Source organism: Euleptes europaea, chromosome 7 (genome assembly GCF_029931775.1).
Source record: "Euleptes europaea isolate rEulEur1 chromosome 7, rEulEur1.hap1, whole genome shotgun sequence".
In the NCBI taxonomy this organism is placed as follows: domain Eukaryota; kingdom Metazoa; phylum Chordata; class Lepidosauria; order Squamata; family Sphaerodactylidae; genus Euleptes; species Euleptes europaea.
Genome location: NC_079318.1, coordinates 85,131,199 through 85,266,613, shown reverse-complemented (window position 1 = coordinate 85,266,613; position 135,415 = coordinate 85,131,199). Strand labels below are relative to the sequence as shown.

Below are 135,415 nucleotides of genomic sequence, written 5' to 3'. Positions count from 1 at the left end.
GGGGTTCTCAGTTTCATCTGGGTGCAAGCAAGCTGAAGGCTTCCAAAGGGGTATCCAGGTTAGTCTGTTGTTGCAAAATAAAACAGAAGCCCACTGGCACCTCAAAGACTAACCATGTTTGTTCCATAAGAACATAAGAAAGGCCGTGCTGGATCAGACCAAGGCCCATTAAACCCAGCAGTCTGTTCCCGCAGTGGCCAACCAGGTGCCTCTAGGAAGCCCACAAACAAGACGACTGCAGCAGCATTATCCTGCCCGTGTTCCACAGCACCTAATATAATGGGCATGCTCCTCTGATCCTGGAGAGAATAGGTATGCGTCATGACTAGTATCTATTTTTACTAGTAGCCACGAAATAGCCCTCTCCTCCATAAACATGCCCATTCCCCTCTTAAAGCCTTCCAAGTTGGAAGCCATCACCACATGCTGGGGCAGGGAGTTCCACAATTTAACTATACGTTGTGTGAAGCGTTGACTCTTGAGAACTCATGCCCTGAAAATCTTGTTGGTGTCTTAAGATTCTACTGGATTTGAATATAGCTATTCTACTGCAAACTAACGCAGCTACCTTGTGAAAGTATTTATTCCAGCATTACCTTACCTGCCTGCTTCCTCCAGACCTTCTGGCTCTTCCAGTGAAAGCTGCAGACAGCTGGAGGAAGGGATCCCTTTTGAAACAGGAGAGTTAAGATACTGGGGAAGCTGCATTTTGCAATGACCATACTCTTTTCTGTTTCCATGTGTGATTTATACACTCCGCCCTGAATGCGGCTAGGCCTTCTATAACTATTTAATATAAACCCTTCTGGATTGGTTACCCGGTTTAGAAAGACAATGGAAATGTACTGGAGTTCACAATTTGGTTTAATTAATGTGAAATCTTTCATGTTGGACTATACAGAGGTATGTATGTTAAAGCCACATTGAGCTAATGCGTCTATATAATGGTCTTTTCACTTCTGCTGGGCAGGTGATCCTGGAAGACAAAATTCAGATTCCCCGAGCCTTTAAAACGAAAGGTTTCCCTGGCATACGCAGCTTCCATCATGAGCAATGTTTCTCACCAGCAGACGAGCAAAGGCTTGACATTTGCAGAGAAGCAGTTGAAGAGGCACGGCTGGAAAAAAGGTTGGGCGGTATTGCTTGTGCTTTGCTGGTCTCTACTGACTGTATTTCCTGATCCCTGGACCTGATAAATCCCTGTTCCTGTTTTCTCCCTGTTTTTGTCTTCTTCCGGGGATGCCTTTTAAAATTCGACTAGTGTGATTTGCTAGTATTGTTGTTCCTCAGGGTTTGGCTTCCTTCCCAAGGCTTCTAGAGGTTAAATCTCAACATGGGGAATGGATGTATCTCGGGGAGGGGCCGTGGCTCAGTGGTAGAGCATCTGCTTGGCATGCAGAAGATCCCAGGATCAATCCCCCGCATCTCCAGTTAAAGGGACTAGGCAAGCAGGTGATGTGAGAGACCTCAGCTGGAGAGCCGCTGCCGGTCTGAGTAGACAATACTGACTTTGATGGTCCATTATGGCTTCTGGAATTTAACAGGGCATTGGCTGCACACGTTGAGGCATATTTTTGCAGCCAGAAGGGCTAGAAACGTGGTTGTGTGTGTGTTTAAAATGAAAGCTGAAACTACCGAAAAAAAATTCCCCTTTGCCGTCTCTGTGATTTCTAAAATGTAACCTTTGGCCATACCATTTAAATACATCTTTGAAACCAGAAGGACTAGAGCCTTGAGAGTTTTGATTGTTTTTGAATGAAAAGTTGTATAATCTCAATGTTCCAAGGGGCGTGTATGTCCCCCCCCCCCGCTCCCCAGAACCTGCCAGTATTGTATCTTATCCTTTGCCCTGCATCAGTTGTAGACTTCTTGGCCACTCATTTTCATCCAGAATAGAATCATAGAGTTGGAAGGGACCACCAGGGTCATCTAGTCCAACCCCCTGCACAATGCAGGAAATTCACAACTACCCTCCCACACCCCCAGTGACCCATACTCCATGCCCAGAAGATGGCCAAGGTGCCTCCCTCTCATGATCTGCCTAAGGTCACAGAATCAGCATTGCTGATTAGGGAACTGTATTCGAAACTGAATTGATTCCAGGAGCAAAGTCCCCTCCCCATGTGCATTTTGAATATTAAATTAATATGACACAGCTGTATGAAGCAGCGTAAAGAAAAGGCATGAGCGTTGAGTTATGCTTGATCGTATGAAATGTGTCTGTTGCGGATCAAGCCTTACTCTTCCGATAACGAATGCCCAACCATCATTCTATGAACTGCTGTGCTTTCTGGATGCCAGGGCACAGTTAAGTGGCCATCTGTCTCTTGTTGGTTTTTCTGTTTTCCCCTCCTGCCCCCTCATTCCTTTTGAAAAATGTTTTTTTAGGTAAAGGACTGGGCAAGAAAGAGAATGGGATCTCTGAGGCCATCAAAGTCAAAGTGAAGTGTGACACTGCTGGGGTAAGCCAAGTGACTGATTTGGGCCTGTGAGTTTAAAGAAGCTGAGGTTTTTCATGCACATAAATACACTTTATTATTGTTAATTAAATCCATTGATAATCTGCTTTGTAGTCCCCAAGACAGACCTTTGAAGCAGTTTAGGATATTTTATTTAACACATTTTTGTCCTATATGCACAGTTTAAAAATTTGACAAGGCACCTATAAGATTCATGGATGGTAATAAAACTGACTGGGGAAGGCAGTGGCAAATCACCCCGTAAACAAAGTCTGTCTATAAATGTAGTGATGTGATGTCACCCCATGGGTCAGTAATGACCTGGTGTTTGCACTGGGGACTACCTTTTACCACAAATAAAGAACAACACATCAGTAAGTGTGCCTCACTCGGCTTGCAAGCATTCCTTAAGGACTAGAAACTAGATTTTTTAAAGAAAAAACAATAAATCAAGGAGTAGTACCTTGAATGTTATCAATCAGTTCTTTTGTTACCGGGAAGAAATAGGACAGAATACAGGAATGGACTGAACCGTAGTTGAAAAGTAAAAATGTCTTTACCAGATATAGTAAAGGCTTGTGTGGTGTAGTTCTTAGGATGTTGGACTAGGATCTGGGAAACCCAGGTCTGAATCCCCACTCAACCATCAAGGTTACTTTAACCGCCATGCCACACATAAATGGAGGGAGACTTGAATATACCACTCTGGAGGAAAGGCAGAGTAAAATGGGGATAGACAAGGGAATCATGCCTGAACTTCTAGCTGTTACAGATATTTCTTCCTCAACACAGGTGGGTCACGATTCAGCTGAGCAGTTCACCTTCCACTGGTGGGACCACCTCTTCAATTCGTCCGCCGCCAATATCGCTGTCGAGGCTGGACAGGTAGGAGGCCTCTGAGCGGCCCCTTCCCCTGACGCAAGAGGCTCGAATGGGATAGATCTGCTGGACCCAACTCGCCATCCGTGAAGCTGTCATTCTAAATGTAGTGTTAGGATGATACAGCCATGATGGCATGCACAAAACCCAAAGAGGAAAATGTCACATGGACGATGTCATGACTCATGTCACGTGGACTATGGCAATAATATAGGAGCAAAACCACACCTCTGCCACTCATGGAGTTGTGCTTGCAGAAGAATGGATGACTGCACACAGTTCTTCCTCTGCACTTCAACCCCCTGACTCGCATAGCTTCTTTGACTCCAGGCATCATGTTTCTTTCTTTTTTTTCAATTCAAGATCATATACATACATTCTTGTCTTGTCGAATGCAACTTAAAAGGGAAGCCATCACACATTTTCCTTTTTTCTTTCTCCTTCTCACCCTTAGGATGGTGTTAAAGTGAAACGGGTTTCCAAGCAAGATGGAATGATAACAAATAAAAAACCCCGTAAAGCGCCAGGGGACAAGGACATGCTGTACGGCCGCTTTGTGAAGGTAATGGGACATGAAGAGGTTTTTTTGTTATTTGTAGTCTGCCTCTGTCACAGAGACTCAAGGTGGGTTATGCGGGTAGGTCAGCACATTCAACATGATGGGACATCCAGTAAACAAAGCAATAGGCTTTGGACTGCAGAAATCTGATTGCATAAAGCTGAAACAAAGGATAAGCGTTAACATGACACATTAAACGATGTAGAAGTTACATAATGGGTGGTGGAAAGTGCCGTCAAGTATTAGCTGACTTATGGCAACCCCATAGGGTTTTCAAGGCAAGAGACCTTCGGAGGCGGTTTGCCGTTGCCTGCCTCCACGTGGGCTTAAGGTTCTGAGAGAACTGTGACTGGCCCAAGGTAACCCAGCAGGCTTCATGTGTGTGGAAGGTGGGGAATCGAACCCTGTTCTCCAGATCAGAGTCCACTGCTCTTAGAAGAAGAGTTGGTTTTTAAGGGTCTCAAACTAGCTTACAATCTCCTTCCCTTTCTCTCCCCACGACAGACACCTTGTGAGGTGGGTGAGGCTGATGTGAGGGTCTCTGTCTTTGTGTCTCTGCTTTCCATCACCTGCGGTGTTATCAGTGAACTCGTAAAAGCAGTTCACACCTTCTGGTCTCAGGCGCCAGGCCTGATGGCCCATGTATCTTCCCCCCCGCTGTTCTTCCTGCCAGTACTCCCTCAGGCCGGTGCGGCCTTGGAAGTGTGATAGCCGCACCAGACTTCCTGGGATCCGTCTGATGTTTTGTATTACGCCAAGCTTGTAACTTCCCATAACAATAAGTGTGAACCCCAGTGCCCCAGTGCCCTGGAGTCAATATATTCTGTAAACCCGTATAGCCCCTCACTTGCAACTTTCTACCTGTGCCTGTCTCATCTCCTGAAGGCTTCAATAAATCTATTGTTTCTGTATCAACGTCTGAGCAACTGATTTGGAGAAGCAAACTCAGAGAGGGGGATCTCTCACATTAAGTTGCAAGTCCTTGCCTCTCGGACTGCAGCTGTACCGCTTTGGACAGAATGTCAGCCGACGAGGACACCACCCCAAACCCCGATGCCCCCAAGGAACCGGACGAGCCGGAGAAGCCGGACCCGAAGGAGGAGGGAGCCAAGCCAAAGAAACCGAAGGGTCGCGCACCCGACCAAGATCGGGACGGACGTCCCCGGGGGCTTACTTATTGGCTGGACTCTCCCAAGGGCTGGTCGCTCTCGCGGACTGCGGCGAAGGATCGCCGGTTGGCCTTCCCCAGCACGGGACTCGAAGGGGACCCGGCCCGCAAAGAGGCCCTCATGGAGGAAGAACGAAAGCAGTGGCAGGAAGACCGCCGGGCTATGCAGGAGCAGATGGAGATCATGCAACGCGTAATGGGTGAGATGGCCACGACCCTAGATGCGCTGAAGTTGCAACCTCCAGCCGGTGCTCCCCCAGACGGGGCGCCGGTAGTTCCGCCCGCAACCCCTGCCCCCCCGGCCCGTCGGGACCTGAAAGTCACGTATGACGGGTCGGGAGACCAGTTGACCTTTTTTATGGTCCAAGTAGACATTTTTATGCGGGAACAAGGCCAAACCTTCGTTTCTGAGGAGTCCCGGGTGCAGTACGTGGCTTCCTTACTGCAAGGGGAGGCGGCTGCCTGGATGGTGTTGCAGTATGAACTCCGCTCGCCGGTGCTGCGAACCCTGGACGAGTTCATGGTAGCACTCCGAAACCGTTTTGAGGACCCGACTCTGGGTGAGCGGGCTAAAGCCTCCCTGATGCAACTGCGCCAAGGGACTAAGTCGGTGGCGCAGTATGCAAGTGAGTTCCAGTCACTGGCTAGCCGAATTCTGGACTGGAGTGAAGCTACCTTGGTACAATGTTTCAGGGAGGGTCTCAACCCAGACCTCCAACATTGGGCCTTCATGCAAGGGAACCCCCCGGATGTGGAAGGTTGGGTTCGCCATGCTGCTGACATCGAGAATCGCAAACAACTCCTGAACTTGTCCAAGCAACGGCTTGGGCGAGACCCCAGGCCCCGAGGTGACCGTGGCCGGGAACTCCGGCAAGGGGGTGGCGGGGGTCTCTCGGCCGCGGAACGCCGCAAGCGGTTCGAGGCCGGCGTCTGCCTGATCTGCGGGGGAAAGGGTCACTTTGCATCGCAATGCCCCTCTCGCTCAGGCCGTCCGACCCCCCCCCGCCAAACCCAGGCCGAGCCGACGAAACCGGCCGCCGACAGCCAGCCTCGCCGCAGAAGTGGACCACTGAGCCGGCGCTCCGGCGCACCCTCCGCTCTCCACGCGCGCCCCCAGGATGGGGCATCCGACTCTACGGTCCCATCGGGGTCCCGGATTACAAATACCGTCTTTGATTCGGACGGCTCCCCGGAAGCCACCACCCCGTCCCCCTCTTCCAGCGAGGAGGAAGAGTGGGAACAGCCGGCAAAAAACGCCGTCGGTCTGCTGTAGAGGGGGCTCCGCAGCAGACCGTCCCTATCGTTGTGCAAGGAGCTCCACCGATGGTAAGCGCCCAAGAGGACAATGTATTTGTGCGTGTTCATCTGTCCCTACCCAAAGGGGGTCCCCCGTTAGAGGTCCCCGCGTTGGTCGACTCGGGGTGTGCCCGCACCATGATAAATGAGGAAACTGCCAAGAAGTTGGGTGTCCGGCGCAAGCGGCTTCCGGGACCCCTCCGTTTTTCCCAAATGGACGGGAGTGACTTTAAACGGGGCCCTGTGACCCACAGAACTGCAGCCGTGATTATGTCCGTGGGGGAACATTGGGAACGGTTGTATTTCACCATCGCCCATATTGTAACCCCTGTGGTGTTAGGGATGAACTGGTTAAGGGGACACAATCCCTCCATTGATTGGGTTAAACGGGTGCTTTCCTTCCCCGAAAACCCCTGTGGGTTGCATGACAAGGAACGGGTACTCAGAACTCCAGCCGCCGCACTGGTAGGGTCCCCCGCCCCAGTCTCTCCTCAATTACCCTCTGAGTACTCGCAGTTTACTGATGTTTTCGATGTTAGAGAGTGCGACGAACTGCCTCCCCACAGAGAAACGGACTGTGCCATCGAGATTGTAGGGGAAGGCAAACTGTCTAAGGGAAAGGTTTACCCCATGAGCCCTAGTGAAAAGACTGTATTGCGAGACTATCTGGATGTCAATCTGGCGAGGGGTTTCATACGCCCCTCCAAGGCTCCTTATTCAGCCCCAGCTTTCTTTGTAAAGAAAAAGACGGGAGATTTAAGACTGTGTATTGACTTTCGCAGACTGAACGCAGTCACCCAGTCTAATGCTTACCCCCTCCCTCTTATTCCTGACCTTCTAGCACAATTAAAGGAGGGCCGAATCTTCACCAAACTGGACTTGGTAGAAGCCTACCACCGCATTCGCATCAAAGAAGGAGACGAACCCAAAACGGCCTTTTCCAGTTGTTTTGGGATGTTTGAGTACCTGGTCATGCCGTTCGGACTTTCGGGGGCTCCGAGTGTCTTTATGCAATTAATTAATGAAGTTTTGCATGATTTACTGTTTCGGGGGGTGGTGGTATTTCTCGATGACATTCTTATTTACTCTGAGACCATGGAAGAACATGTGCGCCTAGTGCGAGAAGTGCTCCAGCGGCTGCGGGAGCACAAACTGTATGCTAAGGTGTCCAAGTGTGAATTCCACCAACCTTCTATTACATTTCTGGGGTATGTGATTTCCCACCAAGGGTTGGAAATGGACCCCGCCAAGGTCCAGGCGGTGCGGGACTGGGAAACCCCCACTACCCGCCGCCAACTTCAACAGTTTTTGGGGTTTGCCAACTTTTACCGGAATTTCATTCCCAACTTTGCCCAAGTTGCGCTTCCCCTCACTGCCCTGTTGCGTACCAAGGACAGGGGGGCTAGCGCCGCACTCCCCTCAGCCCGTCTGCAATGGTCTCCCCAGTGCCAGCAAGCTTTTGAACGTTTAAAGCTACTTTTTTCATCCGAACCCGTTTTGGCTCACCCGGATTGCACCAAGCCCTTCGTGGTGCAGGTGGATGCCTCGGATGTAGCCATGGGCGGGGCCCTATTGCAGAGGGATGAGGGGGGACGGTTGAGGCCATGCGCCTACTTCTCCAAGAAGTTTTCCCAGTCCGAAATCAACTGGGCCATTTGGGAGAAGGAGGCAGCAGCGGTCAAACATGCCCTTACCATATGGAGACACTTCTTGGAGGGGGCCGAGCTGCCGTTCGAAGTGTGCACAGATCACAAGAATCTTGAGGCTCTCAAGGGAGCTAGAAAACTCAATGCCAAACAAATTCGGTGGGCCCAATTTTTTGCAAAATTCCGGTTCACCCTCAAACATGTCCCTGGCAAAGAAAATGCCCTAGCTGATGCTTTGTCACGACTTCCCCAGTATCGCAACGATTTCGATCGCCCCGTCGACTCCCTGTTCACTCCCGAACAGCGAGGGGAAGTCCCTGGCTTGGCCGTCACCACCCGATCCCAAGCCCGCCAACCGGAGACCCCCCCTACGCTCAAAGGTATCCCGGAAGCATTCCAACAGCGACTCCGGGACGCCTCCTTACAGGAGGAGGAGCACCATCTCCTCCCCACTGGCTTGGAACGAACCAACACTTGGTGGGTGCAAGGGGGGAAACTATATGTCCCATCTTCCCTTCGCAAAGAAGTATTGGGACTTGTACATGGGGCCAGGCTAGCGGGTCATTTTGGTTTCGTAAAAACGCTTCACCTGGTTCGAAGGCAATTCTGGTGGCCCGGTATGAGATCTGATGTAGAGTTGTATGTGCGCAGCTGCCCCACCTGCGCCACAGCCAAGAAACGGATGGGAAAACCCCCGGGGCTTCTCAAACCGCTTGAGAACCCCTCCCGTCCCTGGGAAGTCATCGCCATGGATTTTATCACCGACCTACCTCCAAGTCGGGGGAAAACGGTTCTCTGGGTTATCACAGACCTCTTTTCCAAACAGGTTCATTTCGTTCCATGTGCAGGTCTTCCTTCAGCCCAGGGCTTAGCTAAACTGTTCATCACGCACGTCCTCAGGCTACACTCGATCCCGAGGAAGGTCCTCTCCGACCGGGGGGTCCAGTTTGTTGCCAAATTCTGGCGGGCTTTCCTAAAGTTAATGGGAGTGGAGGAACAGGGCCTTTCTTCCGCCTATCACCCCCAAACGGATGGTCAAACGGAACGAGTAAATGCGGTAGTAGAATGTTATTTGCGTTGCTATGTAAATTTCCACCAGGACGACTGGGTCGACCTGCTGCCATTTGCCGAATATGCGTACAACAATGCGCCTCATTCCTCTACCGGCTTTAGTCCCTTCCAAGTTATATACGGGACGGATTTTGGCCCTTTCGGTTCTGCCCCCGTCTCGCCAGAGCTCCAGTCTACCCCTGATCTTCAGGAGTGGATTCAGGTGGTTAAATCCACCTGGCCATGGTTGCTCAAAAATCTGGAAAGGGCAAAAAGCAAGTACAAGGAACAAGCAGACAAACACCGGTCTCCGGGATGGGAACTCAAGGTGGGGGAGCAAGTTTATCTGTCCACCAAAAACCTCCGCTCTCTTCGCCCCTGCAAAAAACTGAGCGACCGTTATGTAGGACCTTTCCCCATTACCAGAGTAATCAACGAGGTTACCGTGGAACTGAGTCTCCCTAAGACTCTCAAGGGAGTTCATCCAGTCTTCCATATAAGCCTCCTCAAACCTTATGTAGCAGCTCCCCAGTTCCACCCCCCTCCCGCTCATGAGATTCCTACCGTAGTAGGAGGGGATACCCATTTGGAAATATCCAAGGTTTTAGATTCCAAATGGAAGAAAGGGAAACTGTTTTACTTTGTTCGCTGGAAAAACCTTGGCTCCGCTCATGACGAATGGGTGGCCGCACCCCACATGGCAGCTCCTCGCTTGGTCCGAGAATTCCACCTCGCTTATCCCGATAAGCCTCGTCCTCTCGGAGGGGGGCCTTAAGGGGGGCAGAATGTGAGGGTCTCTGTCTTTGTGTCTCTGCTTTCCATCACCTGCGGTGTTATCAGTGAACTCGTAAAAGCAGTTCACACCTTCTGGTCTCAGGCGCCAGGCCTGATGGCCCATGTATCTTCCCCCCCGCTGTTCTTCCTGCCAGTACTCCCTCAGGCCGGTGCGGCCTTGGAAGTGTGATAGCCGCACCAGACTTCCTGGGATCCGTCTGATGTTTTGTATTACGCCAAGCTTGTAACTTCCCATAACAATAAGTGTGAACCCCAGTGCCCCAGTGCCCTGGAGTCAATATATTCTGTAAACCCGTATAGCCCCTCACTTGCAACTTTCTACCTGTGCCTGTCTCATCTCCTGAAGGCTTCAATAAATCTATTGTTTCTGTATCAACGTCTGAGCAACTGATTTGGAGAAGCAAACTCAGAGAGGGGGATCTCTCACAGCTGAGAGTTCTGAGAGAACTGTGACTGGCACAAGGTTACCCAGCAGGTTGACCTCATCAGTCTGGAAAAAAGGCAAAGAAAAGGAAGGAGAAATGAAAGGGTTGCCCCAGTCCTGTGACTGGTGCAGCCCTTTAATTTCTTCTTCCTTTTCTTAGCCTCTTTTCCTCCTCCCTCTCTGTCTGTTGTTTCCGTGTGCTTCAACTCCTAGGCCACGCTGCTCTCGCAAAGTTAGGGAAAGCCCACACCTGCAGGCTGCCACTTGGTTTTGCTTGGCAAGAGGCATTGGGGGCTAGAACTGATTCGGCCTTCGTTTGTGCTTCGTTCCAGGCAGCCACGTTGACATCCGGCAGAGAGGAGCCGCTGAAGCCGGCTTCCTCTTCCGACAGCAGCGAAGAGGATGAGGAGAAACTGGACCTGTCCACAGCTCGGAGGTAAAACAAGGCAAGGGGAAGAAAGTAGCTCGAGCCTGGATCTGTTTGGCTGGAAACATTGATTTGGTTGGGTTCAGCTGGAATAGAACCCCCAATTGTCTTTAGAGCAGGGGTCCCCAACCTTTTTGAGCCTGTGGGCACAATTGGAATTCTGACACGGCATGGTGGGCGCAGCAACAAAATGGCTGCCGGAAGAGGCAGAGCCAGCCACATAACGATGGCAACAGTTTAACTTCAGTAACACAGTGCTGTTTCTCGTGCTGTGGTGGCAGCTGCTGCGAAAGCAACATTAAAAAAAATCTGCACAGCCAATCAGAAGCCTTCCCAGGCAAAAGCCCTTCCTGGCCCCATCCCGTTTCTAAAAACACTTGGCGGGCGCCAGAAAAGGTGTTGGCGGGTGCCATGGTGCCCACGGGCAACACGCTGGGGACCCCTGCTTTAGAAAATATCCAAAGCCAGGAGAGGCTGAATGTGTTAATATGCGTGTGGCCTGGGACAGGCTCGTTCCTTAACCTGCTCCTACTCTTTTTCACAGGCTCACAGATGAAGAACTGGTCCAGGCTTGCGGGGGACGTACAGCACATAAGTGAGTGTGGAGCTTATGGTCAGCTGGAGCACCCCATTTGAGAGTTTTCCAACTTTCTGGTACAGCGCTGAATGCTGCAGCTAGATTTGTTAGAGGGGGGAGCAGGGTAAGAAGCCAAGTTCCCTCCCTTTACTTTCAGGTAGCCACTAGCCTAGCATCCGTATTTACTGCTCTTTCCTTCACCTGCCTCTATGCAGCTACTCTGTGAAATCTCTAGCTTATGCAAGTAGAGGGACAGAAGCATAGGGAGCATCTGCAAACGAGGAAATACCCATTAGCAGGGAGGCCCAATTGTGCAGTCCTTGAGAATTCATTGACACACCAATCGCAGATCTGTTATCAGTAAGCGTATACAGTGCCTTGGTGTTTCCTATACATTATTATCCTTACAACCACTGTAAAGTAGGTCTCGTATTATTACCAAATTGCAGATGGGAAGGCTGTGGCTAATAAGGGCTGATCTTGAACCCGGGATCATAGAATCAAGTTGGAAGGGGCCGTACAGGCCATCTAGTCCAACCCCCTGCTCCATGCAGGATCAGCCTAGAGCATCCCTGACCAGTGTTTGTCCAGCCTCTGCTTAAAGAGTGCCAGTGAGGGGGAGCCCACTACCTCCCTAGGTAGCCAATTCCACTGTTGAACAACTCTTACTGTATCCGCCCACAATTTAGACCCATTATTGCGAGTCCTATTCTGTGCTGCCAAGAGGAACAGCTCCCTGCCCTCCTCTAAATGACAGCCATTCAAATACTTCAAGAAAACAATCATGTCCCCCCTCAACCTCTTCTCCAGGTCCTGCCTCTTAGCCTCTGTTCTGTATGAGCTGTGACTTGAGTGTTAGCAAACCTTTGCCATTTGTTTCCCCCGCTTTCCCCCCAGAGGAGCTCGCCATGGCTTGACCATGAGTGCGAAGTTAGCTCGCCTGGAAGAGCAGGAAAAGGCTTTCTTGGCCAGCTATGGTAAGAAGGATGGAGCACCTGAGGCTGCTCTGGATAGTAGCAGCAGCCGCCAGGCTGAAAGACTGAATCCGACCAAGAGGAAGAAGCGGAAGAAAGCAAGAGAGAGAGACTTGGAGGATGCCGTTTGTGAGAATGGGCAGGTTGCAGGAGAAGAGGCGCCATTGGTTGATCGAGAGAAGAAAGCCAAGAGGAGGAAAAAGAAAGGAAAAAGGAGGCAGCAGCAACAGGAGGGTGAAGAGGATGGAGAATGAAACTCTGACCAAGGAAGCCCCCAGACTCGAAAAACAGTGAGACTGAAATTGCTGGTAGAAAGGAGGAAGTCTTGCAATGCAAAAGCAGTATGTATCTGTGGCGGGAATTAAACAGTATTGCGCATTGTCACGATTCCTGGTGGATTTCCTATCCTGTATTTGTTCTAGGAACAGAGTTTGGGCAACTAGTACACTCCACGTGTAGCTTGGTGTCTGCTTTATCGTGTGTGTGTGGGGGGGAAGGGCTCTCTTCTCTGTCATTAAAAAGATCACTTTTAAGCATGGGAGGAGGGAGAACATCAACAACAGCAAGGAAAATTAAGATGGACAACTGATTGTGAAATAAATGGATACTGAAGATGGGATGCAGTGTGAGGTGTCATTGTTTGCTTGATGGCTGATTGTTTATTAGCCACCCCTCCCTCATTCATACACAGATGTCCATAGCTTGGACACAGGAGAGGATTTCCACTAGCAGAGCATGACAATTTTTTCCCCTCTTGCTGCAGCCCAATATGCCCCCCTGAAAGAAAAACGACACCCCCCCTTTCCGCTGAAAATCCGCTATCCCCCACAAATGTGGACCCAGGCCCAGGTCTTCATATTAAAGTTCAACCATATGCCATAGAACTGATCGGGTCCAAAGGGCTGGATTCAGTCACAGAATCATAGAGTTGGGACCACCTTGGTCATCTAGTCCAACCCCCTGCACAATGCAGCAAATTCACAACTACCTCCCCCACACACACCCAGTGCCCGGAAGATGGCCAAGAAGTCCAAAGCATCCTTCACTTTTATTGGATATAAATGAGACAGTGCCACAAGGTTAGAATAGTGTACCGTCAAGTCACAGCCAGGTCACTTTCAAGGCAAGAGATGAGCAGGGGCAGGTTTGCCATTCCCTGCCTCTTCATAGCAACCTCTGTTGCACTTGGTGGTCCCCCATCTTAGTACTAACCAGAGCCAACTTGCTTAGCTTCACAAGCTCGGATGAGATCAGGCTAGGCTGAGCTATCAGGATGCTACCCCAAGTCCACAGTCTTATATAGGATTGTATCCTGTCAATCCATGGGTCCTTGTAGCAAAAGAAATTGCCGCTGATCGCAGAACACGTCTTCAGGAGCCTAGCGTGCAATGGTTTCTGAGCAGCAAGGCAAGACCAATTCCGTAAATTATTAGCAGTACATGTTTTATTGAAGGGAAACAAAAAACAGACTCCTTGGTTAATCGAAGATGTTTCAAACCTAGCAACAAACCTTGGGAAGGGTTGAAAAGCAAAACCAAACAAAATACAGTAAGAGATACTGAAAAGGGCAAACAGCATCTAGGGAAAGTTTGTTTTAAAAGTGACTTCAAGGAGGAAGGAATGATGCTGCTCGGTTAAAGGAACTTCTGGGTCTAGAGGTAAAGCTGTTTCTTGCTTCCCAATGATTAATGTTCTTGTACCTTTTCAACAGCTGTGTATCCACACAGGAGCCACACCAGCCCTTGAAAGCTGCCAGATAGGTCCACCTAACAAGCCACCAAGCGCCCCTTCCCTTGGCTTCTGTTCCCTGGCCCCAATACCCCATGCCAGCTTTGCTCCTCAGCACCAAGACTTCTTCCTGCAGGGATCTCTAATCCCCATAGCTCCCCATCCCCCGGTCCACTAAGTCAGCCGCAGAACACAGTCCGAATCTGGGTACGCGGGGAGGTTCAGCGCATACTTCTTCTGCAGCGCTAAGGGCACGAACCTGCCGCCAAGAAAATGGTAGCGGCCAGCGAAGTGCTTGGCGGCTTTCTTTGGTGCAGTGAGAGAGATCAGCATGTCCGGCTGGATACCGTCAGGCTTGCCCTTCTCCACGTCCCACCCTGAAAACAGAAGAAAAAGTTGGTTTTTAATACCCTGCTTTTCTCTACCTTTAAGGAGTCTTCAAGAAGCTTACAATCGTCTTCCCCTCCCTACAGGTAGGTGGGGCTGAGAGTTCAGAGAGAACTGTGACTAGCCCAAGGTCACCCAGCAGGCTTCATGTGGAGGAGTGGGGAAACAAACCCAGTTCTCCAGATTAGAGTCCGCAGCTCTTAACCACTACACCACGCACATGATTAGAATAAAGTATCTGGTGACTGACTTGTGGGGACACCCATTGAAAACTCATAAAATACCCTTTAGCTAATGCTTTCTGACGTTCTGCGTACAGTCCTTACAACAAAGCAGCAACATATTTTTACCATGCTTTTTCTACCCAATGGGGAACATAAAAGTGACTTTCGTCATCTCTCACCCTCCTTTTTTTGTCACAATCACCCTGTGAGGTAGGTTACGTTAGGAAATTATGACTGGTCCAAGGTCACTCAGCATGGTTCCATGGCAGAATAGGGATTCGAACCTGGTTCTCCCAGATCCTAGTCCAGCATTCTGACCCCTACACCATGATAGTTCAGGTTGGTCACAGTTATCCCTTCAAACCAGTGATTTTTCTGGTTTGAAGCAGAGTTCCACAATATCACAGTTTTTGTATGGAGTAAGATTTTTTTTAAAAAAACCTAACAGCAAACCGGCATTAAAAGTAAGTATATATAAGGCTGCAGCTCAAGATGCCCAATCTATAATAGTAAAAATGTCTCCACAAAGTTTGGTTCTGTTTCAGAATGCTACCTACTAGCTTTGTCTTTCTCAACCCAATCACCAATGCTACAATACTCTCAAAGGCATCCACAAGCCAGAAAAGGCCTTGTGGTGGAGGAATGAATGTCCTTGCAACTTGGACTTAGGTGATCCTCACTCTCCCCTACGAAACGATCGTTTCAATTAAATTATACTGCTTTCCAATTAGAATTCACAATTTTTTTTTAAAAAGGGTAAAGGTCCCCTGTGCAAGCACCGGATCATTCCTGAACCATGGGGTGATGTCACATCCTGACGTTTACCAGGCAGACTTTGTTTACGGGATAATTTGCCGGTGCCTTCCCCAGTCATCTTCCCTTTACCCCCAGCAAGCTGGGTGCTCATTTTACCGACCTCGGAAGGACGGAAGGCTGAGTCAACCTTGAGCCGGTTACCTGAAACCGACTTCCGGCAGGATCGAACTCAGGTCCTGAGCAGAGCTTAGACTGCAGTACTGCAGCTTACCACTCTGCGCCACGGGGCTCTTCGTATTCACAATTACAGAGCCAAAAACATTAACATAAAATGTTACCAAATAGCAGAAGTACCAAGGAAAGAGAAACCTTGATCTGCAACTGTTCAAAGTCAAGTATTTTAAAGCACAAACTTCATCAGAACAACAGAAAACAGATCTGCAGAATTTACGCTCATTACAAAGGCCTGGATCCTATGAACAAGTACCTTGCACGCTGGATCCTGGAAGAGGACACATGCTCCATGGCAGAGGCTATCTAGCACACACAGAACTTGTTCATAGGATCCAAGCCAAAAACATTTTTATTTTTCACACAATTGTCTTTTTAAAACATAGCATTTCCAACGATGCCGTTCCATTGCTTTCCTCAACAGAAGAAGCTGTTCCTTATGGGAATGGAAAGCTCAGCAGACTTTAAGTTACAATATATTTTGAAAAGTTGTTAATGGATCTTAGGTAAACTCTGTAAATGTGAATGATTCTGTCAAACTAACATCCCAATTGGAAGCCCGCCAGCCACCACCCCCCACTTACCAGACGGGATATCAATGCTCGCGATGGGAATAGTGACCTTCTCCAAAGTATCCAAGATGGTACCGAAGGGTTCCCGCACAGCCCCTTGGAAGCTGAACCCAAAAATGGCATCCACCACCAGACTGTAGACCTCGTCAATCAGCTCAGCCTGTCGAGCAAATGACAGCCCGCAAGTCAGTGCAGCAGGAAATTACTGCCTTAAGCAGACAGCTTAGCCAGTTAGGCAGATGGCATACGTAGGACAAAAGAAACATATGCAAAGTTAAGAGGCCTTGAGTGAAAGAACCACAAATCGAACAAGGGCAGGAAATAAATTTTTTTACTGCACTTGCACATTGTGTATAAAGTGCTGTCAAGTCGCAGCTGACTTATGGCAACCCCTTTTTGGGGTTTTCATAGCAAGAGACTAACAGAGGTGGTTTGCCAGTGCCTTCCTCTGCACTTGCACATTACCAATCTGAAAACAAAAGTCTCCCAAAGGCATGCTGTGATCATAATTTTTCCCAATTATAATGGAAGGGGACCCTTCATTGCAACAGTTCACTGCAATTCCCCATTCCTGTTACAGTACTAAACTTTGCCAGGTTCTGGCTACTGGGGGGGGGGGAGAAAGTTTGAGGGAGCTGACATAACGTTGTGTGTAAAGTGCCGTCAAGCTGCAGCCGACTTATGGCAACCCCTTATGGGGTTTTCAAAGCAAGAGACATTCAGAGGTGGTTTGCTAATGCCTTCCTCTGCATAGCAATCCTGGAATTCCTTGGTAGTCTCCCATTCAAACACTAACCAGGGCCGAACCTGCTTAGCTTCCGAGATCTGATGAGATCAGGCTAACCTGGGCCATCCAGGTCAGGGCTGACGTTAATATAGAAGCCAGAAAATATTCTCATTCGTCAAATGAGACTCAAGAGTTTTGTGCTTGAGCTGAACTTCACAATTTTGCAAATCTCCCTTGGCGTGCTCTGGAAGGTGGGTCTGTCTAGGCCAGAAGTACTTATTCTCATTCTTCAGGATCTCAACAGAAAGAATGAAAGTCTTTAATTAGAACCGGATCTGCATACAGACCGTGCAGTCTACAACTCAGTCATGGTCCCCACCCACCGCAGATTGGCTTAAGTTGGACGGACCATTGGACTGTTCAGCCCAGATCTTTCCAGGCTGGCTTTCAACGACCTGCTACCTGTTTAGCCAGAGAGATGGAGTTTGGAACCTTCCGCAGACAAAGCACATGCCCTGCCCTTCCTACAGATGTGGCTCCACTGCTCCCGTGGGAAGTAACAATGATTGTCCATACCATTTATACAGCACTTTCCAGAGCTCAAGGAGCACTGGAAAAACTATTCATTGCATTGCAGCGACCCTATAAGTTTTATACGGTCTGGGACCATTGTACCTGCGGGACCGCCTCTCCTGGTATACCCCCCAGAGGGCCTTGTGCTCAAGGAACAATAATTTACTGGTGATCCCCAGCCCGCGGAGTGTGCGGCTGTCTTCGACAAGGGCCAGGGCTTTTTCAGCCCTGGCCCCGGCCTGGTGGAAACAGTCTCCCAAGTAGCATCAGGGCCCTGCGGGATCTGAAGGAGTTCCGCAGGGCCTGTAAAACGGAACTGTTCCGCCAGGCTTACATCTGAGGGCAGCTGCAAGTCCTTCTTCATTTTCATCTTCCTGCTGGCCTCCCCATCTCTCCCCCACCCAACTAGATTGGGGGTCCACTGTTCACCAGGCCTGTTTAGTGGCGACAAGTAAAGGGAATGCCATCTTTTGTGTGTGTGTGTGTTAAGTGCCGTCAAGTCGCTTCCGACTCATGGCGACCCTATGAATGAAAGTCCTCCAAAATGTCCTATCTTTGACAGCCTTGCTCAGATCTTGCAAATTGAAGGCTGTGGCTTCCTTTTACTGCCATCTTTTACTGTTAATATTATGAAATATGATTTTATAGTATGTTTTAATATGTTTTTACTATGTTTTAATCAATGTGTTACCATGTTGTTACCCGCTCTGAGGCCGGCTTGCCGGGAATGAGAGTGGAATATAAATGCAATAAATAAATAAATAAACACAAGGCAGGTGAATATTGCCACATTACTAACAGGAAGGTAGGGCTCACAGTGGCTTACCATCAGATGAGCGGAAAGCAGAGGTGAGATTCCAAGCAGTGATTTCCTGCTTTGTAGCTCAACGCTTAGCCACGATTTGGGGGGTGGGGGGCCTAGCACAAATTTCCTAGTTCTAGGGAAGCTCTACTCACGTCCGATTGGAACTCCGAGAGAAAAGGGATTTCCATCTTCTGGCACTGGGTGGTTAAGCCTTCAAAGAGTGGTTTTTTGGGGCGTTTGGGATAGTACACCGTTGGCTCATAACCCTGTAGAAATGAAAAAAACAACAACCCAGACATAACAGGCAAGGAATGTTTATTTAAATATTCGAATGCTGCCTTTCCCTTTGGGCTCAAGGCAGCTGATGACACATTCTACAGTGCCGCTCCCGCATCACAGAAAATCCCACACTTGGGGTTCTAAAATCCTACAAAATGGTTCCAGTTCACACCTTTCTCACGAATCCAGTGAAACGTTTTCTTTTTAATTCAGTAGTTGTGCTATGATGCCACACCACACTACACAATGTGTGAAGGAATGTTAATGTTTTCCAGTTTGGGAAAGGCTATGCACATCTGTTTCTACTGTGGGTGGAGTCCCTCAGCCTCCTAAAAACACCCCCCTCCCCAAGATAAGAAGAGGTCACTAGTAGTTCTGCAGTGTTTAATCATAACAACACACACATACCAAGAAGAAGAATTTGGTTCTTATATCCTGATTATCCCTACCTTTAAGAAGTCTCAAACCGGCTTACAATTGTCTTCCCTGCCTCCCCCAACAGCCACCTTGTGAGGTAGGTGAGGCTGAGAGAGTTCGGAGAGAGATGTGACTAGCCCAAGGTCACCCAGCAGGCTTCATGGATAGGAGTGGGGAAACCAACTCAGTTCACCAGATTAGAGTCTGCAGCTCATGTAGAGGAGTGGGGAATCAAACCCGGTTCACCAGGTTAGAGTCCATCACTCTTAACCACTATACCACGCTGGAAATCAGTTGTAATTCTGGGAGATCTCCAGACCCTGTCTGTAAGATGGCAACCCTAAAATTGAGCTACATCTGAACTGTAGGTTAACTGATGCCCCGTGGGTTCACCAACAACGAACATGTCCTGAATTTGCATCAAAAGGAACAATGGATGAGAACACTCACAAACATTTTGAGGTGCCGGGCACAAACCAGCCCATCTCCGCCATTATTTCCGGGGCCGCATAAAATCAACACAGCTGGCTGGCTGACCGTGAAGGAGCTGGCAGGGTAGGCCTGAGGTTGGGAAAGAGCAGAAATACGCTGTGTTGGTTGAAGAGGCAGAGCCACCAAGGCTGATGATGCTACCTACCACTGCATACAAAGCCCACAACTGCAATTCTGGGTGTGGAATTCCATTTCATGAGAATCGTCACCTACTTGCAACCCCCCCCCACAAAAATACAAGCACCACCACCACCCCAAAAAAACCCAACTCTCCCAAACAAACAGGTTTCAAAGTGTCTGCGGAAGTCCTGGTGAAATTGCAGAAGCCACAGATGGCTAAATGTGCTAGAGTTTGTGTGTATATGCGGCGGGGTGTGTGTGTCCCAGGTAGGGGTGGGATTTGAACTTCTAATTTCTTTTTTTTATTATTAATTTTTTTCCAACATATTATGAAACATACAACCAAAAACATAGAAACCACACGACAGAACAATTCTGCCTGTCAATACATCTCTAGGACGTGCTCGCTTCGGCAGCACATATACTAAAATTGTCAACATCTCTATGACAAGTGACTGTTTGTGAATAGCTGGAATGGGTTTATAATCCTTCTAACCTGGACTAATATAGAACTATTAAATGCTTACACCACATAATATTGATTAGTTACAACTACATTGACCTGCTATATACTTATCTATCTTACTTTACTATCTTACTTTATTCATATCAATGAATCGTTAATAGAATTAAACTCAATTTGCTGATATCAATGAACTTCTAATTTCTTCACCATCAGGCTACAATTACTTTGTGGAAGGCATTTAAAAAAAGAAATTCCAGCTGGGCCTTTGTAACATCGAAGAACAAGAGGTGCCGCATTTTGCTCCTGGGAACGTCTACTTGCTGCCTTCTTCTACTGGCAGATCCTGCCTCGCTTACCTTGGCAATGGCAGTGGCACAACTCAAACCGGCCAGTTCCATCAGCTGGTCGATGCTGAACTTATATTCCTCAAACAGTTCCTGATCAATGGCTTGGGCTTCCTTCTGGCTGCAGGGAAGGAGACAGGATCTTTTTTAAGCAAACGCAAACGACCCCCAAAAGAACTGCCCTTGTTATTCATCGAGATGTAAAATGGTAGGTATAGCCTGATCTCATCAGAAAATATTCTTGTTAGTCTTTAAGGTGCTACTGGACTCTTGCCCTTTTCTACTACTGCAGACAGACTAACACGGCTACCCACTGTGAATTACATTTACACACTGTTAACATTTACATACTAATGCTTGTCTGAATTCACTCTCCTCTACTTAAAGACAGATGGATTCACATTCTAGCTGTATCTGAAGAAGTGAGCTGTGGCTCGTGAAAGCTCACACCCTGCCAGAAAATATTCTTGTTAGTCTTTAAGATGCTCCTGGACTCTTGCCCTTTTCTGCTACTGCAGACAGACTAACACGGCTACCCACTGTGAATTATACGTATGTGTGTGTATGTATATATGTGTGTGTATATATAAGCTCATACCCTACCAGAAAACATTTGTGTTAGTCTTTCAGGTGCTACTGGACTCTTGCCCTTTTCTACTACTGCAGACAGACTAACACGGCGACTCACTGTGAATTACATTTACACACTGTTAACATTTACATACTAATGCTTGTCTGAATTCACTCTCCTCTACTTAAAGACAGATGGATTCACATTCTAGCTGTATCTGAAGAAGTGAGCTGTGGCTCGTGAAAGCTCACACCCTGCCAGAAAATATTCTAGTTAGTCTTTAAGGTGCTACTGGACTCTTGCCCTTTTCTGCTACTGCAGACAGACTAACACGGCGACCCACTGTGAATTATACATATGTATGTGTGTGTGTGTGTGTGTATATATATATATATATAAAAAAGCTCATACCCTACCAGAAAATATTCTAGTTAGTCTTTAAGGTGCTACTGGACCCCTGCCCTTTTCTACTACTGCAGACAGACTAAGACGGCTACCCACTGTGAATTATACATTTGCGTGTGTATGTATATATATATATATGTGTGTGTGTGTGTGTGTGTGTATACACACACACATACATACATATATATATGTATATGTATATATATATGTATGTATGTATATGTATATATATATATGTGTGTGTGTGTGTATATATATATATGTATATATATATGTATATATATATATGTATATGTGTGTATATATATATAAGCTCATACCCTACCAGAATACATTTTTGTTAGTCTTGAAGGTGCTCCTGGACTCTTGCCCTTTTCTGCTACTGCAGACAGACTAACACGGCGACCCACTGTGAATTAACCCCGGAAGCATGAGACTTGGGCCCCGGCGCCTCTTGCTTCCCAGCAGCTCAGCACATCCCGGTCCCCTCCCCTCCCCTCCCCCCATCCCCCTTCGGCCAACCCGCCCCGCCCCGCCGACCTACCCGAGGTACTTGACCCCTTGTGCGGCCGCCGCCGTCTGCATGGCCGCGGCCCCCCCTGCAGGCGCGGCGCGCGAGGGCGGCCGGAGCCCGGCCGGGCAGGAGCTGGCGCGAGCCGCCTTCGCCAGCCTCCAGCCCCGGGAGCAGGAGCAGGAGGAGGAGGAGGAGGAGACCAGCAGGCCGAGCCCCAGCAGAGCGCGCCGCAGCCCGGACATTGGCCTATGGCGCGCGCCTCCCTCTCTCCCCGCGCGGCCGGGCGGGGCGGGGCTCCGGCCAGGGCTGCGGGGCGGGGCGCGGCAGTGAACCCGCGGAGGGTGGATCCGTTGATTGAGCTTCCATGTGCAAAGGCAGTCTACTTCTGAAACCAGCCGATGGCGGACAAACCATGGGGGAGGAGGCCGTTGCTGCTGCTTCCTGTGGGTTTCCCAGCAAGAGCTGGTGGGTTGCTGTTATAAGGCCATTTATTCATGGAAGGGTTTGCATTGGATTTGCCACGCTATAGAGGCACGTTTTCCCCATCTGAATTCTCAAAACTCTGCACGGCGGCTTATTGTTTGAGTTTTGAGAATATCGATGGGGGGAAAGTGCATCTAAAGAGTGGCAAATCCAATGCAAAACCTTCTATGAATAAATGGCCTTATAGAGACTGAGGGTTGGGCCTGGAGTAGACAAAACGATTTAATCCAGCAAGGCCTTTCTTGCAATTTTATGTACTGCCATAGCTAAATGAAGCCTCCATGTTCAAAGGCAGTGGGCCTCTGAATGGTAAGTGCTGCTGGAGGGAGGGGGCTATGGCCTTCAGGCCCTGCTTGGGGAGCTTCCCAGAAGCATCTGGCCGGCCAAGGGTTGCCAACCTCCAGGTGGCACCTGGAGATTTCCTGCTACTGCAGCTGATCTCCACAAAACCAAGATCAGTTCCCCTTGAGAAAATGCCTGCTTTGGAGGGTGGACTGTATGGCATTATACCCTGCAGAGGTCCCTCCCCAAACCATGCCCTCCCCAGGCTCCACCCCCAAACCTCCAGGTATTTCCCCTCCCTAGGCCAACCTCTTATGGAAAGGAAATACTTCGGGTTGCCAGGTGCCTCTTTGCCACCGGCGGGAGGTTTTTGGGTTGGAGCCTGAGGAGGGCGAGGTTTGGGGAGGGACTTCAACGCCATAAGAGTCCAATTGCCAAAGCAGCCATTTTCTCCAGGTGAACTGATCTCTATCGGCTGGAGATCAGTTGTAATAGCAGATCTCCAGCTAGTACCTGGAGGTTGGCAACCCTACAGATACTGATGTACTTTTACAGGCTGATCCTGGAAGATTCTTCTTACTTCAGCTGCCTCTGCTGATGTTTCTAACCTTTTCATCTTCTGTTGACATTTTCCAGATCGCTGGTCAGTCGGTTGGCACAGACAGACCTTGGGCTGAAACATGAAAGGTCAGCGCAAGGGGAAGGAAAAGGAGCAGGTGGGCGAACCAGGTCTCTCCCTGCCTGTGGCCAGGCAGCCCTCTGGTTACAGCAGTGCCTCCTTCTACGACCTCAGCAGCCTTCCGTCTCTCACAGAATCCACCAGTGATCCGGATTTCGAATACAGCAGTCCCTCTGAATCCACCAGCTTTTCAGAAGACACCAGCCCAGCCCACTCCGAACGTAGCAGCACCTCCCTTTCTTTAGCTTCAGACAGTTCCTTAGTGCGCACTGCCAAGCCTTCTGTGGGCAGCAGCTCCCACTTCGAACGTCAGTCAAGCGTTGAAAGCGGGCCTTCCCTCGAAAAGCCCAGCTGGGCCGCTTCTGGAGATGCCACTTCCCCTGGGCACAGCTCAGGCCTGGAAGGATGGGTGGTTGATTCTGACTCCCCGAGTCTTAGTTGCGATGGAGAAGACGCTGCTGCCTGGCCCACCGGTCTCAGTCCTTCTGGAACCGCAAGCCCCCAAAATGGTCGCAGCCCTGTCACGGCCAGTCCTGCGAGCTCTCTGGCGTCTGGACCGTCAGAACTGCCGCAGAGATCCGGCCACCCAGGAAATACAAGCCACTCGTCTTCAGAGGACGAAGGCAGCCTTGAAGGCCCTGTCAGATTTGTGGTTTATTCTCCACACATAACACTGAAGGACCTGAGAGGAGACTGTAGCTGCTGGCAAGAAAAAAAGAAGCTACCGTAAAGAGTCTTAAAGCTTACACTTTAAGGAGGTCCCTTGAATTTAACAGGGTTAGTTTGAAGGCTAGAGAGAATGAAGTGAAAATGTGTTTGAAAAGTATACCATTTTCTGTATCACAGAATTTAGATCTTAGGGAATCACTTGTAAAATTGAGGGCATTAAGCAAGGTCACGTAACCAAAGGCCGATTGCCATGAATTTTCCAGAAACAACTCACTTGCCAGTTAGAAGTCTCCAGGACCCAGGAAGCAATTGTGCATGCTGTTTGGTTGACAGAGTGTACATTTTTATAATTCTCTCAATAATAAATGCAGTATATGATGTACTACATCATATTTATAATTCCCGACATGACAAATCACACACTACACATGAACTAAAAAGGTAATCAGTATGTTAGAAGATCATGGATTCAGTCTAAAGAGCATGGGTATAATCTTATGCTCATATTACACTCAGGTACAATTTTAAACTGGGTAACTTTAAAGGCTGTGAAAAAATATAATTAATATTTTTAAAATCCAGTTCATTTTAAAAATATGGATTTAATCCACACAACTGTACCTTATTGCTTTATTTCCATAAAACAGACAGTTTTAAAAGCTATGCCATTATATAAAAAAATATGCCATTGTGTAAAAAAAAAAAAGGCTACTTGAGGAATCCAATTTTCTAAGCAAAATATGCTCGCGGATGAGGCGAGCTGACCCCTCCCTCTTCCAGCAGCTGACCTGGTAGCCCTTTTCTAGAAGATCCCTTCTCCACGGTGTTCATGATTTGGGCAGTTATATGCATTATATGTTTCAAGGCACAGATCAGTCACCATCACATCAAAACTGCTGAGAATACAGACCAGCAGATGTAGTGAAGTTGAACACATGTGAACACACGAAGCTGTCTTATACTGAATCATCAAAGTCAGTATTGTCTACTCAGACCAACAGCGGCTCTCCAGGGTCTCAGGCATCACCTACTTGCCTAGTCCCTTGAACTGGGGATGCCGGGGATTGAACCTGGAACCTTCTGTGTGCCAAGGTCCATCAATGGCTACTAGCCATGATGAGTAAAGGGAACATCCATATTCGGAGGCAGTAAACCTCTGAAATCCAGTACTAGGAGGAAACACCAAGGGAAGGTCAATGCCTCTATGCCTTGTTTGTTTGGCCCTCCAGGGCAACTGGTTGGCTGCTGCGTGGAAAAGGATGCTGGAATAGATGGACCGCTAGTCTGATCCAGCAGGGCTCTTTGTCTATTCTAGTTTGGGGCGAAAAATCTCCAATAGGTTCTATTGGTCTTTATGGCCCCACCCCTCTTGTGGCCGCTCGCCAATGGCCACATTCCTCCTCAAAGAGTCGGACACTTTAATGCTGTTTAGTTTATTATATTTTGAATATCAATATAATTTAAAATTTTGTTTGAACTGTACAGTCCAGCTAGCAGGGCTAACGGTAGTTTCCAGGGAAACGGGAGTTTCTCAAATGGCGCCAGGTTGTGTTCTTATGCAGCAAATCAATTGTAAGACATGGGCGGGGGGGAAGATTGCACCATTAAGAGCTTTATGGGAGCAATCCTAAAACAGATGTTTGAACTTTCCCCCTGACACTCTTGGCTCACTTTCACAGCTGCGCTGACCTGCGCTAACCAAATGGGGAGCCACAATGTTGGGAAACAGGGCAGAAAAGGGTTGGGGGCCCTTCCCTACAAGGAAAAACTAAACCCATCTGAACAACATCCCTGCGAAGTGGGACATAAAATAAATAAGAAAATAAAGCATTTAGTCTCTGTAGTTAAGGGGGGGAGACAACTAAGGAAATAACTGAGCTTTATACAATTATGCCTGATGTGGAGAAAGTAGGCAGAGAGACATTTTTGACCGTCTCTTTGTACAATGCTAGCACTTTGGGTCACCTGTTAAAATCGATTGGCAGTAGATTCAGGTTAGACTATTGTCTACTTCCCCAGGCGATGCATAAATACGCTTACGGGACCCACTGCCATTCAGCTTAGAAGATTTTAAAAGGAGATTAGACAGAGGTAAGTAGCAGCCCTAACAGCCCAGACAAGTTTGTACTCATCACAGCTTGGAAGCTAAGCGGGGTTTACCATGGCCACAACTTGGAATAGAGACCACTAAGGAAGTCCAGGGTAGCTATACAGAGAAAGGCATTGGCGAACCACCTCCATTCATCTCTTGTCTTGAAAGCCCCACGAGGCAGAACTTCATGGGGTCGCCATGAGCCAGATGCGACTTTACCTTTAGTCAAAGGCACGGAAGACAGATCTATCTATGGCTGTTGACCGTTATGGCTAAATCGATCCTCCAACGTTCAGAGGCGGTGGACCTCTTAATACCGCTTGCTGGGGAGCAAGCAGCAGAGGTGGGCCTTCATATCCTATGTGTGGGCTTCCCAGAAGCATGTGACTGGCCACAGCTGGAACCAAGGTGCTGGAAGAGATCTTTTCGTCTGATCCACAAGGCGGTTCTTATGTTCTTGACTCAGCGTGGTGGAGTCTGTGGATGGGGATGAAGGCGCAGACCTTCATACGGAGGTCAGGATGCTAACTTAAGGAGTCAGCTGGTCCAGCACCAAGGGGCTGTCACATCAGGGCACACAACATAGACTTGAACCGGATCCCCTTGTTCCTGTGTTGGCAGGGCTCCGTACTTTGGCTGAAGAAGTCTGCCCTGGGAAGGGAAGAAGAAAAGCCATATCGAAGACTGAAGCTTGTTTCGTCAGAAACACCACGGAAGGACAGAGCCATCCAGGGTGTGGTTCTGGAAGTCAATGGCCTCACTTTCAAATTATGTCGTCTGAATCCACCAGCTGTAGAACTGCTGAGGTTCATTTTAGGGGAATTTCCCTGTGAATTGGACTCTCTTTTCTACTGTTAATGATCCCCAAAATCTGCTGCTTGGAGCTTCTATGTATTTCCTTATTGTGAGTACAGACTTTCATTATACATGCTTTTATTTTGTAGTCCTGCTGCTCCTACTTTAACAATGTCCTGGTTGCCACTTCTTCTATCTTTAACCATGCCCCAATGAAGACTGACTCTCACACAACCCCTTAGGTAAAACGTCAAACCATTCAATTGTAATATAATTAATTACACAATATTTACTGTTGATAGGGCTACCAACCAAGGTGGAGACTGGAGTTGGCCCCGGATTACAACTGAACTCCAGACTACAGAGATTGTTTCCCCTGGAAGACATGGCTGCTTCAGACTCTATGGTATATCATAGAGTCTAGGAGAAATAGAAGTCCTAGAGTGATATCACATCCCTGCTGAGCTCCCTTATCTCCCCAAACTCTGCCCTTCACTGGCGCTGCCCCCAAAATCTCTATGAATTTCCCAAGTTGGAGTCAGTAAAAGACCAACCTACCCCTCTAAGTTCCTCATTCTCAGATGGCCAGATTTGTATTCCTGATGGTCTGTTGAATGTGACAGAAAAAGAGCAGGGTAAACAAGAGCAGGGAGGAAAGAGAAAACTATATGATCTTAATTATGGAGAAAGATAATATTGTTCATATGATTAAAAAAACTAGTATCAGCACAGGGCTGCTAGTTGGCCGACTATGGTGCCCCTACCTGCTCTTGGGCAATTGTGCAGTGGGAGAAATAAGGAGGAATGATATAACGGACACGGTGATGTATCTTCTGGTCACCATGTCCACAAGGCTCTAGCAATTTCCCAGTCTCTATGGTGTTCACCATAGAGACTGAGGGGGTTCCTAGAGCGTCACTGACACAATTATGTAATTTCTGGGTGATCACCTGAAGGCAACATCGCTGTGTCAGTGACACTGCCCCTTCCCATGCTCTGCCCCACAAAAGCTCCCAGAGGTTGCTGGGCAGGCCTGGCAATCCTATTTCAGCAACTGTATTCAGACTTTTGCAACTTGGTGACCTGCCAAACCAAACTTTACCTTACATATGTGCAACTTGCAACCTGTTATTTCAGTGGTATGAACAGTAGTGCCTCTCTTTCTGGGCAGAGGGGACAGGGATGGATCCAGGCTAACGTTTCCATGGGTGCAAAGATTTCCACCCACAGTGTGATTTTCCTGCTTCCCCCCTCCCACGGCAGCCCAAAATGCCTCCCTGAAACTATGTTCCTTGGGATCCCCTCTCCCCCAAGAACAGGATTTCGGCGGGCAACTTGGGCTAACGCAGGCTGAGGGAAGTGGGCAAACTGTGCTGTGTGTGTGGAAATCTTGTCTGGATCCAGGCCATAGCTACTTAGGCTGAGTGAGTCCCGGCATCTCTCTGTATTAAAAAAAAAAAAGTACCACTTCACCACAGTAACTTCTGCAGTCAATGGAGCACTTACTTCTTTGTGAGTGACGGAACTTCCCATCCTGGAGGCAAGAGTGGCAGAAGGAAGATGGACACAGGGAGGTATTGCTGGGGAAAAACCAGGGTGTATATATCACTGATTCCAGAGAGGCCATATTCCCAAAAACATAATCAATGTGTTTTACATATTTCCCCCACTTTTCTGTCTCTGTGTGTGGAGAATGAGGAGAAGACAGACAACTGATGGATATGTTTGTGGAAAGTTGTCTTCCCCTCAGACCTTTTCAACTTACTTTATGCCTTACAAGTGTTTGCATCTGTATCTTTTAACAGTGTTTGTTTGCATTTTGATTATTTATTTTTTTAAATTTTCATAGGTCAGTTACATGTGGTTTGTGTTACCTATAGTTCAGAGCCCACACCCTGATTTGAGCTTCCAAACACATCAAACAAGAAAACTACAGTTCACAGTTGCATGCCTGCTTCATTTTCCCATCAGCTTGGTTCTCTAGTATCTAGGAACTCCAAAAGCACCACAGTGTTGTGTAGTAGAGTGTCAAACTAGGATCTGAGAGACCCAGATTCGAAGCTTGCTGGGTGACCTTGGGGCAGTCAACCTCTCTTAGCCTAATCTTCCTCACAGGGTTGTTATGAGGATAAACTGGAGAAAGGGGGAAACGATGCATGCCACCCTGAGCTTCTTGAAGGAAGGTCAGAACAAAACTGTACTCCACAAATAATAAATCAGCTGTAACTATAGTTTGTCATTCTGAATGTCTTATCAAACCAGGGTTTGGTAGCCCATGGTTTGGAAGCCCAGTGCAACCAGTATGGCTTCTGGCTTGCTGACCAATCGCAACCCACACTTTGTCAAGTCCAGATGTTTCACAAGAGATAAACCATGGTTGAAAATCCTGTTGTGAAGTGTGAACTGAACCAATACACATGAACACATGAAGCTACCTTATACTGAATCATCAGACCCTTGGTCCATCAGTCAGTATTGTCTACTCAGACCGGCAGCGGCTCTCCAGGGTCTCAGGCAGAAGTCTTTCACATCACCTACTTGCCTACTCCCTTTAACTGGAGATGCCGGGGATCGAACCTGGGACCTTCTGCATGCCAAGCAGATGCTCTACCACTGAGCTACAGCACAATCTTTACATAATTTTAAGCTTCCAAGCAGGTTTCTTTTTAGATGTTATGGACAACTGAAGCTTCTCAGCACCTTCTGGAAGTACCTGTTGCTCTCTGAGCTCACCTGTTAGCCTGTGTCTGGTTGCGGTAGTCGGAAGCCACCTTGGGCTGATCACCCCCTTCAGTGCTATTGCTGGCCAGGATCGCCTGGCCATTTGGAATTCGGAGAGTGGGAATTCTGTCTCGGTGGGCTGCCTGCTTGGCGGCAGCTACCATCTCTAAAAGCAAGGCAAAAGGTTAAGAAGCTGTGCAGTCTCCGAGGCCTGGAATACAGCAGCTTGCCGGCACTATTTCTGTTCATGCACCAAGAACCAGTTTGACACTTAACCAGAGTTAGCATATTCCAGTTTTCCCCAGGCTGGGGAAGGATTTGCAAATTATGGAATATTTGCTGTTGATTCAAATGGTACAAAGTAATCATTCCTAGGGTTGCCTTGGTCTAGGATGAGGCCCGAATCAAAATCTGCATGCCTGGGCAAACGCCTGCACCTCAAGCAGGCTGTGGAAGCAAGGCCCAGAAACACTGCGAGCAACTTTATTTACCGGGGACTCCGTAAACAGCTTGCTGTGCTTTCATCTGGCTATTCTGGGGGATCCCTGCTTCTCCCTGTGGTGGAGGTCTCTGGTTCAACGGGGCGTGCTCGGGCTTCTCCTCCACAGGCTGTGCCCGATGGCTCTGCGGTGCAAAGGATCTGCACATGGACAGAAAAGAGCATCAGGATTTTGAGGTGGTGCATTCAGACAACGCAGAATCGATTCTTCCTTGTATGTGACAGGGCAGCGTAAACACCTGACTTACCTTCAGCAGCCATGTTACTTTGCCTGACAAAGGCCACCATGAGGTACACTGATATATTCACCTCAGCCCAGGACAGTTTCTTTGTTTTCCATTTCAATCATTTAAAGTCTCCCCACTTCTGTGTAAAGCCCTCTGGGTGGATACACAAAACGGGGAAGGATATCCCAGGACTCATTATGTATGGCGCCGGAGACAGCACCGTCCCCCTACTTACGACTCGCTAGTGTGAGGCAAATTCTCGTTCTTGTGGTGTAGCGGCATGGTGAACCGGACTTGGCTTGAGGCCTGGGATGTAGGAATATGCTTCTAAAGAGAGAGGCAAAAAGAGAAGCATAAATGGAAGGAACCTGAGGGATGATCCCAGCCAACTGCCTCACTTTAAAAAAAAGTCTCCCATTGTGTTATAGTGAATAGAGTTTCAGACTAGGGCTGTGGAAGGGGAAACTTGGGTTTAAATCCCTGCTAAGCCATGAAGTTCACAGAAAAACGTTAGGCCACACATTCCCTCTTAGCCTCATCTACTCGAAAAAACAGGAGGTGAGGAATCTACACTTCCCTGAGCTCCTTGGAAGCAGGGTGGACTAACCATTTAATAAATATGTCACTTTAGATATTTATTTATTTACTTCATTTATATCCCTCCTTTCTCCCTAATGGAGACCCGAGGTGGCTTACATAATTCCACCCCTCCGTTTTATGCAAACAACAACCCTGTGAGGTAAGTTAGGCTGAGAGTATGTGAATGGCCCATGGTCACCCAGTAAGCTTCCATGGCAAAGTGGGGATGTGAATTTGGTTTTCCCAGGTAGAAGTAATAGTGGTAGAAGAAGAAAAAGAAGAGTTGGCTTTTATATTCTGCTTTTCTCCACCTTTTAAGGAGTCTCAAACTGGTTTACAATCTCCTTCCCTTCCTCTCTCCACAACAGACACCTTGTGAGGTAGGTGGGGCTGAGAGAGTTCAGAGAGAACTGTGACTAGCCCAAGGCCACCCAGCTGGCTTCATGTGTAGGATCGAGGAAATCAACCCAGTTCCGCTGCTTTTCTACTGTTCCACTATCTTCGTTTTAGATCAAATACATGTTGTTGAAAATAGGATAAATAAATCCTACTGTGAAAAGTAGATAGTTTTTCCTACTGGGAAGAATGGAAGAGGTAAAGAGATTCCCACCACTCTCTGCTGAGGTTGCTCACTGCAACCCCAGGAAGATTTCAGCAAAGCAGTTAAGGGTGCCCTAAAAGAGCCATGGACCCCAGCCAGTCCATAGCTTCTGGTGAGATTTCCCCCAAATTAATTTTCCTCAAAGAAGCTTTTCTGTTTGCCAGTTTTCTTTCAGTGATCATTCCGTCCCAGACATTAAGGCTGTTTATTAACATTCTGTGACATCATAGCAGCTCAGCCAATGACCAAAAGGTGTTCAGAAGCTTGAGTTCACTTTATTTCTAAAAGATTGTGCTATAGTACAGTGAACTAATAACGCACCATGGGAGCAGCGGGTGAGATCCCTCTACTGTGGGAGAAACGGCTGTTCATAGAAAGCTTGGATTGGAGGGCGTCAGTCAGTTTGTTCACGATTCTCTCCTGAGCTGTTTCCGAGACATCCTGCAGGTTAAGAATAACATATCCATGGCAGAGTTTACTCAGAGAAACTGGGCTGCCTGCCGGTTGACAACCTTTAAAGTCGATTAACAGCGCAATCCTAAATAGAGTTACACCCTTGTAAACCCAACAACGTCAATGGGTTTAGATAGGTGTAACCCTGCTCAGGATTGCACTGTAATTATTTGGCAATGATTGTCAAATAGCAGATTACATGTATGGAGTATGAAGCTTTAGCATGGTTGCATTTTCTTTTAGGGTCCTGAAAGGAAGGGGAAGTTTTTTTCTAAACAAAGTTCTGCTTACTATTTACTAAGCAATCTTTGAGATTTTCTTCTGGGCCTCAGTTATGCCTGTCTATAAAATGGAACCAATAACCACAGTCTGATGCTTGAGATGAAATAAGCCTTGGGAAGAAAGGCATCTTCTTACAGTCCAGGGTCCTAGGGACAAAGCATTGGATTTCCTCCATGTGGAAAAGCAAACACTAATTCAGAAAATGTATTATGCCACGGTTTGCATTATCCACCAGATATTAGAAACATGAGCCATGGTTTGAGCATTGCAATGTACAAAAGGCAAACCAAGACCGAGAACAGATTGTTGTCATGTTTTCCATTCTTGAATTACAGCTAGATGTAGAGGTACAAGCAAAATCGCTAATGGAGGGTTATCAATTCTGACATCCAAAGCATAATTAGCACAAACCATGGTGAGCAAACCTACTTAAACCCATGGCTTCTGAATGTTTTGCCGTGGTTGTTAACTATGACTTGTCAATTCAGACACCATGCCAAACCACAGTTAAACTTCCCTGTCTGTGATATGGCATGTGATCTGAAGGGAGCCAAAAACCTCAGCTGTTCTAAGTAAAGCTAGGTGAGTGTTATTCAGTGGACTTCATCCCAGAGAATTAAAGAGGAGACACATATTAGCCATTTCTTGCAGACATATATCTCCCACAATATATCACGTCAACTTTGCCAAGTAACAAAACCTTTTGCTTCTGAGGTAATACAATATGTAACACCACTGTGTGATCCACAAGTAATAAATACCTCTTCACTTGGTGCAATCTTGCAACAATTCATGCTTACCCAATGATTCCAGACACCTAGATTCTGGATTCTCTAAGTGCTATCACACATCTGGTTTTCACTCCAGCTAAAGTTAGCTGCAATTCATTTTAATATAAGGTCAGGTCAGCAACAGGTCAGATTATATTGGAAAATTATTGGCTGACACTTAACGTAGAGTCATATATGACAAGTTTTACCTGGCATTTTGAGAGCAGCGTCAGAGCCTCTTTGTAATGCAAAATGGACTTCTCGGGATCTCCCAGGTGGAAGCGTGAGGCCCCGAGTCCTTCACAAGCTTGCCACTGCCCTTGGAAATCATCTGCAGACAGACAGGAAGGGGGTTACCGCACTTGTATTCCTAGCAATGTATTAAGAGTTTGAAAACGTTATAAAAAATACTGTTCGCACTTTCTATGTATTCCCACTGATGTATTAAGAGTTTGAAAATGTAATAAAAAATACTGTTCGCACTTTGTTTGGCCCTTTAGCTGTGAAGACGTCTTCCAACCATTTATAAGCCGTGGTATCCAAAAACCCTTTTAAAGCGATGTTTTTTATAACGTTTTCAAACTCTTAATACATCGCTGGGAATACAAAGTGCGGTAACGTGTTGGGGAAAGGGACACAGAACATCAGAATATGGAAAGAGCCCTGCTGAATCAGACCGAGGGGCCATCTAGTCCAGGATCCTGTTTCCAACACAGACTGACCACATGAATCTTGGGGAGTGGAGCAATTTGACTTGATGTATCTTTTTAAAAAATTTTGAATGGCAGTGAGAGAATATGCTTTTGTCTAAGCCTACCAAAGACTAACAGGTTGGAGTGGAAACAAAAGTAAATGTAATTGTTGCTACTGATATATGCACTATTGCTTGAGTTTTGCTTACAATCAGCCCAGGTATCTTAAGCTGTTTATGCTTGGTAATTAGCAGCGAGTTCCAGGCTGAAGTGCCCCACATATTTTTTTGAGTTCTTCATGCTGAACTGTCATTCCAGAAGTTACTGTGAAGCCTGCGCATGCCTGCTTCCCATTTCTTAAGAGCCCCTTTAACACATGCTCTGTCTCTGCCTCAAAGCATCCACTCAAGGAAGCATGAAGAATCACTGCCGCTATGCAAACGAAGGAAAAAAGGAGCAGGTGAGTGGGGGGGGGTGGAATTTGTTTCTCCTCTTGCATTGAGACTGTGAATAGGCATTTTAAAGGTCGGATTTAAAAAAGGAGCTTTGAGCAAGCATCAAAATCGACCCTGCATAAATTGCCTTGGCTTAAGGGACTTCCAGGGATAGTATTTGCCCAGCAAAGCTTCCTAGGCTGTTTCTGACTGGCTGTTAAAGGAGAATGCCTAAGGGCACTGATTTTAGGCAAGGTAAGGCTTGGGAGATAAACAGGAGGGAAGAGCGATGCACTGCAAATAAGGAAGTGGCTTATAGAAGGGCCAGCTAAGAGACGAAGCAGCTTAGAAGCTACCTTCCAGATTCTGCAAAGTGGGTTTTATAAAAATATATAAAAATAAAATCTTCCTTTATTATTCAGTGTTTATAAATCATAATATGGATCTTAGAGAAGTAACATGTTCAGACAGTGACGCAAACAGAAAGTAGGGATGCCAGCCTCCAGGTGGGACCTGGGGATCCCCCGGAATTACAGCTCATCTCCAGACCTCAGAGATTAGTTCCCCTGGGGAAAATGGATACTTTGGAGGGTGGACTCTATGGCCTTGTACCCCACTGAGGTCCCTGTCCTCCCCAGGCCCCATCCATAAATCTCTAGGAGTTTTCCAACCTGGATCTGGCAACCCTACCCCCCCCCCATCCCCCACCAGTGGCCAGGGGGGACCTGGCAACCCTAACAGAGAGAGATAGAAACATAATATTAATATTAATAAAACATTAGTAAACAGTTACAAAAATATTTTGTTAAGGATTGCAAAGTAGGTGATCTTTCTTAGGACCTTTTGGAGTAAGGGAATGTTGGGTGGGCAGGGTTTTCCCTTTTCCTGGGTATCTATTTTCAACCTCTTTACTCACCTGAGTCCTTGAAGGCCTGCAGGGCATGAAGATAATTTTCTCCAGCCGCTTCATGATCATCCAGCTGGCTAAACGCATAGGCCAAGTTACCAAAACATTGTCCCTGGGCTCTCCTGTTCCCCAGGGCACCTGTACAACGTGACACAGAATCCGTAAGTCCCAGAACCTGTCACACCTAGTATCACCTCATAATTTTATGGCCCTCCTCCAATTTTCAGCAACAGCTGAAGTCAAACAGACGAAGTTTGTCCTGTCACTTGATCATGATGCCAACTTGGTTTAGTGGTTAGTGTCGAACTAAAGGTCTGTGAGACCCAGGTTCCAGCCCCGCTCCTGCCCACTCTGCCATGAGCAGTCCCTTGCTATCAAACTAATCTCCCTCAGTGGCCTGTGAGGACAAAATGGGCCCCTGTTGCAGAAAAAAATGGGGTATAAATAGCAAAAGAGCCCTGTGGGGCAGAGTGGTAAGCTGCAGTACTGCACTCCAAGCTCTGCTCACGACCTGAGTTCGATCCCGATGGAAGTCGGTTTCAGGTAGCCGGCTCAAGGTTGACTCAGCCTTCCATCCTTCCCAGGTCAGTAAAATGAGGACCCAGCTTGCTGGGGGTAAAGGGAAGACGACTGGGGAAGGCACTGGCAAACCACCCCGTAAACAAAGTCTGCCTAGTAAAAGTCGGGATGTGACGACACCCCATGGGTCAGGAATGACCCGGTGCTTGCACAGGGGACCTTTACCTTTATAAATAGAAAGTAAATAAACTTTACCTGATGAGTATCTGCGTGTCCAGCTGTTGTTAAAGGCACTAGAATTATAAAGGTATCCCAAGGTATGACTAAACTGAGGCTATCGTACTTTGGTTACATTATGAGAAGACAGGAGTCACTGGAAAAGACAATCATGCTAGGGACAGTTGAGGGTGTCAACGAAATGGGTCCCCATAATTCCTTGTGTTATAATTTCTTTGGTTCAGGCTTGTGGCCTACTCTAGATTGATATTAAACTCTGAGTGGTTGGCATACAAACATTCCAGCCTGCAATTTATTGCCGTGGGAATGGTTTCATTTTTGAGAGATTCACTCCTGTGGGGGGAAGAGATAAGATGCAGCTGTGAACTGTGAGGCCGTTTACAACTTGCTTCCTCCCTAAATTGAAGGTCGTTAAATCACCAGGGCAACTGATCTGTCCGACAAGGTCTTATCTCTTGCTGATGAGTACCAGGTGAATTGGGTTCTGCGGGCCCAAGCTCCCCTTTTGACATACCCTGATGCGAGAGTGGAGCAATGTTTGACACATCAATTAATTACTGGTTTATGGATTGCCTCGCAGTCTCATTGGACAATGTGGGCTCACTCTTTTGGGACTGCTAGGATAAAAATGGCCAGTTGATAGTCATTATGAATGCTTGGGATATGCTACGGCATGGCAGCTTCATAAAAAACCCATTTTGATTTGCCCTTTTAGGGGGACTTGCTCTCAGACTGACTATGGAAACAACTCTGGATGCTGTACCAAGATGCTATGACTTTTGTGGAACCGGTAAACCTTATTTGAAACTTGCCTAAAGCTTTGCTAAACTTTTGAACCTAAGAAATCTTACTGTTAAACTGTTAGCTGTGTTAAACTTGTTGTTATTTTCTGCTTAAACTACTTCATGAGTCTTTTGTCTTTCTGTAACTAGCACAAATCTTTGGAATAAATATTTAACCTATATTTTGGTTGTGTTCATTGACTTTGGAGGCTTCATTTCTAAATCTTAGTGCCTTATTGTTTTGTGGGTCCACCTACCAACACACAAATTTTTGTCTGTGTAAATTCTCCCCCTGCCGGGCCTCCTACCTTGCAGGGTGAGTTTTACGCACGAATTTGGTATCAGCAGGCAAAGGTTGCCCTTATCCTCTGCCTGAGGCTAACTGATTGAATAAGGGCTGGTTACCCGCTGAGCTCAGGAAGGCTTCCTGTGTTCAGTGTTTTGGTTAGAAGTAACTTTGGGACCACCTTTACAGAGGCCTGCCCAGCGGAGGCAGGGCGGCTTTCCTCTACAGAAGGAAGCAGGAAAAGAGAAAGACCCAACAAGAGATGATTGACTCAATAAAGGAAGCCACAGCCAGTTTGCAAGACCTGAGCAAGGCTGTCAAAGATAGGACATTTTGGAGGACTTTGATTCATAGGGTCACCAAGAGTCAGAAGCAACTTGACAGTACTTAACACACACATATCCAGGGTATAGATTTTTGTTAAACTTTTCCTGATTATGGTGATAATAACAGTTATGTTTCGGACTTCTAGGTCTGGCCTAAAGTGGCCTTAGAGAAATCAAACTCCATGACAAAGGGAACAGTAAATGTTTCTTAATGGCTGAAGATACTCCTCTCAATGGACCTTATTTACTCGTTTATTGATTTATCTTATTTTACAAAATGTATACCCTGCCTTTCTATCCTCTTAAGGGTCACCAAAGTGGCTAACAAATTAAAACAGACATATTAAAATCACATCTTAAAAACCATGAAAGCCAACAAAAACATATAATTAAAACAATTAAACCCAGAGCTAAAATTTTAAAAAACTGGTTGGTGTTCTTCCCAGCAACCTACTGTGTAGTGAAGCGGCTCTCCGGTGAAACCCCACAGCTGTGCTGAAATTCTCGAGGGTGTTGTGTACTGCGCCCAGGTTCTGAAGGACGATCGCTTCCTTATACCGGTTGTCAGTGTCGCTTTGGCAGAGCGGAAGAGCTTTCTCAAAGCTCTCAGCCGCTAAGGAGAAGATTTTGAGCTGAGAGTAGCTGAGCCCAATATCATTGTAGAGTTTCCCTGCAAAATCCAAAACAGAGAGAGGGAGAGAATATTCACATGAAACTGCCTTATACTGAATCAGACCCTTGGTCCATCAAAGTAAGTATTGTCTACTCAGACCAGCAGAGGCAGAGACCTTTCACATCACCTACTTGCCTAGTCCTTTTAACTGGAGATGCCGGGGCTTGAACCTGGGACCTTCTGCATACAAAGCAGATGCTCTACCACTGAGCCATGGCCCCTCTATTATCAGCTATTATTCTATTATTCATTGAAGGGTATCTGAATTTGTTTACATTTTAAAGTGGTAGCCATGAATTTGCGTTAATCTTCATTTCATTTCATTAACCTTTATTGGCATACCAAAAGACAGAGATAAAAAAAAAAAAAACAATATACCTCCAAAGGGCTATACATATAAGTTACAGTCGGGTTAATAAAACTTTTCTTGTTCTTTAAGAACTCCTGTAAGAAATTCAGCCACGGTAGCCTTAATTTTAGGATCATGGTCACTCAAAAGAAATTTGCATTTCACTTCATTACTCCTGTATGTCTTGTACTGGAGCAAAGTAGATAGCAGTTTATCCCGCAGAGTCACATAGAAGGGGCAATCTAAAAGGATGTGGTCAATTGTATCTAACAAGTTTAAACCGCATGTGCATAGGCGTTCATGCCTAGGGATCTGGAGGTATCGGCCGATTTGCGTTAATCAAGTGTCAAGAGTTGAACCCATAGGGTTGGATCCACTGGAATGTTTCCACAGGTGGATGGATTCCCACCAACAGTGGAGAGCGACTTTTTTTGCTTCCCCCTTTGCTGATGCCCAATATTCCCCCCTGAAATGGAGCTCCTGGGGCTGAGGCAGAAAGGGTAGGGCTGCCAGCTCTGGGTTGGGAAATTCCTGGAGATTTTAGGGTTGGAACCTGGGGAGGGCAGGCTTTGGGAAGGAGAAGGACCTCAGTGCAGTATAACAGTATAATGCCACTGTGTCCACCTTCCTAGCAGCCATTTTCTCCAGAGGAACTGATCTCTGTCGTCTGGAGATATGTTGGGATTCCAGGAGAGGCACCACCTGAAGACTATGTTATTAGTCACAAGCTTTATACTTGTGACTAATAACATAGAATACTGTACTTACCTTCTGAGCTATTTCTTCTTATACCTATACTGAGTTCATACTATAATAATTGAGTATAGAGGTGTGATTTTGTTTTCCTACAACCTGAAGACTGGCAACCCTAAGACAGGGGCAGGTGAGAAAATCACACTTCGCAGGTGGAAATACTTATATCCGATCCAATTTATAATCTCCATCTTTTACTTTTCAAAAACGAACCCGTTTGGAATCAGGCTGCAGGGTTTAAATGCAATCAGCCATCTGGTTAACGATAACAATAATTCTGATCTACCATAAAAGGTGCCCCTGATTAACCAGGCAGCAGATTTTAAATTTAAATCTTCGTTTTAATACGAACACTTAAAAAAACTACAGATGGCAAGTGCCGTCTTAGAAGACCCACTGTTGCTGGGTGAGCGCCGCATTGTCCAATATCCTGTCCCCGTGGCAGCAGGCCTTTATGTTTCTTGGTTCTTGTAGGTTATCCAGGCTGTGTAACCGTGGTCTTGGTATTTTCTTTCCTGACGTTTCGCCAGCAGCTGTGGCAGGCATCTTCAGAGGAGTAACACTGAAGGACAGTGTCTCTCAGTGTCAAGTGTGTAGGAAGAGTAATATATAGTCAGAAAGGGGTTGGGTTTGAGCTGAATCATTGTCCTGCAAAAAGTAACAAAGGTCTGGTTCAGGTTCGTAGATGACACATTTACTATTTGGAGCCATGGTGAAGAAAAATTAATGGACTTTCTAAACCATCTTAATAATATCCATCCAAACATTCAGTTTACCATGGAAAAGGAAATTGAGGGTAAACTCCCATTTCTTTATACCCTTGTCATCCATAAAAAAACTTTCAGTTAGGTCACAAGGTCTACCGGAAACCAACTCACACAGATCGCTACTTACACAAAAACTCCAACCACCACCCCCGACAGAAAAGAGGAATAATCAAAACATTAATGGACCGTGCAAGACGGATCTGTGAACCACAGTTTCTCAAGGAAGAAACTAATCATCTAAATCACGCACTGCTAGCAAACGGCTATTCCAAGAATGAAATCAGGGCCATTAAACCAAACAAAAATCAGAAAACTCAGGAAAAACAGTCTCCCATAGGAAAGGTATTCTTGCCATTTATTAAAGGAGTCGCTGATAGGATGGAGAAACTTTTGAAAAAACATAACCTACAAACTGTGTTTAAACCCACCAAGACAAAACAACAAATGCTACGATCAGCCAAAGACAAAAGAGACCCCCTCACCTCTGCAGGAGTATATCGTATACCTTGCAGCTGTGGACAAGTTTACATCGGGACAACAAAACGCAGCATACAAACAAGGATAAAAGAACATGAAAGATACTGCAGACTTGGCCAACCTGAGAAATCAGCAGTGGCTGAACATGGACTGACACAAACAGGACACAGGGTCTTATTCCAAGACACTGAAAGACTGGATAATTCTACCAACTATTTTGTCAGATTGCACAGAGAAGCCATTGAAATTCATAAACATCAGCACAACTTTAACAGAAAAGAAGAGAGTTTAAGAATGAATAAGGCTTGGCTTCCTGTCTTGAAAACCACCAGACTAACAAAGACTACAGTCCACAATAGCCATGCAGATTAGCTTTGGATTTCACACATTAACAGATCACTTCAGGATACAATGGTTCCATATTAACATACCACACCCTCATTAGCACATTATCTGGATACTTACAGGACAATGGTTAGCACATTACCTTTGTTACTTTTTGCAGGACAATGATTCAGCTCAAACCCAACTCCTTTCTGACTATATATTACTCTTCCTACACCCTTGACACTGAGAGACACTGTCCTTCAGTGTTCCTCCTCTGAAGATGCCTGCCACAGCTGCTGGCGAAACGTCAGGAAAGAAAATACCAAGACCACGGTTACACAGCCTGGATAACCTACAAGAACCAATGAACTCTGACCGTGAAAGCCTTCGACAATATTTATGTTTCTGTTCGTCCGTCCCTAACACATACCCAGCAGGGCTTTGTTTGAGATTTGGTCACACAACAGGCGACACTCGTTCAACACCTTGACGATCTCGCTGGCCCCATGCTGCCGGCTTCGCAGCAGGTGTTTGCCGGCTTCATTGAGGGCCGTCGCAGCCGCTTCCAGGCTGTTGACTTCCGCATAGGCCCGGCCAGCTTCCAGGAAACACTGGGCGGCTCGCGAAGGGTCTTCCATGCCCAAGTAGCACATGCCCATTTTCATGTACGTGCCGGCCTCGCTCCCGGCCTGGGCGGAATGGTAGTGGCCCTGGGCTTTGCGGAAGTACTCCAAAGCTTTGGGGAAATCCTGCAGCCCTTCGTGGGCGGCGCCCATATTGAAGAAAAGGTCCCCCTGATGCTCGGCGGCTTCGCCTTCCTTGGGCTGGGATCTGAGGAGGAGCTCCAAGCCCTTTTCGGGTCGGCCGCACTCGACGTAGGCCGCGCCCAGATTGAAAGCACAAATCTTCTGGGCCTGCCTGCTTGCGGTTTCTAAGGAAAGGGCAAACGCCCTGTTGAAACTTTGCAAGGCCTCCTCCTCTTTGCCGAGAAGCAGGGCCTGGTGTCCCGCTTTGGTGAGGTCTTCGACCTCAACGTCTCTTTTTGAGGGCTCTGCACGTTCTTGCTCTAGTTCAGCCGCTGCCTCTGCTTTTCCTTTCAATTTCTTCTTTTTCTTCCCAGATACCTGAAGTTCCAAACTTTGTTGTTGCTGGGGGACCTCTGGTTCCAGAGTGGAGGAATTTTCTGAAGCCATCAGTGACTGAGGGGATGGGAGTCCATTGGCCTCCTGGGAAAAGAGAAACAGAGAACAGAATGATAGATCATCCTATTAAACTAGGGTTGTCAGGTCCCCCTGGTTAGGGTTGCCAACCTCCAGGTACTCAAACAAGTAATCTCAACTGTGTAGTTATAGTTGTAAAAGTTACAGTTGTAGGCTTATTACAAAAATGTAAACCACTGACAAAACATATAGTGATTAATATATTTACAATGATAATTATTCAGTATGAGACATATATTGTAGACACATTATTATTTGCATAATGTTAACATAGAAGTATCATGGTTATATGGTTATATATCCAAAAAATGTTTTTGGGATGAGATGTTATGTACATGGAGAAGCATATAACCATGATACTTCTATGTTAACATTATGCAAACAATAATGTGTCTACAATATATGTCTCATACTGAATAATTATCATTGTAAATATATTAATCACTATATGTTTTGTCAGTGGTTTACATTTTTGTAATAAGCCTACAACTGTAACTTTGATTACAACCTCCAGGTTCTATCTGGAGATCTCCTGATATTACAACTGATCTGCAGCTGTTAGAGATCAGTCCACCTGGAGAAAACGGCTGCTTTGGCAATTGGACTCTATGGAATTGAAGTCCCTCCCCTCCCCAAACCCCACCCTCTTCAGGCTCCGCCCCAAAAATCTCCAGGTATTTCACAACCTGGAGCTGGCAACCCGACCCCTGGCCACTGAGGGGGGGAATGGGGGTAGGGTTGGCAGATCCAGGTTGGCAAACTCCGGGAGATTTGGGCATGGAGACCGGGGACCTCGGTAGGGTACAATGCCATAAAGTCCACCCTCCAAAGCATCCATTCTCTCCAGGGGAACTGATCTCTGTAGTCTGGAGATGAGCTGTAATTCCAGAGGATCCCCAGGTCCCATCCTTCTATTAAATGGAAGTCGTCCCTTCACTGAATATTTCTAATAGCACCTATAATACAATGTTTAAAAATCTCCCCACAGGCACACAGTCTAAAAAGGATATGAGACAGAAGATTTGCCATATACCCGGAAGAAAGGAAAAATGAGAAAAACATGGAAGGGAACATTTTTTATGACAAAGAAAGAGGAGAAAAAATGGGATTTTTAGTCAAGTAAACAGTAGGAAGTTGGATTTCTCTCCATTTTATAACCTTTGAAATTCAGGAAGCACTCCATATTTTAAAAGGCAGGAAGTAATTAATACAAACGCATGCCTAAAGCAAGAACCACCACAATCTGCTACTCACCAAGAAGACATCCAATAATATTAAGATCCCCGAAGATCTCGGACGGGAGCTGAAGAATTACCAAACATTTTCATGGATTGCTTCACATATTAACATCCCCCTAGAAAAGGCCTGCTGGATCCAGTTAAAGTTCACCTAGGCTTCTTTTACAAAGACACTTTTTATGCTGGGTTTCCTCACAAGCCCCGTCAAAATCGATTCGCGACTTCTTTTAAAATCCAATAAACACGTGCAGTTGTCTCAGGCCGGCAACCCTGTGCGGTTCCATAGAAGAGCAACCGAGAAATACCTTCACGTCGCCGTCCTAGGACAGCAAACGCCTGCCTTCCTTTCTGTGATGGCTTGTGAGGATTCGGTTACTTTTTCAGGGACAGGTAGACACGCTGCATGTCTCCATGGCAACCGGCTCTAACAAGTGAAGGCCCACATCTACCTGGGTACATCCCAGGCCACCATCCGGGACGGGGATTTCCCAGCATCAGTCCTGGTGTTGTTTTTGGTTTTAATTTTTATTTTATTATTATTATTATTATTAACACAATATAAAACATACAACAGAAAAACTGCACCACACCACACAGTTCTACCTCTCAATACAGGTCTTGGACATGTTGCTGTTTATAAATAGCTGGAGTGAATATAAACCTTCTAACCTCAACTAATGTAAAACCATTGAATACTTACAAAGCATAATATTAGTTAATTAACACCCTATTGTCCTGCTGTATACGGATAGATAGATAGATAGATAGATAGATAGATAGACAGACAGACAGACAGACAGACAGACAGATAGATAGATAGATAGATAGATAGATTTTACCTAAGAGATTGCACTTTCATGTTTACTGATCTCAGAAATTTACTTATATAATATTTAGCACGCAAAATACTAATAAAAGAAAGAGTAAAGGTAATAAAATATTTTCATATATCATAACCTTATTTAGTTATCACATTCGAATATAATTATTCCATGTAATAACACGAAACTATCTTCAGTTGTTAATTGCAGGAGAGATAGACATCTTATGTTATAACTTTCCACTTAACAAAATTACTTAGCAATATACAGTTCTGGTGTAGTTTTTAAAGACATGGGTCCAAGCTTGTGATCGGCGACACATCCTGTCAGATATCACTTATGCCACTGTGGGTCCTATGGGGCTAGATCAGGAACAGAACCTGAAAAGCAAGTTAAACTGATTTCTTCAGCTCAAAAACCTCCTTCTTATAAAATAATGAAACTGATTTATATGTTTAAAATTCAGGTACAACAGTGAACAGAAACATGCAGCTGACCACCTGGCCATTTCCCCAAAGGCCATCTGCCCGATTCAATGCTGTTGGGAAGTGCCACAGAGGGCATTTGTTTCTTAAAGCTACAGGTGCTGCTTATATTATTGGGAGGGGTTTTTAATCCCTAGTGTATTTTTTTTAATTTAATGTTTTTCTGCAGGCCTGAAGTGTTTATCAGGATTGTAGAAAGATGCGTCTTATTTGTTTATGGCTCCTGTCTCTGGATTTAAGTACCCACAGATTTGGCCACACTAAGAATCAGATATATTGATTTTTTTTTTAAATCACAATAAAGTCCCCCTATAGAGTAATGGTAGGATACAGGCCCATCATTAATAGTAATTACTACTGACTGGCTGTAAGGAGCCAGGACATCTTATTTATTTGTTCTTTAATATTAGAATTGGGGCCACTGATAACAGGACCCAGGAACCTTTCTTGTCCTTCTGTCCCCTGGCTCTTAAATAATTTGCCTTTGATTCTTCACACGTCTCTTCCACATGTCTCTTCTACTCTGTGGTGGTGCTGAGCAACATCTAGCAGTTATCTGTACTCCCCCTCAGAGGCCTTGTACTGTTACAGTGTGAGCCTATGTAGAGAAGAAGAGTTGGTTCCTATATGCTGACTTAAGGAAGAATCAAACCAGCTCACAATCACCTTCCCCTCCCCTCCCCAGAACAGACACCCTGTGAGGTAGGTGGGGCTGAAAGAGTTCAGAGAGAACTGTGACTAGCCCAAGATCACCAAGCTGGCTTCATGTGTAGGAGTGGAGAAACCAACCCGGTTCACCAGATTAGAGTCCGCCACTCATGTGGAGTTCCTCCAGTGTAAGTCAGTTCATACCAATGGGGTTCAAACCAGAGTAGCTCTGCATAGGAATGCACTGTAAGTCTGCCACAGTCCAAACAGAGGGTCTTGTAACACTTAGAGACAAAGGAGCTGGTAGAAGCTTCTCATGTGCAGATTTGATACTGCCAGATTTGGACTTAATAGGGATGTGGGGGAGAGTTGTGTGTGTGTAAAGAGCTGTCTTCCCAGCTGACTCATGGTGACCTCCCAGGGTTTTCAAGGCAAGAGACTAACAAAGGTGGTTTGCAGTTATTTTCCTCTGCACAGACACCCTGGGCCATCCAGATAGGGGAGAGTTGGCTCAATGCAAAAAGCATTTCCCCCCTCCTTTTATGCAGGGTTTAAGTACCCTATTCAGCTTCGTTTAAGTACCCTATTCAGATTCCCTTTGCCCATTCACTAACTGCATCCACGCCCTCAATCCTTCACTCATATGATTGGATCACATGAAAATCTCTTTTCAGCAAAGAACTGTCACACTCCCACAACAACTTGTCCTGGGAAATGGGGCCTTCCACCTTTGTAATAACTCCCTCCTCACCACCAACAGCTTTTAGTTCAGGGTATTCCTGTTAATTTTCAGGAGCCGTTTCAGAACTGGAGGGGCCCTGCAGGATTGTACCAAAGGGACTTCTGTCCCCTTTCCTGATTCCAGCAAAGGCCAGGCTAGATCCCTCCAGGACACCCACAAGAATGGAGAACACACATGAAGCTGCCTTCTACTGAATCAGACCCTTGGTCCATCGAAATCAGTATTGTCTACTCAGACCGGCAGCGGCTCTCCAGGGTCTCAGGCAGAGGTCTTTCACATCAGCCCTGCCACAACTGGTGGACTGCCTCTAAATGTGAAGGTACCACTGTTGATCTCTGGTTCCTGGCTTTATTAGTTCTAATGCAATCTTGGTTCTTAAGATGCGTGTTTTTTCCAGTTCTGTTTCTTCAGGACAGACAATTGCTGTTTGAGTGTTCTGCTAATTTTAATCAGGCTGATGTGCATTTTTAACTAAGGAGATCTTGTGAGTTGCCTCCAGTGTTTTTAACGGAGAAGGGGGGGGGTTATGAATATTATACAGATGAGGCTGCAATGCACTTAACACTTACCTGGGAGTAAGGTGCATTGGACACCATGGAAATATACATTTGCTCAGGCGGCAAATGCAGACCTCGTTTTGGTGTGTTTGGTTGTGTGCCAAGTGAGTGAGGGTGTGTGTGTGGACGGACTCAAACTTTCCAAGGGGGCCCAATGCCACCCTCACCGCACCCCAGGCTGAAGTTGGTGCTGGATCCTTCTAACAGTGACAAGCCCTGGATATCAACTTAAAGAGGAACTCCTCATTTGAGGCATTTTCTAGTTCTTGTTCAATGGTGCTGTGTTCAGATTTCAAACCTGTTGGCTTCAGGCTCTTTAGGATGGTATAGGATGGGCCTGAAGGTTTATTTTTCTCTTATCTGGTGTTAAATGGTACATTGCTTTCTGCACGCTTGGGCAGGAAGATTGGTGTGTGACTTTGAAATGTTATTTTATTTTATTAAATTTTTATCCCACCCTTTCCCAACCAGGGTGGGGTTCAGGGCAATTCACATCAATAACAACATAAACAATATTCAATTGAACAACATCATACAATAAATCATTAACGTCTATAATATAATGTAACATTCAACCAATTTAAAACTAAACAGATCTGAATTCAGCCATTTTCTCCAGGGGAACGGATAGGGTTGCCAATCGCCAGGTACTAGCTGGAGATCTCCTGCTATTACAACTGATCACCAGCCGATAGAGATCAGTTCACCTGGAGAAAATGGCCGCTTTGGCCATTGGGCTCTATGGCATTGAAGTCGCTCCCCTCCCCAAACTCCGCCCTCCTTAGGCTCCGCTGCCAAAACCTCCCACCGGTGGCAAAGAGGAACCTGGCAACCCTAGGCAGAGGCTAGTCTGGTGAACTGGATTTGTTTCCCCCACTCCTACACAAGAAGCCAGCTGGGTGACCTTGGGCTAGTCACAGTTCTCTCAGCCCCACCTACCTCACAGGGTGTCTGTTGTGGGGAGGGGAAGGTGATTGTAAGCCGGTTTGAGTCTCCCTTAAGTGGTAGAGAAAGTCAGCATATAAAAACCAACTCTTCTTCTTCCTCTACAGTTTTGGAGGGGGGGGGGGTGCAATCCAAAACTGTGAAGAGAGGGGAGAGGCAGAAAAAGTTCCAGACGCAACTGCAGATGTTTCAGAGAGCTGGCAATTTTACTTTAACTCACTGGTCTGCTTAAAAAAAAAAAAAAAAAGTTAGCTGGATTCCTTCCTGGGAAGCCTGTGGCTGTTCTCGTCTTGAAGATTAGTTGAGCAGAATAAGATGTGGATTGTGGAAAGCGATGGGCGGCCAGAGCAAAACAAAGCAACAAGGAAATGAAAGGAAGAGGAAGAAAATAGGCATCTGGAGGATGCGGAGGCATGATGTGTGTCGGACCGCAAAGGCAGGAATGCACTAATGCACGATGGTCTTTCCCTTGTGCCATTTCTCCCTAACCCTATGGGCGAAAATGCACGGTCGCTTGAGCCTCCGTTCTTCCCTGTTCCAGCCAGGATTCAGCCAGGATCGAACGCACGTTCGTGCGTTCGATCCTGGCTGAATCCTGGCTGGAACAGGGAAGAACGTTCGTGCGTTCGATCCTGGCTGAACGTTCTTCGAACGTTCGTGCGTTCGATCCTGGCTGAATCCTGGCTGGAACAGGGAAGAACGTTCGTGCGTTCGATCCTGGCTGAACGTTCTTCGAACGTTCGTGCGTTCGATCCTGGCTGAATCCTGGCTGGAACAGGGAAGAAAGGAGGCTCAAGCGACCGCGCGTTTCCGCCCTATAGTCTGAAACGTTCTGCTTCTTTGAGCAGTTGGTTCTCGGAGCTGGAAAACAGCTTGCAACGTTGCAGGGAGGGAACCGTCCGGGCATGAGCGGTGACTGTAAAGGGTTAACAGAAGCGCAGGGCATCATGGGAAAGGAGGCGGAAACATGCAGATTTAGTAGCCAATGTCGGCCTGAGCCCCGGCAGCCAACATCATGAAACTGAGCCAGAATCTACCAATTATGACATACACGTGTCTTTCAGGAGGCGGATGACCTGCAAGGCGGACGGAGCAGCGTTTTTGGGATGCAATGGGGGCTCTTGGGACCCCGGCCGGCCGTGGCGTTGGGGACCTCAGGGCGTGGCTTTGCTCTCTTTACCCAGAAGGGCATCAGGCTGGTACGGGAACCCGTCTTCCCGACAGTGGCTTTATCGCTTCTCGGCCTTTTGGCTAAGATCAAGTGTAGTATCTGTTCTTATCAGTTTAATATCTGATACGTCCTCTATCTGAGGACTATATATTAAATGGATTTTTGGGACTGGGAGATGGAATAGGGGCTTGCTCCGTCCACTCCACGCATCGACCTGGTATTGCAGTACCTCCAGGAACGGTGCACCTCCCCTCGGGGAGAATATTGCTGGTTAAAAAACAGATTGAAATATTTCTTCTTCTTTCAATTTTCTTGTGTTTCTTCTATTTCTTTTTCTATTTTTTTTTACTGTCTTTGGACTGCATCCCTATGGACTCTGGGGGTAAAGTGGCCAGGACTTTGCCCTACTCCCCCACTATGGACTATCTCCCTGTGGACTCTGTACAATTTTTCTTAGCTACTGGACAGTCTGTGTTTTCGGAGGTATCTCCTGTTGTTTTTGCACTTTATTACTGTCACATGGAATGCACGCACCTGCGTTTTCCGGGACTGGTTTGTATTGACTCAATGTTCCCTACCATTTGTACTGCTTGAAAAAAAAAGATAAAGGTCCCCTGTGCAAGCACCAGGTCATTCCTGACCCATGGGGTGATGTCACATCCCGACGTTTCCAAGGCAGACTTTGTTTGCAGGGTGGTTTGCCAGTGCCTTCCCCAGTCATCTTCCCTTTACCCCCAGCAAGCTGGGTACTCATTTTATCGACCTCGAGAGGATGGAAGGCTGAGTCAACCTTGAGCCGGCTACCTGAAACCGACTTCCATTGGGATCGAACTCAGGTTGTGAGCAGAGCTTTTGACTGCAGTACTGCAGCTTAACACTCTGTGCCACGGGGCCCGTCAGTGCTTGAAACATTCTCTCAATAAAAGTCAATCTGTTCTTATCATTTTAATATCTGATACATCCTCTATCTGAGGACTATATATTAAATGGATTTTTGGAACTGGGAGATGGAATAAGGGCTTGCTCCATTCACTCCACACCTCAACCTGGTATTGCAGTACCTCCAGGAACGGTGCACCTCCCCTCGGGGAGAATATTGCTGGTTAAAAGACAGATTGAAATATTTTTCTGCCCATCACTAAGAAAATAGTCTTTCTCCCCTTCTCTTCATGTTGTCATTCTTCCTCTCCCCCCCTTTAATATTACTCTTTCACAACTTTCTCAGGCACAGGCAGGCAGTTTCCACTACCATACCACAGTATTGCACTACCACAGTATTACACCATACAAGGAAGCAGGTTGCCCCCTATCCTCAATTGGGGGGGGGGGTGCCCTCAGTGCCAGAAACCCAGCTTGCCCACCTAAGCCACTGGAGGGGAGCCACAATTAGAGATGTGCATCTCAAAAAAATATTGATATTTTTCAGATCTAGATATCAGGGAGCCATGAAATATTACTATTCCTGGTTATCTGGGTTCCAAATACTGGTTTAGTATTTAAATCCAGAGGGCATTTATGCTCACCAGGCTGAATGTTCTCCCTTTGGCGGTACTAAATGGCAGGTTTAAAAATATTCCTTTTGAGAAAAGATTATGTGTATGTGGCTTGAGTCAACATGATACGCTAATGCATATAATCATAAATTGTCACCTGCATGACGGTCCTCGTAATAAAACAATTCTACCCTTGACTGATAAAATGAAATCTAGCCAAGAATTCTCTGTATGCCGGTTTTTGTTGAATGATACTGTTCCTGAAATCACTTTAAAGGTGGCGGAATTTTTGATGGAAGTTGTCAATATTAGGACTAAAGTCTAAACCATATTTAAATTGAAAACATATGGACAGTGAATTCTATGTACTGCTTACGTCATGTTTCTATGCCAATAAAGGTTTATTGATTATTTAAATCCACTTTTTTTGGGAGGGGATTCCAATATTATTTGGTTCCATTATTCCCTATGGGAAATCTTTCAGGGGGAGGCTGTTTTTTAAGCTAATGGCACCAAAATTGCAGTGGAACTGCTGGTGCCAGTGTCCACTAAATAGCCCAAGTTTCAAGTGAATTGGACCAACAAATGTCAAATTAGAGAATCTAACCCAATGTCAAACCAAAGAACCCTCCAAGCCAAAACAATTTAACAAGGAACTGGCGCTAGCTCAACAAATATCTGATGAGATCCCAAGAATTCAAGCCAATGTCAAACCAGAGAATCCACTGCAAACCACGAGGGAAACCAACTTGAGCAAAGAATACAATGTCGGGAGACCAACAAAACCAATTTCAACAGACAAAATCCAAGCCAACCCCACCTGGCAAGCCAATACCAAGCCCTGGCAAGAAGACACAGACCCACAGTAAAATTAAAGAAAAACAGTCCTGGGAGCCTTAAAACTCTGGCTCCCACTATTCCCAGTTACTCCCATCCTTTTGGAAGCCACATACATCTCTTGGATTTACTCCCTTGTCAGTGTACTTCAGATGGCAGCCTTAATATCTGCCACTTTGCTGCCTTTTCTCTCTCATGACAAAATAATGTGCCAGCTTTTCAGCTCACCAGAACTGTTCTATAGGATGGATGTTAACGCTCTCCCTTAAAGAGAAGAGGAAAGAAGTTTCTAGTCAGCTCTTTTGACAGAGATTTCCTTCACCGAGAAACATTTCTTCTTCTTTCTCTTTTTGATTAACCTGGTCTGAAGAAGATTTCTGTTGAAGTCAAAAATTTGCAATACATACAATTTTATATATATAATTTTCAAGTAAAAGTAAAAAATTTCAAGTAAAAGTAAAAAGGGTATATATATATATATATATATATATATATATATATATATATATATATATATATATATATATATATATATATATATATATATATATATATATATATATATATATATATATATATATATAATACAGTAAAAGGGGATATCTATATAATATGTATAGCAAATTTTCAAGTAAAAGGGGTAAATATAATAAAAGGATATACACACACACACTTTTACTTTATTTTATTGAAGCTCTTTCTGTCTTTCCATCATGCCCAGTGTTGCAGTAAAACAGGGGTTCGCGGGGGAGAGCGAGACCCAAGATCGTTATCAAGAAAACAGTTTATTTGCAGCTGCTGACTCAGAGGCCCTAATGGGCAGAAATCTCTGAGTCCCGATTATACTGGGGAAGAGATATTTATCCATATTCAAGTGATGACGATACATCAACAAGTTCTGCATATTCTCGTTGTATTACAGACAGAAAGGCGACTCAGGACAGTTGCAGCTTCATCCAGTTTCTCCTATCATTGTTTATCGTTCGCTCTGACACTCCATGACTCTTTTTTTAAATAAAAATTTTATTATTTTCTCATTTCATACATCATAAATCACTTTCCATTAATACTTTAACAATATAAAGTAGAATCTATAAAATTTTCTAATCTAAAAAATAAAAAGAATAATTGACTTCCCCTTCACTCTCTTCTGTCCAAAATTAAATTGTATATACTTTTGCTAACAGTATAATCCCCCTCTACTCAGTTACTTTATACGTATCTTATTTTATCTAGTTAATATGCATATACTCATCCTAATATAATCACTATACAAAATGACACTCCATGACTCCTAGCCCAGTTACCCAGTGCACAGAGCAGGCTTGTAGCAAGGCAGAAATTCCTTCCCTGGCAGTCTGGAAGCCAACTATTACCGGGAGATCTCTGGGGTACTGTCACACCAGTATGAATTAGCTATAACTAGGTTCCTTCTTCCTTCAAATTCCGGCCGACGAACACATCTGTGACAACTGGAAAGCGTGCACGCTCCGGCACCGACCAGTCCGTATGGATCCCAAACAGGCTGCCTAATTGGAGAAGGCGCGCGCGTGCGCGTCCCGGGCGCGCAACTCGTCTGCTGAGCCCGGCTCGGTTTGCGCAAAACAAGCAAACCAAACTACAATTCCCAGGTTCCCCAGCAGCCCCGGGGCTTGCCAGCTGGAAGGAGCCCAGAGGTGGCGGGAGATTCAAAACTCAAATCCCAAGCGGAGGTGGAGGAAGCGGATCAGCTGGCGATGGAGCAGCCCGCGGGAGGCTCCGGGCACGGGCCGCCTGGGCCAGGCTGTGAGTCGTGGGGATGGGGCCGACGGGCAGGAGAGGGAAGAGGGGTCTCGGTTTTGCAAAGAACTGGCCCAAGGGGGTTGGTGGCGGGTGCGGGGAGGTCACAGCGCCCCTCTTTCTGAATGCGTTTGGGTGCCTCTTGAGCAACAGCGGCGGTGACCGCACTAGGTATTCCCAGCGATGCATCAAGAGTACGGAAATGCATTAAAAACATCGCTTTAAACAGCGTTAATAAATCAAAAGGACAATGGAGACTTTGTGGGGGAAATGGGAGGTATGGAGAAAGTACTGTGGACATGAATTTAACCTAGCAAATATCCAAGGATTTGAATTAATCTAAACGTAAAGGTTTATATAAGTGTGTTATTATTAGCTTCTAAATGCTGAAGTATAGGATGTAATCCTAGGATAGTGAATGAATCAATAAAGGGGAATATTAAGAGTACAAACGGATAGAGGAGGATGGAGGGGAAGTCAAAATTTTTCTTTTCTTTTCCTTTTTTGGCATTGATTAAATTAGTAATGTTTATATATATATATTTTAAATCAATACAATGCATACTGTTGTGATATTATTAAAAATAACAAAAACTTAAAAAACATCGCTTTAAAAGGGTTTTTGGATGCCACGGCTAAAAAATGGTTGGAAGACGTCTTCACAACTAAAGGGGCCAAACAAAGTGCGAACAGTATTTTTTTTTATAACAGTTTCAAACTCGTAATACATCACTGGGAATACATAGAAAGTGCGAACAGTATTTTTTATAACATTTCCAAACTCTTAATACATCACTGGGAATACCTAGTGCAGTAACCGCTTTGTTTCTAAGTGCGGATTTTCCACTTGCAATAAAGTGTTGTTTTGCTTCATCACCCACTGCTGGGAAAGGGAGAGAAACCACGAAAGAAAGGGATGAGTCGTTGTTCTGGAGCTGGAAAACGATGAGGCAGGTGTTGCTATGACTATTATGTCTCAAGAGCAGCTACTGTCTCCCCATAAGTTGCTGCTAGTGGGGTTAGGCACCAAGCTACTGTGTCTGATGCCAAATGGCCCTTTCAGAAGACATTTGAGGTCAGAGTTGGTTTTTATATTCCCACTTTCTCTACCACTTAAGGGAGAATCACACCAGCATACAATCACCTTCCCTTCCTCTTCCCACAACAGACACCCTGTGAGGTAGGCGGGGCTGAGAGATCTAAGAGAACTGTGACTACTAGCCCAAGGTCACCTAGCTGGCTTCATGTGGTTTGATTCCCCACACCTCCACATGAAGCCATCTGGGTGACCTTGGGCTAGTCACAGTTCTCTCCGAACTCTCTCAGTCCCACCTATCTCATAGGGTGTCTGTTGTGGGGAGAGGAAGGGAAGGTGATTGTAAACCGGTTTGAGACTCCTTCAAGGTGGAGAAAATCAGGGTATAAAAGCCAACTCTTCTCCTCCTTCTTTAAGCTGCATATTTTCAGCTATGCAAATGGCTTCCTTAGGCTGACTCTTTGTTCATCTCTTGCTCTGACCTTTGACACAGTTTGGATCTTGGATTATAAAAGACTGTTGATCCCCTGCTTGCTATGGTACACCTGCTCCTGGCTGGGCGTGTATTTCCTCTCTCCAGCTCTCTTGGTCTGTTGCCCACAGTCCTAATCCTGACACTAGTTAGATCCTAACTCTGGCTCCCCTTCTGTGTTGACATTCACAGCATAGGGCTTCTAATGGTTGTTAGTTGTGATTAGCAGCAATTAAAGGTGCAGTCCCCTGATTGCTACATGCTAGGAAGAAACAGGCTTCTCCCAGGCCAGTGTGGCAAACAGGATGCAGAAGAGTTGGTTTTTATATGCCGACTTTCCCTACCACTTAAGGAAGAATCAGACTAGCTTCAATCACCTTCCCTTCCTCTTCCCACAACAGGCACCCTATGAGGTAGGTGGGGCTGAGAGAGTTCAGAGAGAACTGTGACTAGCCCAAGGTCACCCAGCTGGCTTCATGTGTAGGAGTGGGGAAACCAACCTCGTTCACCAGATTAGAGTCCGCCACTCCAAACCACCACTCTTAACCACTGCACCACCCTGGAAGGCCTTGGTTGGCCATTGTGTGAGACAGAATGATGAATAAGAGGAGTTGGTTTTTATACCCACTTTTCTCTACCTTTAAAGTGTCTCAAAGCGGCTTACAATCGCCTTCCTCCCTCCACAACAGACACCTCGTGAGGTCGGTGGGGCTGAGAGAGTTCAGAGAGAACTGTGACTGGCCCTAGGTCACCCAGAGGGCTTCATGTGGAGGAATGGGGAATCAAACCTGGTTCTCCAGATTAGAGTCCACCACTCTTAACCACTACACTACACTGGCTCTAGACGGAGTAGTTGGACTCTTTGTCTGAACCAGCAGGGCCTTTGTGATGTGCTTATGGAACCTCAAAATCCAAGGGCAGTCCACCCCTGAATGCCTCTTGCTGGGCATCAACAGCAGAGAAGGGCTGTTAACTTCCTGCCCTGCCTGTGGGTTTCCTTTTTTGGAAACAATCGGTTTAATCGAGGCTGATCTCCCCCCACCCATCCATGCTCCCTCTGTTGACTCAAAGCCTCAGGCTATATAAAAAGGCTTTTTGCTAACTGCCCTTTTTCCTTCAGACAACCCGGCAAGGGAAGAAAGGGAGGGGAGAAGGGAAAATAATTAGATCTGTTTACATCACTTCCAAAGAAAGCGGCTCGGGCAGCCTGTATGAAATCACTTGCCAGTTCTGGTGGCAGTTACAAGGACACCCTTTGGAGTTTGTGAGTCATAGCCTTGGGTGTGTTACTGACTGCAGTGCTTGTTCCCTCTTGTTATGGATGAGATCTGTGCATTTTCTTTATACGTAACTATGTATGAGGAAAGAGGTTGTAAACTCTTTGGGAAGGGTTCTTTCTCTTTCTCTGACTTACACCGCTGTTCTGTAAAGCACTGTTATTGGTTGAGGTTCTCCTCCCTTTTTTTGCCGTCAGGTCACAGCTGATTTATGGTGACATCATAGGGTTTTCAAAGCAAGAGACCTTCGGAGGTTGTTCACCATTGTCTGTCTTCGCCTCACGACCCTGGTATTCCTTGGAGGTCTCCTATTCATATCTTAACTAGGGCTGACCCTGCTTAGCTTCTGAGATCTGACAAGATCAGGCTAGCCTGGGTTTATCCAGGTCAGGGCACGGTTTCCCTGAAAATGTTGAAAATCCCAAAACAAAAGCTGCACAATATTGTTGGTTAAAACAAAACAAGTGTGCAAACTTTTGAATTCTCCAGAGCTCTTCATCAGGATTAAGCCTTTCCCCCTATAGTCCCAATCTGAACTGGGGCCCCATGAGCCCAGGAACGCCATGAGCCAAGGAACACAAAACTCTAGGTGATGAGAGTCCTCTACGGGGGCTTTGCAACATGGGAAGTGCCTCTCAAGTTACCAAAAGGTTACCAAACATTAAATTATAATAATTGGTTGGGTGTTTTGTTTGTAAAGAAAGCTAAACTTCATTATTTCAAAATAACATTCAATGAATTTATCCCAAAAATCCAACTCAATGACATTAGCCAAAGTACCAAATCTTTTGATCATTTTGTTGTTGTTCTGATAACGTTAGTGTTTTAAAAATGTGTGTGTGAAGTGCCGTCAAGTCGCAGCCGACTTATGGCGATCCCTTTTGGGGTTTTCATGGCAAGAGACTAACAGAGGTGGTCTGCCAGTGCCTTCCTCTGCACGGCAACCCTGGACTTCCTTGGTGGTGCCCCATCCAAATACTAACCAGGGCTGACGCTGCTTAGCTTCTGAGATCTGACGAGATCAGGCTCGCCTGGGCCATCCAGGTCAGGGCATTTTAAAAATACTGGACCATTATTCAAGAGGTCAAACAGGCAACCCTAACTGTAGCAATCCTATTGTTTAAAGGACTTATTTGAGCACTGAGAAGCTGTGAATCTTGTTACTCCCATCTTCCTGATCCAATTTCTATCTTGTTTCCAGTGGTTCCCTTTACTGTAGTAGCCCCGCTCATGTTACAATGAGCACATGCACAATATGTGCACGGTGTGCCCTTTGTTTTTCCTTATGTGAATGCTGAGTAATTCCCGTGTTAGGTTCAACACATGCATTGCTGAGCATGATTGAAACCCTGCCTTTATCCAGATACTGGACCCCCGTTTCCTTTGTAAAGTGAACTCACGGCTCTTTCTTATTAACAGGTGTATGCTTGTGGAGGGGAGGTAGTTGTGAATTTTCTGCATTGTTCAGGGGGTTGGAATAGATGACCCTGGTGGTCCCTTCCAACTCTATGATTCTATGTACACCCAGGATGTACATGTGTTCACTGTAATTTGTGCACGGGGCTAGTGAGTTGGGTCTCAGTGCACCCCTTAGCAAGTAGGCACTAGAGCGATATTCTGTACTGGATACTCTAGTCACTTCTGAACTCTTCTAGAGGCAGGTAGGATTTCTAGAGACCATGTGGGCAGCTGTGTCTGCTCAATACTGACCTCTAAAGACCAGCTTCCAGTTCAAGGTAAGGAAGGGGGAATCATATTTTAGGTCTCTTTGTGAATACTGGTGCCATTTTTATAGTGGCCATCAGGCAAACACCTGTCTCCAATGGGTAACAGTCTCTTAAACCCATGAAGATTAGATTCATGTATCATCTTTGTTTTTATTGGCAGTGGGGGCCTCAAACTGAACTGAGTTTTGACTTAAACTGTCAGTGCAAAGGATTTTTCACCACAGAGATGCCAAGGGATAGAGTGACATCACTCTATGCCCATAGCAAATCATGGCAGCTTTGTTTTTTTCCAGAAGTGCACACTCTTTGTGTGACTTTACCCTGCTTGAGTCTTTTGGGTCAGGCCTTCCTCTCTGTCTAAACTGCTTGTTTTGCTTGGTTCCCCAGATGAACGCTTGACCGCAGATGAAATGGATGAGAAAAGGCGTCAGAACGAGGCCTACCAATACCTCTGCCGCTTAGAGGAAGCTAAACGGTGAGCAAAGAAATGGAGCTGGCTGTGGTTTCTCTCCTCTGCCCTCATCTTCTGTGTTTGGTTACCAGCCTAAGAGGTTCCAAGACAGAAGTAATCATGTTGGACAAATTTTACTTCCTGGTTATCATAATACATTTATAACTATTTGGAGAAGGTTGTGGCTCCTTGGTAGAGCATCTGTTTGGCATGCAGAAGGGCCAAGGTTCAATACCTGGCATCTCCGATTAACAAGGATCAGGGTGTAGGTGACGGGAAAGACCTCTTCCTGAGACCCTGGAGAGCTGCTGCCAGTCCAAGTAGACAATATTGACCATGAGGGATCAATGGTCTGATTCAGTATAAGGCTGCTTCATGTGTTCATGATGCAGCAGCTGCATTTGGCGCACAGTGTATAATATGGTGTCCTCCAACTAAAAAAAGATATCGTAGAGGTGGAGAAAGTACACAAAAGGGCATCCCAAATGACCCAAGATTTAAAGCACCTTCTCTGTGAAGAAAAGCTATAGTTTCAGAGATTTTTAGTGTAGAGAAAAGCTGATTTAAGGGTAGCCATCACAGATGCCAATAAAATTATGCAAAGGGGTGGAGCGAGACCTTTGTCTTGCTTTCTCCCATAATATTATGTGGGCACCAAGGGAATTTGATGGGCAGTAGATTCTGGACAGGCAAGAAGGGCCAATTCATTGAAAGCACAAATATGATGGACATCATTGCCACAAGATGTAGATTCTTAACATAAGAAAAGCCACGCTGGATCAGACCAAGGCCCATCAAGTCCAGCAGTCTGTTCACACAGTGGCCAACCAGGTGCCTCTAGGAAACCCACAAACAAGATGACTGCCGCAGCATTATCCTGCCTGTGTTCCACAGCATCTAATATAATAGGCATGCTCCTCAGATCCAGGAGAGAATAGTGACTAGTATCCATTTTGACTAGCAGCCATGGATAGCCCTATCCTCCATGAACGGGGGTGGGTAATTAATTCACGGAAGAGGAGAGATTTCTCGAAAGCCAAAGAAAAGCACCCCAGTTCTGAAACAGTGGCTTGATTCAGACTTAACGTGTTTGCTGCTACGTGAATGAGTCTGGAGTGTTAGGAGGTTCATGTTCTCCCCCTCCTTTCTCACCTTGTACTCAGTGAGGTAACTGGTTATTTTCAGCCTTGGGGCAAAATAGGGTTTTCCATTTACATCTCAACAGGCAAACCAGCCAATATGATGTATAATATTTGACGATGACCAAAGAAGGCCCTGTTTACAGTTGCTCATCTCAGCCTAACCTACCTCGCAGGGTTGTTATAAGGATAACTGGGGGGAGGGAATCTGTGAAAAATATTTCGATGCCACTTTAATGTATACCAGGAAAATGGAAAACTTTCCTTCCTGTTTGTCTCTGCACACCAAGCTGGATGGAGGCCTGCTTGAAGGAAGATTTGGCTTCGCCTACCGAACTGGAGGAAAGTTTGAGGAACGGTGTCATCCTGGCCAAACTCGGCCACTTCTTTGCTCCAGATGTGGTTCCCTTGAGGAAGATATACGATCTAGGACAGGCCCGTTTCCAGGTTAGTGGCTTTGGTTTATTGCTGCATCTACTGGCCATAAGTAGACCATGTCTTTTCAACGCAGAACGTGCCAGGCAAAGACTCCAGTGCAAAAGGGGTCTTAGGAAGCAGTGCTAGAAATCGCTTCTTCAGGCTTAGCTGAATGGCTGAAACTTTATTTGCACACTGAAGGTGCTGAGTTCAGTTCCTAGTATCTCCAGTATACAACTGAGGAAATGGCAGCTCTGGAGGGTGGACTCAATGGCATCACATCTCTGCTGAGCTCCCTCTACAAGCTCCACCCGCAAAACTCCAGCAATTTCCTAACCTAGAACTGGCAACCCTAGGATGAACCCTTTCTCTGCTGACCATTATTTTTTATTTACTTTGAGTCTTGGTGAGGTAGGCAGGCAATAAACAAAGCAGAATACCAAATATTTTTTTAAAAATTCATTCAGACAGCATACGGCATTCAATAAACAATGCGGAGGAACCAGGATTACAGAACTGGGAAACAATGCGAGCAAGCAAGAACCCTTTCCATCATGCAGAAAGTGGCTTACAAAAGTAGAAACTGCAGTAAAAGGAAGATGATACATACAGTAAACATTGCCATAAACTGCAATCCTATTCCCTTATTTGAAAAAAAACTGACCTCCTGAGCTGTTCCATTATACTTCAGTTCTAGTCCCTTTATAAGAACGCCCTCCTGAACATTTCCTTTCTACACATTCTACAGAATGTTTGGGAAGGAAGGCAGCGTGGTATAGCCTGATCTCTGAAGCTAAGCAGGGTCAGTACTTGGAAGGGAGACCACCAAGGAAGACTGCAGAGGAAGGCAATGGCAAACCACCTCTACTTAATCACTTGCCTTGAAAGCCCCTTGCTGGGGTCACCATAAGTCAGCTGTGACTTAACAGCACTTTACACACAGAGAGAATGTGTGTGTGTGGGGGGGCTTCCTGATCTCCTCGGACACAATGTTCCACAAACTGGGAGCCAACAGAGACCGTGCATGCGAATGAGCAGTTGCCAATCTTACCCAATTGCAATCTTACCCAATTGGCTCCTTCAAAAGACCCTGGAGGGTCTCTGCCATAAGGAGTTGAGAGTATAGAGTCAGATGGACCATTGGTCTGATTCCATGCATTGTTGCTTCATATAGTCAATTCTAATTCAATCTGAGCATTACATTGTAGCATTTCTCCTTTTTTTTAATTTAAAGGCATGTGGACTACACTATCGTCACACAGACAACATTAACTACTGGCGGGAAGCTATGAGTCACATTGGATTACCTACGGTAACAAATACCACATTCCACCCTGTTGGGCCTGTTAATTTGAAAGGAGGGATATTATTATTTAAGTGCTCAATAAGGATGGTTTCAGCTTCCCCTTTCTCCTTCTTTCAATAGATCTTCCACCCTGAAACAACAGACATCTACGACAAGAAAAACATGCCTCGTGTGGTCTACTGTATTCATGCTTTGAGGTGCGACAACATCTGGAGTCGTCCTTTCAGAATCTTCTCTTTGGTTGCCAGGCCCTGTTTCGAGGCACTTTACACACACACACACATGGTTACTTGAAAACCAAGAAATCTTTATTTAGTGTGGCTTCAGGAGAGGGGAGAAGAATGTGCAAGCACACTCATTCCCATGGCAATCAGCCATGTTTTGCTTTTACTTTTATGGTTGAACCAAACCATAAGGGAAAATATTGTTCCCCTTATGGCTATCCCACAAAACAAAAATAATTTGCTTGCTGCTCATGAATAGCAATCTGAGTCACTGGTAAATGGTACCTTACCAGGCTAGGAGGGGAAAGTCCTAGTTCTTGTTTAACGTGCCCAAACCTCCCTACCTGCTTGCCTGGAAGCTTATCCTCACTCGCCATAGGCGATTGATTGTTTACACGTCTTGTACATAAAACCTGTGTGGTGTATAAATAAACCCATGTTCTTTTCTCCTCCTTCCCCAGTTTATACCTGTTTAAATTGGGTCTGGCTCCCCAGATCCAGGATTTGTATGGGAAAGTGAACTTCACAGGTGAGCAGTGCAAAAAAAAGAGAGGGGGGGGAAAAGGGACTGAGGCTCAGACTACTTGCTTGGCATGCAGAAGGTCTCAAGTTCAAGCCCCAGCATTTACAGTTAAAAGGGGCAGGTGATGTAAAAGACCCTGGCGCCCTGGTGAGTTCTCCCCAGAGCAGACAATACAGTCTTTGACAGATGAGTGGTCTGGCTCAGTATACGATAGCTTCATATGTTCATGTGAAAGTTGGTTGGGTTATTTCGGGTTTCCCATTTTAGCAATGATTTTAAGTGTGTCAGTACTGTGGAAAGTGATGCTTGATTGGGCATTTAAATGGAAATCCAGTTTTCCAGTTTTGTTTTCTTTTGGGTCTACCTGACCCCCCAACATCTCTACTTACAAGGAATCTGAGGCAGAATACATGTAGCCGCCTTATAATGAGTCACACCATTGGTCTGACAAGGTCAGCACTGTCTATTATGACTGACCCCCACTATTAATTCTGAAGTTCTGAGTGGGGTGGTGGCTCAGTGGGCTTTGTGTGCAGAAAGCACCAGGTTCAATCCCTGGCCTCTCCTGTTTGAAAGGGACCTTGAGAAATGCTGCTGGGGGGGATTTCTCTCTGGCTGAAGAGCTCGTGCCAATCAGAGGAGACCAATGTGTGACCCCCTTGTTCTATTCTAGATGAGGAAATAAACCATATGAAGTGTGAGCTGGAGAAATACGGCTTGCTGCTGCCGTCGTTCAGCAAGATAGGGGGAATCCTCGCTAACGAGCTCTCTGTGGATGAAGCAGCAGGTATGTGGAAGAGAAGACCCTCTTACCTTCACTGGGGCCTTGGCCCAATGGCAGAGCATCTGCTTTGCATGCAAAAGATCATGAGTTCAATCCCCGACATCTCCGGTTAAAAGGAGGTCAGATGGCTGAGGTTAGGAAAGGCCCTTCTGTGCCTAAGAGTGACGACAGAACTAATGAGCTTCACAACTCCGTGAGGATTAAAACCCTGATCTGTCCGTCTAACCGTCTAGCCCCCGCATCACTCCTGGTTTCTTATGTAGGGATAAAATAAATTACGTTTGGCACATCTCCCTTGGAGTGGTGGACTTTAATCTGGAGAACTGGGTTCGATTCCCCACTCCTCCACATGAGCGGCGGAGGCTAATCTGGTGAACTGGATTTGTTTCCCCACTCCTCTACACGAAGCCAGCTGGGTGACCTTGGGCTAGTCACCCTCTCTCAGCCCCACCTACCTCACAGGGTGTCTGTTGTGGGGAGGGAAGGTGATTGTAAGCTGGTTTGATTCTCCCTTAAGTGGAAGAGAAAGTCGGCAAATAAAAACCAACTCTTCTTTTCCTTCTCTCCCAAACCCTGACCCTCATTGATGAACACACCCAGTGTTCATGGGGTTATCCTTCCCCATCTCAGAAACCCTGCCCTATCACAGCAGGGTCTTGGTACTCATTCTTTTCTAAGCTTTCCTTTAACATTTCTGCTTCTCATCATCTAGTGCATGCTGCAGTCCTCGCTATCAACGAAGCAGTGGAAGCAGGGATTGTGGAGCAAACCATGAGGGCCCTACACAACCCCAACGCCATGTTGTGCAATCTTCGGGAGAACTTCGCTGCGGTCTATCAGAAGGTGCTGTATCGGGCCAAGGTGGAAAAAGCCAGCAATGCTAAAAACTGGGTAAGCAGAGATGTAGCTTTGCTTTTAAATGCCAGTGTTTAGTTTTTCCATCCTGCTTCTCTTGTGTGAATAAACATGATGGAGTCAGTGACGGGTCTGCAAATATCCTGAATGGGCTCAGGCTGCCCAATCTCAGAAGCTAAGCAAGGTCAGCCTTGGTTAGTACTTGGATGGGAGACCACCAAGAAAGTCCAGGGTTGCTATGCAGAGGCAGGCAATGGCAAACCATCTCTGAATGTCTCTTGTCTTGAAAACCCTACGAGGTTCCCATAAGTCAGCTGTTGACTTGATGGCACTTTCCATCACAACCACAAATGCTGCTTGGCCCTGGTAGCCAACCAAAATTTGTCTTGTCAAAGACCCAACTGGGAAGAGGCAGGGTCTTGTCCCAGAATACCTCCCAGTGACCAGTAGGCCAATTCCCACTCCCAGTTCCATGCTTGGGGAGGAGATGTGCCTTGGTTTTGACATCAAGCTAAGCTTCAGAGGTGCATGGAACTCTTCCAAAGTCTGCTATGACTCTAGAGCCAAACCCACAGCCCTGCTACTTCACTCCAAGCTTGGGAAAGTGGGGGTCTTCTCTGTAGCTACCTCAACAAGGATATGCTCAGAATGTATCAAGGTATTCAAATGTCTCCATGTCTTAGAGACCCTACAAGACTTCAGAGAAATCTTGCCATTGTAAAAGATGTACTGGCAAGATCCAGTGTGGTGTAGTGGTTAAGAGCATTGGACTTGTAGCTGGGAGACCCAGGTTTGATTCCCCAGTCGTGCCATGGAAGTCTGCTTGGTGACCTTGGACTAGTCAGAAGAAGAAGAAGGATTGGTTTTTATATGCCGGCTTTCTCTACCACTTAAGGAAAAATCAAACTGGCTTACAATCACCTTCCCTTCCCTTCCTCACAACAGACACCCTGTGAGGTAGGTGGAGCTGAGAGAGCTCTAAGAGAACTGTGACTAGCCCAAGGTCACCCAGCTGGCTTCATGTCTAGGAGTGGGAAACCAACCCAGTTCACCAGATTAGAGTCCGCCACTCATGTGGAGGAGTGGGGAATCAAACCCGGTTCTCCAGATTAGAGTCCACAGCTCCTAACCAACACTCTTAATCACTACACTCTCTCAGCCTGATCTACCTCACAGGGTTGTTGTGAGTCTAAAATGGAGACGAGGAGAACGACGTAAGCCGCTTTGAGTCCTCATTGGGGAGGAAGGTGGGGTTCAAATTAATTCAATAAAAAATAACACTTGTTGCTAGCAACTGTAGAAACACCCCTTTGGCTCAGTGGACACTGCAAATAATTACTTTTAGTTATTGTTTTGCTAGATCAGGAGTAGAATTGTGGCAAGGCAGAGCTTATAACTTCTTGCCTCTCTGCTCTCTTTCCCCCACCTCAATCAGAACCTGAAAGAGATTCCTGAAGGCGAAGACATTTACGACCGGTGTCTGACGCAGGCCGAGATACAAGGCAACATCAACGAAGTTAACGGTAAGCAGAGCAGTGGCCCCTGAGAAACAGTTATTATTCCTCCTGTCCTGGCTCGTTCCTCACAATGGTATAACCCCAGGTACCAAGCTGGTATTTCTTGCCCTCCCCTCTCTTGGTCCATAGCCTTGACCTTGATGCCAGATAGGTCTTAATTCCGATTTCTCATCTTCCTGTATCACGATCCCTCTTATGTGGGTACTGAGGAAGAGAGAGAGCTTCTTTGTTTGCCAGACTGTTTATTTGGAGTTTTAATTTTCTACTTCTTAGTCCTTAGTTCTTATCTGGAGTTCTTAATTTTCTACTTCTTAGTGTGGTGTAGTGGTTAAGAGCGGTGGTTTGGAGCAGTGGACTCTGATCTGGAGAACCTGGTTTGATTCCCCGCTCCTCCACATGAGCGGCGGACACTAATCTGGTGAACTGGATTTGTTTCCCCACTCTTGCACGCGAAGCCAGCTGGGTGACCTTGGGCTAGTCACAGCTCTCTCATCCCCCCCACCTCACAGGGTGTCTGTTGTGGGGAGGGGAAGGGAAGGTGATTGTAAGCTAGTTTGATTCTCCCTTAAGTGGTAGAGAAAGTCAGCATATAAAAACCAACTCTTCTTCCTCTTCTTCTTATTTTACCTCGGAAGAAATGAGACACCAGAGGCTTTTGCAATCAAATAACAGAGAATTATTGAACACTATACCAGGCTAGCCCTGACCTGGATGGCCCAGGCTAGCCTGATCTCGTCAGATCTCAGAAGCTAAGCAGGGTTGGCCCTGGTTAGTATTTGGATGGGAGACCACCAAGGAATACCAGGGTTGCTGTGCAGGCACTGGCAAACCACCTCTGTTAGTCTCTTACCATGAAAACCCCAAAAGGGGTAGCCATAAGTCGGCTGCGACTTGACGGCACTTCACACACACACACACACACACACACACACACACACACACACACACACACACACACACAACAGGGATAGATTTGGAGGGGAAACTGTAGGTAGGAACAGCATAGAACCAGAGCTCTTTTATAAGTTTTTCTTCAGAGAAGGCATAGTTCTTAGATGGTTTAGTTGTTACAAAATTATAGTTCTTAAGTTCACAAATTCCTTTAGGTTCCCAGAACTTCTTATAGATGTTACTATTCATACTCTGCTGCCTAGCTATCAGGAAAGTTAGAGATTAAACAACTTCTCTTCCCCAGAGAAACACAGAAGCATGGAGATTTCTCCTCAAATCTCTCTTCCTGTTCTCACTATAGAAACTACCCCACTCCAGTGGCAGTAATCCCTTAATAACCCCCTGTATTTTGGAATATCTCCTTCCCTGAGCCTATTCCCTTCCAGTGACCCGAGAAAGGGCCCTTTTCCTCCCAGTGTCTGCCTGTCACTCCACAGGATTTGTTTTACACCATCTTAGGCAAATCTGAACTCTCGGGTCCTCAGAGCCAAACACAGCTTCTGATCACGCAGATTACCAAAATCAGAATCCTTTCCTTTCCCCAGCACAGATAGAGTGAGTTCCTTAGCTCTGCCCACTCCCTTTCTCTGAGCTTCTCTCAAAGACCAACTCTTTGTCCATCACGCCTGCCCTTCTCTTGGTCCCCTGCCCACAGCCTTGACCTTGACGCCAGATAGGTCATAATTCCGGCTTCCCATCTTCCTGTCACAAGGTGCTAATGTGACATCATAATCCTGTGACATGACTGTAGCTCTGTGGGTCCCACGTGGAGTGAGTCCCAGGTCGGGAAAGGTTGAGGACCGTCGGTCTGCCTGGATTGCTGGTGATTTTTTTCGATGACTCCCAGTTCTGCTACCTGAGATTCTCTTACCTAGGGCCTGTTCTGATACCAAGCATATGCCTTAGAATCATAGAGTTGGAAGGGACCACCAAGGTCATCTAGTCCAACCCCCTGCACAATGCAGGAAATTCACAACTACCTCCCCCCCTTGCACCCCCAGTGACCCCTTCTCCATGCCCAGAGGATGGCCAAGATGCCCTCCCTCTCATGATCTGCCTAAGGTCATAGAATCAGCATTGCTGACAGATGGCCATCTAGCCTCTGCTTAAAAATCTCCAGGGAAGGAGAGCTCACCACCTCCCGAGGAAGCCTGTTCCACTGAGGAACCGCTCTCACTGTTAGAAAATTCTTCCTAACGTCTAGACGGAAACGCTTTTGATTTAATTTCAACCCTTTGGTTCTGGTCCGACCTTCTTGGGCAACAGAAAACAACTTGGCACCCTCCTCTATATGGCAGCCCCTCAAGTACTTGAAGATGGTTATCATATTCCCTCTCAGTCTTCTCCTCTCCAGGCTAAACATACCCAGCTACTTCAACCTTTCCTCGTAGGACTTGGTCTCCAGACCCCTCACCATCTTTGTTGCCCTCCTCTGGACACCTTCCAGCTTGTCTACATCTTTTTGAAATTGTGGTGCCCAAAACTGAACACAGTACTCTAGGTGAGGTCTAACCAGAGCAAAGTGATACCATCACTTCGCATGATCTGGACACTATACTTCTATATACCTTACCGCTAAGCTTCTGAGTAAACTAAAATTTTGCTTCTAGGCATGCAAACGCCTATTGTAATTTTTGTTTTAAACAGTGAAAGGTGCTCTAGAGTTGGTGGATGACGCCCTAGAGGGACAGGATCCCCAGGTCTTGTACTGTGCATTGCAGGATCCCACCCTAGCCTTGAGGAACCTGCAGCGAGAGAATGCAGACTGGTACCTGGATCAGCTAAGTGCTGACCGGGAACAGAAGGCACTGGTAAGCTGGGGAAGGGGGGAATCAATAAGTGGTTGTGGGTCGGTGTGGCCTCTCCTTAGTCACCTCGTCTCCTGGGTGCTTCTCTTCTTGGAATTAATGCAACCAGAGGCTCCTGGAGTAGGCATAATTTATTTGAGCGTGGTGTAGTGGTCAGGAGCGGTGGACTCTAATCTGGAGAACCGGGTTTGATTCCCCTATCCTCCACACAAATGGCAGACTCTGATCTGGTGAATGGGTTGGTTTCCCCACTCCTACACATGAAGCCAGCTGGGTGACCTTGGGCTAGTCACAGTTCTCATAGAGCTCTCTCAGCCTCACCTATCTCACAAGGTATCTGTTGGGAGAGGATGGGAAGGAGATTATAACACAGTTTGATTCTCCTTAAAAGGCAGAGAAAATCAACATATAAAAATCAACTCTTCTTCAAATGGAATATATTTGCGTCATGTATTATGCACAATCCTACAGAATGTAATCTACAGAGAAACCAACAGTTTAGCAAGGCCATGACGTCCTACCCCAACAGCTAGAAATCTTATTCCACCCACCCCTTCTGGCTTCTCTGATATCAGAAGGAAATGTATATTTGCAGTGTCAGGGACTAGAAACATGCAGAACTTCCTGCGATGATCTACACAATTAGCCTTGTAAGGGAGAAGGTGGTCTTTTAAGTACTTTGGACGTGAGCCATTTATGGTCTTTGTAGATCAGTACTTTGAACTGTAGCCAGAAGTTCATACCAGTTATGATAACCTTGAGATGGGCTGGAGGTAGGGTTGCCAGCCCTTAACTTGCTACTGGTGGGAGATTATGGGGCATTGAGAAGATTTACCAAACCAGTGCTGCTTGACATGAAGATGTCGGTTCTCGGTGGAGACCCAGAAATGATGTAACCATATGACTTGATGCTCTAGTAATTTCCCCAACTCTGTGGAAAAGACCATAGAGATTTGAGGGGATTCGCAGTGATGTTACTTCTGGAAGTGACATCGCTGCACTGAGCATTGCCGATTGCCATACCACCACCTTTTCCATGCTGTGGGGAGCATCAGTGGGGGTTTGCCTGCTGATAGCAGGCACATGGCACCCCTAAATGTTAAGAGATTACTCCCTGTTGTTGCCAACCAAATGTGTCTTGGTCCAGAGCTGGAGTCCTAAAAGTACCAGTTCTCCTTACCAAATGTTTTAAAGGCCATTGTTGTTGTCTTCCTCCGATGTCCAAAGTGATAGGGATGGAGTTCTACCAATTTCCAGCAATATATTAGCTTGGCCAATTACCTTGTTTGGCCTTCATCTGCTTTTCATGAAATGCCTAAACACCTCCCAGTCTTGTTGCAGTGAGTTCCGCTGGCTAAATTGTCATCCTTTCAGGCAACCTCTGTTTCTATTAATTTTGTCAAAAGCCCTCTTTGATGTCTTTCAGGAACTGGGCTATATTGATTTGCTTGAGCAAGAGGAAATACAGGCTGGGATTTATGCAGCCAACGAGAGAGGCGATCAGGAACGTGCTGGTGAGTGGAGATGTATATGGTGCTCAGGATTGCATAGAGAGGCATGGGACATTGGCCCTAAGTGTATGCAGTTTTATTACATGAGGGAATATTTGATCACGGTAGCCACTTTTCTGTAGTCTAAAGTGGTTACATCTCAAACCCAGATTTAACCTCCATTGCAATTTGTGGGGTCTGGCCGTAACCACATGGCTGTAACCACAGGGCAAGAGTAACCACAAGGTGATACAGTTTCAAGGTAGTAGAATGAGCAGTAGTACTTCTGATTTCACATGGGGAAGCACAATTTTAAATGCTCCCCACTTCAAAAACATCTCTCTGCAAGTAGAAAACTAGCATCCTTCCCTTAGATGCTAGTTTTCTACTTGCAGGGAGTTTAAAAAATGGTCTCCTATATAAAAAATGCCATTCCTCCCCCGCAGTATGAAATGATACCGCTCACTCTACCATCTGAGGAAGGAGACTCATATTCCTGGCCTTGCCCTAAGCCGTTTGGAAGAAGTGCAGGATAAAAATGATGGTTTGAACTCAAGTTCTACCTTCTCATTCTACTGTGTGTACAGACCAGAATTAGTTTAGCGGCCGGAGAGAATTTCCTCAAAGAAAACACTGGGGCGAAATTTCTGGGTACCCTTTTGTTCCTAGTCGTTGCTGATCCATCTTCCATTTTGTTCTAAACAATCCCTCCACCATACACAGTGGTACAGGCTATGAGGCACATCAACTCCTCCATTCGGAGAGGGGTAGCAGAAGAGACTGTACGGGCCCTAATGAACCCAGAGGCTCAGCTGCCGGAGATCTTCCCCTGTGCCGCCTGCCTTTACCAGCAGGAATTGTCCATCTTGCAACAGCAGCAGCCACAGGTGAGAGAAAACGGTGGGCAGGGTTGCCTTGGGTTGACATGCAGTTGGTTGAATGTTGTCAAATATTCCCTATGGCCAAGAGGATGACTGTATAAGCTGGCAGACTGTCTTAGTTCATTGAGTGAGTCGTGTTAGTGTGGGCAGGAGGGCTGTGCGTCAGGAACGAGGTGGTGAAGCTTCTCCTAGTACCCATTGGTTGAAACTGCAGGTGTATCTAAACTGGTGGAGTTAGTACAGTGGAATGAATAGAGCATTCAGCTAGGTTTGTGGAGACCCAGGTTCAAATCTCCACTCTGCCCTGAAGCACCCCAAGTGACCTCTTGCCAGTCACTAGGGTGAGTCTTACCCCTACCATTCCACTGAGCAACGTTTGAAGCGTTCCTCCAGCCTAGGGAGCCTTCCTCTGATTTATGTGGCTCTTCCTCTGAAGAAAGGCCACCTGGAGGACACTTAGATCCACCCCACCATGACTCAGCCTAACCTACCTCACAAGATTGTTGTGGGGATTAAGTAGGGGTTAAAATATACCCTGTCCTGAAGTCAAGCAGTGAATAAAGGTGTATAAAGACAGAAAGACCACGTCTGCTGTCTTTTTAAAAAATATATTTTTTTGTGGTTCCTATTACTTTGCTTAATTTAATCCTTTAAAAATGTTGTAACAGTTTACTAGCCTTGATGCTCCAGGATGGAAACCAGAAGAGCAGAGATGCTTGGTGAATGGTCCATATCGAGATAAACTGTGCAAAAAGTTATAATAATTTAGTACAATTTTGTGAAGCGGTTTGGTTTCTCAATAGCAGTCGACCAATCACGTTTTACAATGAGTTTTTTTTAAAAAAAATATATTTTTAACCTGTCCTTTCCCGACCACGATCGGGCTCAGGGCGGCTCATACCCAAGGTGACAATTTCCAATAACATTCTCGTTAAAATACAAACACCAAAATAATAGATAAATAAAACCTACAACATAGATTAAAACCCCAAAATCCAATAACACCTTTAAAATCGGTATTGTGGCTTCATAGCCAGGTAAAGAAGCGGAATTAACCATCGCTGCCCTCAACCATAGGCCTGGTGGAACCTCTCTGTTGTATAATTAGCATTAAGAATGAAACCCGCTGACAGTTCGAGGATCAGTTTGGTTAATTTTCAAAAGGCTTTAAAATATTTCATTTGTAGTTGAGAAAGTTAGGGATTGCTATTTGACCGCTCAGATGTCTCACTTCCCAACTTTACTTTACTTTTTTGCATCTAGAAGAGGGAGGTGATTGTTGTTAATGTTCTGCATTGGGGGGGAAATCAAATTGATCCATCAACCGAATAAGAGAAAGTTTCTAGTCCATACTGCTGAAGCCATGCTGAATGGGGTTTTATCGCCACATGCAAATCCTTGCCCTTCCCTGCTGGCCACTTATATTAAATATAATTGATGGGAAATTAGAACAAATATCAGAATAAATTATTCAAAATGTAAATTCTTCTCTCGTTTCATTGACGAGATACAAGCTTTTGGGAAACCGTGGAATCAAATAATCTTGATAAATAAAAAAACAGAGAAGAGTGACAAGTTAAGGCCTTTAGGAATATCCTGTTTTTGTGTGACAGGGTGAGTTGGTCCAAGAGGAACTGTTTGTTGCCGTGGAGATGCTGTCTGCAGTGGCCCTTGTCAACCAAGCCCTTGAACATGGAAACCCCAGCACCTTCTGGAAGGTTCTGGTCAGCACCAGTTTAGGTCTGTCTGAGGTAGAAGATGGCAACTTACAGCGGTAAGCAAATATTCAGAGTTGTCATCAGCTCAACAGGAGACAGAAGGGCTCGGGTTTGAAAACAAAACCTTCTGACATGGTCTTTTTCATTGCCTGGGTCACAGTTGCCAACTGAAGTTACACACGAACACTTGAAGCTGCCTTAGAATCATAGACTCATAGAGTCGGAAGGGACCGCCAGGGTCATCTAGTCCAACACCCTTCACACTGCAGGAAATCCACAACTACCTCCCCCCCACACCCCCAGTGACCCCCACTCCATGCGCAGAAGATGGCCAAGATGCCCTCCCTCTCATGAGCTGCCTAAAGTCACAGAATCAGCATTGCTGACAGATGGCCATCTAGCCTCTGCTTAAAAACCTCCAGGGAAGGAGTGCTTACCACCTCCTGAGGAAGCCTATTCCACTGAGGAACTGCTCTAACTGTTAGAAAATTCTTCCTAGTGTCTAGACCAGTGGTTCCCAAAGTGGGTAGTACCACCCCCTGGGGGGCAGTGGTATTCCCCAGGGGGGCACTAAGAGGCAAGGGGGCAGCAGGGGGGGTGTTAGAGGTGGCCCCATTCAACTGTGTTGTTCACTAATTTTCAATAGATCAAGCTATGGCACCATGCTGGCAAATTTGGTAGAAACTATCAGAATTTTCCCCCAGACTTTGAAGAGCTGGTACCATTGGATCAAGTTCATCAGTTTTGTTGAATAAATTTCAACTAAAAAGTTTTAATTTGATTTTGAATAGATGTGCAATTAATTGTTACTGTTTTGAAATTTTATTGTTATTATATCTTCTTTAGTGAGTCATGCAAACCCCTATTTTGAGTAATGCTTTTTATAGGATAGGGTAGGGTGCGCTGGGGTGGAGTTTGTGGAACCAAGGGGGCGTTGGCCTGAAAAGTTTGGGAACCACTGGTCTAGACGGAAACTCGTTTGATTTAATTTCAACCCGTTGGTTCTGGTCTGACCTTCTGGGGCAACAGAAAACAACTTGGGACCATCCTGTATATGACTGCCCTTCAAGTACTTGAAGATGGTTATCATAATGAGTTTAACTGCTGGCCCATCTAGCGCAATGCTGTCTGCACAGTCAGGGAAAGGTCTTTCCTCACACCTCTTCCCTGAGATGCTTTAACTAGGCATGGCAGGGATTGAAACTGGGACTTTCTGTGTGCAAAGCAATTGCTCTATCACTGAGCTATGGGCCTTCTTCAGTAGCCCATGATGCTGCCTGGTACTATTGGTGCCGTTTAGCTCAATATTCACCTAGCTGGCAGCAGCACTCCAGGGTCTCGGGCAAAAAAAGGTCTTTCCAACTCCTGTATCTGAACAGATAACACAGGAGACCCCAATCTTGAGGGAGGGGCTGTGGCTCAGTGGTAGAGCATCTGCTTGGCAGGCAGAAGGTCCCAGGTTCAATCCCCGGCATCTACAGTTAAAGGGACTAGGTGAGTAGGTGATGTGAAAGACATCTGCCTGAGACTCTGGAGAGCCACTGCCGGTCTGAGTAGACAATACTGACTTGGATGGACCAAGGATCTGATTCAGTATAAGGCAGCTTCATGTGTGTTCATGTGATGAGCCTGTAGGCCCTACTGGAATTCTGAGAACAAAGAGTGGTTGACATCACAAAATGGCTGCTGGGTGGGAACAACCTGGAAATGGCTGCCATGGGGGCCTTGGCCAATCACAAAACGTTGGGAGGTGGCTTGCCAAGCATTCTCTTACGATGGAGTCATCTGTTTTCTAACAGGTGTTCCCTGCGGGCACGGAGGTGATGCCTCCTGGCCTCTTTTAAAGCAATCTCCTGGTCCAACAAGGTTAAGGAAAGCCAGGGTTCTTCACTTTGGGGAAGACATGGGGGGGGGGAGGCTGTGGAAACCAGGGAACGCATTGGCCAGCACCATGATGCCCATGGGTGCCACGTTGCAGATTAGTGACCAAAGCTTTTGGATCATGCTTCTGTGTTCTATAAAGATGCTTCATTTACAAATATGTGTTGAATTGTTACAGCAAGCGATTAGTAGGTATGCATGTTTTTGCTTGAGGTAGTATCCCCTAGGATAGTACATAATGGAAAGAGACTGATGTTTCTGCACTCCACAGTTACTTTGATGACTTATTGAAATGGAAGCGCCACTCTCGAGATGGAAAGTACGAGTTCCTGAACTGGAACGACATTCAGGCTTCCGTGAACCGTGTGAATGCATCAGTCCAAGAGGAAAACAACAGTAAGTCATCACAAAGGTTCCCAAATCCGGCCCTTCAGCTCTTGTTTCGCTGAAAATACAGCCCCTATTAGTTAATGGATGCCAGCAAGGGCTGGAAGAGTGCTATAAAGATGCAGACTGGAGTGAGGGAGTCCAAAAAGTAGTTCACATGGTCACCTTGGTCTCCGTGATGGATAAAGCCAGTGTGGTGTAGAGGTTAGAGTATTGGATTAGGATCTGGGAGACCCAGGTTCAAATCCCCACTCTGCTCCAGAAGCTCACTGGGTGACCCTGAGCCAGGCGCTCACTTGGCCTAACCTATCCCCTTGCAGGATTATTGTGAAGATAAAATGCAGAAGAAGAAAACGATGTAAGCCGCTTTGTGTTCCCATGGGGGAGAAAGGCGGGATATAAATGACGTAAATAATACATTTGTGGGGAACTGTCTACATGGAGGATTCCTTATAGGACTCATGCTTGCCTATTCCTACTTCCTTTCTTCAGGGCTGGGAAATGCCAGTGTAAATCCCAAACAGGATTTGGGGAGATTTGACCTTCTGAGTTCTAGAGTGGCAGAGCCTTTGATTAGCCGTTGCTCATGTAAATCCGTGCCGGATTGGTTGGGGCCTTTGCCAGTCACAGGACCAAATGAGTGCACTCCTTTTCCCTAAGCAGTGGACTCTGATCTGGAGAACAGAGTTTGATTCCCCACTCCTCCACATGAGCGGCAGAGGCTAATCTGGTGAACTGGATTTGTTTCCCCACTCCTACACACGAAGCCAGCTGGGTGACCTTGGGCTAGTCACAGCTCTGTTAGAGCTCTCTCAGCCCTACCTACCTCACAGGGTGTCTGTTGTGGGGAGAAGAAGGGAAGGTGATTGTAAACTGGTTTGAGTCTCCCTTAAGTGGTAGAAAAAGACGGCATATAAAAACCAACTCTTCTTCTTAAACTGCACAGTATAAGTGAAGTGCGGCCTGTCCAGCACATACCGTAGCCCACAAGGGACTTACTAAACCTCTTAGTCTGTTTTGGGCTGTCAGAATGCCTTGGATGTTAGCAGGCGTCTTCAGTTCAGGGCAGCTAGGTTTTGGCTGCCCCGCTCTCTGCAGAGCTTGGCTTAGCCGAAATACCGCCCTTCTTCCTGCCTTCTCTCTTCTGACAGAAGTCCTTGCCGTCCGACTGATCAACGATGCGCTGGACCAGGGTAGTTCGGAAAAAACGCTCACTGCTCTGCTGCTGCCATCTGCCGGTCTGTGCGACGTGATGCTCCCAAATGCTCGGCGGTACCGTGACGTTCTGCTCCGTGCACGGAAGCAGAAAGCACAGGTAGGAAGAGGGTGACGTTTGGGTGGAAAGGGCCATCAAGTTGCGGCAGATCTACGGCGACCCCATAAGGTTTTCAAGGCAAGAGATGAACAAGAGGCGGTTTGCCAGTGCTTTCCTCTGCACAGCAACCCTGGTATTCCTTGGTGGTCTCCCATCCAAGTACTAACCAGGGCTGACCCTGCTTAGCTTCTGAGATCTGACGAGATCGGGTTGGCGTGGGCCAGGCAGCATTTAGGAATCGGATAGCATATCCATAGCAATCTATCTCCGTGTCGTGTGGATGAATCAAGGCTATTAATGGAAGCAAAATAAACTGTTGTTAATGAGGACAAACTAGAAGGGGGCGGTTAGACGAAGTTTGCCTGTGTTGGGTGGGACAGATGTCCCTTGGGTTACCAAACTAGTGTTATGAAACCTATGAGAGCCAGTGTGGTATAGTGGTTAAGAGCCGTGGTTTGGAGCAGCGGATTCTAACCCGGAGAACCCAGTTTGATTCCCCACTCCTCCACATGAGTGGTGGAGGCTAATCTGGTGAACTGGGTTGGTTTGCCCACTCCTACACATGAAGCCAGCTGGGTGACCTCGGGCTAGTCACAGCTCTCTCAGCCTCACCTACCTCGTAGGGTGTCTGTTGTGGGGAAGGGAAGGTGATTGTAAGTCGGTTTGATTCTTCCTTGAGTGGTAGCAAAAGTAGGCATATAAAAACCAACTCTTCTGCCTTTATATGGAGTTGGATCTTTGGCTCAGCTGCCTCAGTATTGTCAATTTTGACTGGTAACAGCCCTCCAGACCCTCTTATGCATTTAGGATTTTTAACGAGAACTGTCAGGGATTCAACCCAGTGTAGTGTACTGATTAGAGTGTTGGACTAGGATCTGGGAGTCTGAGGTTTGAATCCCACTCTGCCATAGAAGCTTGCTGGGTGACCTTGGGCCAGTCACACTCAGCCTGAACCTACCTCACAGGGTTGTTGTAAGGATAAAATGGAGGAGAGGAGAACTCCGTAAGCTGCTTTGGGTTCCCATTGTGGAGAAAGGCAGGGTAAGTCTTTCCCAGCCCCTTTTCAACCAGAGGGGCTGTGGATTCAGCTTGGATCCTTCTCAATGCGAGCATGTGCCCTACCAGTAAGCTTTGTGTTCCACCCTGTCACATGTCAAGATGGCTTGTACTTTATCAGACGACTGGTTTGTCTGGTCATGTGACGTTTGCTTGTTTGTTTTTATTCTTATATCCTGCTCTCCCTGGCTAGAACTGGGCTCAGAGCAGCTTACAAAATTTGGACCAAATTAGATTCCACATATACATTAAAACCATTTACATAAAATAAATCAAAAATGAAAATTAAAAATGAAAGTAGCCCCACAAATATCCATAATCAATATTAATAAATAATGCATAAAATGGTGCTTCTTGGTGGGGGCAACCAGAACGCAGGTGCAAACGAAGAGCGAGTTAGTGAGCAGGAATCCCCCCCAAACTAATAATCAAGTTAATGGAGATGTTAAGGAAGGTGGTGGTTGGGTGAACATCTGTGCATGGCAGGGGCTCTTGGGCGTAGAAGGATGCTTTCAAGCAGCTGCTCCAGGAAATGCCAGGGGCTAAGCCTGGATTCTTCTGCATACCAAACAGGTATTCTAGCGCTAAGTTATGGCTCTCTCTCCAAGGCCTCAGGTGGAAGGATGTGAAGGGTTATCTTCTGTGCTCCTTCATCTGGCAAAGAGCTGCACAACCTTGCTTCTCTTTTTAAAGGTTTTTGAGATGGCCCTCAGCATCTTATGCACAGAGGAGCATAAGAAAAGCCCTGCAGGATCAGGCTGAAGGACTATCTGGTCCAGCATACTGTTTGCGACAGAGGGCAGACAGATGTTTCTAGGAAGCAGTCAAGCAGGGTTTTGAATGCCAGATGCTGTGGAAAGCCTTCATTGGCACGTTGCAGAGGTTACAAGTAGCCGCTAAACTTCCTTATCTTCCACAAGAGTAACCGCTGACCTTCTTCCCAGAGCCAGTCTCACCCGCAATGGGATTCTGAGGTAATCTTCATCTCTTCTGTCCTAGGCAAGTGGGGATGCTGGAGCCATGTTGTGGTGGGAAGAGATTCAGGAGGGCGTCTTCAAAGCCAACCAGGACTCTGAAGCAGCAAAGAGAAGTATGACTGCCATTTTGGCTTCACTGGTTTAATTCTGAGCTGCCTGCTTGAAAGGTGTTGCTGGTTTCTGATCCTGCCCTTACAAGAAGTCTGAATGCGAGGGGGAGATGGTACCAAGCAGAATAGCAAGAGTGTGAGGTAAACTTGGTCAGCAGTTGGCTAGACCTGATGAATCTGAAAATGGCAGGGGGGATAAAAATAAATGATTTCTTTTTTTAAAAAAATTAAAAATTGGATTTTTAAATTTAAATCCGATTTTTAAAAAATGTAAACTGGATTTTTTAAAAATAAAATGCTTTCTGAGAAAAAAATCTATCGCAAGATAGTTTAAATCGTTTTCTATTCATGACACATTATAGTCCAAAGGTTATTCATCATGAAATAAGGATTTGTTTCCAGTTATTTAGCATGAGGCTGTACATTCATGCAATGTTTAAATTTCTCTAGCTTCTCCCCCTTTTTCTCTTCTGCAGTGGCTCTGGGCATCGCTGCTATTAATCAAGCCATCAAAGAAGGAAATGCGGCGCAGACGGTCAGGGTGCTGCGGAATCCAGACGTGTCTCTGTGTGGTGTGGTGATGGAGTGTGCCGGAGCTTATCAGGCACAGTTGAGTGCTATCATGGCTGCCAAAAAACCATCAGGTAACAGTGGATTGGGGCTGGAGGAGTGTCTCATTGAGCTGGTCCCAGAGAGCCAGTGTGGTGTAGTGGATAGAGTGGCGGGACCGCCTCTCTCCCTATGCCTCGCCACGACAACTCCGCTCATGTCAGCAGGGGTTTCTGCAGGTGCCAACCTGCAAACGGGCAAAATCAACAACTGCCCGTACATGTGCCTTCTCCGGGGTGGCCCCCACCTTGTGGAATGGCCTGCCTGGGGAGGTCGGGAAAGATCCCCCTCTCCTGGCCTTCCGCAAACGGTGCAAAACAAGATCCTCCACTGTACCGAAAGTGTGCGTGCAACATTGATGGTGCATGGGCAACATTGAAAGTGATGGATTGACTCTGTGGTGTAGTGGTTAAGAATGGTGGACTCTGATCTGGAGAACCGGGTTTGATTCCTCTCTCCTCCACGTGAGCGGCGGAGGCTAATCTGATGAACTGGGTTTGTTTCCCTGCTCCTCCACATGAAGCCAGCTGGGTGACCTTGGGCTAGTCACACTCTCTCAGCCCCACCTAACTCACAGGGTGTCTGTTGTGGGGAGGGGAAGGGAAGGTGATTGTAAGCCGGTTTGAGTCTCCCTTAAGTGGTAGAGAAAGTCGGCATACAAAAAACCGACTCTTCTTCTTTTTAATTTTATTTGGCATGCAGGGAATGCAAAAGTCCATTGGGTCCAACACAAGCTGAAGGACGGAGCAGAGTATTATTTCAGCCTGCAGACATTTGAAGGCCTGTGGGATCCGCCACACCCCTGTGTCCTTTATCCAACGCATCTCAGCCGTGAGGAAATCCAGGTGTGCCCCTCTTCTTCTGACATTGGCTTGCAGTCTGGTTTGGAACACACCAATATTTTTTAAATGGTTACATACTTAAAATTGTGTACAAGAATTTGAAGGCACTAATCGACCCAGAGAAGAAATATTGGTTATCCAAACAGTCCTGGTGAATCCCGTTGCTGGCAATATCTTGAGTCCAGTGCCATTCCAGGAAATAATTTAGAATCTCAAGAGTGTTGAACTCATTTGTTATGAGGGCTGATATGACATAAATGTCACTTGGTTGGACCAGGCCGTGCCTTGCCAGCCCAGATCAGGACCTGCGGGGGTGGGCAGCTGCCATGGCTGGCTTGCGGGCCGGATAAGGGCTCTCAAGGGGCCAGATCCAGCCCCCCTGGGCCTTATGTTTGACACCCCTGATTTAGATTCTCAACATTTATTTATTTATTTTGTGTGCTGCCCCTCCCCGGCCATTGTCGGGCTCAGGTTGGCTCACATCATAAACTGCTACTATAATAAACCATATACAATCCATTTAAATGGAGAGCCAGCATGGTGTAGTGGTTAATTGATCAGCCTGTATATAAGGCCCAGTGTTTTTACTTCTGTGTACACTGTATAATAAATGATATCATTATTTTGTTATACCTTTCAGCTCAACTTTTAGGGTTTTTTGTCTAGTTTAGGCTGAGTTTTTCTTCCCTTTTTGTTGGTACTATTGTTTGATGCTACCCTCCTATCTGAAGGTATGCTTTGATTGTAATGGTCAGTGGAACTTTTCATGCTTGAGAGAAGCTTCTAACATCCTGGAAGCGTTTTCAGCATGCAAGACCAGAAACATCTGACTTTAGGTGAATCTGAATCTCTTGCCTCTCCCAATATTAATCTACACGCCTTCCTGTGTTCTTCTGAGCAGTTCTTCCTGGGTATTCTCTCCTGCTGGTTGGTGCTGACTGTCACTATCCAGACTGAGCAGTTTTCAGTGGCCATTTTAGTTTATGGACATGTATTGTTCGATTTGGTAGTTTTTTTTTTTTTTTTTTGATGAGTCCTATTCAGGGCGAAAGGTGGGCTAGAAGCTTTTTAAACAAATAAAAGTCCAGGAAGGTCTTGCTTATCTATGCTTATGCTACCTTTCTTTTTGTGGCTAGAGGTTTAGAGGGAAAGGAGAAAGAATAACATAACTCTTAAATGAGCCATCAGCTAAACCCAGATGAACAAGGGAGACCAGGAGCGCTCTCGTCTCCTGCAACCTTTCCACCTGGCCTCAGGGGCAGCTACGACCTAACTTTTTAAGGGCTGCTCTTCACGTGATTGGCATCATTGGTGTGTAGCTAAGGACCCAGGACCGCAGCCCGTTTCTTTCTGCCCTTTTGTTCAGAACGTCCTTCCTTTTGACCCCACCTGTCTCTTCGCCGCAGCATGCAATCACCAGAGCTACGGCCGCCCATGATCGGCAACGCCTCTGGAAATCGAACGTCCGGTTGGTCATCCAGCTGCAGGCCCGCATGAGGGGCTTCCTCGTCCGGCAGGACTTTGCAGCGCACTGGCGCCTCTTGTCAAAGCAGATTCCGGCTGCTATTAAAATCCAGGTAGGAAGCGGTTCTTGCCCCCCACACACATACACTTTGGCTACCTTATCCTACTGATTTTTCTGAACCCCACAGAGTTGATATCCTCCTTAAGGACGAATTTCCACAGGTAACAAAACAGGTGGCCAAGTTCTGTAAAATAGTATACAGTTTCTAGAAACCTAAACAGAAATGGAAAGATGTTCTTTTCCATTGTGAGCCTAAAATTACCTTTCTTAGCAGTGATATTTATTTTAAAGATTAATATTTTGTTTGGTGCTTAACTGTAATGTATCGGTTTTATACTATTGAAATGGGTATGTAAAGGTAATTTTAAAATCTAAGTGTTTGATCAACAACCGTAATAAAATATGATGATGATAGCTACCTTATGAGCTAAGTACCTCAGTTTGAATTTTGCATCCGCCCTGATTTCCTTAGGAGGCATTGAAGGTAGCCCCTTTCTCTGAGGTTCCCGTGTGTGACATACAGACATTAACACTGGCCTACCTTATAAGGCTATTTTAAATCTTTACAACAAGATAGTGTATATGAAGTGCTAGTACTATATAAATGTGAAATTTTATGACAGGGGTGTAGTGGTTAAGAGCCGTGGTTTGGAGTGGTGGACTCTGATCTGGAGAACTGGGTTTGATTCCCCACTCCTCCACATGAGCGGCAGCGCCTAATCTGGTGAACTGGATTTGTTTCCCCGCTCCTACACACGAAGCCAGAGGGGTATTCATGGCTATTAGTTAGCATGGATACTAGTCATGCTGCATACCTATTCTCTCTAGTATCAGAGGAGCATGCCTATTATTTTGGGTGCGGTGGAACACAGGCAGGATGGTGCTGCTGCACTCGTCTTGTTTGTGGCTTCCTAGAGGAACCTGGTTGGCCACTGTGTGAACAGACTGCTGGACTTGATGGGCCTTGGTCTGATCCAGCAGAGCCTTTCTTATGTTCTTATGTGACCTCTCTCAGCCCCACCTACCTCACAGGGTGTCTGTTGTGGGGAAGCTGATTGTAGGCCAGTTTGAATCTCCCTTAAGTGGTAGAGAAAGTCGGCATATAAAAACCAACTCTTCTTCTTCTTCTTAGGCAGAAGGTTCCAAGTCTGACCCCCCCTCACACATACCTTCAGATAATAGACCTAGAAAAACACTTCCTTGATCTGACAGCCAGTATGGTAGTTGAACTAGGGTGAGGACTCCTAGGTTTAAATCTCCACTCAGCCCTGAAGCTCTTGGGGTGACCTCAGGCCCGTCACTCTCTCTTGGCCTGACCTCCCAAGCAGGGCTGTCATGAAAATCAAAGAGAGGAAGGGAGAAACATTCAGGCCACCCTCAGCTCCTTGGAAGAAGGCCGGGATAAAAATGTGGGAATGGCTTCTAGGTGGAGGAGACTATAAAGGCTAGGCATACCCTGATGGCGTGATTTGATATAAAGCTGAGGCAGGATTTGAAGCCAAGTTTCCACAACTCCCACTCTGAAGCCCTTATGCGACGCCAGTTCCTCTGCTCTGTGCTCACAGGCCTATTGGCGTGGATTCCGACAGCGGCGGAGCTACCTGGAAAGACTGCGGTATCTGAGGGAGAACACAGATGCTGTGGCAAAGGTAGGCCTTCAGGAGATTGTTTTATGATTGCCTTGAGGTGGTTCTTTTGATATCTCTTGATCCGGTGGCAGAAATACCTCTTGCCTTACCCATTTTCGTCTCTTTCAGATACAAGCTTGGGTACGGATGTGGCACACGCGCAAAAGGTATCTTGAACGGCTGCGCTACTTCAGGAGGAATGTGAGTGTTTTTCATGTGTGGGACCTATAACGTGGCACTGCTGAATCAGATCACAGGTGTGCCTGGTCCTGTTTCAAAGCCAGGTGCCTCTGAGAAACCCAGAAACAGAGCGTGAAGGCAACACATTTTCCAGTCTGCTGCCTCCCGGTTGCTGGTATTTGGGGGTAGGCCTTCTCTGCATGTTGTGGTTTTTTTTTTGGGTCCGAGAGCAGACAATCCCCTCTTTCTGTCATTAAAATGACACACAAGGAAGTTAAAAGCGTTAAAATAACCTAAAATTTTAGCTCCCACAGAGGATTGCCAGATCCCAGGTTGGGAAACTCCTGGAGATTTGGGGATGGAGCCTGGGGAGGACAGGGACCTCAGTGAGGTACAATGCCACAGAGTCTACCCTTCATAGCATTCATTGCAGAAACTGCAAGTTTACCAATAGCTTGGCCTGCTGCCCTCACTAAGCCTCTGAGGTATATTCTGGCTTTTCATCGACCAGCTTGAAAACATGCTTAACTTTCCAGTCACCATCACATCATTTCCACTTCTTGTGTGTGTGTGAAGTGCCGTCAAGTCGCAGCCGACTTATGGCGACCCCTTTTGGGGGTTTTCATGGCAAGAGACTAACAGAGGTGGGTTGCCAGTGCCTTCCTCTGAGCAGCAACCCTGGTATTCCTCGGTGGTCCCCCATCCAAATACTAACCAGGGCCAACCCTGCTTAGCTTCTGAGGTCTGACGAGATCAGGCTAGCCTGGGCCATCCAGGTCAGGGCCTTCCACGTCTTAATAACCAGCAATATATTACGTGATCTTTGTTTACGCACTGTTTGTGAGATATTCATGTCAATTACCCAACTTGTATTTATTCTATTTCTCATTATTTTATAAACCTTCATGGTAAGGTTGTCAGGTCCCCCCTGGCCACCAGCAGGGGGTAGGGTTGCCAGATCCAGGTTGGGAAACCTCTGGAGATTTGGGGATGGAACATGAGGAGGTCAGAGACTTCAGTGAGGTACAATGCCATAGCCCACCCTCCAAAGCATCCATTTTCTCCAGGGGAACTGATCTCTGTAGTCTGGAGATGAGCTGTAATTCCGAGGGATCCCCACGTCCCACCTGGAGGCTGGCATCCATACCCACAGATCTATTTGGCTTTTAGCAGTACTTTCTCCTAGTGCAAGGAACATTCCCCTACCGCAGGAGAAGGCTCCTTGTATGGGAGAAACACTGTCACGCCTTGTCGGCTCACAGAACATAGAAAAACAAACGAACCCGAATCATGTACCTTTTTATTGGGACCAAAAAAAATATCTCACACCAGCGTTTAAAAACAATGGAAGAATGAAGACCGTCTTAAAGACCACGAAACATAGCAGTTAAATATGGACATGACAAAAAGTGGCAGGAACAAAATGAACAATTTTATAGTAAAATACACAGATTGAAACACCGACAATAGGCAGTTAATGCCTTCCAAAACAGAACATCTGGCAAGAGGGAGGGGGCCTGAGGCACTTGGGAATATGGAAGCTGATTTAGCTACATGGGAAGAACTCTGCTGAATCAGACTCAACATCTGTCTAGTCCAGCATCCCTAATTCTGACAGTGGTCCCCTGGCAAGCCCACGAACAAGGCATGAAGGCTACGGTCATCCCCTGTTGTTTGTCCCTAATGTTTGGCCATCTGAGGTATACTGCTGCTTAACATGGAGGTTCCACCCTTTTATGGCTAAAAGGCATCACCGGTTCTAAACTCCATGAGTTGGTTCACTTGTTTTTTGGAAAAGCCATGTTGGAAGACACCTTTTTAATAATTAATAATTAAGGTCTGCCACGTCTCCACTGACTTACGGCAATCCGTCATGGGGGTTTTCGAGGCAAGGGATGAGCAGAGGTGGCTTGCTTTGCCTTCTTCTATATAGCATCACTGGTCTTCCTCAGTGGTTTCCCATCCAATTACTGACCATGGCCATCCCTGCTTAGGCTAGTCTGGGATTATTCACACTGCTTCTGCTATATTTTAGGGGCAAAAGCAGGCCTTCCGTTATAACCATACACATTTCTTTCATGCAGTATGCCCCCTTCTTTCCATATCCTTAAAAAGATTATTTTAAAGAGTCACAAGAGCCAGCGTGGTGTAGTGGTTAAGAGCAGTTGGTTTGGAGCAGTGGACTCGATCTGGGGAACTGGATTTGATTCCCCACTCCTCCACACAAAGCCAGCTGGGTGACCTTGGGCAAGTTACAGCTCTGTTAGAGCTCTCTTAGCCTCACCTACCTCACAGGGTGTCTGTTGTGGGGAGGGGAAGGGAAGGTAATTGTAAGCCGGTTTGAGTCTCCCTTAAGTGGCTGAGAAAGTCGGCATATAAAAACCAATTCTTCTTCTTCTTCTAAAATTGAGATGATGAGGTATGTAAATCAGCTTTTAAGCTGATGTAGTAATTTGTTAAAATGACAGACTAATTTTTGGGGAGGGGGGAGAACGTTATTGGCCGGTTCTTATTTGCAGTCCAATTTTTCCTCCAGTTCCGTGCGACACCCACTGTAATCTGATTCGTGTTGCTATCTGGGATGTGTTCGAATCTCTCCAGCCTTTCCCATAATTCTTTCCTTCTGTCTGTTTGTCTTGACAGGTTAAGGCTATAATTAAAATCCAGGCGTTTGTCCGCGCTAATAAGGCTCGAGGGGATTACAGGATGCTGGGTAAGTACCCGTGGTTTTGTATGATAATTTGTTAGATGGTGGTTACTGAAATTGGTAGACCTCTGTCACAGACCTGCCATCTCCACATCGTTGCCAGTGCGGGCCAAACTCCCCAGCCAGGGAGGCCACTCCAGGAGGGTGGCTAGTTTGGCAGGGGCTTGAAGGGTGAATCCACACGTCTCGGGGTCACACTGCCACCAGCCCCTTTGACTACCTAGACATCGGTGTTAGGTTACTGACCAGGTCATGCAACCAATCACATGTAGGCCCAATGATATAACCCAACTGACCATTGGTGTTACTGACCTGGGGATGTAACCAATCAGGTAAAGTTGCCAATTAGTTTCTGATGTTCTGCAGCTGCATCAGATCCAGTTAACAAGCTCCCACAAATCTTTGGGTTAACAAGATGGAATGTGTAGGCCCGTTTAGGCGGCCTTGAAACTATTAGGGCAGATGATACACCCTGCACAGGTGAATGCATCCTCCCTTATCTCTTCCCCTGAGTCACTGTCAACTCGACCTTGGTTCTCAGAGAACCGAAAGCTTCCATGTTCCGTAGGCCTTATGCCTGAGTCCCTATCCCAGTTTGAGCAAGAGACTGGTCTCACATGAAGCTGCCTTATACTGAATCAGACCTTTGGTCCATCAAAGTCAGTATTGTCTACTCAGGCCGGTCTTTCACATCACCTAGCCTAGTCCTTTAACTGGAGATGCCAGGGATTGAACCTGGACCTTCTGCATGCCAAGCAGATGCTCTACCACTGAGCCACAGCCCCTCTTGACAACCCTTTCGTCGGCTGCTCGTTTCCCAGTGCACAGCCGGAACCCGCCGCTTAGCATTGTCCGGCGCTTTGCCCACCTGCTGGAACAGAGCCAGCGTGACTACTGGGAGGAGCTGGAGTTGCTGGATCTCCAGGAGAGTGTGGTGAGGGGGATCCGGTTCAACCAGCAGCTGGAGAGCGACCTCAACCTCATGGATATCAAGATTGGATTGTTGGTCAAAAACAGGATCACCCTCCAGGTCAGGTGGCTTTGTCGGGACAGGGGTGAATGTTGCTCGAGAATGTCCAAGGGTTGGTTTTATTGGGGCGATATCTGTGCGAGTCTGAAAGTTGTATGAGCGCATTGGGGACTTGTATGCTTCTGGGCTTACACAACGTGGGTGGTGGGGAGGGGGGTTAATGCAAGTGCCCTAAACAGATCCTGGTAGCCTTGCAGTGACAGAGACAATCTCCCTGAACAGCTGTGTGCAAACGATCCACTGTTTGGCGATGGCCAAGTAAGACAGGAGTACAGCGACACCTTAAAGACTAACTAAATTTACTCCAGAAAAAGCTTTTGTGAGTCGACGCTCTCTTCGTCAGATGCATGGAGTGTTCACCCGCTAGGTGGATGTATTTAGAGCTGGAGACAGCTGCGCAAGGAGCAATTTAAAACAGCCCATTTGTAAGCCTTTTTTTCTTTTTCTTTTTGCATGAACTACTGGGGCACTATCAGATCTTAGGGCTGACGTAACATTTCAGGGTCTTAGCTCAAAACTTTCTCAGTGATCTTCACCAAGATTGGGAATTTGAGCCCTGAGTCTCTCCTATGAACATTTGAAGTTGGTCTATACCGAATCAGAAAAAAAGAGGGAGAAACCTCTGATAGAAGAAGAGGAAAAGGCTGCAAGACATTTATATAACAATTGGTTATATAAACTACAATTGGTTATACAGTAAGGGAAAAAAGTATTTGATCGCCTGCTGAATTTGCCCGTTTGCCCTCTGACGAAGAAATGACCAGTCCATAATTTTAATGGTAGGTCTATTGTAGCTGTGAGAGACAGAATAACAACAGGAAAACCCCCAGAAACCCAGAAGACAAAAGTCAGAGATTGATGTGCATTATAATGAGTGAAATAAGTATTTGATCCCTTTGCAAAAGATGACTTAGTACTTGGTGGCAAAACCCTTGTTAGCAATTACAGAGGTCAGATGTTTCTTGTAGGTGGCCACCAGGTTTGCACATATCTCAGGAGGTATTTTGTCCCACTCCTCTTTGCAGATCCTCTCCAAGTCAGTAAGATTTCGAGGCTGATGTGTAGCTACTCGAACCTTCAGCTCCCTCCACAGATTTTCGATGGGATTAAGGTCTGAAGACTGGCTAGGCCACTCCAGGACCTTAATGTGCTTCTTCTTGAACCACTCCTTTGTTGCCTTGGCCGTGTGTTTTGGGTCATTGTCATGCTGGAATACCCATCCTCGACCCATTTTCAATGCCCTGGCTGAGGGAAGGAGGTGCTCACCCAAGATTTGACGATACATGGTCCCGTCCATCGTCCCTTTGATGCGGTGAAGGTGTCCTGTCCCCTTAGCAGAAAAACACCCCCAAAGCATAATATGTCCCCCTCCATGTTGGACAGTGGGGATGGTGTTCTTGGGGTCTTAGGCAGCATTCCTCCTCCTCCAAACACGGCGAGTTGAGTTGATGCCAAAAAGCTCGATAATGGTCTCATCTGACCTCAACACTTTCACCCAGTTCTCCTCTGGGTCATTCAGATGTGCATTGGCAAACTGCCAACGTGCCTGTACGTGTGCTGTCTTGAGCAAGGGGACCTTGCGCGCTCTGCAAGATCTCAGTCCTTCACGGCGTAGTGTGTTACCAACTGTTTTCATGGTGACTATGGTCCCAGCTGCCCTGAGATCATTGACAAGTTCCCCCCGTGTAGTTCTGGGCTGCTTCATCACCATTCTCATGATCATTGCAACTCCACGAGATGAGATCTTGCATGGAGCCCTAGACCGAGGGAGGTTGACAGTTAGGGTTAGGGTTGTCACCTTCTCACCAAGCTGCTTGGCAATAGTCTTGTAGCCCAGTTCAGCCTTGTGCAGGTCTACAATCTTGTCCCTGACATCCTTGGACAGCTCTTTGGTCTTGGTCATGGTGGCAAGTTTGGAATCTGGTGGATTGGTTGCTTCTGTCGACAGCAGAACCCTAACCCTAATCTGGCTGGTTGATAGGGGATCAAATACTTATTTCACTCATTATAGTGCACATCAATCCCTGACTTTTGTCTTCTGGGTTTCTGGGGGTTTCCCTGTTGTTATTCTGTCTCCCACAGCTACAATAAACCTACCATTAAAATTATGGACTGTTCATTTATTCGTCAGAGGGCAAACGGGCAAATTTAGCAGGGGATCAAATACTTTTTCCCCTCACTGTATAAACATCTTACGACCTCTGGTGCTTTGCACCTTTTCTTCTTTTTCTATACTGAATCAGATCATTGGTTCATCAAGGTCAGTACTGTCTACTCAGACTGGCGGTCTCTCTCCGGAGTCTCAGGGAAAGGTCTTCCGCATTGACTACTAACTGATCCTTTTAACTGGAGATGCCTGGGATTGAACTGGGAACCTTCTGCATGCCAAGCTGTTAACAAAAGATTCCCTCCTGCATCCTATTAGAGGGCCCCCACTAAACAATTTTAAAGGATTTGTCTGTACAAAAACTGTCTAGCAGCAGAGTCCTCCAGGACATCAATTAAAGGGAAATTAACAACCTTTAATTCTAATACAAAATAATACAGGGGCTGAGTTTAGTTGTTTGAACTGTTAACTAGCAAACCAGACAGAACACCTGTAGAAAATTTTATATTTTGCTGAGAAAAAAAAATATTCTTTTTATTGAGCAAAACAAAAAATACAGGCATGAAAAAGTTAACCCTACAATTACTATGATTATCAAAGGTCCTAGCATTGAAAAAGAAGGAGTTGGTTTTTTATGCCAACTTTCTCTACCACTTAAGGGAGACTCAAACTGGCTTACAATCACCTTCCCCTCCCCACAACAGGCACCCTGTGAGGTAGGTGGGGCTGAGAGAGCTGTGACTAGCCCAAGGTCACCCAGCTGGCTTCATGTGTAGGAGCGGGGAAACAAATCCAGTTCACCAGATTAGCCTCCGCTGCTCATGTGGAGGAGTGGGGAATCAAACCCGGTTCTCCAGATCAGAGTCCACCGCTCCAAACCACCACTCTTAACCACTACACCATGCTGGCTCTCATTGCTTAATCATATTGCAGCACATAATAGTTTTAAGCAAATCGGGTGTCCGTTTTTGTCTCACTGCTTTTAGGGAATATCACAAAGCCCAGGTTATCTCACCTAGTATTCTTCTGAGACTTCCATCCAGAGAAATCTGTTTGCTTGTCACAGGAGTGTGTATTTATTGAAAAATATCAGTCTTATCATTCTCTAAAGCTGATCTATTATAATCATGTGGTTATATCTAGATAGCTGATTGACTTATTTGCACTTATGTCGATTATCTCATATGTAGTTATGAACCAAACAGCTGGTGCATATGAATGATATCTGATACAGTATAGCACTATAAGGAAGTCAATATTGACTCTTAACCTCTATTAAAAAGCAATTAATCTGACTTTTCTGCAACTGTTTCAACTAACTGTCCAAGATGAAAGTAGCTCTAAGCAACAAAGTTCATTGACAGTTGAGAAGTGCTTGAACTCTCATTTAATTTGCCTCAGCAAGAAAAGAGTAGTGATGTCATTGCTACCCCCACAAAGCAGATGTTCTACCACTGAGTTCACAGCCTTCTCCCCAGTTCCTACTCAAACTGCTACACCTCACTGGCTTAAAAGTTAGCACTCTTTATTTTGTGATCTTCTGTTTGGTCCTAATCCAAGGCATGACGTGGCTTTTGAGTTTGGATTTCTCTTTGGACCCATGGGGCTACCTCCAGTCTTTTGCAAATACAGCAAAGGCTTGATAGAAAAATGTGTGTGTGCGAGAGAAAGAAATGTGTGTGTGTGTGTGTATGTGTGTGTGTGTGAAAGAGAGAGAGGAATATTTATGGATTTGTAATTTTTCTCTTCCCTGGCAGGAGGTGGTCTCTCACTGCAAGAAGCTGACCCGGAAAAACAAGGAGCAGCTTTCGGATTTGATGGGCCTGAACAAGCAGAAAGGGCTGAAAGCACTCAGCAAGGAGAAGCGGGAGACCCTGGAGGCATACCAGCACCTCTTCTACCAGCTGCAGGTCAGCCGGCATCTTTCAGATACGTCCGTGGCATGAAAGGGGGCATTGCGAGTGCCCCCCAAGCACCATTCAAAGCATTCAAGGTTTTGGGATCACAGCCAGAGGGCCGTTCTGCAATCACAGGCACCTTATAGAGCAACCAGATTTCCAGGGTGTAAGCTTTCGAGAGTCTGATGAAGGGAGCTTTGACTCACAAAAGCTTATACCAACAACAAAAATTGAACCCTAAAAAACAACAGAACTCAGTACCCAAAGGTCAAGAAAAAATAAACATCCAAGGCCAAAAGTTATACAATCTAAAAGTTACATCCGTACAAAATATGTATGTATTTATTACAGGCTAAAATCTAATAACACACATAACACATGTAAGGCCTTGTAAAAGCCTACCAAATAAACATGCTTATGTAACACAAGTAGACATAAAATCACACAATTAGACTCTGACCATACGCGTTTCGGCTATACAGCCTTAGTAGTCTGAACAATCACCATTCCAGATTACAAAATATATACATAAAGTTCTAAAATTCTTTATGACTATCTGTGCGTTGTTTTGCAGTATAACAAATACTATATAACTGCAAAACTTCTTCCTCTATTTTAGGCTTCCGTACAGATGGGAAACTAATCCCCACGTGTGTTTCCCTTTTAAATGAAGGGATATTCTTTGTTTGTGGCTTCCTAGAGGCACCTGGTTGGCCACTGTGTGAACAGACTGCTGGACTTGATGGGCCTTGGTCTGATCCAGCAGGGCCTTTCTTATGTTCTTACATTTCAGCCATAAATAAAGTTGTCAACATCTCATAGTCATAAAATAGTCTTAAAGTCTGGAGTAGTTAGCTTTGACTCACAAAAGCTTATGCCCAGAAAATCTTGTTGCTCTTTAAGGGGCTGCTGGACTCAAGTCTTGCTCCCCTAACAAAAAAGACTCTCTTGCCAGTGGAAAAGCTTCTCGCAGCGGAAACAGGTTCCCTGCGCAATTGCCACTGTAACAATTGTGTGTGTGTGTGTGTGTATGTGTATACATTGGCTGCCCTACAGAGTCCACTGTCCCAGCAGGGAACCAATGCCATGTGTTCTGCTCCCCATCCCTTACTTGCAACAAAAGCTGAGAATTCTTCTGAGCATCTGGGCTGTTTGGCGCCGTCTGGAGGGCCCTGTCCCACAAGCCATCTGTTACCAGCTGTGGTACTTGGGTGGGCAAAATGCTTTGCCTTTCGTGAGCGAGCAGAATCACAGAGTCTGGTACCTGAACAAGCGCTTGTTACTTTTCAGACCCACCCGCTGTATTTGGCCAGGCTGATAATGCAGATGCCCCAGAACAAGTCCACCAAGTTCATGGAGTCGGTGGTCTTCACGCTCTTCAATTACGCCTCCAATGCCAGAGAGGCCTACCTCCTGCTCCAGCTCTTCCAAAGCGCCTTGCAGGAAGAGATCAGGTAAGTATCTGTTTTCCAGCTGAAGGCAGCTGCTTTGCTCAGTGTGGCTCTGGCAAGGTGGCAGATTTCCCTTTTCTTAGAAACTCCACAGGTTGACAATGGAGAAGGAAGTAAATTCCTGCCACAAGGCTTACTGCAGAAATCCACATGTTCCATGCTGCTAATGTACCATGACAAATCATTTTAAAGAACAGTTAATATAACAGTTCTTGAAAGCCCAGAGGAGGATGCCCATTGCATCTCTGCAAAGGACTCTTTGCCCCTTTTATTTATTATTTATTTCATTTATAATCTATCCAGAGGAGGATGCCCATTGCATCTCTGCATGACTCTTTGCTCCTTTTATTTATTATTTATTTTCATTTATAATCTACCCAGAGGAGGATGCCCATTGCATCTCTGCATGACTCTTTGCGCCTTTTATTTATTATTTATTTCCATTTATAATCTACCCAGAGGAGGATGCCCATTGCATCTCTGCATGACTCTTTGCCCCTTTTATTTATTATTTATTTCCATTTATAATCTACCCAGAGGAGGATGCCCATTGCATCGCTGCATGACTCTTTGCTCCTTTTATTTATTATTTATTTTCATTTATAATCTACCTAGAGGAGGATGCCCATTGCATCTCTGCATGACTCTTTGCGCCTTTTATTTATTATTTATTTCCATTTATAATCTACCCAGAGGAGGATGCCCATTGCATCTCTGCAGGACTCTTTGCGCCTTTTATTTATTATTTATTTCGTTTATAATCTACCCAGAGGAGGATGCCCATTGCATCTCTGTGCGATTCTTTGCTCCCTGATTTTATTTATAGTCTACCCAGAAAAGGATGCCCATTGCATCTCCATATGATTATTTGCTCTTTTTATTATTTATTTTATTTATAGTCTACCCAGAGGAAGGTGGCCATTGCATCTCTGCATGATTCTTTGCTGGATTTGTTTATTTTTTAATTTATAGTCAGCCTTGTTTTCCTTCACCTAACCTTGGGGCCCGGGGTCAAGCCTTGCAAACCCAGGCGCTCTCTTGTCTCTGTGGCTCACCTGCACCTCTTACAGCCAGTTCTCTGGTGCTCCCTTTCCAGGCTGAAAGTTGATCGACTCCACGATATCCTAACAGGGAACCCAACGGTGATCCGCTTGGTGGTGAGCTTTTATCGGAACGCCCGCGGGCAGAACGCCTTGCGCCAGATCCTGGGGGGGCCTGTGCAGGAGGTTCTGCAGAACAAAACCCTCAGCATCCGTACCAGCCCTGTGGAGATCTACAAAGGCTGGGTCAACCAAATGGAGTCTCAGTCAGGGCAAAAAAGGTTAGGGTGAATCGCCACCTTTTTTTTTTTTTTTGCCATTGAGCTTTTATTTCAATTGATAAAAATAAAAGGGTTAGACAACTCTTCATTCACAAAGTTAACTATGTCCCAGTTGAAATATTTTCAAATATATTTTAGTTACAGAAGACAAAGGATCTTTGTGTGAGGGGGAGTCAAGGGGGGAAGGTTCCCCCCCTTGCCAAAGCCCTTGTAAGGGATAGAGTCCACGTAATGAAAGACATTTTGGTGGAGTGCATAGTATGGAGAGAGTGGGCAGGGAGAAGGTTTTCTCCCTCTCTCGTAATACCAGAACGCAGGGTCATCTGCTGAAGCTGGAAGGTGAGAGATTCAAAATGGATAAAAGGAAGTATTTCTTCACACAACGCATAAATTGTAGAACTCCCTGCCCCAGGATGTGGTGATGGCTGCCAACTTGGAAGGCTTTAAGAGAGGAGTGGCCATGTTCATGGAGGAGAGGGCTATCCATGGCTACTAGTTAAAATGAAGATCAAGCGGATATTAAAGGGACCACTAGAAGAACCAGTTAAAAAGTTGGTAACCCTAACTCCAGGGTTGTGTATATAGAACTCTGCACACTTCTAATAAAGCACATCTCTCATAATGCTTTAAAGGCAGCTTATAATGTAGATTTGCTGTGCTCTGTTTTTAGTAAAGGCTTTTCTAATCTAGACACCACCCCAGATTCACAAACTGGTTTTTATCAAGCCAGGGTTCTGCACGTGTCCCTTGAAGAAGGACGTCTTCTATAGCTTTTTCAAAGCAATAAGGCTGGTGATGAGTTGGGGGCCACCTCTGAAAAGATTTTGCTTTGTCACTGTGCTGGGTTTCTTTGGGAAAGCCTGTGTCAGGACGGGGGCTGGTCTGAAGAGGGGCTGTGGCTCAGTGGTAGTGCATCTGCTTGGCATGCAGAAGGTCCCAGGTTCAATCCCCGGCATCTCTAGTTAAAGGGACTGAGAAGACAATGCTGACTTCGATGGACCCAAGGGTCTGATTCAGTATAAGGCAGCTTCATTTGTGTTCATGTGAAGAACAGAAGGGACTTATTGGGTTGAAAATCTGGATTGCTGGCATCCCTACAGTGAAGCAGTCGAGACGGGGAGAAGATGCGTTGGAAAGCAAGGCGATGGCTGCTCTAATGTGCTTTGGGTGGTGCCCAGAATGTGTTTCTGTTTGTCTCCCCACAGCAACCTCCCATACGATGTTAGCCCCGAACAAGCCCTTACCCACCCTGAGGTCCAGAGGAAGCTGGACATCTCCATCCGCAATCTCCTGTCAGTGACAGACAAGTTCCTCTCGGCCATCATGACTTCCGTGGACAAAATTCCGTACGTTATGATCAGCATGGATTATGTTTCTACTAGTTGATAAGGTTGATCATTGATAAGGTTACCAGTTCCAGGTTGGGAAATACCTGGAGGGGGGTGGAGCCTGAGGAGGGCGAGGTTTGGGGAAAGGAGAGGTTTCAGTGGGGTATAATGCCAGAGTCCACCTTCCAAAGTGGCCGTTTTCTCCAGGTGAACTGATCTCTATTGCCTGGAGATCAGTTGTAATCCCAGGAGATCTCCAGCCACCACCTGGAGGTTGGCAACCCTAATAATTGTTGATGAAGCGGGTGGATCCTATCACTCCACTGAGCAAAGTTTGGAGCTTTTTTCCAACATGATTGGTCGTCCCTTGGAGGATTCCATTCTAAATGTATTTTTCAGGGCCAAGACCTTGCATAGGTCGGGTGTCTTTTTTAAAAAAAAAAACCCCTGCTTTTTTCCTCTCCCCACCCACACTTTGAATACATGCTAATCTTGACGTTGCATCTTTCCCTTTTCTGGTTAGTTATGGGATGCGTTATATTGCCAAAGTCTTGAAAGTGTCTTTATCCGAGAAGTTTCCAAATGCTCCTGAGGAGGATATCTACAAGGTGGGTGTGTTGCCTGGAGATATGGGGACCATCTCAGGGGGTGAAGGGAGAGATACTGAAATTTAAGGTTTAATCTACCCAGATAACTAGTTTTAATCTCTTTCTCTCACTCACACCCAGCGTGTCGCAGGACCACAGAGAGTGAATTAAAATTACCTCAGCCTGGTGGCCATTTTGTTTTCTTTTGGCCCCAGCTTTCTCTGAGGCAAGGATGTTCTTGACTCTTAGAATAAATCTTAAATGCTCTAGAGCAGGGGTCGGCAAACTCATTAGTCAAAAGAGCCAAATATCAACAGTACAACGATTGAGATTTCTTTTGAGAGCCAAATTTCTTAAACTTAAACTATATAGGTAGGTACACTGTTTATTAACTTAATAAACTTTAATTAAAGTTTTAAGTCTTAATTAAACTATAGGTACACTAAATAAAACTTGATATCATACTTAATAGTGATCTTATTTATTGATAAAAATTAAATTGTAAGTCCCTGCCATTTTCCCCTCCCCGTCCGGAGTCCTCGTCTGGAGGTCTGGCCTACCGTCATAACAGCCTATTGGTAGACCTGGCCTCCGGCTGAGTCCCATTGGGAGGCCAGGTCTACCCATTGGCTTTCTTGGCAGTAGACCTGGCCTCCGGAGGCCCATAGAAGCCAATTGGTAGACCTGGCCTCTGAAGGGGGACTTTTCCCCCTCCTCGGAGTCCAGGTCTACCGCCAAGAAAGCCAGTGGGTAGACATGGCCTCCCAATAGGACTCAGCCGGAGGCCAGGTCTACCAAAAGAAGCCCGCACCGCCCAACAGTTGAGCCGGCGCAAGAGCAGGGGCTCCGAACCAAGTTCGGAGAGCCGCACGCAACGGGCCAAAGAGCCGCATGCGGCTCTGGAGCCGCAGTTTTGAGACCCCTGCTCTAGAGTTTGCTACCGGTCATTGGGCAGTGGAAGCTTTTCGTAGCACAGAGTGGGGGGAAATATGGAGGCCAAAATAAGAGTAAAGTCAGTCCACCTCTGTCCTAGATTGTGGGAAACCTGCTGTACTACCGTTACATGAACCCAGCGGTGGTGGCTCCGGATGGTTTTGATATCGTCGACATTTCAGCGGGGGTAGCCCTTCATCCTGACCACAGGCGCAATTTGGGGTCCATTGCCAAGATCTTGCAACATGCTGCTGCCAACCAGACGTTCGAAGGAGAGAACAGCCACCTCCGGGTGGTGAACCAGTACCTGGAGGAAACACATCTTAAATTCAGGTTGGCCTGAAGATATGCAAAAAAGGATCATGTGAAGCTACCTTATAGAGAGTCAGACCACTGGTCTATTAAGGTCAAGGCTGTCTATTTTCCACGGTCTCGGGCAGAGGTCTTTCATATGACCTTTCTCTGCTCCTTTTAAGCTGGAGATGTCAAGGATTGAACCTGGGACTTTCCGCATGCCGAGCAAGCACTCTGCCACTGAGCCACTGCCCCTCTCCAGCATGAAGGCTGTTTCATCCAACCTCTTAGTGTGAGGCTGGGCTGTCTTTTGTCGGAAACTGTCCCTTCTCTCCTTGGAATGGGCTTTTACAAATCCAGGGCCTGTGCAGGGTGTTCCATGCTTCTGTAGAAAGAAATCACAAAAGGGGTCTTCAGCGATAGGTTCAGCTTCCTGCCTGTGCTTAAAGTTTACATTTATAAAGTTTAAAACACACTCTCACAGTTCCAGCCCTCATGGCTGCTAAAATGGGTATGGGTAATGTGTGGGAAATGCTTGATGGATCTCAGAATCCAAACGGCTAGTTGCGAAAAATGTTCTGCTTGTTTGTGTCAATTTAGAATCTCTAGGCAATGAAGCTCTCAAAAAGCCTGTTAAAATGTTAATTATGGCCTAGTAGGTTTGGGGAGACATATTTGCTTGGCTTTGTTAAATGGACAGCACCATAGACCAGGGGCGTCAAACATAAGGCCAGAGGGCCATATCCGGCCCCTTGAGAGCTCTTATTCAGCCAGCCGAGGCAGCCACCCCCACTCTGGGCTGACAAGGCATGGCCCGTCCCAACCAAGTGACATGTCATATCCGGCCCTCGCAACAATTGAGTTTGACACCCTTGCCATAGACGACGTGTGTCCGGATCCCACAGGGCTCAACGTAGCCCTAGGGAGGGTAGCAAACATTGGAAGGGGGGGGAATGTATGTGAACCCCTTCCTTCACTGTTTGTTTTGTAACTTTCAGAACATTTGTTGCTGCTGCCTGCTCGGTACCTGAACCAGAGGACAGGTTCAATGTAGACAAGTACTCCGATATGGTGATGATCACCAAACCAGTGGTCTACATCACAGTCGGGGAGCTAATTAATACCCACAAGGTGAGAACGTGCAAAATGATCTTGGTTGGGGATCTGTCTGGTTTGTGACCCTGTGAGTGTTTTGTGGGTCTGCTGTAAAGATCGAATTGTTCCGCCTGGCCTATGGTTGAGGGCAGCAACGTTTTCCATCATGGCTGGCCTCCCTTTCTTCCCCTTTTTTTCCCATCTGATTTTCATGGGGAACCCTGATTGCTGTCCTAGGTTGGTTCTTGGTCCTGTGTGCAGATAGTTGAGCGCCATTGTTTTCAATTGAAATTAGCAACTTTAACTAGGGTTAGATCTTTTTGTGTTTATTGTAAATGTTGTTTTGTTTGATGTAAACTGCTCAGAGCCTGACCTTGGCTGGGGATAGAGGGCAGTCTACCAATCTAAAAATAAATAAATAAATACAACAAAACTTAGCAGGCTCTGTTGGAAGAGCCTGCTACTGAAGACCTTGCATTGGCTTTTTAAACGAATAGTGTTTCCAGTCACCATTATTCTAGAGACTCAAACAAAACTTCATATTCTGCCACCATTTGACAGTATGGCCCACCCTTTACTCATCACCCTTCCAAAATAAATTATTTCCAAAACTGAATTGTAAACGATGCAAAATGAAGCCATTTTTATGGAAATTCCTTTAATGTGTATCTCCAGTCTAATTTGCAGTTTCAGTTTTGTGGACCATAAATACCGTAGGCTGAATCTTATGTACCGTGAGCAGAGTGACATTGGAAAATAGCAACTGCTGTCCTCGACACCCCTGATACTGTGCTCCTGTGAATTGGTGGACTCCTCAGGGACGTCGGGGGTGTTGAAGGAGGGGGTTGCATCAAGGGTGGGGGGATTTGGGAAAAAAACTGCCCCCTCTTTCAGGAGCAGAAATGCTTACCACAAACAGAAAAGCCACTCAAGATCCAACCCCGTATTGCCAGGTCAGACTGCTGAATTCGTTTAAATGAGCAGATAAGCAACAGTGATTGACAGGCATACTAGCGAAGTTTACAGACAGGGCAGTCCACACTGTATGATTTCTAAATAGCAGATCTCTTCGGCTGTTGTGGTTAGTAGTCACTGAATGATCTCTTCTGTGATCATCCCTGTCCTTTAACCTTCTGTGCAAGCTGTCCCTTACTGGGGAGCTAACTCCTTGCAAATGTGCCTGGCTGCCATTTCCCTGCACTGTTTTTTATCCTCTTTATTTGTTCAATTTTTCACTTGTCGGCTGTTAGTGGTTTGAGAGGCTCGTTATCCAGGATAACTCTCGCCTGCAAATAAATCCTGGATGATAACACCACTTTGCAAACTTCCCTCTTTTGGTGGTGGGAAGTGCTGTCAAATCACAGCCGACTTATGGCAGCCCCGTAGGGCTTTCGAGGCAAGAGGCTTTCAGAGGTGGTTTGCCATTGCACAAATGATCAGGTGGTAGGCCAAAGTAGACCATATTTCCCTTGACAGACCAATGGTCTGCTTCTTCTAAGGCAGCTTCAGGTGTTATTATGATATGATTTTTCCCTTTGAACAGTTGCTCTAATGCCGTATCACGCTGTTCTGGAAATCCTCCTGTCTCAAATACTTTGCAGAACAAACTGTACTTTCCCCCAGTGAAGAACAAGTCTCTTCTCACCATGGGTTAACAGAACTAGTCCTAAGGGTTTGTGTTTTAATCTTGCCCTGGGTTTATATGGTTTTAGGTGCCTGCTACTTCCTAATTTTCTGTCTATGGCCCCATTATAGCTGTTACTGGAGCACCAGCAGTCCGTGGCTCCCGATCCTAGGGACCCTTTACACGAGGTTCTAGAAGACCTGGGGGAGCTGCCCACCATCCAGTCCTTAATAGGTAAGCCCAGGATAGATTTCGAGACAGTGATGCCAGAAGCCAGGATGATGAAGAAGAAGAGATGGTTTTTATATGCCAACTTTTTCTACCACTTAAGGGAGAATCCCCTTCCCTTCCCCTCCCCACACCCTGTGAGGTAGGTAGGGCTGAGAGAGCTCTAAGAGAGCTGTGACTAGCCCAAGGTCACCCAGCTGGCTCCAGAGAGCCAATGTGGTGTAGTGGTTTGGAGAGGTGGAGTCTGATCTGGAGAACTGAGTTTGATTCCCTACTCCTCCACACAAAGCCAGCTGGGTGACCTTGGGCTAGTCACACTCTCTCAGCCCCACCTACCTCACCGATTACCCAATAAGCCCATGAAGAGGAGATTTGAACCTGGGCCTCCCAGATCCGAATCTGAAATTCTAACCATTACACCCCAATGGCTTTGGTGGGATGGCTGCTGTTGAACAGTAGTGAGCAGCCAGGCCTGGGTGAGATGTGTAAGTTGTGTGGTGGTGAGTCACCTGGTGGCTGCTGCAGCACCTGACCCCAATGAGTCTTCCCTCAAAGGCCAAAACAGTTCTGGAAAGAACTCTGCCTCCCTCCCCTTCCTCTTATTTACAGAAACCAAGGCTTGAAGGCTAGCAGGACTATATTGTGGTTGCCTAGCAACAGTCACTGAGAGCATCAGTTGCTTAAAGCTACAGATGCTCCTCTAATTTGAGGGCTTTTTAAAAAAAAAAACCCCAATATTTTTTTGTTAAGATTTCAGATTTTTCTGCAAACCTGGGGCTTTTCTCAGGTTTGTAGGAACACCTGTCTTGTTTGTCCATGGTTCCAATCTCCAGATTTAAGTATTCTCCGATTGGGCCACGTTGAGAATTAGATATATAGTTCAGCCCTGAGCGGGTTGCCTAACATAAGAACATGAGAAAGGCCATGCTGGATCAGACCAAGGCCCATCAAATCCAGCAGTCTGTTCACACAGTGGCCAACCAGGTGCCTCTAGGAAGCCACAAACAAGACGACTGCAAGAGCACCATCCTGCCTGTATTCCACCGCACCCAATATAATAGGCAATCTCTTCTTTCTTTCCCCATATTAATTTCCATCCTTCAACAGGAGAAAGTGTGGGAAACGGAGCCGATGGAAACTCAGAACAAGCCCTATCTCAACTCGCCAAGACAGAGGTCTCACTTACTCTCACCAATAAATTTGATGGAGCAGAGACCAACATCAAGGGAAAGGATATCAAAAGCTTGTTGCTGAGGTGGGTGGTTACTAATGTTTAAGAATGTTGTAGCCTCCCAAAAAGGGCATATGAAAGTTGCCCAGAGATGTACTGGTCTGCCTTCCCACAACCATTTTGGATAACATACATTAGGAGTGTGAATGAGGCCTGTGGCACAAAGCGGTAAGCTGCAGTACTGCAGTCAAAAGATCTGCTCACGACCTGAGTTCGATCCTGACAGAAGTCGGTTTCAGGTAGCTGGCTCAAGACTGACTCAGCCTTCCATCTTTCCGAGGTCGGTGAAATGAGGACCCAGCTTGCTGGTGGTAAAGGGAAGATCACTGGGGAAGGCACTGTCAAACCACCCCGTAAACAAAGTCTGCCTAGTAAACGTCGAGATGTGACATCACCCCATGGGTCAGGAATGAGCCGGTGCTTGCACAGGGGACCTTTACCTTACCTTTTACATTAGGAGTAGGAAACCAGCTAGGGAAGCAGTTGGACTATTGGAGTAAAGGAACATTAAGGGAGGGTAAAGCGATTGCTGAGAAACTAAATGAATTCTTCTCATCTATCTTCACTGTTGAAGATATAGGGCAGATACATTCTCCTGAACAAAGGTTTTGGGGAGGGGAGAACAAGTGGACATGTTCATGGAGGATAGGGCTATTCATGGATACTAGTAAAAATGGATACTGGTCATGATGCATACCTATTCTCTCCAGGATAATGCTGCTGCAGTGGTCTTGTTTGGGGGCTTCCTAGAGGCACCTGGTTGGCCACTGTGAACAGACTGCTGGACTTGATGGGCCTTGGTCTGGTCCAGCATGGCTTTTTCTTATGTTCTCATGACTTACGTATGATAATATGCAAGGGAAGGCATTTGTCATTGACATGGCTGGAACTGTGCTGGATCAGAATGAAGATGCATTGGGTTCGGCATTCAGCAGTGACCAGCCAGATGCTTCTGGGAAACAGGCAAGCAGAAGGGGCCATCCTGGGGCTGGAGTTCAGTGGTAGACTGCTGCTGTATATGGAGATTGCATTTGGCTATCATTATCAATGCTGAACTTGTACTCTGTTGCTTGATTCTCCTCTGTTTTTAAAGTGAACTGTGGATTACCGCCCCTTGTGGCAAGGAATTCTGTAAAGTGCACGCATGGGGACAATATGCAGCATCCCCAGTTAAAGAGTTTCAGGGAAGCAGGCTTGAGAAAGTCCTCTGCTTATGTCCATAGAGAGCTGTGGCGAGCACACAGCTCAGCGGAAGAGCACCTACTTGGCATGCAGAAGGTCTCGGGATCAATCCCCAGTGTCTCCATTTAAAAGAATAATGTGGTAGGTGATGTGAAAGTCCTCTGCCTGAAACCCTGGAGAGCTGCTGCCAGTCAATACAGATAAGGCTGACTTTCATGGGCCAAGGTTCTGACTCAGGAGAATGCAGCTTCATGTGCTTAAGGTATCAGGATCTGTCCCTAGCACCTCAAGTTCAACAAAGAATCTCTGGTAGGGTGGCCGGGAAAGGCCAGGGACACTACAGCACTGCCAGCAGTCAGAATAGACAGTACCAAACTGGATGCGATCCACCGATTGTATACACTTGACCTAATAATTGATCTGTTGGTGGAAAATCCTAATAACTGAATTTTGCAATAGTTGCTTTCTCCCACCACACGGGGGCACAGTTGTGCAACCGTGAGCTACTGGAGGAATACATATGTCTGACACTCTCCGAAAAAAAGTTCCAGCGTTCCTAGTTTAAACATCAAATACATACCCTTACCTCCAAGAGCCGTCCCTCAACAGGACTTAGAAGAAGAAGGAGAAGAGTTGGTTTCTATATGCCGACTTTCTCTACCACTTAAGGAAGAATCAAACCAGCTTACAATCACCTTCCCCTACCCACAACAGACACCCTGTGGGGTAGGTGGGGCTGGAACTGCCTTATTCTGATTCAGACGAATGGTCTACTTACCTTTGTATTGCCTACTCTAATGGGCAGCAGCTCTCCAGAGACTTTCCCTGGCTGGCTGCTTGAAATCCTACGAACAGAAAATGCTGCGGGTTGAATTGGTGCCCTTCGGTGTGTTGGGGAAAGTTGTGGCAGCAGTTTTCAGCTACAAGCATGCAACTAGGGTTACTATGCTCTGGTACCCTAGTCGATAAAACAGAACCCTTGAGATGTTCACTCGAGGGAAGGGAAAACCTTCTTTCTTTGCTTCCCCTCCATTGAAACTGAGCTGGTGGCGGAAAGTACCATCAGGTGGCGGCTTATTTATGGCAAGTCCGTAGGGTTTTCAAGGCAAGAGATGAACAGAGGTGTTTTTCCATTGCCTGCCTCTGTGGAGCAACCCTGGACTTCTTTGGTGGTCTCCCATCCACGTACTAACTAGGGCCAATCCCGCTTAGCTTCCAAGGTCAGATGAGATTGGGCTAGCCTGGGCCATCCAGGTCAGGATGAAATAAGCGAATGTCTGTTTTTATTCCCAAAGCACCAAGCAGATGCTGGTGGATGTGATCCAATCTCAGCCTGGAGATTCCCTTATGGAGATATTGCGGACAAAGGCGTCAGAGGACCAAGTGAGTAACTTCAGCACCAACTCTCCCCCGCCCCGGGTATTCGTCAGAAAACCTTGCCTGATTAGCTGTCTGCTCCAGAGGGCTTCAAAAGCAACCGCTCTGCTCGTCTCCAGATATCCGAAGTTCGACCTGCTTTCCCCCAAGTACTGATCCTGAGATAACCTATGAATTGGGGGCTTTCCTTTCTCTCCAGGAAGTCCTCCACCACCACCTCATGAAGAGGAGGGCCTTGTGCGATGCTCAGGCCCCAGACAAGCTGAGGCACAACCGCTCCCTGACCGCCAACAGTCTCCTCTCGATGGAGGAGAAGAAGAGGAAAGTCATCAAGAATCTGCGGCGCCTCGAAAGCCTCGGGGTGGTCGATTCCGCCAACCAGTATCAAGAGATCATCAACGAGATGGCCAAGGTACTCTGGACAGGACATCTCCGCAGCGTTTTTAGAACAAGAGATCTCAATGGCAGAGATTCAAAAGAGATAAAAGGAAGTATTTCTTCGTACAACGCATAGTTAAATTGTGGAACTCCCTGCCCCAGGATGTGGAGATTGCTGCCAACTTGGAAGGCTTTAAGAGGGGAGTGGACATGTTCATGGAGGAGAGGGGTATTCATGGCCGTTAGTTAGAATAGATACTAGTCATGCTGCATACCTATTCTCTCTAGTATCAGAGGGGCATGCCTATTATTTTGGGTGCAGTGGAACACAGGCAGGATGGTGCTGCTGCAGTCGTCTTGTTTGTGGGCTTCCTGGAGGCACCTGGTTGGCCGCTGTGTGAACAGACTGCTGGACTTGATGGACCTTGGTCTGATCCAGCATGGCTTTTCTTATGTTCTTTTTAAAGAAATATTCAAAGTCAAAGTCAAAAACCTTTAATGGCATAAAAATATATATTATTAGCATTACAGACTAAATCAATTTCCATCAACCCAGGAACAATTAAAAAAGGCATAATAAAAGTCATACATTTTAAAAGGGGAGTCATCACAAGGTGGATCCACATAAGTCTACCTTGTCTCCTACTGCTAAGCTAGGCATTCACATTGCTGTAAAATCACAGGGGGGACAAAAACCCCATCTAATTCAGCACCTTGGCAGCAGGCAACATGAGTTGTCCCAAGGTCTCAGCCACCACTGCAACCAGCTGTCACCTACGTAGACAAAGGGGGCAGGAACTCTACACAACTCTTATGTTCTTACGTAAGCAGTCCGGTGCTGCTGAGTCCTGGTCTGAGAGCTCTGCGGCCTTAGGACGGAAAGGCACAGAGGGATGAGGCCATCCCAGGATGCTCTGTAGAGCGTGTGTGCGACTCTTTCCGAAGTTTGACGAACCTCTGGATTCAGATTGAGGCTAAGCGGGGGTCAGTTTGGGCCAGGGTTGAAATGCAGTTGGTATTGATATTCCACCAAGCGGGACCCACATAGGTGGGCAGTGATTAATTTTTTTTTAAAACCAAGAAATCTGAGCTCAGTGGTATTTATTGTGCCTGTTGTCATCCCTAGGATATCTGCAACCAGCGGCAATACCGGCAGCACCGTAAGGCGGAGCTGGTAAAGCTGCAACAGACCCTTCACGGTCTCAACTCCAAGAGGATGTTCTACGAGGAGCAGGTGGATTACTACAACCAGTACATCCGGACCTGCCTGGACAACCTGGCTGCCAGAAACAAGTACGTTAGCAAGGTGCCGCTTTACGTTTGTGAGAAAACATGCCCACTTGTGCCTGCTCGCCTAGGGCGTGCAGAAATTTGCCTCCAAGCGACTAGGCGAGTCTCATCCCTGAGATTTTAATGGAGCCACGCGCGCAAATTCAGCCACAACTGCCCATTCCTTCTCACGTATGGCTCACTCATTCTAGCTGCCTGACATCAGTCTGGCTGGAACAATTCACAACTTAGCCACAAATAAGGGCAATGTTGATTGAGAGGAGCTGATTCTTCTTGTTATTCTGCCAGATTTCTGTCTAAGGGGTGATCTGAGGTCCCTGTCCTCCCCATGCTCTATCCCCAAATCTCTAGAAATTTTCTAACCTGGAACTGGCAACTCCACCCTCACCCCTCGCTGGTAGCCAAGAAGGACCTGGCAACCCTACTTGTAAGGAAGGGGGGAAAGTGTTGATTAACACTTGAGGAGGAGTGAGGAAGTTTACCTGGGCACTAAGGGAGACCCACATGCTGGGTTTTCTGTGGTTTCCTGGAACTGAGGCCTGCCTTTTCTTTTTTCCCCAGGCTTAGCAAGAAGCAAACGACACTCCATTACACCGCGGCTCGTCTCTTTGAAAAGGGCGTTTTGCTGGAGATCGAAGACCTCCCAGTCAGCCAGTAAGTTCTCTCTTCTCCTTTCCAAACCCGTCAGGCTGAAGGCTGAGTTCCTCCCTCAAGGACCGCCCCGGTTCCCTGGCCAGCGGGTTCCTATAGCCGAGTGGTCGGCATATCCCCTGAGATAAGTTCTCATGGTCAGCTTTTGACCCACTTGTGTGAGGCGTGCTGGAGCAAGGCACACTCCCTTGGAGTCTGCGACTGAGGGTTGCCGGCACTGCGCCTCCAGCTGACGCTCAGCCTAACTTGCCTCGTTGGGCTTTTTGGAATGATCAGTAGGAAAGAGACAGAAAGAACCCGGGGTCCCCAACCTTTCTGAGCCTGCGGGCACATTTAGAGTTCTGACACAGCATGGTGGACACAGCAACAACATGGCTGCTGCGGCTTAACTTCAGTCACACCGCGCAGATCCTTGTGCTGCAGTGGCAGGTGCTGCCAAAGCAACGTTTTAAAAAATCTGCACAGCCACTCAAATCTCCAACAGTCAATCAGAATCCTTGCTGGGCAAAAGCCCCGCCTACCTGGGCAAAAGCCCTACCTACCATCGTGGTGTAGCGGTTAAGAGTGGTGGCTTGGAGCGATGGATTCTGATCTGGCGAACTGGGTTTGATTCACCACCCCTACACATGAGTGGGGGACTCAAACCTGGTGAACTGGGTTGGTTTCCCCACTCCTCCACATGAAGCCAGCTGGGTGACCTTGGACTAGTCACAGTTCTGTTAGAGCTCTCTCAGCCCCACCTACCTCACAGGATGTCTGTTGTGCGGAGGGGACGGGAAGGCGATTGTAAGCCAGTTTGATTGTGCCTTAAGTGTTAGAGAAAGCCAGCATATAAAAACCAACTCTACTTCTTCTATTACTACTACCTGGCCCCACCTACTTCCTAAAAACATTTGGTGGACACCAGAAAAGGTGTTGGAAGGCAGCATGGCTTCCACGAGCACCATCTTGGAGTCCCCTGGAATTAATGTTATTGTTGATTACATAAGAACTTAAGAAAGGCCCTGCTGGATCAGAGCAAGGTCCATCAAGTCCAGCAGTCTGTTCACACAGTGGCCACCCAGGTGCCTCTAGGAAGCCCACAAGCAAGAGCACTGCAGCAGCATTGTCCTTCCTGTGTTCCACAGCACCTAAGATAATAGGCATGCTTCTCTGATCCTGGAATAGGTATACATCATGACTAGTATCCATTTTTACTAGCAGCCATGAATAGCCCTCTCCTCCATGAACATGTCCACTCCCCTCTTAAAGCCTACCAAGTTGGCAGCCATCACCACATCCTGGGGCAGGGAGTTCCACAATTCAGCTATGATTGGTAATGCCCATGTCAGATGCTCCTGTAGGAGGAATTGGGCCATTGCTCCATCTGGCCCCATGCTGCCCATTCTGATGGAGATAAAGCTTGGACGTCCCAACTTCCCCTGAGCTCACCCTGTTCTTCCCACAGGAGGGAGGTGAGTATCCGAACTCTTACAAGGGGATTTTGCTCTCCTTTTTTGCAGGCTTAGGAATGTCATTTTTGACATCGTCCCTTGTGGAGAAGCTGGCCAGTTCCAAGTGAAGGCGAAGTTTATGGGGATCGACATGGAGAAGTTTCTGCTCCATTATCAGGTAAGGGGGCTGACGGGAACTCTCGTCGCGATCTTCCCCTCGTCCCTTCCGTGTCTAGAACATAAAAAAGAGCCTTGCAGGTTCAGGCCCAACGTCCATTTAGACCAGTATCCTGTGACCAACAATGGGCAAACAGATACTTCCCAGAAGCCCTCAGGCCAGACACGGAAGGTCGGACCAGAACCAACGAGTTGAAATTAAATCAAAAGAGTTTCCGTCTAAACATTAGGAAGAGTGGTTAGTAACATTAACAGTTAGAGCGGTTCCTCAGCAATTCCACAGGCAGTGTATGAAAGCAGCAGTCCTTTTTTGCTGTGTGTCCCCCCGCAACAACTGATGTTCAGGTACACTGCCTCTGAACACTGGAAGTTTCACTGAGGTATTGTGGCTGGTAGCCCTTGATAGAGATATTGTGGCTGGTAGCCCTTCCCTTCTCTGTTCCTTCTTCTCTTCCTAGGACCTCCTCCAGCTCCAGTACGAGGGCGTTGCTGTCATGAAAATGTTTGACAAGGCCAGGATTAACGTCAACCTCTTGATCTTCCTCCTCAACAAGAAGTTCTTCAAGAAATAGCTGGAGGCTGTTGGGAGGGGGGAAATTGGGCTAGGGTTCTGGGAAATAAACACAGAGAATATGTCGTGGAGGAGGCAGACGTTGCCATGATGCCAAAGAAACAGCGGTACTCGAAGCCGTTCTGTTGCTCTGTTAATAAATGCACAGCCGTCAACTTGAAGCGGCTGGCCTGCAGTTCACGCTCAGCCTCAGGGCTGTTCCACTTCAAACTGGAGGGGTGGGAGGCTCAGATAATCAAATATTCCCCCAATGATAATATCACTGTATCTAGAAAGCTAGCAGGTCAGGCAGAAGGCTTGGCTTGAGGGCCCTTCTTCCTGATAATGCTAGCTTTCTATATGCAGGGAATTCTCCATACAATGAAATTCCTTGCATGTTGGAAACCAACATATCCCGGGGAAGGGTTCTTGCCCAATCATCTCCCCAACTTGCTAGTTTTCCATGTGCAAGGATTTCATGTGTGCGTCTGAAAGACCATTCTGGCCTTCTGGGATAGAAATGGCATAGCCTGAACTCAGGTCGACCACTTCTGTTGTTTGTTTTTTCCCCTTTGCACTCCAATTCCTAGGATCCTGGAGCTTGCATGCAAGTGCAATATATCTGTGTGAGCTATGGATTTCTCGCATGCAGACTGAAGCGTGTGTAGTTGATTAGCACAGGTTGCAACAACAATTAAAACAAGACCCCAGGCCCGTACAAAGTCACACACGGGGGAAGGTCTTTGTCTCGCCTGCTTCATTTTTATAATTCAGACTTTGGACTGGAAGCATTTCCCACTCTGTTGTGGGGACCGTCTGGAGAAACCAGGCAAATGCCTTCTTGACACTAACACAGCCAAAAATCTTCCTTTTGCTGCTGCTTTGCTACTTCCTGTCTCAGACAGTGACTTTAATTACTATTAATTCTATATACATTTGTCATGCTTTTTTAAGTTATTCACAGAACTGAGATTCCATATTACCGACCTGTAATTTTGTGGGAAATGTATCCTTTTTTCCCTACCTGTTCCCAAAATTCTGGCATGCACTTGATAGTGGCACAAGCAAACAAGATTTTTAAAGAAACTGATATTACTGGAGATACGAGAGACCTCAGTAGCTGGAATAATTCTTGGAAGGGATTACAAAATATCAGAATTTGAGGATAGTCACCTGATCCCTGGGAAATTAACGTGGATTGGCATTTGAGCTGAATGTTGTTATATTATTGGCTGCCTGGTTTTGTGATATTGTAAATTATGTACTTGTCCTCTGTCTCTCTCCTTCTTTGTGATTTCTGGAATTTTTTGGCTTATGTAAGTCGTCAATTGCATGACTGATGATGGAGGACTTCACAAGTTTTTTTTAATGGTTTGTACATGAGGGATTTTTAAGGAAATAAAATACTTGCATCTAATTATCGGTCACATGTCAATTATATAATGGGAAGGTCCATAGCTCAGTGGAAAAGCACCTGCTTTGCATGCATAAGATTCCAGGTTAAGTCCCAAGAATATTGACAGCCAGAGTGGGAAAGATCCCTCTGTCTTCCAAAGAGCCTCACAGTGGTCTAACATTGTAAAGCAGCTTCATGTATCGGCTCAGCCATAACAGAGTATCATAAAAACACAAGAGCCTTGCTGGATCAGACCAGTGCTCTATCAAGTCCAGCATCTGTCTTGTCCAGTGGCCAACCAGTTCCTCTGGAGGTCCGACCACAGGGCATAGAGGCCGAGGCCTTCCCCTGATGTTAAGGACATAAAGAAATGCCATGTAGGGTCAGACCAAGGCCCATCAAGTCCAGCAGTCTTCACACAGTGGCAGGACCTCAGCCTGGAGAGCTGCTGCCAGTCTGAGTAGACAATACTGACTTTGATGGACCAAGGGTCTGATTCAGTAGAAGGCAGCTTCATGTGTGAACTCAAAGCAGGGAGGAAGGCTGGCTGACGGGGCCTGAGCATGCTTCAGGAGGCAGAGAATATTAAAAGCAGCCGAGACTCCGTTAAAGGGGAAAAGGTGGGAGGACAAACTTAGAGAATCAGAGTGGGAAATTTTGAGGGGTGGGGCGAGCTTTCCAAATTGTTCCCCCTTTGCAATTCCCCACAGGCCCCAGCTTGTACCCCCGAATACACCATTCTTAGGGATCAAAAGAAGAAGGGATAAGAGTCTTATGTGAACTTAACTCAGTGGTGTAGTGGTTAAGAGCGGTGGACTCTAATCTGGAGAACCGGGTTCGATTCCCCATTCCACCACATGAAGCCGGCTGGGTGACCTTGGGCCAGTCACTGTTCTCTCAGAGCTCTCAGCCCCACCTACCTCAAACGGTACCTGTTGGGGGGGGGAGGGAGCTGCTTTGAGGCTCTTTACAGTAGATAAAAGCAGGGTATAAAAACAAACTGCTTCTTCTATTTGGCACGCTACTGTCGGCAGTAGAATGCTGATCTGTCGATGGACTTGTAGTCTATCGTGGACAATATGTGGGACCTTAACCTCCTGTTTATGTTCATATTGGACCGGGGGAGGGGGGATAATTACAGACCTCAGATCTTTTCACTGCATAGGTGGGCCCTGAACCTACATACTTTTCATACATACTTTTTCCAGCATAAAATTGGAGTCATTATCAAATACATCTCCATTGTATAGATGTGCATGTTTTAAAATGTGGCTTGGTTTAGGTGTCTGGTTCTTACCAGAGTTTGGCAAAATGCATTCCCAAGCACAGGAAGATTCTTTAGAAAGCCATAAAGAAGCAGAGGAGATCTTTCCCTCTAGGTGGCACCACTACCTAGGGAACCGGAGAAAAGGAAAGCCAACCATTACTGGTAGAAATTACCAGGAGGTTTTTTTTTCTATATGACTGCTGACATTAGAGGTCAAAAGGGCAACATTTAGCAATTATTATTTTTTGAGTGGGCATGCTTGTTTTTCAAGCCCTATGAGAAAAGTTTGAATCCAAGGAGCTTTATGGTAGAGCTCTCATTTTGCATGCAGAAGGACCCAGGTTCAATCCCCAGTTAAAGGATCGCAGGCTGTGTGTCCCTCTCTCTGCTAGAAACCCTGGAGTACCCCTGTCAGTCATTATGGACTGAGCGGACCAATGGCCCGGCTTAGTGCAAGGGAGCTTAATGTGGTCCTCTAGAGAGCATCCTTGCCGAGTCCGCAACCTTCCCAGGGTCCATCCTGGATATTCCCAGTTAAAAGGTTCTCTTGGGCGGAAGGCTACTGAACATAGGGTAGATCAGGGGTCTCCAATGTGAACATAAGAACTGAAGGAAATGGAGTTTTTCTTAAGAATGATCCTGAGTCTGATTAAGGACTAAACAAAGAGTTTATTCAGAAATCACAAACTTGGTAAACGACCGAGAGACAGGCTTATTTCTAACTAGAATCCATAACTAACACAGTAACATGCGGACTGTTATTCCTCTCTTTCACTGTAACTAGAAGGAAGAGGAGGGGTGTATTACGGGAACAAACAAGAACATAGGAAGAGAAGGGAGAAGGATCACAACCTTTCTATCTATCCAACTCTCACCACTTGCTGCCCCCTGCTGATCTTCCTTTCTTTAATAAATTTTTGTGCACTAGACATTGTATTTCCATCAAGAACCTCCCAAAGGGTTTCATCGTGCGCGATAAGCTTAGTGCCCTGGTGCCAAGAGAAAGAGAGATACATCCCCAGACAGTCAGTCTTATCTACTCAGCCTCTTACTGGCAGCAGCTATCCAGGTTCTTTCCCATCACTTAACCTTTAATTGATCTCTTTAATTGGTAGAGTTGCCAAGTGCCCAGTGGTGGCAGGCAAAACCCCGCCAATCCACCGGGCTGCCCGCTGACCAGCTGAGGGTCGGTGGGCAAGCGTGCATGTTCATCTGTGCGCTGTGCCACATCACTTCCAGTTTACACCCGGAAGTGCTGCATCGCAAGGGGCCTTTTCCACTCAAACTGGGAGTTTGAGTGGTAAAAGGCCCGTTACGATGCGTTTACACCCGGCAGTTCTGCATCGCAAGGGGCCTTTTACCACTCAAACCAGTTTGAGTGGTAAAAGGCCCCTTGCAATGTTTTTACACCTGGAAGTGCCGCATCGTAACGGGCCTTTTACGGGACCTGGCAACCCTATGGATTGGAGATGCATGGGATTGAACCTGGGACCTTCTGCACGCCAAGCAGATGCTCTGCCATTGAGCCATGGCCTCATCTCTCAAGCTCATTTCTTCCTCCCCTCCCCATTAAAAAAAACAATTCTACACTCGGAATTCTGTGATTATAAGGAAATTTTTGTATATGATATTGCGTGCTCTCTCTGTATTATAAATTATGGGCAGATAGGATATTAGGAAAATTTGTTTTACAGTAAGAGTAGTTCAGCAGAGGAATCGGCCGCCTAGGGAGGTGGTGCGCTCCCCCTCCCTGGCAGTCTTCAAGCAGGGATGCTCTAGGGCTAGGCTGACCTTGCATTGAGCAGGGGGTTGGACTAGATGGCCTGTATGCCCCCTTCCAACTCTATGATTTACTTCATGCAACCTGCCCTGCTCAATCCTAAACATAATTAGGAGCTTCTAATGGTTTAGGCATATCCAACTGCATAAGTCTGACTGCCCTTGCCTGTGGGGAAGGGGAAAATGTTCACGACACCATCCCCCCCCATGCATCAGCACAGAATATTCAGCTAAACTGCCGTCTTTTTTGGGTAGCAAACAGACTAGCCCGATGTCATCTCGAGCTCAGATGTTAAGCAGGGTCAGTACTTGGATGGAAGACCGCCAAGCAAGGTCAGGGTTGCTATGCAGAGGCAAAAGTGTTGTGCCTACCTGCATCACATTCAGACATACACACAAGCTACACGCATAAGCCACTGACTCGCAAAAGCCATTAGCTGACCGAAACTGCTTACAAGCAAAACCACAGAAGCCGCTTCCCAGTGGCCCCCCTTTCCTTTAGCACCAAGCACGTACACACACACACATCCCAAAAGCTGGAAACTTTCCTCTCACATAAGAACTCTCCGACAGCCCCCTTCCCACCTATTCCTCCTTTTTGATACTTTCGCTTCACCCTGCACGGGAACGCTCTGAACTGCTCAATAAGACAGGCTTCATTCATTAATGTAGCAAGGCGTGTGCGCATGCGCTGCGGGAGCTAATGACAAGATAAAATCGGATGTTAAGAAAATGTATCATTGTTGTATGGGAATGTCAAACGTCTATAAAACCTCTTGCATTTGCCCTGCCTCGGTGTGCCAGGATTGCAGAGCTGTTTTGTCGGGATCCTGGCTCACCCAGTTATGACTTCTTGGCCAATAAAGCAAGCTGTCACCAACCATTGCTCTCATTGCTCTCATTGGGTTCTATGAGAATGGGGGAGCACAACAAAAGCAGCTTAGGTGCTGTGGATCACAGGCAGGACAATACTGCTACAGTCGTCTTGCTTGTGGGCTTCCTCATTGCTCTCATTGCTCATTGGGTTCTATGAGAATGGGGGAGCACAACATTGCTCTCATTGCCCTGCCCTCATTGCTCTCATTGGGTTCTATGAGAATGGGGGAGCACAACAAAAGCAGCTTAGGTGCTGTGGATCACAGGCAGGACAATACTGCTACAGTCGTCTTGCTTGTGGGCTTCCTAGAGGCACCTGGTTGGCCAGACCGCTGGACTTGATGGGCTTTGGTCTGATCCAGCATGGCTTTTCTTATGTTCTTATTCAAAGCGCCCCACTGCTCACATTTTTTGAGAACGTCCTCAAATCAGATCCTCCTACCCAGCTTCCCACTTATCTGAGGTGGCCGTAGGATCTCGGCACCTTTCGCCACCCTCCCAAAGGGTATCATCGCGCATGAGAAGCTTAGTGCCCTGGTGCCAAGAGAAAAAGAGATACATCCCCAGTTGCCACGCAACCCCTTAGCAACGCGGCTCCTCTTTCCCCAGTTTCCCAGCCTGCTTTCTTTTGCCTCATTATTTATCATAATTGTCTGTGTGAGCATAAAGTATTTTAAATGAACTGACAGATTGGGGATGGAACGGAACCAGAAATATAAGATAACGTTAAAAGGAAAGGAAGGAGAGGGAGAGAAAGCCTGCCAGGCCCTGGGAACGGAAGCAGGTAGTTCAAAAGTGGAGCTTGTGGGAGCTTCGTACTTTGGTTTGATTAGGGAAAGTGTGCTTTTTAGAAGACAAGTAATGTCCTGGCAGTCACTGGTACGCTTTGGCAACGCGTGAAGTGCTAAACCTGAGCATGCATTCATCTGTGTTGCAATTAATGTGTGAAAAGAGTGGGAAACGGAATGAGGTCACACCTGCTGACCCTGCCCCAATGTTCAAGCCTTCCAGGCCTACATGTCAGTGGAGTCTATCCTTGTATTTCTAAACATGCAAGGTGCAATTTATGTGTATGTTAGGGTTGCTAACCTCCAGGTGGTGGCTGGAGATTACAACTGACCTCCAGTGACAGAGATTAGTTCCCCTGGAGCAAACGACCACTTGGGCAATTGGACTCTATGGCATTGAAGTCCCTCCTCTCTCCAAACCCCACCGTCCTCAGGCTCCACCCCCAAAATCTCCAGGTATTTCCCAAGCTGGAGCTGGCAACTCTGGTGTATGTAAACATTAGGGTTGCCAAACTCCAGGTACTAGCTGGAGATCTCCTGCTATTACAAATGATCTCCAGCCAATAGGTGTAATTTATGTGTATGTTAGGGTTGCCAACCTCCAGGTGGTGGCTGGAGATTACTACTGACCTCCAGGTGACAGAGATTAGTTCCCCTGGAGCAAATGGCCACTTTGGCAATTGGACTCTATGGCATTGAAGTCCCTCCCCAAACCCCACCCTTCTCAGGCTCCGCCCCAAAAACCTCCCGCCGGTGGCGAAGAGGGACCTGCCAACCCTAGTAAACATGAAAGGTGCTGTATGTAAGGGGCATCAAATCACAACTGACTTGCAGCAACGCCAGTAAGGGGCTTCCAAGGCAAGTGAGAAGCAGAGGGGCTGTACCATCACCTTCCTTGCTCCTTGTACCATCCAAGTAGCAACCCTGCTTAGCTTCCGAGATCTGGCTATACCATGCCACCTTCACTCCTGGCATGATACATAATCCTAGGTCAATGGCAAACGCATATCATTACAAGTTCCCAGTGGATGGGTTTATCTCAGCAGATTCCCTTTTGGAGGCAAGAACACCAGAGATCTGTGACTTTTTAAAGTATGTGGGTTTCTTTACAAATATACCAGTACAACACAGGATGAGACATTCCTACAGGGTGGAAGACCTGCTCTTAACCAAGTCAGCCAGAGTCAGCCGGACACCACCAAAAGTGGGGGGAGGCTGAGGATGCTCATTTGGGTTCAGTACCACTGGAAAAGACAATAAAGTCAGGAAACGTTGAAGGCAGCAGGAAAAGAGGAAGATCCAACATGAGATGGAATGACTATCGAGGAAGCCACGGCTCTGAGTTTGCAAGACCTGAGCAAAGCTGTTCACGAGAGGACGTTTTGGAGGGCATTGATTTATAGGGTCACCATGAGTCGGAAGCGACTCTATGGCACTTAACACATGAACAGGCACAGAGTGCCTGAAAAACCAACAAGCTTTCCAGGGTGTAAGCTCCCTTCGTCAGGCGACTCTTGCTTTTCTAATACAGACCAACATAGCTACTCACCTGAAGCTATTTTAGGATGCTAGATTAAGCCTTTTGGGGCACAGAAGTCATGTTTCATTTCCTCCCCTTCACTATTTAAGAATAAGCCCTGTGGCACAGAGTGGTAACCTACAGTTTGCTGGGGGTAAAGGGAAGAAGACTTGGGAAGGCACTGGCAAACCACCCAGTAAACACAGTCTGCCTAATAAACGTCGGGATGTGACGTCACCCCATGGGTCAGTAATGACCCGGTGCTTTACCTTTATTTAATAACATGAGGTGACCATGGTTCACAACCCAACAGAACTATAGCGATTAAAAGCCTAGACCACACTTTTTAACGTATGTTCTTCAGACTCCAGTCTTGTATTCAAACATTTTGGAGCAAGAGCGGATGAACAAAATTATACTTCTCAGCTAACGTGCACAGGAATTGTACTGCTAAGAATATAGGAAGAGCCCTGCTGGAGCAAACCAAAGATGGTTGCCAACCTGCGCGTGGGGACTGGAGACCTCCCAGAATTACAACATCTCCAGATATGGCTGCTTTGGAGGGTGAACTGTATGGCATTATACCCGGCTCCCTTCCTCCCCATACCTGGCTTCCCCAGGCTCCACCCCACAAGTCTCCAGGAATTTCCCAGCCCAGAGTTAGCAAACCTAGACCAAAGGTTCATCTAAGTCAGCGTCCTGTGACCAGCCAAATGCTTCCAGGGAGCCCAGAAACAGGCTGGGCATGAAGGCATCAAATTTTCCCCTGCTCTTTGATCCCCCAATTGGTGTGCGGAGGTAGGCTGCCCTGAACATGGAAGTTCTATTTAGCTATTATGGCTAGCGGTCATCGCTAGACCAACCCTCTTGCATGGATTTGCCTAAACCACTTTAAAAAGGTAAAGGTAGTCCCCTGTGCAAGCACCGGGTCATTCCTGACCCATGGGGTGACATCACATCCCGACGCTTACTAGGCAGACTAAGTTTACGGGGTGGTTTGCCATTGCCTTCCCCAGTCATCTACACTTTACCCCCAGCAAGCGAAGGATGGAAGGCTGAGTCAACCTTGAGCCGGCTACCTGAAACCGGCTTCCGTCGAGATCGAACTCAGGTCATGAGCAGAGCTTTGGACTACAGTACTGCAGCTTACCACTCTGCGCCAGGCTCTGAAACCTGGGTCTCTCAGATTCCTGTCAGACACTCAGTCTAACCACTTCAGAGGATGCATGACTAATTTATGGGAGTCGCTACCACCAGATGGGGTGGCAGCCTGGTGGTAGCGATTCCCATAAATTAGTCACGCATCCTCTGAAGTGGTTAGAGTGTCAGACGGGGATCTGAGAGACCCAGGTTCGAATCCCCACACTATCAAAGAAGCTGGCTGGGTGACCTTGGGACAGTCACACCCACTCTTCTCTCAGCCCAGCCTTCTTCGCAGAATTGTTGTGAGGATAAAATGAAGGAGAGGAGGAGGATGTGAGCAGCTTTGGGGTCCCTCTTGGTGTGAAAAGTGGGAGGAAGTGAGAAAACGAACAGTTATATTATTTTCATGTGATTCTTTGGATAATTTCCTTTGCTACATTACATATTTTGTGGGACTATTCATGCTAATTGTATAGAAAAACTTTGATTGTATTTCCTTTCAACCCTTGTATATATATTCACTTTTAACACTTATCTGCACTCCTATAAATTGATTTGTGGTTAATATTATCTGGTAGTGGTGTTTGGATTTTTTCCATTATCTATACAGCACTGAGCCTTTATTCTTTCTAGGATTACCTGGAGGTTGGCAACCCTAGTTCCAGTCCTGCTTAGCTTCTGAGATCTGACAATATCAGGCTATCCCATGCTGCCTTCCCATCCCAAGGCTGACGGTAAAGATGGGGTTGCCAGGTCCCTCTTTGCCACTGGCAGGAGGCTTTAGGGGTGGAGCCAGAGGAGGGCGGGGTTTGGAGAGGGGAGGGACTTCAATGCCATAGAGTCCAATGGACAAAGTGGCCATTTTCTCTAGGTGAACTGATCTCTATCGGCTGGAGATCAGGTGTAATAGCAGGAGATCTCCAGCTAGTACCTGGAGGTTGGCAACCCTAGGTAAAGAGCTTTACATTTCTGGCAAGGGCCAAGTTACAAATGTTTTGCCACGGCCGCTTTTTGTTGTTTGCTGGCAGCCCTGTTGCTTTTGCAACAAGCTGGGATGTCCAGTACTTTGGAGGGTGGCGCGTGTTCTTGCGATGCTGTTCCTGCTCTGTGGCGATGGCAGCAGCCTCCTCGTGGGAGATGGGGAAAGCACACCCAAAACAAGGGAAGCAAATGTTTTGCCAACTGTCTGCAGTGTGTTGTTGCTCGGCTGTTGTCTGTTTCTCCAGTCGCTATGGCAATGCCAAGGAAGACAGGCCAGGAGATTGGTGTGTGATGGGGGGGGGGGGAGATGGAGCCGATGAGTCAAATCTCTCCGTTCTTAATTCCAATTCTTTCATGTCTTTCGTTGTGTTTACTTTCTTCCTCCTGCAAAAAGTTTTGAATTTTTAAGAAACGGTTCTTTTGAAAATGCTTCTAGCACACGGCGTAATTAATGTATGGAACTCACCGCCGCAGGATCAGTGGAATTACAGAGTGCAGAGAGAAAGAGAAAGTAATCATACAGAACAGGACATCCAACGAACAATAATAAGTAGAGTACAAAATTTAATGGCAATATGAGCAACAATTATACAGTATAAGATACACAATGAACACTATGAATACGGGAGGGGGCGTGGCTCAGTGGTTGAGCATCTGCCTGGCATGCAGAAGGTCCCAGGTTCAGCCCCCGGCATCTCCAGTTAAAGGGACCAGGCAGGTAGGTGATGTGAAAGACCTCTGCCTGAGACCCTGGAAAGCTGTTGCCGGTCTGAGTAGACAATACTGACTTGTATGGACTGAGGGTCTGATTCAGTAGAAGGCAGCTTCATGTGTTCATGTGATTAGGAATACAAAAAGTGAATGACAACCTGATGGCTTTGTCCAGTGCGAGCATACTGCGAGCAATGCAGAAGAAGCTGTGAACAAGTTTATATTTTATTTTTCGTTTTTAGTATTTATAAATAGATAGCACGATTGAGCAACAGGATGTATTTCAGAGCCATTTTGCATATTACGCAGAGGCAAAGCCAGATTTTCCATTGAGCCTCCCAAAGTCACCTCCTCTCCCAGCTCACCTTATTCTGCTTCCTCCCTCCCGGCCTCGCAACCACCTGCAAGGGAGTTACAACCTGGGTTTGGGTTCCAAGCCTATTCAGATTCATCCTACTTTGCCAATACATCAACCATGGGAAATGGTGCACATACCCTCTTCTGACTGGATCCTTTATTCCTTTGACAGGTTCTTGTTTTACACTGTGTTCTGTACGTCCTGGGAAATGCAATAATCTTTGCAATAATTGTCTCCACTGCCACCATTTGTAGCTTTGGGCATACATTTATCTGCCAACAGAATGTAACACGTCATGCATCTGGCAAAGTAGGCTGTGGCTTCTGCAACCATTAAGGTGCCGCAAAACTTTCTATTGTTAGCCATAGCAGACGAAGAAGGTTGCCCCACTGGAATAGGTCTTGCATCTGCTGGTTGTCCCTTTTGGTTGCTGCAGATTCCTCCCCACGTAAGGACGTGCTTACGACACCCTAGTTCGCTCTTTTGGGAACACTGACTGAACACACACGCATCCCCTCCCTCTCCCTCCCTTCGCTTCACTATTAGCTGTCACAGAAGGCTCAGCCGTGCTCCACATTTTTTTACTCCAAGATCGCCCTGTTCTCCACTGGTTTCAAAGCTGAGAGAGTGGTTCTTCTAATTCAAGAGATACCAGGCAAGAGTTTCAAACAGACCTCGGTACAGCTGTAAGGTGCAAAATGGACAGCTGCCCACCACATGGCGACTTAGTGTCCATGTACAAGCATTGGTGCGGCTACACACTAGAGAGAAGACAAACCCACTCACTGCTCAGAGGACTTTTATGCATGGCTGTTTCCCTCGTGGTCACCCCCTCTACTACTTCGTGGTGTAGTGGTTAAGAGCGGTGGTTTGGAGCGGTGGACTCTGATCTGGAGAACCGGGTTTGATTCCCCACTCCTCCACATGATCGGCGGAGGTTAATCTGGTGAACTGGATTTGTTTCCCCACTCCTGCACACGAAGCCAGCTGGGTGACCTTGGGCTAGTCACAGCTCTGTTAGAGCTCTCTCAGCCCCACCTACCTCACAGGGTGTCTGTTGTGGGGAGTGGAAAGGAGGCGATTGTAAGCTGGTTTGATTCTGCCTTAAGTGGTAGAGAAAGTCGGCATATAAAAACCAACTCTTCTTCTTCTCCGTTGGCTGCCCAGGATTCGGCCACAGTTGTGAAAGAGAGGAAGTAAAGAGGTGAGAAATACTTAAAAATGAAACAAACATCCTGGACAACTCTAGATCATTTAACCGGCAGCAGTTCTGCAGGTGCGGCTCAGCGGAAGAGCACCTGCTTTGCATGCAGAAGGTCCCCGGTTCAGTCCCTGGCACCTCCAGTTAAAGGACACCAGGTGTTAGGAAAGATCTTTTCTCTGCCTGAGACCCTTGGAGAGCTGCAGCCGGTCAGAGGAGATGACAGGCGGGTTAATTTTTTGTTAATCCCACAAGGGCAGTCAGAAAAAACCCCTGCAATTTGGAATTCTGTCTTCAGGACACCAGCCGCAGCCCCTCTCTTGTTGGAAAGCACAAAGCGTTCAGAATAACCCAGAGCATCAAAAGCCCCGCAAAACATAGTGGGTATCCATTCTTTCTGTACGCTTCAGCTCCCGCAGGACAGAAACGATAATATTGGGATTCTCCCTCTCCAGCCCCAAGAACTGCCCTCGAGGGCTTGTTACTGCAATCTTCTGGCCAGAGGAGATTTAGGTTTCCTTGCCGGCAGTGCCAAGGTTGCTTCTTAAACCACCTCCTGCCTTCTCTCCACCCCCCCACCCCCTGTGTTCCTCCTGCGTCGATGTCCTTCATTTCTCCTTCACGGATCTGAGAGTCCTCAGCGAAGCGTCCTTTGATCATCCGGAGCTTGTGCTGTGGATTCTCAACCTCTCTCTCCCCCCCCCGCCCTCCTTCAATAGTCGTATGCAGAGCTTGGCCTAGTTTCTCCTTTCCTTTTAGCCTCTTGCTTTGCCCGTTACAAGTGGGGCATGAGCTGATGGGAAGTACACGGGCACAGATCTGAAGCCACACTCACGCTAGACAGGGCGGCCTATGGAGCCACTCAAGAACGGTGAAAAGCAGCTGGTGGCTATCACATCCTTTGGGAGCTCTGGGTTGTTGCTGGAGTCTTTCCCAGGTTTTATGGGGGGGGGGTGAGGGCTGCGCACAATTATATGTCAGCGGGGTACACACGTGTACATGCGCACTCAGGGATTCGCTAGGGTTGCCAGGCCTCTCTTTGCCACCGGCAGGAGGTTTTTGGGGTGGTAGGATTGCCAACCTCCAGGTACTGCTGGAGAAAAGAGGCACTTGGTACTAATGGAATTTGAGAGAAAATAAGTACCAACACAACGTAAATGCAACCTAAGTTTAGTACAGTGAAAAAGTGCACAGTGAACAAACAACAAACATTACAAGCAGGAAAAATACATAGCTCTCAAAGAGTCTCACGGAATCTTCAACAATCTTCACTGAAGTTCTTAATAAAGTCCAAAAGGCTTCAACAAGCAAAGTCCATAAGAAGGACGGTGAAAAAAACGGTTTGTGTGAAACGCAGTCCGGATTAACTTTAACTTTTTCACCGCCGCGTAAGCGGCTTCATCAGCACACTGTTCTAATATCGGGAGACAAGGCTCCTTTAAGATAGGGTTTACAAAAGTCTCAAGACAGTTTAACAGCGCTGCAAAGCTGCTCCGTTCGAAGTCGGAACTAGCTGGAGATCTCCTGCTATTACAACTGATCTCCAGCCGATAGAGATCAGTTCACCTGGAGAAAATGGCCACTTTAGCAATTTGACTCTATGGCATTGAAGTCCCTCCCCAAACCCTGGGAAAGGTAATGGGAAGAACAGACAGAAGGGCAAAAGTTGAAAAAGATGTCGTAGCCAACATCTGGATGAGCTAAACTCAGAGCATACGAGTTGGGCATGTAGAAAACCCCACTTTGAATTCCTGACACTTCCATTCAAAGGATCCCTGGAAGTAGGTGCTAGAAAACATTCACACACCACCACCTCCACCACTTGAAATCCTGGAATCTATTACCAGCCTGAGTAGACCAAAGTGAAGTAGATGGACCAGTAGTCCAGCCCAGCATGACAGCCTCCGGTGAGAATGAAAAACACAAATCTAGGGTTGTCTGGGTGTGAATATCTGAACCAAGGCACGTCCCGGCTTATCAAAGCAACAAAGAGACTTGTGGCACCTTGCGGACGGAAAGTTTGATGGTGGCATAAGCTTTTGTGGATGAGTGTCCGTTGCCAACAGTGCATGCAATATTATCCTCCTTCGCACAGGCTGAAAGAAACCAATTGTAAACCGTGGGATCAAAAGGCAGAGCAAACTCCTACCTGCGATGTTTCTGTGCAAAGCCCAGACGTATGCCAGGCGAGCACAGCGGCCCTCTGCAGCAGCAGCAATTGGCAGTAACAACAACGCAATCTCCCTAATTTTAGGTCAATTTCGCACACAGAAGGAAAGAGAAGTGCATTCTACCCTGAGGTCGTTTATGCATGGGAGTTTTACCTGAGGTTCGTTGCTGGCTGGACCCACACTTTCCTGTAGGGAATCTCTGCACCCAGCAGTCTCCAAGCTCAAATCAAGTCCCGCCCCTTTAAATGCTGCTTTGTAATTGGTTTACTTTGTAGTGCTTACTGTGAGAGAAAAGCCCCCCTCCCAAATCCAATGGAAGCATAAAAAAGCATTTTAAGAACAACAGCATAAAAAACGGAGCAATCTGAAAGGAATGGGGTGGAGGGTGGAGAGAGAAATACAAGTCTTGGTTTTAAAAACATTTTCTTCTGCTCAGAAAGAGCTCCGGGGAAGCAGGAAGTATTTCAATCCCCGCCTCTGGACATGCTACTTTGTAATTGGCTGTGAGCGAAACCAAGCTTGCGTGCCCCACACTTTGCCTTCTGCATGGGAATTTCACCCGGGCTTTGCTCAGGGAAGATGGAAGAGTTGGGTTAACAGAGGAATGGGAAGACCCGGACAGTGCGAGGGCTGGCAGTGAGGTCATCTCTAATGGATGGAAAACTCATGCAGAACTCCAAGGAACAACCGAGACAGACCGGGGGCGAACGTGAGTCCAAGTCCCCATGCATGAACAACCTAAGTTAATAGAATAGAGTCCTAAGTTAATAGAATCAATCCCACCAACAGGCATCTTGTGCCTCTTGAAAATACAACAGATCTATTATGTAAGAAGCTTTTGTGGACAGCAGTCTTCTTTGTCAGATGCCTGCAGTTTTTTTCTTCACTTGGTCTCAGGATATAGAAGGAAAAAAATGGGACCTAATGGCCATGAAATATCAGGGATACTTCTTGTCTCACACAGTGGCCAACTAGTCATCCTGGAGGACCAAGAAACGGCACAGAGGCCAAGGTCTTCCTTGACAATGCCTCCTAGCACTGGTATTCAGAGATTGACTGCCTATGAATATGGAGGTCCCTTTTAGTCAGCAGAGCTTAGTAGCACAGTCTCTTTGCAGAAAAAGGGAATGCAGGAAGCCTGGGACATTTCTGTGCAAGGCTTGTGCAAGACCCATACAGTAACTGATCAGAAAGAGTGACAATACCTTCTACGTTTGCTATGCTAATATAACACCTACGGTGGGCAAGAAATCCCTGGTCACTGTTAAGACCAGTAAATACAATCAAACTTGCTAATAAGTTTCCATTCAGGAATTTCCCACATAAAATCTTTTTCTAGCATTTCCAGAGGTTGGGGTGAGCACAGGCTTGCTGTTTTGCCGACACCATGGCAGATGGCCAAGGAGCAACCCCATCTCAAGTTGTAAAGACCTATGTGGTCTTCTCCTCACAACAACCCTGTGAGGTAGGTTAGACTAAGACTCTGAGCTTCCTTGCAAGGGTTGCCAGGTTTCTCTTCGCCACCGCCAGGAGGTTTTTGGGGCGGAGCCTAGGAGGGCAGGGTTTGGGGAGAGACTTCAATGCCATAGAGTCCAATTGCCAAAGTGGCCATTTTCTCCAAGGGAACTGATGTCTATCAGCTGGGGATCAGCTGTAATAGTAGGAGATCTCCAGCTAGCACCTGGAGGTTGGCAACCCTACTCACAAGGTGTCTATCGTGGGGAGGGAAGGGAAGGTGACTATAAGCTGCTCTGAGACTTCTTAAAGGTAGACAAAAGCGGGGTAGTACCTGGAAGTTGGCAACCCTACTCATGGCTGAACAGGGATCTGAATCCATCTCTTTCCAGTCCTAGGCTAACCATTACACAACACTGTTTCTCAGCACCTGCCTCTGATAAGGAGGCTGAAACCCTAAACGGGTTAAATCCAGGGGCCCGGTAACCTTGTCCTCCAGAACCGGCAAAAGGGTGGATCCAGTACCTTTCTCTTCCTCCTAGGCCTTATGTTGATGTTTGCTGGAGATCAGCCAGATGAGAAGCGGATGGGACGGAGCAAGGGTGACAATCAAGATGTCACAGAGTTGTCAGGCGTGGCGGTTTTGATCACCAGGGAGGGGGGACGGTGCCAGTGAGTCACAGACGAAATCCCCAGGGCGGCTCTGACACCTTATCCAAACTCCCCAGCTGAGGGGAAGGCAGAGCAAAGTGCCTCAGTGGAAAAACCGGCCCCTCTTGGGGCAGGTGGGGTCCCGGCGGCCTCGAGATCTGTGGAACGAGTTTAACTCCATTGCTGAGGGCCGTCATTCCCTCGAGCAGCAGGGAATTGCTGGGTGGCAGCCCTCTGCAGAGGAAACAAACACTTATTTCGCAGAAAGGGTTGACTTTTTCAAAAGGGAAAAAATGTTTCGAAGGTTATTTTTCTAGCCGTAACTGCATAAATTGAAAAAAGATGAGGATTATTAATTACATTTGCAGTGCAAACCTGTAGAGCCACACCCTTCAAAGCGGTGGCTTAGTGGTAGAGCATCTGCTTGGCATGCAGAAGGTCCCAGGTTCAATCCCTGGCTTCTCCAGTTAAAGGGACTAGGCAGATAGGTGATGGGAAAGACCTCCGCCTGAGACCTTAGAGAGCCGCTGCCGGTCTGAGTAGACAATACTGACTTTGATGGACCGAGGCTCTGATTCAGTATAAGGCAGCTTCATGTGTTCACTCATTTTCATGGACTTGTGGTGGTGGAGAGTCCCATCAACTCGCTGTTGACTTATGTTGACCCTGTATGATTTTCAAGGCAAGAGATGTTCAGCGGTGGTTTGCCATTGCCTGCCTCTGCGTGGCGATCCTGGACTTCCTTGGTGGCCTCCCATCTCAATATTAACCAGGGCTGACCCTGCTTAGCTCCCCAGATTGGACCAGATTGGGCTAGCCTGGGCTATCCAGGTTAGGGCTCAGTGGTCTTAGAAGGGCATAACTCTGTTTAGGATTGCACTGTCAGATCCTGCATGGAGCTCAAGGCAGTTTAAATGTGATTCCCAGAGGGGCAGCTCCAGTCTGCTGTGTGTGTGTGTTAAGTGCCATCAAGTCGCTTCCGACTCATGGCGACCCTATGAATGAAAGTCCTCCAAAATGTCCTATCTTTGACACCTATCTTTGCTCAGATCTTGCAAATTGAAGGCTGTGGCTTCCTTTATTGAGTCAATCCATCTCTTGTTGGGTCTTCCTCTTTTCCTGCTGCCCTCAACTTTTCCTAGCATGGCTGCCTGCTGTAGTATCAATATTAAAGAAAAAACTTGTGGCAACGTAAAGATAAACATTCTACCTAGGGGTGCCACACTCCAGGTGGGATATGTGGATCCTCCCAGAATTACAGCTCATCCCCAGACTACAGAGATCAGTTCCCCTGGAGAAAAATGGATGATTTGGAGGGTTGACTCTATGGCCTTGTACCCCACTGAGGTCCCTGTCCTCCCCAGACTCCATCCCAAAATCTCCAGGAGTTTCCTAACCTGGATCTGGCAACCCTACCCCCCCCCATCCCCGCCAGTGGCCAGGGGGGCCCTGGCAACCCTAATTTCACCATAGGTTTTCATGGACAACAGTCCATTCTGTCGAGAGCTGTATTTATACACTAGCTAAGTAAGTAGGGTTGCCAAACTCCAGGTGGTGGCTGGAGGTCTCTTGCTATTACCATTGATGTCCAGCAGATAGAGATCAGTTCACCTGGAGGAAATGGCCACTTTGGCAATTGGACTCTATGGCATTGAAGTCCCTCCCTGCCCCAAGCCCCACCTCCTCAGGCTCCAACCCAAAAACCTCCCACCAGTGGCAGAGGAGGACCTGGCAACCCGAGGCTACACTCATGTGGACATTTGGTGAACCAGGTGGTGAACCACCCTCCTCAGGCTCCGCCCCCAAAATCTCCAGGTATCTCCCAACCCGGAGGGTTCACCAGTTTGCATTTTTTTTAGTAATGCAGTTTGCATTTTTTAAAGTAATATATTGTCGTTAACTGTTGCTGTATTTGACGTTTGACAGTTTGGGCAGTTTTAATGAAAAGTGGCATAGAAATCTAAATAATTTTTGGTTTGGAACTAGGACAGTTAAACTGACATGCAGCTGGGTTTAATCTTTAGAGGGAGGGGCCATGGCTCAGTGGTAGAGCATCTGCTCGGCTTGCAGAAGGTCCCAGGTTCAATCCCCGGCATCTCCAGCTAAAGGGACTAGGCAGGTAGGTGATGTGAAGGACCTCTTCCTGAGACCCTGGAAAGCTGTTGCCGCCGGTCTGAGTAGACAATACTGACTTTGATGGACCAAGGGTCTGATTCAGTATGAGGCAGCTTCATGTGTTCAAATGGGCTAGGTGTGTAGGCCTAAACTGGGCCACAGTGGTAGGACCTGGTTCTGATTATGTAGGTATCGGTGCAGCCCTTATTAGGGTTACCAGGTCCCTCTTTGCCACCAGCGGGAGATTTTTGGGGCGGAGCCTGTGGAGGGCAGGGTTTGGGGAGGGGAGGGACTTCAATGCCATAGAGTCCAATGGCCAAAGCGGCCATTTTCTCCAGGTGAACTGATCTCTATCGGCTGGAGATCAGTTGTAATAGCAGGAGATCTCCAGCTAGTACCTGGAGGTTGGCAACCCTAGCCCCTATGGAGAATAAGTTTTTGATATTTAAAAAAATAAAAGAACCGAAAAGGAATAAGAAAGCAGCGGACTGGGCATCGCGGTGACTCAAAGCACCATCCGTGCCATCGGCGGGGGACTCTCTCGCCCTTTTCATCAAAATTGTTATCGGGGTCGGACGCCTCCCGAGCGCCGCTCCCTTCTGCACCCTGACATGGGCTTCTAACGGTTTCATTTGTTAGTCGGTGAACCTTCTTAAAATTAATGAACATAAGGTTGTCACGGTTGCCACGGCGACAACGCGTCGCCCTGGCAACCGCAGGGATGCAGAGCCGGCGGAGTTTAATAAAGGGTCACGTTAGCAAACACGGGGAGAAGCGAGAAGAAAAAGAGAGGAGAGGTGGGAGCGAGAAGGAGTCGGATCACTCCTACGGAAAAGAGGCAGCCGGCTCAAGGCCTGGAAATTGCCAACTGCCTCCCACATCCATCCGCCCTTCCGTGCCACACCATGAGCGGAGAGGAGGATGTGGAGTTGGTTCTGGGCGATGGACTCTCTCCACATTCAATATACGTCTCCCTCTGGGGTCAGCTAATGGGTTTTGCCATCCACAGAGATGAGGTAGAGGTGCATGTGGATGCGAGGAGAGGAATCTTACTGTTATCTTTTTCTTCCTTTTTTTTTTTTTTGCTCGAGCAACTGCTTCACTAATCCCCGTTTAAAAGCATTCACCTTTTCCGCAGAGACTGTGCTGACAAAAAGAAGGTTGCCAACCTCCAGGTACTAGCTAGAGATCTCCTGCTATTACAGCTGATCTCCAGCCGATAGACATCAGTTCCTAGGGTTGACTTGCCAGGTTCCTCTTCGCCATCGGCGGGAGGTTTTTGGGGTGGAGCCTGAGGAAGGTGGGATTTGGGGAGGGGAGGGACTTCAATGCCATAGAGTCCAATGGCCAAAGCAGCCATTTTCTCCAGCCGATAGAGATCAGTTCACCTGGAAGAAATGGCTGCTTTTGCATTTAGCTCTAGACTAAAAGGAATCTCCATATTCAGAGGTAGCCAACCTCTGAATACCAGTGCTGGGAGGCATCTTGGCCTCTGTGCCCTGTTTGTTGGTCCTCCAGGGTGACCGGTTGGTCACTGTGTGAGACAGGATGCTGGACTAGATGGGCCAGGGGAACTGATAGATGTCACCTAGAGATCAGCTGTAATAGTGGGAGATCTCCAGCCACCACCTGGAGGTTGGCAACCCTAGTCAGGAACCATTGCCATAGAGCAGTGGTGGCGAAACTATGGCATGCGTGCCAGAGAGAGCACGCAGAGCCCTCTCTATGGGCACGCGCGCCGTCGCTCCAGCACAGAAAAGCAGCCCCAGCAGCAGGAGAGGCAGCGGGAGGGATCCCCCGAGCCGCCTCATGGTGGCGACCCCTGCCCGCAGCCCCGGCTCTTGCACCGGGCAGCCATACAGTCCAATTGCCAAAGCAGCCATTTTCTCCAGGGGAACTCTATCTGCTGGAGATCAGTTGTAATAGCCGGAGATCTCCAGCTACTACCTGGAGGTTGGCAACCCTACCCCCTGTTTACCAGTTGAAGGGTGGCAACCCTAGTGGATGACGCTGGATCTGGGTCCTCCTTCACGGGACCAGGTAAGCATGTCCTTTGCCATGATGAACCTGGGGCCAGGTGTACTGGTCCCTCACCGCAGCAAGGACAGGGTCAGGTGGACATGTCAAAATAAAGGCTGGGTGAGGTCGAGGATGGGCTTAGCCTGTCCTTTGCCACACTGAACAGGGTGAGTCTGGGCTGGGCACCTCCTTTTCTGTGCCTCCAGGTTACAACGGCACGGAGTACCCCCTCTTTGGACTGGGGTGGCCCCCGGGGGGTGGCTTCCAGGCTAGAATGACCCTGGGGGGAGGACAGCCTTCCAGGCCATCGGCCCACGTTGACTTTTCTCAGAGGCCTTAATGGCCTGTCTGCCCATCTCTAATTTTGTATTCCAGCTTTATTGCATTCTTTATTATATGTAATATAGGGCTCACTGCAATCTTGTTATCCTGTTTTACTTTCTGTATTATGCCGTATTTTAGTGCACTGCTCTCTAATTTTGCTGGTCGGATGTATTATACTGTTCTTGCTGCATTATTTTTAGTTGTAACCTGGCTTCAATGAAGGCTGCCAGGACTCCCACTATAGCAGGAGACGTCTTTCTGGCAGCACCTGACCCCTGTAATTTCTGGGGGTGGGGGATTGGGGATAACCGCTGTTGGTCCAATGGCATGATGTCACTTCTGGTGCAAACTCAGAAGTGGCACCATTGCTCCAGGGAGACACTTTAGGATTCCACTGGAACTCTAGGGTTGAAGCGGAATCCTAGAGCTTCACACCAACGCTATAATGTTACTTCTGGGGTCATGCTGGAAGTGACGTGGCACCATTGGAGTGATATCAATTTGCATCCCCCTCCCCCAGCCTCCCGCCAGTTGCCAGTATTCGGCTGCCAATCATAGCTTCAACGAGAAAGGCCAACTATAAATGAAGTAGGAGAGCCAGGTTGCCAAACCAGCACTGTGTGATGCTCTAGGAATTTCCCAAATCTCTATGTTAAAATCCATCGAAATTTGTGAATTCCTAGAGCATCACACAGCTCCATGACATAACTTCTTACACAAAAGGAAGTGACGTCACAGTGTCAGCAACGCCTGTTATCCTAGTCCCCTCCCCCCAAAAAAACTCCTAAAATGAAGTAAATAAATAAAAAAAAACCAAATAAGGTGCCACAGCAGAAAAGGCCTTGAGTCTCGTTATCATGGCTGTACATCTGAGGGTACACAGAGCAGGGCCTCAGCAGAAGATCATAACTGGAGGGCCGGTTTGTATGGAAGCAAGTGATCATTTAGGGTTGAACACACATGAACCTGCCTTATACTGAATCAGACCCTTGGTCCATCAAAGTCAGTATTGTCTACTCAGACCGGCAGCAGCTCTCCAGGGTCTCAGGCAGGGGTCTTTCCCATCACCTACCTGCCTAGCCCCTTTAACTGGAGATGCCGGGGATTGAACCTGGGACCTTCTGCATGCCAAGCAGATGCTCTGCCACTGAGCCACGGCCCCTCCCCTGAGCCACAGCCTTCAGGTTGTGCCTTAAACAATTGTTCAGACAAACCATGAGCGTTTATGGGACACTTTGCTGTGATGTAGCACGCCTGGCTGCGACAAAACTGAACTTAATGGCCAGTAACGGGGGTGTGTGTGTGTGTGTGGTGGTGGTTTAGAGATAAGTTGGTTGAACTTCTGGGACGTCACAGCCGTTCCATCAAAAGCAGCCGGCAGGTCATTTTTTAAAAAACCTCTGATATGTCTCTTGCAGTCTGCTCTGGCAAAGGGGGGGGGGGAAGGTTGGTGACTCTTAGAGAAGGCAGAAGTCCTGATGGACCGCTCCTGGGCGTTGACGGATCTTTCACTGTAATTAAGCCAGCAGGGAACCAAAAATAGCACTGAGATCTACTGCATGTGGGCAAGATATTTAAGGGGAAAGAACGGCTCAGGGGGTGGGGAGACACACACCAGTGTCTTCCTCTTTTTTTCCTCCTGCTTTGTAATGAATCAGTGAATCAAAACAGCCTCTCATTTGAGTGTGTGTGTGTGTGTGTGTGTATTTGCTAGGTCATAGACAGAAGTGAATGGTGGCTTTTGGTTTGCTGTAAAAACATACAATGAGTTATCATACACATAATTCCCCATCTCATGACCCATACCGTTATGGCTGACCATGTGTTTATTAAGTAGATTTGCAGGTTTAATAGCCCAGAATGGTCAGGTGGTATGTGTGTGTGTGTGTGTGTGTGTGTGAGAAAAATCTGGTTAATCAATGAGATTGTGTCTTTTACTGGAACCTTGGTAAAGAGACACAATCTCATTGATTAACCAGATTTTTCCAGAAGATATAACAGCCTTATTTCACCATTGTTTGACAACAAGTTATTTCCTATGGGATCAAGAATTTTATGATGGAGTAGCTATGGGAAGTCCACTCAGTCCAGTAATAGCAAACTTTTACATGGAATATTTTGAAAAGACAGCATTAGAATCAGCACCTTACAAACCTACAGTCTGGTTCAGGTTCGTAGATGATACATTTACTATTTGGAGCCATGGTGAAGAAAAATTAATGGACTTTCTAAACCATCTTAATAATATCCATCCAAACATTCAGTTTACTATGGAAAAGGAAATTGAGGGTAAACTCCCATTTCTTGATACCCTTGTCATCCGTAAAACAAACTTTCAGTTAGGTCACAAGGTCTACCGGAAACCAACGCACACAGATCGCTACTTACACAAAAACTCCAACCACCACCCCCGACAGAAAAGAGGAATAATCAAAACATTAATGGACCGTGCAAGACGGATCTGTGAACCACAGTTTCTCAAGGAAGAAACTAATCATCTAAATCATGCACAGCTAGCAAACGGCTACTCCAAGAATGAAATCAGAAGGGCCATTAAAAACCAAACAAAAATCAGAAAACTCAGGAAAAACAGTCTCCCATAGGAAAGGTATTCTTGCCATTTATTAAAGGAGTCACTGATAGGATGGAGAAACTTTTGAAAAAACATAACCTACAAACAGTGTTTAAACCCACCAAGAAAATACAACAAATGCTACGATCAGCAAAAGACAAAAGAGACCCCCTCACCTCTGCAGGAGTATATCGTATACCTTGCAGCTGTGGACAAGTTTACATCGGGACAACAAAACGCAGCATACAAACAAGGATAAAAGAACATGAAAGATACTGCAGACTTGGCCAACCTGAGAAATCAGCAGTGGCTGAACATGGACTGACACAAACAGGACACAGGGTCTTATTCCAAGACACTGAAAGACTGGACAATTCTACCAACTATTTTGTCAGATTGCACAGAGAAGCCATTGAAATTCATAAACATCAGCACAACTTTAACAGAAAAGAGGAGAGTTTAAGAATGAATAAGGCTTGGCTTCCTGTTCTGAAAACCTCCAGACTAACAAAGGCAACAGTCAACAATAGCCATGCAGATTAGCTTTGGATTACACACATTAACAGATCACTTCAGGATACAATGGTTCCATATTAACATACCATACCCTCATTACCACATTATCTTGATACTTACAGGACAATGATTAGCACATTACTTTTGCAGGACAATACTCAGCTCAAACCCAACCCCTTTCTGACTATATATTACTCTTCCTACACCCTTGACACTGAGAGACACTGTCCTACACAGCCCCGATAACCTACAAGAACCAATGAACTCTGACCGTGAAAGCCTTCGACAATATTTTGATCTTCTATTGCTTTTCGCTTTCCCCCCAACCATTCTGCTTCCTACTCTGTTGGCTCCTCCTTCAAAATCCTGCATGAATGAGTCTGCCAATTTTGTCTGGGTACCCCCACCTGTTGAAGCAAAGAGAGAGGTCATTAGATGCAGGGCCTTCTCAATGGTAGCCCCACATTTATGGAGTTCTGGCATAAGAAGAGCCCTGTTGCACCAAAACAAAGCAGGGTTGTGCCAACTACTCGGTGGGACCTAAGAGTCTTCCCGGAATTACAACTGACCTCCAGACTAAGCAGAACTGTTCCCCTGGGGAAAAAGGCAGCTTTGAAAGGTCAAATCTGTGGCATCACATCCCTACTGAGCTCCCTCCTTTCTACAAACTCTGTCCTCCCCAGGCACTCACCCCAAATCTCCAGGAATTCCCCAAGCCACAGTTGCCTACCCTAAATCAAAGGTCCATGCATAGGGTTGCCAACCTCCAGGTACTAGCTGGTAATCTCCCGCTATTACAACTGATCTCCAGCCGACAGAGATCAGTTCCCCTGGAGAAAATGGCCACTTTGGCAATTGGACTCTATGGCATTGAAGTCCCTCCCCAAAACCCGCCCTCCTCAGGCTTCACCCCAAAAACCTCCTGCCGGTTGCAAAGAGAGACCTGGTAACCCAATCCATGCAGTCCAGCATCCTGTTTCCCACAATAAGCAGGGCCTGAAGACCAAACCTCCCCCATAATATGGAGGCTCCATTCAGTCAGGAAGGATAATAGCCACTGATAGTTGGCTATTGGAGATCCAGCGTGGTATAGTGGTTTGGAGCGGTGGACTGTGATCTGGAGAACCAGGCTCGATTCCCCACTCCTCCACATGAATCCTGCTGGGTGACCTTGGGCCGGTCACAGTTCTCACCGAACTCCCTCAGCCCCATCTACCTCACAGGGTGTCTGTTGTGGGGAGAGGAAGGGAAGGCAATTGTAAGCCACTTTGAGACCTCCTTACAGTAGAGAAAAGCAGGGTATAAAACCCTTCTTCTTCACATATGAATTTTTTGGAGATCATTTTAAAGCCATGTAAAAACTAGTGACAAGCAATTGCTACTTTAGGGGGTGGAATCACTACTTTACGTTCCAGTCTGTGTATTATGTGTTGTAGGATAAGTAATGCCTTTTGTCTGTCCAGAATCTTCTACCCAATAACGCCATTAGTTGATTCCACGTAGTACTGGAAAAAGAAATATCTTCCCCCCTCCCCACTTTCTCCACACCATGTATAATTTTTATCAACCTGTAACAGGAGCTCTCTCTCTCTCTCTCTCTCTCTCCCCGTCTGCTTTTTCCGACTTTCTTTAGGCCCCAGATGAAAGCATAATTATTTCATAAGGGTTTTGATTGAATTTTGGGAGGTCCATTTGTTCGCCTTCCTCCCACAGCAAGGCTGGCTCTCTTCATCAACTTTTAAAGATCGGATGGCTACGATTTTTCTTATTTCAATTTTCTTCCTAGCTTCATCTGCCACTGAGTGTTTTTTTTTTTTTAAATGTTGGCTGTTTTTTAAATTTAGCTGCATTGAGCTTTAAGCCCAATTAGAGGTTTTCTTTCTTTCTTTCTTTCTTTCTTTCTTTCTTTCTTTCTTTCTTTCTTTCTTTCTTTCTTTCTTTCTTTCTTTCTTTCTTTCTTTCTTATTATCGCATTCATTTAAAACATTCTCTACCGCCACCTCCCTGACAGCTCAAAGGATATTATAACCCAATCAAAATACTAGAAAATAAGCTTCTAAAATGGGATGCTTTGTAATCAGCTTGGGGCAGACACATTTTTGCTTATAACACCAGTTTGGAGATTCATACTCTAGGCTGCTGCTTGAGCCCTCGGTTTTAGAAGTTCTCACTGTCAATACCACCATCCCGTTCCCACTACACGTGCTCAATACAGGAAGCTGCTTTATAGCAAGACAGACCCTTGGGCCTTTTATGCATGGCTGTTTCCCTCACGGTCACCCCTCCAACGACTTCGGGTCTGTTTAGATTATGCATGCCGTTTCCGACTGCCGGGTTGTCTTGCTAGGGTTGCCAACCTCCAGGTAATTGCTGGAGATTTCCTGCTATTACAACTGATCTCTAGCTGATAGAGATCAGTTCACCTGGAGAAAATGGCCATTTTGGCCATTGGACTCTATGGCATTAAAGCCCCTCCCCTCCCCAAACCCCGCCCTCCTCAGGCGCCGCCCCAAAACCTCCCGCAGAGAGTGACCTGGCAACCCTACGCTTCCTCTCCCCCTGCGTTTCGACCGCGTGTTCAAATTCGAGATCAAACAGGCCTCTGAAAATGCAGGCAAAACGCGGGGGAGAGTGAGGCGAACTCCGACAGTTGGAAAAGGCATGCATAATCAAGACAAAGACCTGAAGTTGTCAGAGGGGTGACCAAAAGGGAAACAGCCATGCATAAAAGGCCTTGGTATACTCAGGGCAATATCGTGTACCCTCACTGGCAGCAGCTCTGCAGGGTCTCCGGTCAAGGTCTTTCACATCACCTCCCACTTGATCCTTTTAATGGGAGATGCCCAGGATTGAACCTGGGACCTGCTGAGCCACAGCCCCACCCAAATGCTGCCATATTGCATCAGGAACATATAATACTACCAACGTGGCTGGCTGCACTGAGAATAGCAGTGGCCCAGCCATGGACATTTGAGGGACTGGAAGTGAGTTAGAGATAGGGTTGCCAGGTCCCTCTTCGCCACTGGTGGGAGGTTTTTGGGGTGGAACCTGAGGAGGGCGGGGTTTGGGGAGGGACTTCAAGGCCATAGAGTCCAATGGCAAAAGCGGCCAGTTTCTCCAGGTGAACTGATCTCTATCAGCTGGAGAGCAGCTGTAATAGCAGGAGATCTCCAGCTAGTACCTGGAGGTTGGCAACCCTAGGTAGAGACCAGCTGGGTGTCATGGGCAAGTTGGCTGGGGTGGGGGGGAAACACCTCAGTTGCCCGGAGCTGAACTGGAATCCCTTGTCCCCGTCTCCCCTCCTGACCCAGCCTCCTCCTCTCCGGCCAAAGAGCTTAGCCGCCATATTACATAATCGAGGAGCTGTTAATCGGACTGAGAATGGCCAACAGCCAGTGTTTGGCATTAAGCTGGGGGAAAGGATGCTGGGAGAGGAGTTTGTGCATCCGACGGGGGAATCTCATGTTGGCAAAGGGCAAGCGGAGCAGGCTGAGCACACAGGATAGGATGTAGACCTAAAAGAGAATCAAAGGGATGTTTTGTGAGTCAGCTTTAGCAGACCCATACAGTACACACACACCATTATGACTTTTCCTATATCACCGCAGGGCCCAGATACTTTCACAACCCATCTTGAGGGCTGGAAACCTCCCCCCCCCTTTAAAAACTAAAACAATCTATGCTGATTTCTGCCCCAATTTCTTGCTTTCTTGCGTGATGTGATTGCAAAACCACAGAGGGCACAGTGTCCAAATGAGTAATCTTAGGGGTCGCCAGATGTCAAAGAGGCACAGTATCAAATCAAATCAAATTTTATTTCGATACCATATCATTTATTCATCTCTGATTAGGTTAAAATAATAAAAAGCTGATGGTTCTGTGAGGGATGATTTGAAGAAGAGGAGAAAAGACCTTTAATGGGGAAAGGTTTTAAATCAGCCGTTTACGAATCCCACTACACGGGAGGCAAAGTTTGGCTACTTGAGTGGTTATCTCCCGAGAGGAGTCTGCTAAGAGAAGGGAAACTTTAGCTTCTTCTGATCTCCCAGGAAAGGATGACAGTATGGGGAGAAAGTACTGCAATCTTATATCGTTGTAAAAAGGGCATTGGAGCAGAACATGTTCTATGGTTTCCACTTTCTCAGTTTTGCATGGACATAATTGTTGGTAAAAAGGGGTACGGTGATACCTGCCTTCCAGGAGGGCTGAAGGTAAGATGTTGAAATGTGCAAGAGTAAAGGCCCTTCGGTATTTGCATACTTCCAGGAATCCAAGGTAGTCTGCCAGGTGGAAAGGTTTGATGTATTGCAAGATGGGTGAATATTGATGAATCTGAGCCCTATCTGATTGAAGGGCATGGTGCAAGAGTCAAGGGGCACAGTAGTGATCCTATAGCTGTAATAGTTGTGTGGCAGAAAGAACTCCGGGTGGTCCCGCAGGGGGGGGGGCAGAGAAAAAGATGCACCCCCTGAAATTCCTTGGCAGGCTCTGCTATTAAAGGGACAGCAGCTTTGTTTGGTTAATTCAAGATTTTATATCCCGCCCTTTCATAAAGCTTGCATTCCCACAAATTAAAATAATGTTTGTGTTGCAAAGAACAATGACAAAATCCACATCGCCAGGCACGTCGCCTGGAAAAGACACAACCCTCAATAAAGCAATTGTTAATAATGTCCAGGCCTCGATAAAGCATGTTATTTTCAAGTCCTAAACAAAAGGCTGCAGCTCCTGAGTCAAATACCTCGGGCTAGCCAAATACACTTTTATGATTGGCACAATGAAAGTTGGCAAATTGATTGGTTCCTCTGAAATGATTGCCTCTTCTGTTTATCCATTTCCTTTTTTCTGTTTTAGGACTGATACAGAAAATAAACTTGACTCCCCTCTCCCTCCTTGACTCCCTTGGCATGCCTTGTGAAAGGCTGGGAAAGGTGAGACCCTTCAGGCTGAGTCAGGGAAACGCATTCCAGAAATGATGGTGGAGCATGTGCTTGAGCAAAGCATGGCAGTACATACCACCTGCCATAAAGGGGTCGCTTGACTGAATGGGAGGGTTCATACTGGGAGAGGCAGGCCTGTGTCACTCTCCCAGGGAAGCAGCAGAATTTTATTTATTTAAATATTTCTCCCCTGTCTTGGCTCAAGGTGGCCAA

At 46.7% G+C, this 135,415-nt stretch overlaps 4 protein-coding genes, 2 non-coding genes and 1 pseudogene across 6 annotated transcripts; 4 read left to right on the top strand and 3 right to left on the bottom strand.

The window, feature by feature from the left end:
- The first annotated feature begins 1,030 nt into the window (after positions 1-1,030).
- On the top strand, positions 1,031-12,508 carry LOC130480625 (G patch domain-containing protein 4). The gene is made up of 7 exons (XM_056853231.1): positions 1,031-1,128; positions 2,389-2,462; positions 3,252-3,344; positions 3,793-3,900; positions 10,609-10,712; positions 11,248-11,298; positions 12,178-12,508. Exons 1-7 carry the CDS (start codon positions 1,047-1,049, stop codon positions 12,506-12,508), a joined length of 843 nt encoding a protein of 280 aa, XP_056709209.1. The 5' UTR covers positions 1,031-1,046.
- A 1,610-nt stretch (positions 12,509-14,118) lies between these two features.
- NAXE (NAD(P)HX epimerase) lies at positions 14,119-22,107 on the bottom strand. Its single transcript, XM_056853106.1, has 6 exons — positions 21,896-22,107; positions 20,388-20,496; positions 19,404-19,514; positions 18,410-18,523; positions 16,165-16,312; positions 14,119-14,359 (listed from the first exon to the last, which is right to left on the bottom strand). Exons 1-6 carry the CDS (start codon positions 22,105-22,107, stop codon positions 14,157-14,159), a joined length of 897 nt encoding a protein of 298 aa, XP_056709084.1. The 3' UTR covers positions 14,119-14,156.
- Positions 22,108-26,633: 4,526 nt separating this feature from the next.
- Positions 26,634-41,719, bottom strand: TTC24 (tetratricopeptide repeat domain 24). Its single transcript, XM_056853734.1, has 11 exons — positions 40,957-41,719; positions 37,635-37,850; positions 35,040-35,168; positions 33,207-33,328; positions 31,814-31,933; positions 30,548-30,639; positions 30,078-30,226; positions 29,599-29,752; positions 28,372-28,445; positions 27,424-27,472; positions 26,634-26,721 (listed from the first exon to the last, which is right to left on the bottom strand). The coding sequence occupies exons 1-11, from the start codon at positions 41,717-41,719 to the stop codon at positions 26,634-26,636; spliced, it is 1,956 nt and encodes a 651-aa protein (XP_056709712.1).
- TRNAT-UGU (transfer RNA threonine (anticodon UGU)) lies at positions 38,003-38,074 on the bottom strand. Its single transcript has one exon. It is a non-coding gene; the product is annotated as a tRNA-Thr (tRNA).
- A 6,694-nt stretch (positions 41,720-48,413) lies between the features above and the next one.
- Positions 48,414-48,604, top strand: LOC130481246 (U2 spliceosomal RNA). Its single transcript, XR_008933446.1, has one exon. It is a non-coding gene; the product is annotated as a U2 spliceosomal RNA (small nuclear RNA).
- Positions 48,605-49,264: 660 nt separating this feature from the next.
- On the top strand, positions 49,265-49,436 carry LOC130481255 (U2 spliceosomal RNA; annotated as a pseudogene).
- Positions 49,437-52,421: 2,985 nt separating this feature from the next.
- Positions 52,422-106,538, top strand: IQGAP3 (IQ motif containing GTPase activating protein 3). The gene is made up of 38 exons (XM_056853179.1): positions 52,422-52,468; positions 57,362-57,449; positions 58,855-59,011; positions 60,216-60,293; positions 60,408-60,484; positions 60,973-61,040; positions 61,708-61,821; positions 62,531-62,721; positions 64,121-64,196; positions 66,789-66,952; positions 68,376-68,463; positions 69,163-69,326; positions 70,934-71,094; positions 73,191-73,315; positions 74,458-74,621; positions 76,677-76,767; positions 77,241-77,408; positions 78,076-78,218; positions 79,622-79,792; positions 81,306-81,389; positions 81,498-81,569; positions 84,192-84,261; positions 85,077-85,285; positions 89,150-89,302; positions 90,581-90,744; positions 91,838-92,062; positions 93,268-93,408; positions 93,914-93,998; positions 95,011-95,243; positions 96,203-96,335; positions 98,055-98,157; positions 99,259-99,406; positions 101,860-101,947; positions 102,141-102,353; positions 103,446-103,612; positions 104,171-104,263; positions 105,763-105,871; positions 106,329-106,538. The coding sequence occupies exons 2-38, from the start codon at positions 57,385-57,387 to the stop codon at positions 106,440-106,442; spliced, it is 4,869 nt and encodes a 1,622-aa protein (XP_056709157.1). The 5' UTR covers positions 52,422-52,468; positions 57,362-57,384; the 3' UTR covers positions 106,443-106,538.
- Positions 106,539-135,415: the final 28,877 nt, after the last annotated feature.

Coding starts and splice junctions, on each gene's coding strand:
- LOC130480625 (XM_056853231.1), top strand. CDS start 1,047: ATGAGCAATGTTTCTCACCAGCAGACGAGCAAAGGCTTGACATTTGCA. Junction 1,129..2,388: donor GAGGCACGGCTGGAAAAAAG/GTTGGGCGGTAT, acceptor ATGTTTTTTTAG/GTAAAGGACTGGGCAAGAAA. Junction 10,713..11,247: donor GACCTGTCCACAGCTCGGAG/GTAAAACAAGGC, acceptor TCTTTTTCACAG/GCTCACAGATGAAGAACTGG.
- NAXE (XM_056853106.1), bottom strand. CDS start 22,107: ATGTCCGGGCTGCGGCGCGCTCTGCTGGGGCTCGGCCTGCTGGTCTCC. Junction 20,497..21,895: donor CAAGGGGTCAAGTACCTCGG/GTAGGTCGGCGG, acceptor CCTTCCCTGCAG/CCAGAAGGAAGCCCAAGCCA. Junction 18,524..19,403: donor CCCGGCACCTCAAAATGTTT/GTGAGTGTTCTC, acceptor TCATTTCTACAG/GGTTATGAGCCAACGGTGTA.
- TTC24 (XM_056853734.1), bottom strand. CDS start 41,719: ATGGCTTCAGAAAATTCCTCCACTCTGGAACCAGAGGTCCCCCAGCAA. Junction 35,169..37,634: donor GAGAGCCGCTTCACTACACA/GTAGGTTGCTGG, acceptor CACGTTGTACAG/GTGCCCTGGGGAACAGGAGA. Junction 27,473..28,371: donor GTTCCGTCACTCACAAAGAA/GTAAGTGCTCCA, acceptor CACATTCAACAG/ACCATCAGGAATACAAATCT.
- IQGAP3 (XM_056853179.1), top strand. CDS start 57,385: ATGGATGAGAAAAGGCGTCAGAACGAGGCCTACCAATACCTCTGCCGC. Junction 78,219..79,621: donor TCAGCCGTGAGGAAATCCAG/GTGTGCCCCTCT, acceptor TCTTCGCCGCAG/CATGCAATCACCAGAGCTAC. Junction 98,158..99,258: donor CACCATCCAGTCCTTAATAG/GTAAGCCCAGGA, acceptor ATCCTTCAACAG/GAGAAAGTGTGGGAAACGGA.